General features: G+C 25.2%; 9 protein-coding genes, 1 long non-coding RNA gene, 3 other non-coding genes and 1 pseudogene across 15 annotated transcripts in view; 6 read left to right on the top strand and 8 right to left on the bottom strand.

Annotated features, from left to right (window-relative positions):
• The first annotated feature begins 17 nt into the window (after nt 1-17).
• On the top strand, nt 18-3,118 carry LOC112594816 (probable malonyl-CoA-acyl carrier protein transacylase, mitochondrial). The gene is made up of 4 exons (XM_025339823.1): nt 18-373; nt 432-830; nt 893-1,110; nt 2,565-3,118. Exons 1-4 carry the CDS (start codon nt 109-111, stop codon nt 2,958-2,960), a joined length of 1,278 nt encoding a protein of 425 aa, XP_025195608.1. The 5' UTR covers nt 18-108; the 3' UTR covers nt 2,961-3,118.
• A 1,160-nt stretch (nt 3,119-4,278) lies between these two features.
• LOC112594815 (peptidyl-alpha-hydroxyglycine alpha-amidating lyase 2-like) lies at nt 4,279-9,470 on the bottom strand. The gene is made up of 7 exons (XM_025339822.1): nt 9,033-9,470; nt 7,804-7,946; nt 7,540-7,738; nt 7,226-7,427; nt 5,646-5,834; nt 5,437-5,552; nt 4,279-5,211 (listed from the first exon to the last, which is right to left on the bottom strand). The coding sequence occupies exons 1-7, from the start codon at nt 9,258-9,260 to the stop codon at nt 5,086-5,088; spliced, it is 1,203 nt and encodes a 400-aa protein (XP_025195607.1). The 5' UTR covers nt 9,261-9,470; the 3' UTR covers nt 4,279-5,085.
• A 6,187-nt stretch (nt 9,471-15,657) lies between these two features.
• LOC112594565 (b(0,+)-type amino acid transporter 1-like) lies at nt 15,658-27,504 on the bottom strand. Its single transcript, XM_025339406.1, has 13 exons — nt 27,198-27,504; nt 20,885-21,008; nt 20,677-20,778; nt 20,304-20,579; nt 20,086-20,211; nt 19,889-19,988; nt 18,837-18,881; nt 18,613-18,736; nt 18,425-18,528; nt 18,227-18,323; nt 17,982-18,131; nt 16,949-17,117; nt 15,658-16,163 (listed from the first exon to the last, which is right to left on the bottom strand). Exons 2-13 carry the CDS (start codon nt 20,967-20,969, stop codon nt 16,027-16,029), a joined length of 1,515 nt encoding a protein of 504 aa, XP_025195191.1. The 5' UTR covers nt 20,970-21,008; nt 27,198-27,504; the 3' UTR covers nt 15,658-16,026.
• A 5,474-nt stretch (nt 27,505-32,978) lies between these two features.
• On the bottom strand, nt 32,979-34,773 carry LOC112594812. Its single transcript, XR_003114670.1, has 3 exons — nt 34,625-34,773; nt 34,416-34,519; nt 32,979-33,048 (listed from the first exon to the last, which is right to left on the bottom strand). It is a non-coding gene; the product is annotated as an uncharacterized LOC112594812 (long non-coding RNA).
• Nucleotides 34,774-41,011: 6,238 nt separating this feature from the next.
• LOC112594657 (queuine tRNA-ribosyltransferase accessory subunit 2) lies at nt 41,012-47,311 on the bottom strand (the record flags this gene model as incomplete). Its single annotated transcript, XM_025339571.1, is given in 9 exon segments — nt 41,012-41,087; nt 41,153-41,278; nt 41,363-41,455; nt 41,531-41,694; nt 41,779-41,973; nt 45,679-45,835; nt 46,151-46,269; nt 46,768-46,920; nt 46,980-47,311. Coding segments are annotated over 9 exon segments (1,215 nt in total), but the record flags the coding sequence as incomplete, so codon positions are not given.
• Nucleotides 47,312-48,195: 884 nt separating this feature from the next.
• LOC112594660 (COP9 signalosome complex subunit 5) lies at nt 48,196-50,307 on the bottom strand. The gene is made up of 5 exons (XM_025339574.1): nt 50,249-50,307; nt 49,918-50,073; nt 49,356-49,590; nt 48,777-48,971; nt 48,196-48,693 (listed from the first exon to the last, which is right to left on the bottom strand). The coding sequence occupies exons 2-5, from the start codon at nt 50,070-50,072 to the stop codon at nt 48,259-48,261; spliced, it is 1,020 nt and encodes a 339-aa protein (XP_025195359.1). The 5' UTR covers nt 50,073; nt 50,249-50,307; the 3' UTR covers nt 48,196-48,258.
• A 3,999-nt stretch (nt 50,308-54,306) lies between these two features.
• On the top strand, nt 54,307-73,871 carry LOC112594685 (condensin complex subunit 1). Of its 2 annotated transcripts, XM_025339627.1 has the most exons (26): nt 54,307-54,469; nt 54,527-54,664; nt 58,931-59,109; nt 59,190-59,350; nt 59,411-59,561; nt 60,291-60,557; nt 60,716-60,877; nt 60,939-61,109; nt 61,167-61,329; nt 61,914-62,076; nt 63,189-63,366; nt 65,328-65,603; nt 65,670-65,872; nt 67,504-67,629; nt 67,697-67,817; nt 67,879-67,957; nt 68,105-68,192; nt 68,266-68,371; nt 68,433-68,539; nt 68,615-68,729; nt 68,809-68,936; nt 69,021-69,160; nt 69,229-69,361; nt 70,458-70,813; nt 70,881-71,065; nt 73,453-73,871. In XM_025339627.1, the coding sequence occupies exons 1-26, from the start codon at nt 54,352-54,354 to the stop codon at nt 73,486-73,488; spliced, it is 4,050 nt and encodes a 1,349-aa protein (XP_025195412.1). In that variant the 5' UTR covers nt 54,307-54,351; the 3' UTR covers nt 73,489-73,871. The 2 variants fall into 2 exon arrangements, with proteins under 2 accessions (XP_025195412.1, XP_025195411.1); XM_025339626.1 differs by lacking the exon at nt 73,453-73,871 and having other exon boundaries at nt 70,881-71,349.
• Nucleotides 72,815-72,886, top strand: Trnap-cgg. Its single transcript has one exon. It is a non-coding gene; the product is annotated as a tRNA-Pro (tRNA).
• A 3,901-nt stretch (nt 73,872-77,772) lies between the features above and the next one.
• Trnap-cgg lies at nt 77,773-77,844 on the bottom strand. The gene has a single exon. It is a non-coding gene; the product is annotated as a tRNA-Pro (tRNA).
• Nucleotides 77,845-78,276: 432 nt separating this feature from the next.
• Nucleotides 78,277-79,505, top strand: LOC112594677 (N-acetylglucosaminyl-phosphatidylinositol de-N-acetylase). The gene is made up of 5 exons (XM_025339604.1): nt 78,277-78,547; nt 78,623-78,716; nt 78,792-78,988; nt 79,050-79,177; nt 79,237-79,505. The coding sequence occupies exons 1-5, from the start codon at nt 78,277-78,279 to the stop codon at nt 79,342-79,344; spliced, it is 798 nt and encodes a 265-aa protein (XP_025195389.1). The 3' UTR covers nt 79,345-79,505.
• A 2,023-nt stretch (nt 79,506-81,528) lies between these two features.
• On the bottom strand, nt 81,529-82,865 carry LOC112594667 (protein NipSnap). The gene is made up of 5 exons (XM_025339583.1): nt 82,650-82,865; nt 82,344-82,550; nt 82,089-82,254; nt 81,744-82,011; nt 81,529-81,685 (listed from the first exon to the last, which is right to left on the bottom strand). Exons 1-5 carry the CDS (start codon nt 82,718-82,720, stop codon nt 81,537-81,539), a joined length of 861 nt encoding a protein of 286 aa, XP_025195368.1. The 5' UTR covers nt 82,721-82,865; the 3' UTR covers nt 81,529-81,536.
• A 31,926-nt stretch (nt 82,866-114,791) lies between these two features.
• Nucleotides 114,792-116,964, top strand: LOC112594786 (annotated as a pseudogene).
• Nucleotides 116,965-124,055: 7,091 nt separating this feature from the next.
• The window catches only part of LOC112594752, a 39,764-nt gene continuing 19,640 nt past the window's right edge, over nt 124,056-144,179 (top strand). For both annotated transcript variants that reach the window (XM_025339718.1, XM_025339717.1), the window contains exons 1-2: nt 124,056-124,295; nt 124,472-124,781. In XM_025339718.1, coding sequence (XP_025195503.1) covers nt 124,704-124,781 — 78 coding nt within the window. In that variant the 5' untranslated portion in view covers nt 124,056-124,295; nt 124,472-124,703. The remainder of the gene's footprint in view (nt 124,296-124,471; nt 124,782-144,179) is intronic.
• On the bottom strand, nt 137,638-137,710 carry Trnaa-agc. The gene has a single exon. It is a non-coding gene; the product is annotated as a tRNA-Ala (tRNA).

Below are 144,179 nucleotides of genomic sequence, written 5' to 3'. Positions count from 1 at the left end.
TTCCAAAACTTAATTTGTTTAATTTGTTTATGTTTGTGAATATTAGTACTAAATAGTAAATAAAAGTCTTCTTTATTTTTAAATTTTAATTCGCAATTGGAGAACACTATGATGTCTATTGGAAAATGCAATCAGTGGTTCGGTTGTTTTCAAAAAACGTCTGCAAAACGCTTAATAAATTCCTTATACAGTCTTTCGCCTGATTTGAAGTATTTAAATCATAGTACACAACTAAGGTGTATGTCAATCGATAACAATTCAAAGCATACAAATGAAACTGATATAAAAAAATTGTTGGAAGATGGGACAGTCCCAGAAGAGTCATCTGTCGTTGGAGACACTGAAAATTGGACGACATCCCCATACCCAAAAGGTTTACATTATATATTCAGAACTGTATTTGTCTTAATTTATTTGTTGTTTAAAACCAGGTTCATATGTACCTCACAAAAATCAGTCTCAAGCACAGCATGCTCTACGACCAAATGTTGATCCCAAGGAAACATCAATACTCTTGTTTCCCGGTCAAGGTACCCAGTTTGTGGGTATGGGAAAAAATCTGTTAGTGTTTCCTCAGGTTGTAGAGATGTTCGAAGCAGCTAGTGAAATACTGAAGTATAATCTATTAAAACTTTGTTTGGAAGGACCAAAATCTAAATTGGATCAGACCATCTATAGTCAGCCAGCCATCTTTGTGTGTTCCTTAGGTGCAGTTGAGAAACTAAAAGAAGAGCAACTTAGTGCCATTGAAAACTGTATGGCTGTTGCTGGTTATAGTATTGGAGAATTTGCTGCGCTTACATTTGCTGGATGTCTTTCCTTTGAACAAGGTATAAATTAACTATTTTTATCATAGTTGTACTTTTTCTAAAAAATTCTTCAATTTTTTCAGCTGTCAGTTTAGTAAAAGTACGCGCTGAAGCTATGCATTATGCATCAGAAATTGAACCGGGTGGAATGGCTAACATTTATATAAGGCCAGATTCTAAATTAAATTATGCCATGAAAAAAGCCAAAGATTGGTGTCTGGATAAAGGAATCGAAAAACCTATTTGTTCTATATCAAACTATTTGAATCCTGATTGTAAAGTAGTTGCTGGACATTTAGAAGTAAGAAGTATTTAAATTGGTCTTTGTAAACAAAATCCCTAGTATAAAAATTAATCTATTTTTTTTAATTTTTAAACTTTTCATATGATAATTAATAATTTAAATATTTAAATTTATTCCATTAAAGGTATCATAGCAATCATATAATAGACATTTTAGAATTATAATATAATTTAATTATATACAAAATTAGTAAAGAATATGTTTTAACTTAAATAAAAATATTCTTTTGTGATTCTGTATTGGTTTACTAATTAATGCCTTGTTAAACATGAGTATAATTAAAACAATTCAAGGATATAAAACTATAATATCCATAAAAACAAGAAAAAGTGATTGCATTTTATTCATTTAAATATTATGTTATAAAAACATAATTCTAACTTAGTAATAGTTCTTAGAACTATTTTGTTGAATGGAAGTTTGTTATGTTATCATAGTTTCACTATATTTAAAGTGTTTTTTTTTTTTTAATAATATTAAATATTCATATAATATGTTTTAAGCTTTATTAATATTTAAATTACTATTAGTTAGTTGTTAGTGTTATTAATTAAGCCATAGAGTAAATACAAGGTATGTCCAGAAAGTAAGTTCCGTTGGGCAATAAAAACATGTAAATGTGTACATTTTATTATAAATTTTATTTGAATATAAAATACATGTATTACTCTATTTTTCAACATAGTTACCACCATTATTTAAGCACTTATCATATCGAGGTACTAGTTTTTGTATCCCTTCATCATAGAAAGATGACGCCTGTGATTGTAACCATGCGCTAATAGCCTTTTTCACCTCATCATCTTCGTTGAAGTTCTGGCCACCCATAAATGATTTCATGTGTAAAAAAAGATGAAAATCACTGGGTGCCAAATCTGGACTGTAGAGCGGATGATTAAATTGTTCCCATGCAAAATCTGCAAGAAGTTGTTTTATCACATTTGCTGTGTGCGGGCGGGCATTGTAGTGCATGGGAACAATTTAATCATCCGCCCTACAGTCCAGATTTGGCACCCAGTGATTTTCATCTTTTTTTACACATGAAATCATTTATGGGTGGCCAGAACTTCAACGAAGATGATGAGGTGAAAAAGGCTATTAGCGCATGGTTACAATCACAGGCGTCATCTTTCTATGATGAAGGGATACAAAAACTAGTACCTCGATATGATAAGTGCTTAAATAATGGTGGTAACTATGTTGAAAAATAGAGTAATACATGTATTTTATATTCAAATAAAATTTATAATAAAATGTACACATTTACATGTTTTTATTGCCCAACGGAACTTACTTTCTGGACATACTGTGTATCACCTTATATTAAAATAAATAAATTTTTATACTAGGAATTTTTTTCTGCAATTACAATCTTATAATGTTGTAACTGAATATGATGTTAGTAACATAATGTATACAAAATATTTATTGATTTATTATGATTATTTTAGGCATTAAAATATTTGGAATTAAATTTAAAACAATTTAATCTTAGAAAGATGCAAAGACTAAATGTTTCTGGTGCATTTCATACGGACCTCATGCGCCCTGCTGTTGAACCATTTGCAGCTGCATTGCATAACATAAAAATAGCAGAACCTCTGATAGCCGTACATTCAAATATTGATGGAAAACGTTATCAGAACAGTGCTCAAGTTTATAGAAATTTACCTAAACAAATATATAAACCTGTTAAGTGGGAACAAACATTACACATACTGTATGAACGTCCAGTTGGGTCAAATTTCCCTGATACTTTTGAGTGTGGACCTGGCTCTACTCTCAGAAATTTATTAAAAACAGTTAATTATAAAGCTCATTCTTCTTGTAGGACTATTGATATTTAATGTACTTATTAAGTAGATAACTTTTAAGCATAAATTTATTTGTAATACAATTGTTATATATTATTACTATATTGTTATACATTATTCTTTCAGTAGCTAATATCATCCATTGTGGACTGAGACTTATAATTAAATAAACTACGATTGGTATATATTAAGATACATAGTAAAATAAAATTCTATAATTTAAAATACAAACATTGTTTTAATGCAGACTAAGGGCAATTTTTAAGATCTAAATTATTTATCTATAATTCAACTTATCAAACTTTTTATACTTTTTTCTTATAAGTTTCTAAATTATGATTTAACATTGACATATAATTTTGTTAATTCTTCCATTTTCTCAAATTAAACATGTATAATAATTTACAATCCAAAATCACTTTAGATGCATTAGTGTAATTTTGTGTTTAGGCGTGCTCAAAAATTATTTTTTGATCTGTGACTTTTGAAAAGATTTTACATATCTAACAAATTAAAGGATATTTTTGATTTCAACTATATGAGCAACTTTAAATGAATGATGTAGCAAATGAGTGACCTTGCCAGATACCTAGAAGGTAAGTTACCTTAGTACTTCAGTGTCTGGTTTTTTATTTTTATATATTTTTTATTTAGTTATACTAGATATCTATCAATTGTTTTGATTTACATCACTGAGTTCAAATTTTATATCTAAATATTTCATTAAAAAATTTTTTTTTGCTAAAATTCCAAACAAATACCTACCCTGGATCAAATTTATATGCTTACAATAATAATTTAATAAGTCTAACCAATAGATAATAGTCGTATTTTAAGTACACTTTAATAAAAGTACAAAAACTATAATAAATTAATCTCATCAGAAATAGAAAACACTACATATTCTCAAAATATGATGAAGTTTTGTAGTGTAAGATCAGTTGACCAAAAAAACCAATAACAAATCATCGAATGAATCATTTAAAATAAGTAATAACCATATTATATAACTATAATAAGTTATTATGATGTTTTATTAAATTATTATTATTATTGACATTTGAGTACATTAAGGTACGTATAAAATGTGAATTTGCAACGTTCGAAATATTCATAATATTACTTATTAGTCATTACCGACCAATTAAGAAAATACTTTTATTCAAATACTTCATAATATTACTAGGTCTAGGTATATTATGTGTACCTACCTATTTAATAATCTTAGTATTTAATGGTACAATAGGTATAATATGTGTTTTACAAATTTAATAGATATTTATATACGTATGTATAGTATATTATATAATCATATATTCATATCCAGTGGCGTAGCCAGAATTTTTGAATGGAGGGGGGGGGGGGGGGGTTACGATTTAGCTATATACCAGGGACGGACAATTCAAAATTACTCCAGGGCCACTTTTTAGAAAATCAAAAATCTAGTGGGTCAAAAAAAAAAAAAAGGTCATTCGATCGCTAATTTACTAGGTAAATAATAAAAATAATTAAATAGAAATCATTGGGAGGGGGGGTCAACACCTGGCTACACCACTGTTCATATTTACTTATGTATAATGCTTTAAAGAATAAATATTAAACAACACTATTTAATATAATAGGTACGTATTTGTATAGTCATATTGGTAGGTAGAGTTTTGTACTTTATTATATTTACTTTATAAATTATTAAATTTTGATAGATATGAAATACGAAAGCAGCTAGGCGACTGACAACATTCAAAAGTCACGCATGACTGCAAGCTGCAGCATAATAATATTGGCATTAAAATATAGTTTTATCCCCAACCTATTTAGTATATCATTATAAGTAATTGGTACTAATGGTACTTAGGTACATGATATACTTCCATACTCGCGTAATCACATACTATGTATTGTTTACCTATTTTGTATGTTATATATTTATTAAAAGTAAACCGAACAGAATTTAGGAAAATATATTCTACTGTCTACTTGTAACAATATACTTAATTTTATTAAATTAATTATTGTTCAATCGTTAATTTAATGGATCATTCAATATACATTGATTAAAAAATAATCGAATAATGAATATATTGTGTCCTAATTCTATGGAATAAAATAAATTGTTATTGTGTAGTTTTATGTGTAGAATATCTTGAGTTGTTGAGAATTATTCGGATTTCAATGGAGTAACTGATTGCATCGTGTATTTCACTATGCGGTTTGGATTAATAGAAGCTACGTACAACGACGATCCGTCTTTCGAAATTGCTATGTCATGAGGCACTTTGATAGCCTGAAAAACAAGACGCAATCAAGTAATACATAATTAAATGTTACTAAATGTTTAAATGTTTTTTATTTTGTTATAAAGTCACTGCAGCGCAATAGAGTTTACTAAGTGTACATATGATTTTTAAATTTATGACATTAAATGATTTAAACGAGACAAATTACTAAAATATTTATATACCCAATACATGTATGGTAAAAATAATAAGTAATAACCGCATTAACTTACTGCATTTTTCGATAGTGTCCAGTGATCAACAATGTTCTCGGTCATAGGGTTTATGGTAAATCCTCGTACCGGTATCAGAGGTGACGTAGGTCCGTTTACGGCGTAAATCAGGTCGCCTTTAAATTAAATTTAAAAAGTTTAAAGGATAACCCAATTATGTAATAACTAAAAGCCCAAATTTTCCACCCCTTTGCCACCAAAACACATACCGTGATTGGTTATCGCGAACACCCGTCCCAAATCTGGTTGTTGAATCGTCAACGGAGCCTGTTCTTTGCTTTCAGACGAAAGTTCGGCGCCCCTGCACACGACTCTCATATCTTCGCGGTCAGCAATACAGATGAGGTCATGTTGTTCAAGTAACGCCAAACTGTGTGGTACTTGAAGGCTTAAGAATTCTATTAACAATAAATTATAACACGTTCGTATTAAAAAAAAAAAAAAAAAACGGTAGGTAGCAGATAGGTACGACCTGTTCTGCAATTGCAAAATAGGTACTATGTATTATATAATATATTTCTATACGTCTATAAACCATGTAAAATCTATACGATTATCAATAGTGCCGCGTTAAGCTATGTTGCCGCCCCGGGGCAAATTAAAATATGCCGCCCTTACAAAAATTACAATTCAAAATTATATTCAACACACTATTAATACTAACGATTTACTTGTAACAGAATATGTTTGAGGAAAAAACGTACAGAAATAATGAAAATAGTTTATACGTACAATTATTAGAACAAGTTTTTAATTCTTATCGCCTTGTGACATATATCGGTAGACGGCGGCTTTTTTGTGGTATTTATAAACGAAATAATATGTACTTATTATAGTTATACAGTCTCACAAAAAAAATTATAATTATAAATTTTTTATTTTATATTGATCCTCCAAAATTTGCCGCCCTGGGACAATTGCCCCCCCCCCCTTGCCGCCCGTTAAACGCGGCTCTGATTATCATCGGTCTATATACATAATTTAATAATATAGATATAATTATTTAATAATTCTTGCTTAATCATTTGATGGACATTTTATGACCAAAATTATTTTATGAATTGTTTTACATACCCATTTTTTATTATTCTGAAATTTATATTAATACCTGGTTATGAGTATCTATTTAACAAAAGTAAAAAATAGTAGTTTTGTTTAAGAAGTATATACATAGGTGCTCATAGGTAATATTTTAAGGGGAGTCAAAATAAAAAAAATCATAAATTCAAGCGAAAGAAAGGTGTAATGTCATTTCAACATATAAATATAAAATATGTGTTATAATTATATGCTATTATTTATATAATTGATATTTGTATTGGTATATTATAATTAATTAAAATAAATTTTAACAAGTATTCAAAAAAAATTTAGTATAATAATTGCACATTTCAAATCACCCAACTTATTTATCTCATAGACTGAAGTTATCTAAATCTATTAGGAAACCTATTCTAGACTTTTTTATCATTATATAACCTATTATTTTTCAGAAAAGGGATTGAATTTAAAAATTGGTCATTTATTTCTTGTTGAAAAATTGTCTACAAAAAACACGATTAACTATTATTCAAATAAAAAAAAATTTAAAGAAAAGATAAATAGTTTTTTTTTTGCAATAGGAACGAGGAGCAGTAGTTAGTCCCTTATTTACACCAGGAACGAGTTCCTTTTAAAAGAAATTTTCTCAATACTGAATTAATTACTAGTAGGTAATTACATAAAAATATACAATAAATATGACTTAAAATTAATCCGGTTTTGTTCTATTTGAAATATAGAAATTTACCGTTGGCGTGTGGAAAAACTCGTAGCAACTCTCCTCTGCTAGAAAACTTTAAAACTCTAGAGTTGCAGTATCCGTCTGCAATGAAAATGTCACCGGTCGAAGCAATGGCCACAGAAGTAGGTTGACACAATGTCCTGTATCCTTTGCCGTTCTCGAATCTCTTGCCAAAGGTTAATGACGCTCTGGGCGCTCCGGGCGAAAACTGTTTATTTTTTTATCACCATTATTCCGTTATATGTCAACATGCGTTGTGGGTGAGTTTAAATGCGTTTGAGCAGAAAATTATAATATATTATAAAAATGGTGTTTTTAACCTTAAACACTTGATGCATAGCCACATCTGTGACCCATACGTTCCCTTGATGATCTATTGTGATGCCGTGAGGCATGTAGAAGAAACCTGCTCCCCAGCTGGATAAAACCTCACCAGTTTTCGGACTCAGAGTGACAATGGCGTTTGTTAAAATGGGACCTTCCTCTACATGTTGGTAGTGGTATGTTTCGTTGAACGAGCTAATCAAATTTGATAAATATTTATGCATGTTATGGAAAACAAAGTACAGAATAGTTAAACTCACTTCTCGTCCCAGACACGGCTTCCCCGATGAAAAATCACAGGCTGTCCGACCGTGTTTATTGCCACACCACTCACTTGTCCTAGACGAGGTATCGGACTTCTTGGCCATCCTTCTACCTCTACGGGCCTGTTTATGTCCTGTGTCTGTCATATTAATTATTAGCCATTTATTAAAAATATAAAAGATGTTTATCATAAATACTTTATGGATTATAATTTAATAAAACACCATTTTATGTTTAAAATTGAAATACATTATAAAACTTTAAATTATGTCCCTGGTAAATATATAATAGTAAATAGACTATAGACAATAGCGTATGGTAGTATAAATAATTTTTATAAAATTTTTAAAGTTTATTATTCACAATATAATATTAAACTTACAAAGGAAATTTTATAGATCAAGATTAACCTGTGATATACACTTTATAATAACATCGCATATTACACATTTACATATCAATGCGCGTGCAATGCATCACAACCACCACTTCGTCCTAACCTAATATAAACATAATAACATAGGTCATAAATCGTTATTCAAAAATAAATAGCTTTAGAGACTTTAAAATTTCACCAAATATTAGTATTTTCTAGACATGATATAATTATTTTAAAATAAGTTGACACTATATACTTAATTTATAAAAATGTTTAATTTATTATTGAACTATATATAATACAATTTTTTTTTTAGTAATTAACATGAAAATGTAATACAAGGTTCCTAGTAAGTGGTTTTTACTGCAAATAAAAATAAAATTAAAATGAAAGTGTCTTTGTGTTATAAGCATTTAAAATAACAATTTTTACAAAACTCATCAAAATCACGAAAATATAATATAAATTATTTTGTAGTTAACAATTCATATAATTGTTCGTTTTGAAAGCTATACCTAAGGGTTTAAAATGTAAAATATGATTTCTGATTGGTTTTTTTTTTTTTTTTTAATTGGAATTTAAAAAATAGTTTAACGGAAAGCCACGCATATGTCATGAGCGATTTAACTTCAAATTTCGGCGATCATACACATATTAAAATGTATAACAGCTCGATCGTATGACTCTGCTGTAATGTCTATTAATATGTGTACTTATATGTAGGTATCTACTATCATCTCGCTTAATAGGTTATCGACAGTAGACAGAGACGCGACAATAAATTGAAGTTCTCGGGACAATATCAAGTAAGTGTTGGCTACTTATTATTGTAATGTAGGTACTCGCCTGTGATGACGATGGCAACGAAAGTGGCGGTAGTGGCGATGATTCAGTGACTGCAGTTGCCCCAGATTCGTCGACGTTATCGCCATCACTACCGTACACTACGCGCTTGATCTCGTCGTAAAAACTGCTGTCAACCGGCCAACCTGCGGTCGACACGGGACATGTGGCCAACAAAGTGGCCAGGCAGACTGTAGTGGCCAACAGCGACAAGTACAACGGCTGACCCATGGCGCAGCAGTGACTGCTGCAGGTACCTACGTTACGTGACGTGGGTGCGCGTGGGCGCTGTACGTGTTAAAGTGGGTGAGACGCGTATGGAGTGTCTTGTGTTAGCGTCAATATTTCGTTATCGATGCATTGAAACGTCGGCAGAGGTGACGACAACGATTCACGAATTTGGCCTTGGTGAAATCGCCGAGATCAATACCTTATGTATGCCACAGAAACGGTCGGTTGGTTTGATCGCCAGAGAGCGCCGCGTGACCCCCTCTTTACACCCTTAAATGACTCGCTTCCCCTCCATCCACCCTTAAATGACACACTCCCTGCGAAACAGCGATGATGGGTCACCCTGACCCACACTAACAGTTAAACCTGTTCCACCACAAGTCATGACGCTCTACGTTTTAAATTTATGCTAAAATCACTAAAAATGAATCGTATTTATATATTAATACATACCTATACGCAAGACGGAGTCGGATCAAAAAATGTTAACGCTCTGGAATGAAAATAAAATACGCCCTCTTAATATCAGAGCAGATCCAGATATACCCATACGGTATACTCCTGCATTCGTGTATTTTATTAAAGTTTATTATTGTCCGCAGTGTTGAAAGTTTGAGCTGGTAAATTGATATTAACTTTTTTCCTTCATCTAATACAGGGCACATTAGCTTTGTTATGTTAGCTATGGGCTGGATTCATGGTCGCTGAAGATGAGCCCTCAGGAAGTCCAGACCTCAATCTTTTGGGTTACAGACAGTGGAGTATTTTAGAGGAGACCGCTTGCTCTAAGCTCCATCAAAATATTAAATCAAAAAAAGCTGATTTGGTAAAATCAACTGCCTCAATATCGTTATGATTATTCCGTATCGTCATAGACGAGTGGTTAGATTAAGAAGTATATAAATGCAAACCATGGACATTTAGAAATTTATAATGGTATTTAGTTTCTTTTAGTTATGTTATTAAGTTAATAAAGAATAAATAACTTCAGATTTTTTTTTTATGTTTGTTTTATTTTATTTAATAGTTTTTAATAATTTATCGAAAGAGTATAAAAAATATGTCAATTTCCCAAACGTTACGCCTAAAATTCTTCGCCGAACTATGCCGGTGGACCAGCTGTGTTGTGTTTAATATTAGTGACGTTAGAACGTGGAGTACCTTAGCGAATAATAAACTCACCGTTTTTATTTGTATTTTTCAGATCGATACACAATATAGGTACAATTAACCGAAAAGTTAGTACCTCTGATTCAAAAACATAACACATATAAATACTGCAGTACAGTTTTTTTTTTTTTTTTTAATGAAATTAAAAGTTTGACAAGCAATCGGAAGACCTATATAATTGATCCACATAAATGTTCGAAAAATGTGTCCTCCCTTAAAAAATTCTCATATTTATCCCTGACAATAATCGCATAGATTTTTAGTTTTAATACAAACTAATTGTTGACGAATGTACTAATTTGTAAAAAACTTTCTTTTTTCAAACGTCGAATGCAATCAAACTGTTTGTGTATGAAAGCGTAGAATCCAAAGTCGTTCCATAGATAGATTGGCAAATATTACAGTGTTGGCCGAAATTTTACTCGTCTCGGAAACCACCGCTGGCGATTCGCTTGGACTTAACACCGTAATCAAGAACGTTGACCGCTACAGATCCAAGGAAATCCTGGCACCTGTTATTTGGACATAAAGTGGTTTAGTAAGATGCTGTCTATGGTTATTTTTTTAGTTTCATTAAAATAAAAAAACTACACTGCAGTACATGTATTATGTTTTTGAATCAAAAGTACTAAATTTTCGGTTAATTGTATTGTATATTCATCATTGATCTGATGAATATAAATAAAAAAATCGGGTAAGTTGGTACCGCTCTGCTGTACATTAGGGAGTGGGGTGAACCTCGGACTAGGGTAGGTTAAATTTGAATGCAATGATAGGTATCATTGTATACGAAAAACGATTCTAAACGGAGATGATTTGTCAGTCTAGGATATATTATATTTAAATATTGTCATACATTCTATTTTGAAACAAATATTTTATTTTTCAATTAGGACGTATTTGTAAAAGTCATGTTAAAATAATTAATTATTAATTTTTATGAATTATACCTACAAAATAGTTTGCAAATATTCATGGTTTTGATGAATTTTTGTTCAAATATTTGAATTTCAAATGCTAATAAAAAAAAAATTGTGCCTATGTATTCTTAAAATTTTTTGATCACTATAAGAATAAATTATGAGGAACTTTCTATTAAATGTTCAAGTATTTTGATTGGGCCAAAAAAATTTTATCGACACTTCAAAAAAAAATTTTCAAAAAAATTGAAAATTTCAATTTTCTATAAATAACGAGACCATTATTATAAGAACATAGTGGATAAACTCAACTTTATTTAGCTATTTTTTTTCTAATATTTTGTTTGAAGAAAACAATTCAGTAATCTAAATTTATGTACAATGATAAGTTATTAACATTTTTATTTGTTTAATGTAATAATTTAAATTGTGATGAAATTGGCTTAAAAGTATTAGTCTCATGTTTTATAGTGATCAGTTGAATACCCATAAATTAATATTTGTCAATTTATTTAGGGTTCATTAAGGTCCTTGGTTTACATTTCCTCTGGAGGATGTATTTTGTGGGCAGGAACAAATCTTATCACGCAGAATGAAAAATTTTATCAGAAATTTATTATTCCTGCGTTCTTTACTTTTGATCCAGAAAAAGCTCATAACCTTTTAATATTTTCTGGAAAATATGGTCTCATACCAAAATCATTTTATAAAGATCCACCGACACTGGTAAGTTAAACATTTTGTCATCCAATTATTATTCTCATTATTTAAACAAATAATTAGTTATTAACAAATAGTAAGTAATGAGTAATGTGTTGGATTTATTATTTTTTTTTTCTAGAAAACAAAATTATGGGATTTGATTTTTACCAATCCAATAGGTCTTGCAGCTGGGTTGGATAAACAAGGCGAAATAACAAAAGCATTAAAAAATGTAGGGTTTGGTTTTGTAGAAGTTGGTTCAATAACACCTCTACCTCAACCAGGCAATGAAAAACCAAGAGTGTTTAGACTTTTAGATAGTCAGACAGGTACAGATATATATATATATATTAAGAAACAGTATCTATTTCTTACAAATATAAATTGTACATATTATAAAAATCTAAATGGCAGTTGTTATTTAAAATATAAATTTTATAAAATAAAATAATTGTTGTATTTTATGTATTCATATTATATTGTTTAAGAAAATAATTCATATTTTGTTGACGGTATGTAATTATATACCCTATTTTATAGTGCATGTTCTTTAGACATAGGTACTAATTACCAATAGATACAATAAGTGTTTAAGGTCAAAATAATTTCGTTGAGTTTATGTACTTGTAATGTTAAATTTAGGATAACATTTTTTAGGGGGGAAGCTAAGCCCCCCTAAAAGTCTATCCAACCTTGAAACTTATTGCAACCCTAACAATTTAGCCCAATTTACGCCACTGGCTATGGCTTAGTCAGTGTTTTTATAATAGGTCTAAAATCAAATTGATTTTTTAAAAGAAAATTATTCGACTCTATAAGTGGAACTAATTAATCTTGTTTTTATAATTTTTTTAAAAGTTTTTGCAATGTTTACAATAGCCTAAATTGAATAGAAATTACTGAGAGATGTGAGGTAAGATTTTTTCTTTGTTTGTTTATTATCAACACTACTTTAATAACATCTGATACTTTATTTTGAGTTATATAAAGATTAAAATTGTATTTTAATAGTTTGCAAAAGATTATATTATGTTTTTTTGATAGATTGGAAGATGGATTGTCGAACATAGGTGGAAATGGTAACTAGGGACTAAAACCACCCCTCCAAAAAAAAAAAATATTGTTAAAAATATACTTTTATGTTATAGTCATATTTATAGCTCATATTGATGTTAAAAATGTTAACCTCCCCACTGAAATTTCCATAGATTTCCGACTATATTAAGATTGAGAGTGAGCTATTTTTACTTTATAGGTGGTTTTCAAAAAATTTTGTTAGAAACATTTAATAATTTATAAATAAAATTACCTTTAACAAACATTTAAGCGTAAGACTTAATAAAATAACAACAAAATGAAACAATTTTATAGACTAAGTAAATAATATAATACAATGTAGATATAACCTATCATATGGCGAGTCATAATATGGCACTAATTAAACTTGGATAAGTGGTGTTAGAATATGGAACACTTAATATTTTCAGTTAGACTTAAAATTTGAATTACAATCCACACTTCCCTATAAATATTTAAATAATTATGACATTGCGCCTATATGTAGGTACCTAATGGGTAGGGCTCGGAAGTTGTAGGAATTGCATATTATTTTGTATGTTCCAATTTATAGCAGAATAAGCTAGAAATCTGTACTGTGCAATGAAGAGTTAAAAAATTGAAAATTAAAAATGCATATTTTGTCAATTTTAGCTAAAAATTGCACATTTCATTGATTTTAAACGCATATTATGCATATTTCATATTTTTCTAAAAAAATTGATTTTTTCTTTCTAAGCCTGTATATTTTAATTAATATTGAATACAAAACTCAAAATTATCAACGAAGGTATTTATCGTAATTTAAAAAATACTGAAAAATATTTTTAATTATATTTTCAGTACAACAAGATATCAAAATGCCAACCAGTTATAATTATTTTTCAGTTATAAACAATGTTTATGTATATTATTTTTTTATTAATTTATTTACAATAAATAAAGTATTTATTTTTTTTTTTTTTGAAACTTAAAATTATTTTTTTGCATATTTAACATAATTTTTAATGCATATTTTGCGTTTTTAGCTTCTACAACTTCCGAGCCATAGTAATAGCCAATAGATATGTATTGAACTTATTAAATTGTATTAGTTTCTTCGATGTTAGGTAAGAAAAGCAATCTTTAACTTTACTTTCGATGTGCAATAAACTTTATTTTATTAAAAATGGACACTTGTTCACAGTTTTTTCCAAGAACTCATAATAAAATAACATGTGTTTATTTCACTCATTTCATTATTACGTCATATAAGTAGGTACCTATAGCAATCAAAACTCGTAACATAAAATAGAAATATACGACAGAGTCACAGAGAAAATAGCCAATAGGTACATGAAATAATGTATACTATTGTAATAATAGCTGTCTATCGACTTCGAACATTGCTCCTTACCTCTTAAGTAGGTACGTCTAATAAATTGAATGAGGAATAGCGAGTTGGTCGACTCGTAACTGCTGACAAATTTTTTTCCGTATGCGCCGTGGTACACAAAATTACCAACGCGTACTAGACAGCGGAAGAAATACTTCGTGATAACCAACATCAATATACCCAGATCGGTTACCTTAATACTTATCTAATTTCAAGTGTTGCTCAGCATTCAAGTCAGTTTTTATAAGAACCATCACAAAGATCCTTCCAGTCGAGATATTAGGTCCCTAATCCCATTCTCAACCAAACTAAAAATCATCAATTGTGTCAAAAAAACTTTTTCTTTTCTTATATTTTGCTAATATTGCAAAATGTTATCTTTCAACCTTTGAAAGGTTGTTATAATCTACAGTTATTAAATTTTCAAAACTAATGGTTTTATACCAAGTTAACTAAAATAAAAAGTAACTATATTTTTCTTATTCAATCAATTAAATAGTTCAACTTGGGCTTTACAATTAGTTTAGTCAATAGTCAATTTAGAACAAAGTATTAGTATTTGAAGAACATTTTTTTGCCCAAATACCTACATTTATTGAATATTTTTTTCACTTTCTTAATTTTACTTAGCTACCTTTAAATACAGTTTTGTAACTTATAAATTTTTGATATAGTGTAATCATATGTCTGGTAAAATTATGTTGCCTGGTGTAACACACATGAAAAATAACAGAATCGATTAATTAGTTATTATTATAAGATTCGTGTTGGTCAACTATTCAACTATATATTAGTTAAATTATAATAAAAAACAAAAAACATATCAAACAATAAAATATATATTTACATTTAAGAATTTAATATTAAACTATTCACCATTCACAAACCAAAAGTTATGAGATATTAAATTATACATATTTGATAAAAAACTAAAAAAATATTTTTGTCTCTTAGACATTTTTATTCAAAAATAAAAAATGTTGACAAATCCATACTGAAATAGTTATAAATAACCACATTGTTTATATATATCATATTTGAATACAAACGATTATCAAAAAATTCCAACTGATAAATATACATAGGACATGGGCGAAAACATTTTATAAAAATATTACAAACAAATAAATAATAATACAAAAGATAAATAAATTTAAAAAATACAATTAAAATTAAAATACTTGTATATATAAGTACCTATGACATAACATTAGTTAAGTATATTTATTAATTATTATAAATTAAGCAGTAATTGACTTCTTTGTCCTTAATACAATTTAGGTGGCGTTATTCTTGATGTAGTATGCACGACTGGTTTGAGGATAGTTATATATACAAGATTATACAATCGTTAATTCTAATATCACAGACTCACCGCTTATGGATTACGTGGACATGACGTAAAATAAATCTTAAATTAGCATTCGTTTTCACAATCATATAAATAATATTTAATATTACATAGTAATATAAAACACAACCATCCGGAAGTATCGAGGGTCTTCGGAAGCGAAGCTAATAATATATCATTTTAAGACGATTGTCACACCACCGCGGCAATCATGGGAACTTTAGTTTCGCCTTCGTCGTTTTCCACGCTACAATTTTCCTCGGCACCCGCTTCCTCGTTCTCTGGTGGCACGACCACCATCAAGTATTGAATGAACTTAGTGAAGTTATCTATAAACATAGAACAAAAAGACCATATATGTATATACAATTTCAAAATGGCTGCTGATTATTAATACACAGTGTCTTCAATCTATTATATTTGGATAATGTAGGCTTAAAAACTGTTTCATTTAGTTTTTGTTGCACGCGGAAGGGGATTTCTTATACTCTGGCGGAGAAAAATCCTTATCGTAAAACGTTATTGGGAAGCGAAATGTTAATATACCAAATAGGTATATCTCAATATGCAAGTATCGAATAAAACTTGAAAATAAATAATTATTAAAGTTTTAATTAATAATAATTTATGATAGTATAGCTATACTCTATTTAGTGAGAGAAAACGCAATACTCCGACGAAAATTGGTTCTTTTGAGCATTTTCACGTGACACACTGTTCTAGTATACTGGTATAGTGGTATCAATAGTAGACTGTCGAGTGAGATGTGTATATCTATTTTCTCTCACTAGACAGAGCATAGCATACCGACTACCTCGTATATTGCAAGAAAATATCTAAATTATTCTATATTAATATATTATTATACAACAATAAATTATTATTTAAAATCAGTTTAATCTGAGTGTTTTTAAAAACCATTTACTTGTTTATATTTTAAAGTAGAAAAAAAGTTATAAATTATAATAATTAAGAACGCATATATACTTTAAAGGTTAAAAATCGAGATTTTTGGTACAACGTGACGTTTGCAAAATATTTGATATTTCGATAACTTATCGGTGCGTTTATTCAAAATATACCATAATATTATATTATAATTATATATACTTACCGACTATTGATAATCTCTTTTTTAGGAAAACGAATGGAATGTATATCAAAAACGCTGACAGAATGAACACCAAACCAATGAGAAATTGTGGCTTGGGATCGTTGAGTATGGGCGTGATGAATAAAACGGCAGACACGATGAGCACGATTATCGGAATTATGATTGGCACCTGCGTGATCGAACAAAAGACAAAATATACAAATTAGAAAAGAAGAACTTTTCACCGATCTACATGACATGCACAAACGATACAATTTTTTTTATCGAAGCTACATACTTCTTACGGGGTAGGTACACCAGCTATAAACATTTACCTATATGCCATGTATAATTGTTTTTTACTTATATACACCTATATATATATTGTTTGCGAGTTTGTGTGTATGTGCAGAGCTGTATATATATATAGGATTTCATTTCGTTACCGTAAACAATGCCGTGTCATATATTTGATCATCGTCGTCCAGGCGGAACAAAGGTTTTATAATACTGTCCTAATTATTCGAAATATTTTTATCTATACCTATAAACAACTGGACACTATTGAAAGAAACATAATCACGGAACATTAATATAATATTATTATAAGTATTACACCGCATCCATTGTTGGATGCGGTAGGAATTTTAAGTCCTTTGAGGACCCGGAACAATCGATTTATTCGATCCAATATACATATAAGATGAATATTTTCATCATATTATTTTGCAATATATACACGTTCCCTCGACACACTGATATATATATAAAGCCCATAGTAGGACATCAAAGAAAACGTTACTAAATTATATTATATGAACTGTACCGCCACCATAAAGGTGACAAATGGAATTATACAACAACCAGGAGCAACAATATGATTGATTTATCGAATCGATGTAAGATGAATAATTTCATCACTTTATTTTCCCCCGATGTATAAGAGTATCCTAAAAGTCCATAGTAGGACACGAGAGAGACATTATTTGGCACCACCATAGAGGTGATAGATAGCATTAATGTCGTTAGTACGACAATATAATGATGTGTTTACTTTGAATGGACGTTTAACGTCTCTCTTGGTATAACGCATCACTAACAATGCCGCCATGGAGATACCGTAGAACATCCACACTAAGAAGCTAGCGAATTCTATTAACGCCACAATGTCTCCACACAACAGACAAATTAACGTGAGTAAGCCCTGAAAGAAAAACATTAAATTATAATAAAATTTTAAGACGCAAATTAGAATTTAAATTAAATACATGAAATACAATGTCTTAGTTATTAGCATACCTGTAAAACTACAGCGGGAGCGGGCGTTAGCCTTTTTACGCTCACGTAAGAGAAAACTTCCAACATTTGACCTTCTCTACTCGCGGCGAAGCATAACCTACAATGAATGACAAATTACAAACAATAAGTCATAGTAAAATATTTTAAATACGTATGACATAGTATTAAATATTTTGAACACTAAAACAAGTGACCAACCTGGTTATTCCGAATTGGACACTAAGCGCACAACCAAATGTTGCCATGGCTACACCGAGTGGAATAATAAAACTAAAACTTCCCAGTGCTCGAGTTCCAAATTCCTAAATATCAAAAAAATCGACATTATTCTAAGTATAAGAATACAATTATTAAATCGAGTATCAACTTTGCTTTAATATACTTACTACCGCTACCGCCTGGACTGAAGTCATTTCCGCGACCGACAGGACTGTTAAGTACGACACGTTCATTAAAACATAAATCATGGTGACAAATGGTACCGCCAGAAGTATACTGAGCAGTATGTTCCTGTAACATGCAAATGTTGTAGTTATTTAGAAGAAAGAACATAGCAAGTAGTGATAATACAGAAATAAAATGTACCATAACAAGAAAAAATCGTACTTACCTTTGAGGATTCTTGATTTCTTCAGATACCACGGTCGTAGCCGTCCTGCAACACGCACGCGTTATATTAACACAACATCATGGTCATAGCCTATTTATTATACGATTCTAAATTTGTAGAGTGTAGCATTTTTTTATATATATTATGTACATGCGTATGTATCATTGTAAATCATTTTGAAACCAAAATTTTTAATTTTTTTTACATTTTTTATATTATTTCGTGAATATTTTTCGATTTTTATATTTTTTATTTGCTATGTATTATGTATACTGGACAAAATACGATTAGATTAAATAAAATAATTGAAAAACCAAGTATCTCAAGTACATTTTCAGGTATATTGATGTATCCCTGCTTTTTTTTTAAATTTAAACATAAGATCTAATTTATTTTATTTATTTTATTTTTTTTTTTTTTTACAAAATTATAATTTTAAAAATAAAAAAGATTTCTAAAAATTGTGAGTAGAAATTTATATCTATATGATACAGTGATACATGATAATTACATTTAATAAGTCCGGGTTTACGCGATAAGTAGATAACTACAGTTGTAGATAGATCTAGAACCTATTTTAATAATTCCGTCGATCAAAATGTTGCATCAAATTTCAGGTTCCTTTTGTATTTCTTGTGATAATTAAAACTTATAGAACCAATTTAAAGTATTTTATATAAAAATATACATAATAAAATATATATAATAAAAACTAACAAAATTAAAATATTTAAAATTGTATTTTATTATTGATTTATTTAAAAAAATACTAATATTGTCTCAATTGGCTTCAAAGTCTCATCAGTCATCACCATTTGGTACATACATTTATGGTAAAAATATTTAAAGTAAATATAATATGTTATCAAATGTTTGTTATATTGTGATAAATTGTTTGAGGGAGAATAAAGAGGGTATGGAAGAAAAATTCTCTAGTTTATATAATTGTGTTATTAATAAGGTAGGGAGGCAATTTTTTTCGTGTAAAAAAATTTCTCTACTATTTCTTTTTTAAATCAAGTACAGATTATTACGCGGTTACGATAACTTACCATCCGTCGTATGCCCAAAGACCGCTGTAAAAAGCTATCGGGAGCGTATCTATGGATAATGTCGTGCCTTCAAAACCGGTCATCAAATTCTTAGTATTTCCTGCAATGATATACAATAATAAAATAATTAAAATATGACATTAATTAAATCAATATTCGAAAACAGAATTCATCGTTAAAACATATAAATCACTCACCCAGGTAGAGTTGATATAGTCCACCTACTATGACAAATATACAGGCGGTGACTTTACATATAGTGAACACATTTTGGATTTTTATGAAACACTTAACGCTAGTATAGTTGATAAAAGTTATGATACCTTTAAAACAAAACCGATACAAACATCATGATATATTATTGGCTATACGTAGGTAATAATAATAACAACAAAGATTTTAGTACTGCACTAACCTAGTGCAAGTATGCTGACAGTCTTCTTCACTGTGTATTCGCTATCGGGCGTCATGGAAGTCAAAATGCTGAACGGCCGGATGAAGTATTCGGAGAACGTCAATATAATTATGGCTACCTCGGCTGGACGAACGTACATGATGCTCACCCAAGAATATATGAAACTCGGAAGAGGTCCCCAGAACTTATGCATGTCAGCGAATGCAGATTGATAAAAACTGAACTCGCCTCCCGACTTATTGACTACAGTGCCAAGTTCGGCGTATGACATCGCACCTGAACATTGTTATTGTGAAAAAAACGATTGTAATAATAACTGCAGCAAACATACATATCTACACGATCTAAGTGGATTAGTTTAAAAAATACTTACCCAAAAGTGATAACAGCCCACAAGACGCCCAAATGATCAAACACATGCTCACAGACCCTGTGTTCTTTAACGCATTGGCCGGAGACACAAATATTCCCGATCCTTCAGAAAAAAAAATCATAAATTATTATTATTATTTAAGGTCAAAGAAAAGTTGGCTAATACATAAACTTATATTTTTTATTTGCATAATATGTAAACTACTCACCCAACATTACGCTGATAATGAGACAGACGGCACTGAACAAACCTAGTTCTCGGCGTAATTTTACATTTTTCGGTACAGATGTCATTTTTATTTCTTGGAATGTACGAATAAAATATTTTCTTACCTGGGAACAATACAAATGTACTACAAGTTAATATTATATATTATTTTTATTATAGTTAATTGTCAATAACATGCAATTTTTTGTTGTTCAACATTTGTAGTGCATGAATGATGAATAACTGTTTACGCGATCGAACATTTTGTGACAGACGTAAAACGTTTAGTTTGTTAACTGCCTATGTATATGAGCGTATTGTCACATAATCTCGTAAAACCAAATCAAACAATTAATAAACTGTTACGCGACTAAAAATTGCATATCGACAATATTTAATAATTTTATCTTATTAGTTCAGTAATGTAGTTAGATTCGAAGCGGAGGTTTTAAAATAAAAAATGTTGTGTACAGTTAGTAAAACCGTAGTACTATAAGTACTTTTCTTAATAATCAGAAAAATATAAAAATAATAAAAAAAAAAATGAGAAAACAAAAATATATTACATCATTATTATGACAAAATCGATTTTTTTTTTGTTTTTGTAATTTATAAAATATATATATATATTTAAATACCTAAATATATTACACATCCTTGTAAGGCTATACCAATGTATATACCATATCTATAAAGGTATTTGTAAATTATTTTCTCGTAAACTATTGGTATTTTCATTTTTAAACTTAGCCAAATTAAAAAGTGTTCTCTGAGTACGGAAACTAATTTAATTTTTCAAATTAATTACTTTTTAACATAATTTAATTTTATCTATTAAATTATTAAATAATATATTAATATAATATACTTAAATAAATTCACTCCTGGTTAAAATAACATTCATTAATAAGTTTAAATTGAGAAATAACTATGAGGTGTTGTAAAGTTGAGTTAAAAAAATAGTAAAAACAAACATTTTATAAGTAGATTTAAGCAAAAAATTATGTATTATGACAAAATAATAAAATATTTTATATGTTTTTTAAGATTTAAAAAAATTTAGGTTTTATTTGGAAACAAGTTAATTTAAAATAAACTGAATTAATTATTCAAAATAATGATAATATATTATGTTGTTATTTTAACATAATTATTCAATTATTGTCAAATAAATAAGAATATGGTTTGAACTTTGAATATAAGTATTTTTCTCGATGTTTAAATAGCCCACCCCATTTACCACGATACCACGGTTGAAACTGAGAACTGAAGTACACTCAAACCAAAACACACTGAGTTCTATATTTTATATTATTTCATTTTTTTTACGGGAAAAATCAGATAATACAGTTAGCATAATATACGAGTATAACATTAAAATTAATACCCATATAAATATATAGAGGTATTCAGGTATATACAGTCTCCTTTAGAGAAATTTGTGTTTTGAATACAATCATTTATTATTGAATTTAAATTTAATGAATCCATCATAGTAACCTAATCTACTCAATTAAAATATACAACCTATTAAACAGAGCAAGTACTAAAGTTTTTATAAATAAATAAAATTGTTTTACCACCATATTATAAATTATGGTAGACACAATTTAAATCTATATAACAATGTATAATACTAATTAGTAATTACTATCTACAGTTAGACAAGCCACAATACCACAACACGTGATATTAAGCAAATGGTGTTCTCATAATTTATAAAAGAACAGATACATTTGAAAAATTATATCAATAGCCAGTAAGCATTCATTTAAGAGGAATTCTAGACCAATTAAATACAAAAACAGATAAAAGCATATAACTTAAAACGAAATTTCAAGAAAAACCCCAACGTCATTTTAGATACATGACTAATTCATATAAATTGTATTATGTATAGTTATCGTTTATAATATTAAACGTTTATATTTTATTGTTTGCAATATTTATAACAATTTTATTTTTTATTGAGTTTCAAAAATTTAAAAATATTATTTTTTTTTCATTTCATCGATGTTACCTGCCTATAATTATGAATATAATATAATTATTTATAATATCCGGTTTTTCTGATAAATAATACCACGTTTAATAGATAATATTTTACCAAGAACTTAACATAAGTTATACTAATTAAGTGAAATTCTAAACTAATTTAAGTATTGAAAATAAATATGTAGATACCTTACATTCAGGTATAAAATTTAATTAATATCAATCTAACCTCGCATGATTTCCGCATTGTGAAAATGTTGATAACCTCGTCTCGGTAACCTATTGAATAATCTTTTTCATGAATTCATTAGATGAAACTTAACTGTGTGTTAATTTGATTAGTGATATTATACCTATGTAAGTTATTCACCTTGAACTTTATTTAACAAAGATATGAATTAGTTCAGAAAGTGACTATCAATATAAGTTACCTTTTGCGTTTTAGATTTTAAATAAAATGATTATTGGTTTTACAATTATGTGTTTTTGCTATAGAAAAATTCTCCTATCATTAACATCGATGAACGTTTCTAGTAGCGAATCTAGTTCTTTAAAGGGTCTAAAATAGAATTTTTTTAATATAAAAAGATTAAAAAAAAAAAACACGAAAAATAGGGAAAGTAAATAAGTCTGTTAAACTTGTACAGTAAGCTTAGAGAATATCTCATCATTGAGTAAGTTAGTGTAATGTATAAATAATAAATAAATTGTAAATATTGAACTTCGATTTAATGATAAATCATTTCACACAATTTTTTTTAATTCAACTGAAAAATGACAAAAATTTTGTTTTTAGATATAATATTAAGTTTTTAACATAATTTTCTTACAACAATAAAAAAAATATATATATAAAAATATTTAGAAACAAATATTTTTATATTAATCGTTTAAAATTCAAAATTTATCAAAATCACGAATATATGTGAAAATTATTCTGTAGTTAAATTTATTAAAAATGTGTAATCAATATACTCAAGTTTAATATTTAATATTTATAAATTATAACTTATAGATATAAAATTCTAAAAAAAATTAAATAAGGGTAAAACACTAAAGCCAAATTTGTTTTTATGAAAAATTTAAATTTCAAAACCGAGAATTATTTTAAAGACATATAAGGTTGACTACCGTCTTCGCTTAGAATTGATTATATCATTGGTTTCAAATTTAATACATCCTAAACTAACATTGAAACAGTGACAATTAACATATTGGCTATTAGCTCAATATCTATAAACACTTATGTACTACCTACATAACAGAAGCTAATTTCCCAGTTTTAAAATTTGTTATTTAACAATGGGCTTTCTTAGGTATTCAAATAAATACAGCTGTTCAAACTAGGTACTCATCTACCTTTATATTGTTACTAGCCACTAGGTACCACTCTCTATATAATATACATTATACACTTATACTTAAATAATGAAACACTATATGTTAATCAGATTAATATTCACGCGGGCAAGAATAAAAATATATAATATTAGTGGAACACGTAGTCTTATTTATCTATAGCTACAACGATTTTTTTTTGTTCTAACTATTTATTTTAATGAATCACAATTCGTTTCAGTTCATCAGACACCAACGAATGTGATACACAATAAATACAAGTATCAGACATTGTACATTTATTTTTTACCAACGTACTTTGTCTAGTGATATGTATATCAGAGGTTCTCAAACTATGCACACACAATAATACTCGTGAAGAAATTTTGATTCGCTGGCCAACTTAATTTAAAAACAAAAATACAATTGTTTTAAAGATCATAACGACACATATCAAAATAAAATAAACAAAAAATACAATTACTAATTTCTTATATAGTAAGAAAATTGGATGTTGGTTTATAATGCATGTATCACATCTTTATAAAAACAATTACTAACTGCGACACTGCGCCGAAAATATTTTTGACCATAACTAACCCGGTTTAGCCGTTTAGCGAGACTAAACATAACCTAACCTAAACCTGGATCTGAGATTCGCCAGTCTACATTCATATACGCACGTTATATAACACAATATCTATAGATTTAAAGAAGTCACAAATACAACCACTTCTATTACATAATGGTTGTTTTAATTTTATGCATCGATCGTGACTAGAACGAACAGAGACATGTGCTTGTGCCAAATGGTGTATATATATTATACAGTTATAGTTATAGTATTCTTATATCGGGTGCAGCATACAACATGAACGTGTAGTAATTAATAACATCATTGCACACGTAGGTATAGTTTATCTATTCTTTTTTAATACATACATAGATGAACCGTGACATAACCGTACATAATTCGTAAATTTCAATATGAAGCTACAATATTCTGTGTGATAAATAATAAGTTTTTGTTACGCATGCAAATAGTCAATAATAAAATTCAATAAAAAATAATACTTATATTTTATTTTATAAAAATAATATACACACATATATCTAAATACGTAACGCAATTGTTTAAATAATTTTTGTTGATTCGAAAATGTAAACAAAATATAATACATTTTTTTTTTTTAATGCTTAATTATGTGTAATTACTAACGTTCGTTGTGTTATTACGGTTAATGTAACGAATAATCGCCATGAAATATTTTTAAAAGTATGTATTATATAAATAGAAATCCGCCATTATTTATAGAACCATCCGCGTGTGACTCGCATATTATGGATCACTTTAGTACAGATATTTGGGTGGGACCATTTTCCTCCAAAAATGAGATGTTATTTACTTTCACAGTTCATTTTATACCTAAATAATAAATAATTATTTTCCAACCTAATATTTCTATTTTCCTCCACAGAAGTTTTTAAATAAGAATCATGTCAATCATGTTTGTGTTCTTCTTAATATTAATTTTATACAATATTTATTTTAAATATTTGATTTATTTATTTAATTTGTTTTATGCATAATACCTACTAAATTATTTGATTTTTACTCTTTTGTATAAAAATATATAAAACACACAATAATTCACAGCCCCGATAATCAACTAATAATGCCAAGACTAAAAAAAATATATTTTTTCGTAGAAATATTTATATTAATAAAATAAAACAAAACTCAATATACATATAAAAAAAAGCTCTTCCTGATAATACCATAAGTAAGTAGTGTCCAGCCTTACACGTGAACACAATATGAAACCAAGTAATTCGTTATTTTAAATTCAATTAACTCCCAAATTTTAGCATTATTTTATTATTTTAAAACTGTTTTAGATATTATCGCAAAAATATAAAGAAAAAAAATAAATTAACTACCATAGTAATCCTTAAGTATCCTACGCATAAAAATGAAATTATTTAATTTATAAATTATGAATAAGAAGATGAATAGTTAAAAATTAAAGGTTACCTATAATTTATGACATTGAATAAATTATTACAAAAATTTAAATTATCTATTTATGGTTATACATGCATAAGAACACATAAATTATTTTATATTAAACAATTGAGTGTACTTATCAAACTGTATGAATAAAATTCATAAATTGAAGAATTTTAAAACTAAACGTAAATCGTAATTATGATAAAAAATTTTGAAGGTATTATTCAACTTTTTGCTAATTTTTGAATACTTATATATAATTGGAAAATAATCAAATTTATTTTATTTATATATTTTATTACAATGATAAAAACATACTTCCCTTTTCGTTTCAAAATCGGTTTGTTTGTAGATATTATAATATTTTTGGACGGTATTGATAAAAATTGTAAGTACCTCGTCTCTTTTTTTACTTTGCTAAAAGAAAGATAATTGGTTGGTACGTCTGTTTAAATTTGAGCGGTTCACTATATTATACTTGGAGCATTATACCGCTAGATAACGTAATTGGCGTAAAAACAAAATCGTCAATTTACAAACCACGATCCACGAGGACTAAGGAATTATCTTATCAAAAAAGTAAAAACTAAAAACGTAAAAGAGTTAACAGAGTAAAATAAAATTAGTAAATACGTAAAATTACTATGAAATAAAATAAAATATATATACAATAATAATGACAATGGAAATGAAGATATTATATCACAGTAAAAAGTTAAGTACTTGATAGTAACTGTATAAAAATTTTTAATCACAACTAAAATGTCAAAGTATGTACAAGGTACATAATCATTTTATTGGCTATACAGTAGGTATACACCAAACTGTATTATTATCTCGATTAATAGCGTTTTGGGTAAAATAGTTTTTATATTATTTAAGTCTTACATCCATATTATAACTAATATTATATTTAAAATATTACTGTATTTACAAAACCATTAAGAAAATCAGAAAATAAAAATCTTACCTGTCTGAAAAATGACTGTCGTACTAATATTATACTTTAGTGTAAAATTACAAATAGCGTTTATGTCTGTAGAGTAAAAACAATGATTTGATTCTATAAAAATGAATTATAGAAACGCACGATTAATGTAGGTATTCTAAATCGAAGCCTTATGGCATAAGTACAATTGTAGTACGGACTATAATAATAGGTATTGTACGTCTGTACTACTGTAGACTCAAACCGTTTAATCGTGAATTTGTATTTAGCGAACGTTAGACTATTTAGTGACGACTTCTCAGTACTCACTACACAGTACACGATAGTGGAGGATGAAAATCGGCATAGCATCGCATGACACGATGACCCGCAGCGATCCTAGTGAGCAGGTTTCGTTATACAAAAATTGTAGTATAAAAAAATAAGTTATAGCCTATAGGTGAGATAGGTTTTCTTTATAATAAATGATATATATCATGTTCATGTGGTATGCAAGTTATCGTACAACGTAAATTATGCTGTACGCGTGTCACTTATATATTGTTGTACATACGCGTTTAATCATTAAATTATTTTCTGTATAAATACATGATAATATTAGAATATTTTATTTCTGTTGATTGTCGATATGACGATATCCAGTACAAAAAAAAAAAACTGTTTTGTAGTCGAATGATTAAAAGTGGAATTTTTTTTTTAATAAACCTAAATATCATAATATATATCTAAAACATAATTACAATTCTTTATTTAAAAGATATCTAAAAATCAATTTGTTTAATATGAATATCTCCTCTACATGATATCTATTTAGGTACCTATCCTACGACGTAGATACCGGGCAAAAACATTTACATAAAACAAAAATAGTTCGATAGAAATAAAAATTTTCATGATATTACAACCTTTATAAATATTATAATTTATAATATAATATAGTGTGAAATAACCATAGTAGATAGTATGAACTTAAATATAATCTTGATAGATACCTAGGCTACACAATGTTTAAATTAAAAATCCATTTGGATATTTAAGTAATATAATATAGGATATACCTACGTATTATTTAACAATTACACATTATAGCCTATAAGTAAGAGCATAGGCTAACTAATATTTTAAGCTATAATAAAAAACGGTCTAAACAGTAAAAAAAAATTAAAAAATCCACAAAGGTCATTAATAATTACCTATTATAAACAATAGTTATTAGACAAATTATTGATATCTTCGAATTCCAATACCTAAAATACATTAATATATAGTCTAATTAAATATTAATATTAAGTCAAATGTAACTGTATTATAGTGCATAGTAATACTAAGTTATATTTATATTTTATTTAAATCAAAATATAAAGAATTTCAATTAACTATTATAGTATTAGTTACCTATTATTTTATTATTTATTTCAGCTCGTATCTGGTATTTGTAGTTCCTAGGTTAATATAATAATAAATATATATATAATTTATTACATAGCTGAAAAGTTGACTTAATTTTATAGGTGTACAACACTATTGATTACATTATATTACTAATATTAACACTAAAGTTTTCTTAAATATTTATATTTACACATATCGAATTTTTATAATTTGATTGATACACATAGCCTCACTAGGTTATTAACTATTTTATAAATTGTATTTTTATATAATTTTTATTAATTAGGTTTGTCTTTGGTTTTATTAGACTAAATTTCATATAAACGTTTTATTTGACTCTAAATAATTATCCAAATTGTTGAATATAGACTTTACCATGTAAATATCATAATAAGTAAGGTGTGTATATTATGTAATTGTAATATAGTCTATTTATAAGCTAAAAAAATAATATGTCAAACTAAAATATTTATTTTATTAGAGTTTAAAACTAATATAAGCTTAAGCTTACAATAGTTTATAATATTCAAGTAGCTATACCCTATACCTATATCTACATATTTTTTACTTATTTTACTACAGCTATAACATAGTTTAAGTCTACAGTTATTATTTATTTATACCAATTTTAACAGTTAAAAATAATTTTTTTTAATTAAAGTATTGTTTGTTATTTAAACACGTAAATTAATAACTAAAAATGTTTTAATCAGCTAATTTAATAATTAAGCCATTAAGGACTAAGATTATGTATTTTTAGTACATTTTATTTTTTAACAACGAAAACAAATATTTTAAATTAAAAAAGTGAACAATCATCATTATTTAGTATTTACTTATTAATTATTATTAGGATAGTATGAATTACACATTATTTTTGTTACAATTTCGTTGTTCTATAAATATTATAAATATGTTATAAATTAGGTTCTACCTAATTACCTACTTTATGTATAAAAAAAAATGTATAAAAATATTTTATCGACTGAGAACAAGAGCAGGCACAGATAGGTAGGATAGGCTATTGACAGAATACTTGATTATTACTGATGCAATAGCGAACATTAATGAAAACATGTAGGTTACCTACCTAAATGTATTAAAATAATTTTAAATCATACAAGTATATTATCTCAAGTATATATATTAATATAAAGGATTAAAGAAAATTGAATTAACGAATTGTACAGAAATCAATTGTTATAAACCAGAATCAGTGTATAAAACATATTTTAATAATATACCTAATAATTAATAATTATTAATGAAAAATATTAAAATAAATATATAAAGAAATAAAATACGCTCTACATCCTGTTATAAACATACTTAGTTGAAATAATGAAAAGTTCGGTAATATTAATGTATAAAATTATAGATAAACGTTAATAATGCTATACGATACCGCCTAACAATAAATTTAGTATGTATTGTATCATATCAAGTTAAATATAAATTAATATATGAATAAATGATAATATAATAGGTACGTAACTAGTTTTAAGGATTTTAAATTTATAAAAGCGTAGTAATGGCACAATAGTAGGTAGGTACTTAAGATGCCACATAAAATGTTGAATATCTTTACTCCACATTTTTTAAAACTTTAAATACTTTTAACTATTAACTACTCATCCTAAATTCGATTTTATGAATCAAAATAATTCTAAAAAGTATTCCATTTGAAATTAAAATGTATGTAGGTTGTTATTCAAGAGTAAAAATTTAAAAAGTGATAACAATAAAAAAATTGTAAAATTAATATTTTCAAAAAGTTAAAATTTATCGAAATATTGAGTGTATAAACACAAATGAATCACCTTATAAATTGTATATTTATGTATATATATATATATATATGTTACGGTAAATGATGTTAAATGGAAATTAACGTTATTCACCGGTTATTAACGTTATTTACCAAATATACAGGTAATTATCGTTATAAACTGGATAATCACGTTAATGACCAAATACACAGGTAATTGATGTTATAAATCAGATAAGCGCATGAATCTCAAATACTACAATTTGAAAAATTATGTAAGTACCCAGATATTTTTAAAAATAGAATAAATGCATTATTATTTTTTATTTATTTTTACAAGTTTTACTCCCATGACATTTAATATAACATAATTTTTCAGCCCCAAGGTAAGCACAATGCTTATTATTATTACAACTAGTCTTGCAATGACAACGCTGGTACCTTCGAGGGCTCGCAACCGAATTATTACTAGCTACTTCCCTCAGTGTCAACTGTCTACCATCTGCTAATTTTATCACATTGTCCATGTCTAATAGATTTTATTTGCAAACAGCTATTTTTGGCATGTGAAATAATATTTTTAGAAAACTATATTCCGTATTTATAAAATAATAAAACAAATTTTAATTTTAATAGTATATTTTTTCATTAAGAATTAACTTACAGAGTTTGTATAAATCATGTTCAACTTGAGTGACAACTGATAGTATATTTTGCATAGAACCACGAGCTCTATCAACGTTTGGTATAAATACACATACAGTTAAGCCTATTTCAAGCTGAGGAAATTTTTCTTTAGAAAATTTCATCATTTCCTCTCCTTGTTTTTCTAAATTTTTTTTTGAATTTTTACATGCAATACAAATATTTTCTTGACAATCATCAAAAAAATATTTAAAATAATTTTCAAATATTTATATTTTAGTTTTATTTTTGTTATATTTAAAATTCGGAAATTTATCGTTAAATAATTAAAAAATATTTAAGTACCAAGTTCCGAATTTTTTTCTGCGATTTCTATGATTTAATTTCCGATTTTGTCTTCTTTGATGATTGGTTCTTTGGTTATTTTTTTAAATCTTCCGCAATAACCTCTTTTATTTTATAATCAGATCAAAATTTCCCAAATTATACGGTTATTAACGTTATTCACTAGAAAATAACGATAATTCCCACATTCGTAGGTAAATAACGTTAATAACCGGCGAATAACGTTAATTTCTGATATAACATCATTTACCGTAACATATACACATTGGCACAACTAGGGGGGGGGGGGTGCAAAAGAATCTTTAGTACCTCCTAGTTCAAATTTAGCACTCCTTATTTTTTATACCTAATTGTTATTGTTTTAGTGAAATATCATGGCTCTGTGAAATATTAACAGTTTTAGCAACCCACAATTTATATATATGTATATGTATGAGCACTTATGTATATATATATATATATATATATAAGGGTAAATTAGGTAATCACACTACTATATAGTACTTATATATATATATAGATGTCGAGGAAGATACAGTGTACTTGTGTACTTTGTCGGCTTGTCATTGAGTAATTCACTGACCACTATAATACATTAGTGTTAAATTTGAATTTAATGATAAATCATTACAATATACACAAAATACAATAAACGATTCTGATCGATCACTGCCTGTATTAGTATATTAATAATTCTGTAATGCATGAAAGATTATTTAATGGTTCAATAAAATTTAATGGACCAATCATATTTAAGGGATCATTAGCTTACCATATATCGATTTATTAATTGCTTAGTGATTGTTCATGCAAGCCGTCATAAAAATAGTTCATTAATGGTTTTTGATATTGCTTTTAAAGTAATTTTTTATTAATATAATATTAGATATGATGTACTATGATGGTTTAATTTCTGCTGAAAATATTTTATTTTTTAAATTATTAATTAATGAATTACCCGTCGACCGTCACAGCTTTTCCCGCGAAATACTAACAGGCCCTAACCTATACAGATGATAAATAATAATTTATGAAAACAATTTTAATATAAAATGTCTCTATATACTACATTTGTTTAAAAAAATAATAACGATGCTATAGAACAGTGAAGCCTAATTTTTAACCACATCAGAAATCAGAATAATTCAATAATTATAATATATTTTATTCTGCCAGTTTGAAGTCTGAAAAAAGTAGGACTGCAATCATTGATTTATCTTTAGATTATAACGTATTTTTTTGATAGTAAAAATTCTTGAACTTCAAAAATATTTTCTGGAATATTTGTTTGTACTCGTATGTTTCTACACGAGTACGTTCTAACACGAATTCATTTAACGTCACTGTAATCTAACGTGTCCAAACTATTCTTTGCAATTTCAGAAAACGTATTATTTTAATTGGGCGATCAGTCATGTCTTTAACTCTTTTACACGCACTTCTAATAATTTGACAATTTTATTTTATTTATCAGTATTATGGTTAGGATTTAAATTGCTTTTCACAGTAACACAGTTACATTTCAATTTTAAATTAGTCTTGTTAAACACGCTTTTATTGTACAATGCCAAGTTACATTACCAAATATACTAGTTATACTTTCATACATTTTTCTGAATTTAAAACTGTTGATCTTAACTATTGTTCTATAAGTAAATCTTTAAAATTGTTACTTTCATTTTCTGCAATATAATTTTATTTTCTGTCATTTCTGAAACAAAACTACACCAAACAGAAATTTATAATAATTAATAATAGTGAAGTACGACGACGACTGACTTGCGGTCGAAATTTGAGAAATACCGTCGTAAAATTCCGTATAAACTATACTAACTATAGGCAATAAAAATTATTTACAGCAAAGACACAAATTTGGATATTATTAAGGATAAGTATACCTATTACCTACCAATGGGCTATGAAGGTATATCAAGTCACGACTGATATAAAAATTAAATTTCCCCAATGCACTGCAGTGGTTTAAAAATGAAAATAGTTGGCTAAAATTTAAAATATATTTTTTAACCACACGTTGCTGTCAAATTTATTGATTTTTAAAATACATGGCCGCAAACAAGTATTTTAAAATCTTTTAATTTTATTAAACACAATCGAGATTTTTGCATTTAGGCGCAAACACATGCAGTTTACCCGTCCAGCAGAGCGGTACCCATTTCCTATTTTTTTTTTTAAGAGCATTGGAATTTGGACATTTGATTTTCTGTCTTTGTCTTGAGATCGACTTTCATTTTTTATTTTTTTATTTTAACTTCTCCAAAAATTGAAATATGTAGATTTTTTAATTACTTTGGGAAAGTCGATCTCAAGTAGATTTGACGACAAATTCAATTTTATTTTCAAAATTCTTAGCGCTTCATTATAATTGCCAATTGGTACGTTGGACACATCTATTTAATCCTATTTTGCTGATGTATTAGACAAATAAAAAATCATCGCTTCCAATCCTCTTAACATCAAAAATTAACAAAATTATGCGTGTCATTTTAATAACGAAGCCTATGTTTAATTTAAATATGTCATATTCGTATGGGCCGTATGAAGTGATAAAAATATTTTGTGTGGTGGAAAACTGAAAACATTAACTAGGTAAGTAAAAAATTGCTTTATAAAAAAATAAATTATTAGAATATTTGCTCTTAAAATTAAAAATTATAATTTATAAATAGGTCTTTATTTTCAGAGAAAAAAGATGGAATACGAGAATTAATTAAGCTAACGAATATTGACTATATATAAGTGAATAAAAATGACACCCATTAAATTACGCTAATTTCAAATTCTACAAATTATTCATGAAAAAGTACCTATATCTGTATATGATTATATGAATGATGAATCTCTGGATAAAAGCTATTCGTTTAAAAAAAATATTCACTATATCGTTGTGGCTATACACATACTGAATAGTGATTATCAAGATAATTTATGTATACCATGGAAATATTTTATTATCAAGTCATTACCATAGACCCCATGTTCTAGTGAAGAAGAAATCTTTTAACGATATAAGATGATAATACAATACTTAAATAATTACATTTTTAAACATATTAGAATTAGATACGTACCTATAATAAAGCTCAAGAGTATAGATTCAAACTGCAATTTGTGTAGGTAAACAACGTATAGAAACGTATCCAAGGGAGTTAGGAGGTTGTAAATTTCCTGAAAACTGTTAAATTAAAAAAAAAATTGCTAAATATTCAAATACTGTTATTTTTATTAAATGTATACAAATAAACACAATAAATAATTTTAGAAAAAATACAAATAACACCTGAACTAGTGTGGATCGTTAACTATTAATTGTACGAATTAAATAAATTTCAGTTAAAAATTATTTTCTGTCGACACGACGCCTAGAGGTCATCTCCAATACACGTCAAAAATATAACTTTAAAGATTCCTGTAAGATAACGTATTCGATTAACTGTTAACAGTTTAGCAGTACAACACTACAGGACTGTCGCTAACCTACATTGCATGATAGATACAAATGATAATAACATATAAATATTTATAAATTTTAATATCAAAAATATGCGTTGTTTTAATTTCTAATAAACACACCTCTCCTAATACCTATCAAATTCCTCATCTAAAAATCATTACTGAAATCAATTTGGATACATGATATTCAACTATGGGGAATCATAAAAAACAAACTTAAATAAAATTCAATCTTTCCAAAACATTACGCTAAGAAAATTAAAAAATGCTTCCCCATACATATCAAATCATACTTTTCAAACAGATCTGAAATTAAAAACAGTCCTCGAAGAAGCCAAACACTTTTATAAAAGATTCCACAACTGTCCTCACTCATTCAAATTCTTTAATTAAATTCTTTTCTCTCTCACAATCTCAGGCAGACGCTTATAACGATAATCGTGTAGAGACCTTTTACAATTTTAAACAAAAAAAAATCAACATGTAATTAAGTAAATTATTTTTATATCTTCTTAAAAATAAACAATTAAGTGTCATCATATAGGTAGCTTATTTACTTACGTTTTTCTTTTTTGTGTGTACTTAAATACTCAATACTCATTATGTTATTTTTCTTATATCACATACACTTGTTATGTCTACTTATATAAATTGTATATTTTGACTTCAAATAATAAAAAAATAAAAATAATTGTAAACGTTGTAAAAAATAATAAAAAGTATAATAATAATATAAACCATTCAAAATCCAAAATAAATAAAATTAATCTATCACATTTTTAATCCTAGCTCTTCTATCTTCAAAAAAAAATTTTAGATACGAAAAAGTACCTGTAATTATATATTAGATACAAAATGTAAATATTTCGATCGTTAGAACTTTGTATAAATTATTATAATTTAGAAATAAGTATAAAGAATAAAATAAAAACTGACATGGTGACACTTGAGTCTTGAATTACGTAATATAATTTCATATATTAATATGATAAATTATGTATTAAATATATTAAATAAATGTATAGTGGACCGTTAGTATATACTGTATAGTATGCACTTTAAATTATATATTGAGTACACTATATAGTGTATAATTTATATATTATTATAGGACATATATGTATTACAATATTATTAATATTATTATAAATTTATTAAACCTATTATAGAACTAATGTCGTCCACCCCTTGAGCCGGGCCTGTTTATTATGTTACTATGAATAATAAACGTTGTTTTGACAACTAAGAATTTTCATATCTTATAGCTGATCCAGTAAATGTTATACACACATATTATGGTCTTGAGTTCATAAAAAATCTCGTCGAAAAAAGCACTTTCAGATTTCCCGAATTTTTTTGATTTAGCGTACCTAAAACTTTTCCAATTTTTCTTTCTGTAAAAACCTTATTTGAACTATTACGAATCATTTTTTTTTTAATGAATTCAATCAGTCAATTCGTTTTCAAGTTATGCACTTATCTAAGAACAGCATTTTTTATATGTATATATATATATATATATATATCTAATAGATAAACAGAAAAGGTTACTGTGAAATACATAGGAAAAAGTTGAACATGTTTATGAGTGAAAATACGTTTTTCAAGGATTAATTTATTTGATAAAGATATAGGTGAATGTGTTTCGTATGTCTAACAATGATTTATTATGTTATAGTCGGCTAATTAAATATTGTAATTGAACAAATGTAAAAGTCAATGTACTCTTTTAATAATTTATGTAAACCATTTTGTATAACCATCACGCATCTACGTCTTAAAATTATAATTAGGTAAAGGTAAACAATGTGAAACACGTATGTACCTAAATGATATACAGTCCATACCTAAACAGGGGTAAATATTATACCCATGATATTAAACCTATGTCAACAACAACAAAAATAACAGTTACAATTATAAGCTACGATTACCTACCATAATTTCTGTGTAATCCTATAATATAACAAGAAATTATCCTCTAACTGGCTTCAAAGCTTACATTACCTATATTTACATTTTTTATTCGAACATTATGGGTAACTCGTAGAGCGCATTAGAGAAGTAGTTAGATCGTACAGGTTCAATGTCCAATACGTTTTAATAAAAAAGCATCATTAACGATTAACATTATTGATAATATTATGTATTCATATTCCAATGTACAACTTACAATTAAAAGGTACCGGATAAGCGTTAGGCCGTAAGGCGTAAGGGTAATATTCAATAAATGTCTACAATGATTATCATTACAAACATTGTAAATAGGTATAAATCAAAAGATTTATACAATTACTATACTAGAAATCTTAGGAACTAGCTAGCTCTATTGTATACTAAAGATTATTTTGTACAAAAAACTTTTCTAAATGGAGGTGTTACGTACTACACAGTGTACCTATCTATTGACTATTATTAAGGGCATTTTATCGTGTTATATAATCTTATATTTATATAATTAGGTATATCTTTTTTATTAGTAATTTATTTTACTATTAATAATAATTAATAAGAATATATTATTATGATGGGTTGAATTAATTTTTTCGAAAATATCGCATTTTTTATAAAATTTAAACAGAAATAACAGCATTTTAATAGGTAATCAAAATATAATAGATTGTTTAACTTTTATTTACCACTCCCGAAAATTTTGTTTGTTTGTGGCATTTGTAAATCACGTGGAGTATGAGCATGACGCCATGACATGACTACAACTCATATAGGTACCTCCATATATATAATATTATACAGTACCTATAGCTATAGGCTATAGTATATAGGTACCTAATTACTAATTAGTACTAAGAATACTGCGCATTTAGGATTGGTGGAAATTTAAATAATTTATTCATAGCAGAGTTTGATGTTAAGTTATACCTAATCAAAAATAAATAACAATTAGACATCTTGCATCATTAATATTATTAAAATACGCGCCGTAAACATTTATAATCTAAAAAATAACGCGAGTTCATTGCCTAGTGTCAATGAAAAGTATATAGTGTACATCATATCCCAACAGATAACACCGATAACACCGTGCTTAATGTTATTTCACGGAAGATAGTATTTTTTGTCAATTTTAGTACTTATAATTTTCGGCACAAAAAAATATAATAATATTAATTTTGATAATTTACTTCATGTCAGAAAACGAAATTAAATATAATATATTAATATTATTAGGTAGGTACCCTATGCTACAATTTCAATTGTTATTAATTTAAAACCTGATAAATTTACGGATCTGAGCTTACATCAGTTATAAGTTTATAAGTTATGACATGTTTTACTATAGATAATATAATATCGACACGTGTCTGATATAATATATTATACTGTTTTACTATAAAAATAATAATAATCAGTAAGATATAGACAAGATCCATTACGTCAAATCTATTTTATCAGTGTGTAATTGTAGGTACCTACATAAGATTATTTTTGATTGAAATTAAAGTTAGATATACTAATTAAAAAAAGAAATTCTAATTTAAATAAAAATCAACAGAATTTACTTAGTTTTGTCGTAAAGTTACAAATTTAAAAAAAAAAGTGAGAAACATATTAAAATAATATTTAATTTGAAAAATCAATTCTTTAACTATATGATTTTATAAAAATATATTTATTTTAGACTAATACAACGCGTGAATAGGTACCAAAATATGTCTTGATAAAAAAAAAAAATGATAGAAAAAGTTTTGAGTTTTACTTATTATTTATACCTCTAAAAAGTACATAATTAAAATAAGTACCTATATAATAATTATTAATAAGTTTTAAAAAATAAATAATTAATTTTTTTTTTTGGAATAAGATTACTTTTATTACCTACCTACACAATTTCTTTTTATCTATTTTTATTTATTACGCAAATTAAAACTCTAAAAAGTAGTGTAAATTCTATTTATTTTTTTTTGTTTTGCTGATTTCGGCGTTGGTTGAGGCCCTATATTAGTATTTCAACAGATTTTGCTTTTTACTTTTCAGACAGTTAATTTATTATTAATGCGAACGTCATTGAAGGTTATAATTCTATTATTATGTATTTATAACTACGCAGCTATTAATTACAATTTATAAACATGATAAAATTCCTACTATATAAAAAAAAGAATACCTACGAGATATAAAAAAAATTAAGTGAGTTGCTGACTTAAATATTACTTATAACTGAGGTATTATGAGTTCTATTAAATATATCAGTATAATATGAAAATGGCATAGCTAGAAAAATGTTTTGTATTGGAACAACCCCCTTGCCATATTTATGTAAAAAAATATATTTACTAAATACCTACATATATTATATGCTTTAGATTCGTATAAAATATATAGTTATATGATTCTATTTATTGATTTAATAAATGGAGTTTAATTACTAAAATTAAGTGTGTTAAGCTCAATACACAATACAAATTTAAAATTAGAATAAAATTAAAACAATCCACCAAGAAAAATTATGCCTATTCATCAGAAAAAACTTGTAATATGAACTGTATGATAACAACTCACTACAATTAAGTGAGAGGGGAAGTCAGTTAAACAGTATTACTCTAAATTCTCTGATACTTATTGATTGTCTTGAATTTGATAGAAATAATGGAAGGTAACTAATATTTGATACTTATTGTTGTCGGTGTCGCAGAGTTCAATTTTAACTAAAGTTTATCCACTCACCAAATTTATTAGGTACCTATTCAAATACTAGTTATTATTTAAAACACTCCTTAGTACACTAAGTTCACTCCTTTTACAACACATTTGTATTTATGATTTTATTTTATGTACCTATTTATTTCAATAATAGTTATAGTTTACAAAAATTTGATTCCAAGTTTCTATGCATTAATATAATATGAAAAATGATCAATTAAGTTTTATTTAATCATTAAAATTACCTCTTAATTGCTAAGACTAGCCATCTCGATGATTCTGATATTGTAAGATTTGTTCAAGAAATTTTATGTCAATTAAAATATGAATTATTTTATGATTTTCTGCTACTTGATTTTTCTTATTTTCTTACATCTATGAAAGAATAGCTATATATAAGTATTAAATTTTCATAACAATTGAAGAACTTCTTTTATTTCAAGTATATATTTATATAATACATACTAACAAAGTAATATTTCATCAAAGACTAGATCATGGATCAACATTTCCTCAATTTTTTACCCAATTAATAAACCACATTATGTATAAGTGTATAACCATAAATTTAATATAAATAATTATTATTTTTAATGGAAAAATTGTATAGGTTAGATTAAACAACACTAGTACACAGCATAAAATAATATGATATAAAAAAACTTGAGTGTATGACTGGACTATAATGTAAATATGTGATTACATGGTAGGCCTCAACTGTATTGGCATCTATGTATTAAAACTGTTTTAGAATTTAAAATGATGGATTTTTAAACTAAAATTCATAATAAGCATTTTTAACCAGTCTGATACTGAATAATTCAATGTACAATACATAAAAGTATCTATTATAAATTTATTATTTAATTATACATTTTTAGTATTATAATTATTTACTTCATTTAGTTGTTTGAACAGTGGTCATCAACTTAACACTGCTTAAAATTAAAATGAGTATTAACATGTGAATTTTTATCATATCTATGTAAATAATAACCCGATAGCTATTAATATTGTAATACTATAATAATGTAAATAAGTAATAAGTAACTAAATAGTTACCCAATACCTATCCTACTATAGAAATAGTTTTAATAACTCTAGACAAATATTTTTACTTACCCACCCACTCAAAATTGTAGGTAGTTCAAATTTACCACCATAGAGTGTACTCACAATCACTAGTTACACTATTTATTGCAAATATATCTATATTCTAGTATTAAAATAATATTTCAATGTCAAAGTTATTTTTTATTTGCATGAAAGGAAAACGTTTTGTGAAAATTAATTTGTGAACAATAAATACAAAGTTGTGAGATTTTAAAATTGGAGGGAATAAAAAAAATTAAGAAGAAACAAGCAATTTTTTTTACCAATTCAACTAAATATAAATGATGATCAAAATGTTTTAAATAATTTGAATTTTGAGAAATACTGAAAAATTATAAAATAAGATGAGTAAGATGCATTAAACCAAAACATAAATTAATTTTCTACTCAACTTACTAGAGTATAAACAATAAACGTAGACATAATTATTAAAATAAATTAAAATTTTTATTTATTTTTTCATCAATATTTCACGAATGTCCTTGAAAAATTGATTGAAGTAATGTAGATTATGTCTGAAAAAAAAAATTAACTTTTTAACATAATCTATATTTAGGTGGATATTTTTCAATATACATACATGGTTAATAATGTAGAACCTAGAAGTTCATTTGAGACTAGTAGATGGTGAATATAAGATCGAGTATGTTTTTTACAGGTCAAACACGTACATGAATCTTTTATTGGTACAAATTTCTCAAAATGACTGCAATTTTTCATATCAAAATATACACATTAATAAATATTATATTATTATTTTATTACACAATTTAAAAAATGAATATATTACCATGTATCTGTTAAACATATTTCATAATCATTTGAATTGTTGACATTTTCATCTGTTTTACAATGAAGAATGTCCATGATAATACTGTCATTTCTGGAATTCAAAGCAATAAATTTTAATACGCTTAGTAAAATGAAAAAATATAATTAAAATGAAAAAAAATCTTACTTATATTTTAAACTGTAATCAAATATTAAAGCCGAATTACGTTCAGTTGTAATGTATGGGAAGGATGAATCAAACATATCCACCCCACTATTTATAAAATCGATTATTAAACTAGGAGTCCAGGCACCGAATATGATTTTCATTTTATCATATGGGAGACATTCCTTATTTGAATAAAAAATTTGTAATTATATAAATACACATTATAAAATTTGAATAAGTAAATTGAGCAGTATCTTTATAAATACCATTGTTTTATTGACAATAGGTAGAATAAGATCACTAGGAATTTCTTCAACAATACTTCCATCAGTAAAAAATCCATCAAATAAAAATCCTAATACATCATCATGATATTCTGATAAAAATGTTGCAGATCGAATTCTTTCTTGTACATTATAACCACCTTGGATTGGAGCAATCACACAACTTTGTTTTAATATCTAAAAGCAAACATTAAGATATATAGTTTATACAATGTAGTTGTTATCATTTTACTCTTAAATAAGGTGATTCACCAAGCATGTTTACCCTACATTTTTTTTTTTTGATAATAAAAATCAATCTTGATTTTTTATTCAGCAATTTTCAAGTTTACTTAAAGACAATATTTTCAAATAAATTAGATTTTTTTCTTCTAATTTAAATAGTGTACTGTGTTACCAAAATTTTTTTTTTATTACTATTTAAAAGTAGAAAAATCAAATTTGAATAAATAATTTCTGAATTATTGTACATAATATACTTATGATAATAGGTTTAAAATATGATAATTTAATTAAATAATATTTTAGCATTTTATAATAATTGTAAAAATTATCTATGTATAAGTAAACTAGACTAAAATATCATACCTATTTTATATACAACTATATTTTAAAAATGCTTAATTTTTACAAATAATTTAATTAAAAATTATTCATTCAAATTTTAATTTAAACACATTAACGTGTTCAAAAATACATTCTACTTAACTATTCACAGTAAAATGGTTGGTTCTCGTTAGAAAAAAAGAAGGTGATATCACCTTAGGATATTCCTTAAGTGGTATAGACCTTAAATATAAGTATCCAGAGACATAAAGTAAACTTAAATATTCTAAAAACCAGAATTTTAATCAATGCATTACAAAAAGATATAAAATGAAACATCTTGTGTACTGTATAATTAACATTTAAAATATTTATAAATTTTTTGTAAATAATAATACTTTAGTAAGGATAAATATATTTTCAATTAAATAAATTGTATTTTTCTAAACTTTTCAGTTATATATTTCCCAGAAAATAAAATTTAATAATAATGTTATTCTACAAATACACATAAGAAAAAATGCTCTTGGATAGACTAATTGTTAAAGTTTAAAATATAAAAACTATCTCTTAAAACCATTTAATTGCAATACATATACGTTGATAATCTAAAAAAATAATCATTGAATTAGTCAATATTAAAGAATTAAGATAATACATTTTTATTTTTTATATTTTAAAACAAATTCAATTTTACAATAAAAAGTATATTTATTTAAATTAATCATACTCTATGATTAAAAATGCAATTATTTTCCATAATTAATTTTTATTTATTAACTAAGTTGACTCAAACAGGTATTGTCAAATTCAATGTAAATTACAATTTTGAATTATGGATATAATCATTATTTCTTATAGAATTTAATCATTGATTAATCAATTTTTTTTCTCGACATAAACATGTCAATTAGCTATAATTTATTATTTAAAAACAATTAATGGAATAATAATTGTTTAATGTTTAGTATAATATAATTATTAAATTAATTAAATTTACCATAAATATAACAAATGGGGCATAATACAGTTTGACAAATTTTTAATTTCAATATTTAATAAAGAAAAAAGGTGTTAATATGATACAAATTATCAAATTTTCATAAATCTATCGATAATATACAATATAAAAACAGTTATTTTAGAATAGATTTAGTAAAATATAATATTTAGTTAAATATTTCTAAATAATTAAATAGTTAAGTTTTATTATTGATTATTATTTATTAGTAATTATTTCAACTGTTAAATGATTATACCAAGTAAAATATATGTAAGTAAACAAATTACAATTTCATAGTAACACCAATAATATATTACTAACATAATTTATATTATTATCTTAGAAAATAAAAAGAAATAATGTAAAATATTTCAATAGGTCATATATACTATTTTATAGTTATCTTTCTAAGAAACACAGACTTGGTGCATACATTTTTTTTTCAACATTAAAATGATTAAAATTGTATTTTCTTGAAATTAAATCATTTTATTCTGATAAGTATATTTTACTAAATTTTTTTATGATAAAACAGTTTAATAGAAGAATAATTAATATTTTGTTTTAATAACCTTTTAAAAATATAACGAGTAATAACAAAATAAACAGAATAAAGATTGGAAACTTTTATGGTTTGTTATAATGGTAGTATAATATGTAATAATAATGCTATGATGAACCTAAACAATATAAATATTATATATATATTGATCAAAAACTTGATAACACACAGATTACAGAGTAGTATTAATACAGCAACAATGTACCCTAAACATTAAACTTAAGTACTTAGCAATAATAGGAATAATATACGATGACCACATTAAATCAGGGCATTATACCAGAATTATTAATCTGTATTTTGTGAAATGTAGTTACCATACATTGAATAAATCAAACACTATAATCAAAATTTAAAAACAAATATTACAGTGCTTTAATTCATTATTATTTGAATTACTACAAGCTATGAGTGATCCAGGAAAAACTTAATTAAAAAACATTGAACTATATACCCTATTTAATGTATACATTTTTTTCAATATATAAAACATAAATATAACTATACCTATACTCATATTATGATTACTAATGCAATTATCATTCAGGTGGTTGCCTACTTGCCTAAATTAAAAACAATTTATTTCAAAACAAATTATAACACATTATAATCTGTCAGTAATTATTATATAAACATAACTTTAAAATTTAATTAATGTTAGAACAATTTACTATATTTTGTAATAAATAATATAAAATAAAAATCTCAATTATAAATTAAACAAAAACAAATGTAAGATTTCTATCAAAACAGGAAAAAATTAAAGCAGCAAATAATGCATTTATCATAGACACTATTAGATAGCCAACTACCAAATATTATTTAAATTGTCAGTCATATTCAATCAGACCAATGTTAACAATTGTACTATATATATTATATATTAATATCTTATCTATTGAGGAATTTTGTAAACATGACCTTGTTGGAATAAGGCCCCCACATTCAACACTCTTATGGGTGGGTTTCTCTAAATTTTTTATAGCATCATTGATATAATCATAGAATTTAATATTCTATGATACAGTATTCACCACTTAATGTACTATATGTAATAATTTAGAATAGGAAAAAATAGATAAACATTAGTAAGCCAATTAACATTAAACAAAAATTGAAAAAAATTACAAATCATTTGTTATATATAAAATTGTAACTATGAAATGTTACGTGTGTTAACATTGGATATTAAATTTAATAGCTACATAGTTATAAAAACATTATTTAATTATGTAAATATGTATGTATCATTTTTAAACATGTGTTATAGAGTATGAAATGAAACATCTTTTGATTAACATTTTTATAGATAATAATAACTAATATGTTAAAAATGCATGTATTATATTAGATAGATTGTATATTTTATGATATTATGCAGTGCATTGATTAGAAATAACAAATATAGTTTATATAGAATATTAGGGTGATGTACAAAACATTTATACATGAAAATATGCACTATTTATATCATTAATAGTTACAAATGCTTAAATTTTGTCAAATATACTTTTTTTATTGGTGATATACAACAAAATATTATAATATTTATTATATTATAATTAAGACTTTATATTCAATTTCATAAATTCATTATAACAAATGTAAATCTAACCTAACCACAAAAAAATAAATAAATAAAAAAACAAGCAAAGCCAAGAAGATTAAAACCATAATTATAATTATTTATACTCATAAATTATAAATGAATTAAATACTAAATAATTCAATTTCCACGAGAACATTAATTCATACAAAAAAATAAACTCACTTCTGATTGATGATGCTGTTCCAAGCAACTTTTAAAAAGTCTATTTGAAACGTTAACTGACTTTTCAATTGCTGAAAGTGAACTATCCAAATTAATATCTGAAATGCTTAGGGTAACATACATAGTGGGTTTGAATACTTCCATGATATCCATATACCTAAATACAACATATTTTAATAAATTATATAATTCATTATAGTTTTCAATAAAAATTATGATGTTGCAGAATTGTTATAATTTCATTTAGTAATTTAAGGTAAAATAATTATTTTCTGAAACAATAAAACTATGTATAAAATATTAGTAAGATAGTTTATTTGTTCTACATAATAATACAATACTTATAAATTAAATGTATAGGCAATTAATTTAAGTTAAGTGAAAAACAAATATACATATAACTTTTTATAACATTTTAAATTAAATTAAAATAAATAAATTGTTTATTATAGCTATAATTTATAATATTTACTTTTCGTAATTAATTAATTGATTTCCACTTTTGGTTTTAATAGCAACACTTTCTTTTTTATTGTAACCTTGTGGGTTGTCTACCACACAGTCAGTTATTGAGCAGCATGACAAATACTTCTAAAAAATGTAAAAATTTATTTTTAAAACAAAACTTAATAATACAAATATATTTAAATAAAAATTATAAAATACTAATAGACATTAGTATAAATACGATTATGTTTTATGTGAATGTTATTAAACTTAAAATAAAAAAAAATACAATTAAATACTATAGTCTAATACTAAAAATATGAATTATTATTTAGGGGTAAATATTTCTTTTTTTGGTTCAGTAATGATAGAAGTTGGACAAATTAAAAATTTTCTCCAGTAAAATCTAACTATTGAACCACCACTGCTCTTATCATTAGACAAATATTTTGTTATAAGTACAAAAATTGTTCAAATCAAGACTCCTGATTAAATTAAAATGAAAATCATTAATTTTAAATACCTAAATAATCAAACTTTAAGCATTAATGCATAATTCTAGTAGAATCACAAACCCTAGATATTCAAAAGTATTTTAAATGAATATTAGTGACTAGTGTTAGTAATGAAATTAATATATACCTCAAGACCAACAAACGCGTTGAGACCACGTTTAAATTCTTTCAGTGGTTGATGAAAACTTAGACATGTCGGCAATGGAAAATTAAACAATACCTGATCATCAGGCACAATTTTTTCAAATACTTCTCTTGATATATATGGCACACTTCCACGCTAGAAAAATCGCAAAAAAACAATAATAACATTATTGTAAAGGATGTGGAATTTTTTACTTTAGTGTAAAACATGAAAGCCGGAGTGACAATTTGAGAGTTTGAGTGTTTTAGCGTCCCGAGTCTGGGTCCATTTGCCGGTGGTATGTCATTGTGTCTGTCCGTGACTACCGAAAATCCGGCTTGCTCCATCGATGATGTTTGAAAGAAAATGACGTCGGCAGGAGAAGAAAAGTAGGGTTGTTAGTAATAATAAAATAATTTTGCTGCTGACAAAAGTGAAATAACCAAAATTGAAAATAATTAAATTGTTCAAAGCTTAAACATTTTGATTTCAAATGCTACTTTACATATCAACCACGCGGGTTAATCGTTATCAGTTTTTTAGAAATGGCAATGATTATGTTATCAATGGTAATTGAGTAAAACATAATCTTACTTTCTGAGATTACACATTTCCTCAGTATTCATAAATTATTGATATCAATTTTATATAATGATTATAATGTAAATAGTTTTAATTTTTATTAGTTTTTAGAGTTTTTACTATAAGGATCGCGTCGGTCTTAGATAATTTCACATAATTATAATATAAAATCATAACTCATAAATGAACCTTTAATCATTTTATGTGTATTACAATTTACAATAGATACAAATTATACAATTTTCTATTAGAAACTATTCTCGAATTGAATATAAAAGCATTTTTTCTGCTCAAAAATATAATAAGTGACAAAAGAAAACATATCATTATAAGACTATTCACAGAACAAATATTTTAGTGTTTATAGGGTATATCTTATACGCAAGTTTATACTCAGTATTTAGAGACAATATTTAGTTTTGTTCTTGTACAATGAATGCAAAAATAAATAAATATAATACGATGAATAGTAGTAAAATGTTTTTAAATTAAAAATTAATTTTTAATCTTTATCATTATGAACTTAAATAAAAAATTGCCATGATACATATTAGATATTTACAATATTAAATGTAAACAAATGATTTATAAGATACAGTAAAAGTAGAAATTATATTTTTAACTTTATGAAGATAAAATAAGTATTATTAAATTGTAAATGATATAATTTACTTTATAATATTTATTAATTATTATGTTATTCATGCTATATTTCTTGATATAATGTAAACATCAAAAACAGTTTTTCATTTCACTTAATAACTGCTAATATTAAAACAGTTTTAATGAAAAAATAAGTTAACACATTTTTATTATCATACATATATAATTTATTTAAAAAATGTAGGCATTATAATTAGTTATGTTGAGAATCTTAATTATTTACTTGGTAATTATAATACAAATTTGTTTTTATTGCTGATTATTTTTTGGTGTACAACTATTAAATAGAGCTTCTTTAATTGTTTGAGACATTAATCCACATAATATTTCGATTGTAGCTTTATTACTATCCTTAGTAGCTTTTACCAATTTATTTTCTGTTTTAGTACGGTCAACAGGCTCAAAAAATGTACGACTCAGAGAAGTGTCAGCTTGTTCTAGTTTATCAGAAAGATCATTTATTTGACCAGTTAAGTAATCAGCATTTGTTATCAAACTGGACGAACTTAAAGTGTTCACCCAATACTTATTCCATAATGAATCCAATAAACGCCGATCCAGGGAAGATTTGAAATAATTTACTTCTAATGAATAGTATTGTTTACAGTGTACTCCAAAGTCTTCAATTTTATTTAATGGAATAGTCTGATACTCGGATGGTTCTTCATTTGCTGGTTTATAACCCTACAAATTGTATTTATGTTTTAAATAGCATAATAATAATAGACATAAAAAGAACAAATATTAAAAAAACTTTATAAACTTGCCTTAGGATAAGTACGGAATGCTCCCAAACAAACTTTACCAGCTGAAATTGTTCTAACTGGATCAATTACAATTGCTACAAAAGGTTCTTGAAAATTCTGATTTAACATTTGAGTTGAAACATCAATACCTGATAACCAGCAGCCATAGCCAGGGTGGCTGTGATACCATCCAATCGCATTTTCTTGACGTCCAACCTAAAATATTTAAAAATTAACAATATATAATTATGAAATAAAATAAATTCTATTAGTTATGATTTATTATTTATTAGGTACATTAATTGAAAAATACATCAAAAAATAATTTATTTAAATTATATTAATAATATGACTAAAAATAATTGTACTTTAAAATAAATTGTCACACATATGCTATAAATAAATCCAAAATAAAAGTTCAAATATAATACTGAAAAATAATCAAAAATTATATTCAAACAGCTTATTTTTATTTCATGAGCAAAATATATGACTTTATGAACATATCAAGTATTCTGACAAAACCTAATAGTTTTGCAAACATATCTATAACTGATAATATAAACATTACTTACTTAAATATACTTTATATAAACTTACAACTTTAGCGGATTCAATATATGCTGTCATGTATTCATAAGCTTGAGCTTGAGCATTGACTCTGGTTTCTGTTCCTTCAACAGGTAAAGCAAAAGAATCCATGACGATCATAGTATTACCTTCTACTTTACCAAGTAAAAGACCCATTATTTCCAAAATACCACCAGATCGAGCATGCATGACCATTTTAAGTAGTGCTAATGCAGATATTTTAATATCTTTAAAATAATGTGGGCTGAAAAAATTAACAATAGAAAACATTACATTAATACCTAATATAGAATAAATTTGTTAAAAGGGATGGCTTATGGGAATTGGCCCTTTAAACTTGTAAGATTACAGAAACTTAAACAGGCATAAAGTTGCTAATGATAAATTGGAAAATTTTAAATCTAATTTCAACTAAATTTAACTCATTGACTCATAATTATTTGAATAAATGAATAAATAATATTGTACACGTAAGTGTCAAAAACAAAAACTAATTAATATGACAAATATATATGCCAGAGTATTTTGAAATCAATAATTATAGTTTATCAAAAATACAATATGAACATACTCTTTCTCCCAAGGTTTGGCAGTCAAAATATCTTGTTGTTGTTGTTTGTCATATTTGAATATGTCGTCGACTGTATTAACAGTTTGTACATTGTTTTCCAATTCCCACGTCTTTTTGGCAATGATTTCTTGGGAATCCCTCGATGTAGACGCCATACTAATGAACAACCCAAACATGTGCATTAGTTAAAATATAAATGTTGTCTATATTGGAAGTTAAGATCATGACAAAGTTTTTAGTTTACTATAAGAATATCTGAATAGAATAGATAATAAACAAAATATTTAATAAATTAACTACCTAACTAATACATAAATTCAATTAATATTACCTTCTAAATTGTCAACCAAAAAATAAGAATAATTTATTAATTTTTTCAATTTTTTGTTTAAAACAGAAAATTTAACATTGATCACAAAACAAGAATAATGGATAGTGATAAGGAATTCACTACCGACATGACAATATACTTCTTATCACAATTTTTTTAAAAATAAATTTTTGGTACCACTGTATTACTTTTATTGTTGTGCATGTTGTGCATATTTAAATCACTGAATACACAAAATTTTAATTTGCGGATCAGGATATCTAAAATTTACCTAGGGGCTTGAATAATAATCTTTATGATTATGACATGACAAATGACTTGAATTTGTCAATTGGGACGTTATGAATATTAAAATTCTGTTGTAATTGTTTCTTTAGAGAGATGTTTAATGATGACTTAAGACTTTGTTTTGATTTTTTGAAAATAATTTGATAGAAAATGGAAAGTTCAGTATAAATTGGATTCATTCGTGTATGTCATTAATTATTTATATACTAATATTTTTTTTCCGTAATTACATTAAATGCTGGGCACCATTGTACGATAGTTTTACTTACACTCCTAAAAGTACCGACACAGAATAAATTAATTTTATTATTTCATTTATTCTGTGGCACCCAACCACTATATTGTTTAACTATATGTTGTTTATTATTAATTTTTATCACTATAGAGCAGTGGTTTTCAACCTCTTTAACAATGTAGCACACTTCTACAAAATTTTTGTGGCACACCAATTCATATAATACGTGAAGCATATATTTTTATATATAATATATAATATATATACAAAATTAACTCCATTAATAGATTTATCGCGGCACACTTCAATGGCGCTCGCGGCACACTGGTGTGCCGCGACACACCGACACCGGTTGAAAATCACTGCTATAGAGTAACGTACCAGTTAAATTCGTCCCCGGAGAAGTCCATTGGGAAGTATCATGATGTGATGAACCATTGCATATCGACGGATATCTGGTCCCTTGGTGTAATTGGTATCAAGGGCGTACCCTGAAATTTTTCAAAGAGGTCCACATTTTTATGTGATTAATTATAAATATTTATGATTTGTTACGTTTTGCCAACTGTAATGATATGCTCACACATAATTTATTGTACATTTTATTATTTCATTAAATAAATAACGGTAAAGTTGTCGCACGCAGATAGCCCTCAATAAAAACCAATAACCCCTATTGATCACTGATGAGAGAAACGATTTACATTGTTTGGTCAAGTAGGAACTCACACGTTATTGTGACAATATGGCGCAAAGCGTGTGATTTATTTTCGTGTTCCGCCAGAGACATTGGATGGTCCAATGAGGCTCTCCGTCGTTGGAGAGAAAGCCGAATTCTCTAAGGACGTGGAGGCCTTTATTGGAGCCACCTGCGACCCTGGCTGTCTTGACCACGTCGTCTTCTCTCGCCAGCGCATGAACACCAACCAAACTATCGAGTGCATGAGCACCGACAAAATTACAAGTGCAGGCGCACCAGACAAGCGAGCAGGAGCTCTACTCAAAAACCACCATACACCTCACACCACAAGATTCTGCGAGCGACAGCTGAACTTCCATTTTTATAAGTTAAATCAGAGTTGTTTTTCTTACTTAAACTTAAGTTTTTCTTAAGTCGTATCGTAAATTGTATCACCTTGCATCCTTCTCCGAGGAACGTACTACAGGTATTCACTGCGGCGAACCAGGTAAGGTGCATGCCCAAAATACTTATTGTTAGTATAGATTCTTTTACCATCTAATTTACATAACGATGTATTTGATTATATTCTCGAATCACGATCTCGAGAACCTTCCGAAGAACAGGAGGAAGGCAATAACACGAGAACAAGTAACGGACTTACATACAAGGCTTGAGTCCCTTGTGTCAGTCCGGCCGCATCTCCCCTTACTTTTAACTTCTTTATTTATACTTTTAATTTCTCTTATTTTTGTGTTATTAGTTATTACACAACCGAACATGGGAGACCGATAAGCAGTGCATTGCATATACATGCATATTGTAATGGTGATCGGAGAACGTACTGCCGTCTGGCACAGTGGCCCATTCTATTTGATATTTTATTATAATATACATTATACATTTACGATATAAAATATCAATTAAACTATATTGTACAATCTGTTGTTTGTACTTTTAGCATTCAATTAATCAATGGGGGGTCTATACCAGGAAACCTCCCTTGGGTACGCCCCTGATTAGTATCATGTATGTATATAATTTAATAATCATATTTATTATTTCCTATTAACCATCTAGAGAAGCCCAGTGGTTTTTGAATTTATTGATATCAATACATACCTACATGTGTTTATGAAATGAATATGTGTTTTCTTTTACCATTGATTATAGAATAATCAATGCTTTTACGTTCTAAACATAATAATTCATTATTTTCATACTTTTTCAGACTACGTTTCACGCTCATTTTTTTGGCACTAACTTCGTTTTATTTAATACGCAAAATTCTTAATACATCCATCATTATTGTGTTATGAGTTTTTTTTAACTATTATCATTATTTTTATTTAGTTTTATCTTATGTTCTTACATTTATCTTAAATCTACAGGACTCCGAATATTTTAGGTCTCAGCTCGTGGTTGGTAATCTAGCCCAAAGTAAGACTACCACACAGACTCCACAACATTCGGTTTCCGAATTATTGTTATAATGGCGAAGAATTGAACGGTCATGCACAAGCGGTTATATAATAGGCAACTCATCGTACGAATCAAATCGTAAAATTGTCAAAATCTTATACATTTTTCCTTTATTTTGACTGTTACCTTAGGTTATGAGCACAGCTAGGATGATAGGATTTCAATCAAGAGGGTGGCAGTTGATAACTCTTTTTGTTGTTGCTTTTTTGATTTTATAGTAAAATGTATACGTTTAGTATGAGTAATAGAATTTAGTTTAAAGTGCAGGAGGAGCGTACTTGCCCCCCCCCTCGCCACGCCTACGCCACAAGTACTTGCACTACGTTTATAAAAAACTTCTAAGAACGCTCTTATGCTTGGATTTGAGAATGTTAGTCGAAGGTGAACAAAGTGAACATCGGTTGTTTAATAAATGTATTATTGTTTATCAATATAAATACTTTTTACTTCTGAAAATGTGTTTGCAAGATATCTTTTAGTTTCTACATTATTTACGACGCATAATATTAAGAATATTACAATATTTGATAAATAATAATCTTTTGTTTATAACATTTTTATATCTTCAAACTAAATTAGAATTTTTGAAAGTTTTTAAGTATCATTCGTTACAACATTGTAATTTTAATAGTTAAATTGATTTGTACAGATTAATTTTACTTTTTTAAACACCGAATATAAACCAGAACCCCAGTGAAAGATTTTTTTCAATATTGAATTTGATATTTCTAATAAACATTTTTATTTAAATAAGATAAAAAAAGTTTTATTATGTGATTGAATTAAAACAGTTACTATGTTAAATTTATAAATACTGAACTGTTAAAATACAAATCTATTAATCATGATTATTCTACAATTTTCATAGCCATCCAACCGAATAGGTAATGAAAACATTTACAATTTATTTTTTCAAAGGCGCCTTATGGCCATGTGTTATCTGAAAAAAATAAAAAAGGCCTGATAATCAGGTTTAATACATTTGATATTGTATTGATTTATATAGAGTCAATCGGTTAATATGGAGCCTGTTGTTCTGTAGTAAAATGTAAAATTACTTTATACTTTACAGTCTAGAGATTGCCTACCGATGGGAAATTTGATCTTATCAATAACACTAAAGAGTATGGCTGTAGATAGTATTATCTATAAATTGTCTTCCATGCCATCCACCCATGCGGCATGCAATTGAATTGTGGGAAATATATTTTGATTATGTTAAACCGCTTGGACTCGATGTTCGACTGTTATATTTGATAATGAAATATGGCGGTTTTTTAATGTAAACATTGTGTAAACACTAAAACTAAATACAAAACAATTATTAACATCACAAATTTGACTATAATATAGTAAAAATATATAGTACTTTTATTGAAACAATTACTGTGTTTTCATTAGTTTAAAAACTCATGCTCAATGGCGTGTAAAGATTTTTTTATTTATACTGATCGAAATAAATTGCTAACACCCTCTTCTACAGAGTATAGGGTTGAAAAGCTATTAAAACCCAAAGAATTGAAAAAATCTATAAAAGGTGAGACATTTTACAGAAATAATTTGAATATTAATTTATTTGTTTTTAACTTTTTAGCATGTCACGAAGAATTAAATTCAGAAGGTGCACAGTTTATATTTAAAAATTTTGATAAACTCTTTTCAGTGATTGAGTTTATTGATCAGATTGACTATCAAGACTTACATTATGTTTATGAAAATATTCTTGTTAAGAGTAAGTTAAATTATACTTATATTAATTTGTCATTAGTTTTATATTGAGTAGAAATATTTTTAAGATACCTATTACCTAGTTAATATTATTATAAACCTATATAATATGTTATATTTGTTAAATTCAGTTTAGACATGTCAGATCTACTCTTTTAAACAAAGATATCATTTAAATTATTATTGTTTTCAGTATAATACTAATCTTGTTTTATTAATACTAGGTAGCTATTATTTTTTAACTCAAATGTTTTCCTATACCAGTTATTCTCAATTTTTTTTGTTTCAGTGGCTCATAAATTTACTTTTTATTGAATAGGCAACTCCCTACCATAAAAAAGCCGAATTCTTATGCCATAATATAGTAATATTAATAACACTTTTTATTATAAGAAATGTTATCATTTAATTTTAATATAACACAATACAGAATCATGAATATTTTGTTTTTCTTAAATATAAAGATTATTTTTAAGTTAAAATGAGTTTTTATTTCCTTGTTATTAATTTAAAAATAACATTCCATTAAAAATATTTTGTGATGCAACTTTTATTTGCGATCCATTGGTTGGGAAACATTGAACCACATTATCTAATGAGAAGTCTGAGGACTTGTTTACTAAAAGTAAAAACATAGCTTTTGAAGCTATGTTATGAAAATTGTAAATGCTTGATTGTAATTCTTTTAATAATGACGTACAAATTTTTAACAAAAAAATTGAAGATTGCAAAAAGACATAAGTGTTATGTACATAAGTTTTTAGTTTTGAGTTTTTTTTGTCATTTGATTTGTACAATTTTTTTGATAAAGTTATAAGTATTTATTTTTAGTTATCAATATTTAAGTATTTTAATTCGTATTTGGTAGTTTTGATTGTTTTAAAAAATATGAAATTTCAAGTATATCTATTTTAAGGCATACAAATATTTAAGTCAAAAGCTTAATAGATATATGTACAAGGTGATTATTTTCATTAACCACTCATTATTTCAAAAACTAATATCATTAAAAAAAAAAATTAAATGTTGTTTTATTTTTACTGTGAATTATTTAAAAGAAATATTTTCAAAAAATTCATAGTTTTTTATATAATGAGTGATTCATGATAAAAAAAAAAATCACCCTCTATTAGTGTCTACAAGTGCTACCATTATTTTATTTAAAGTAGTGTTTTAATTTTTATTCAAGTATGACTTTTGCATGTTTTACATGTTCTCAATTGAATTTGTCACATATTTATAAAATAGGATAAAAATAAAAGGACTAAATAGGACTTATAGAACCATATGAAAATATGATTTGTGGATATATAAAGTATATACAGCAGAACTCTGATTATCCAGATCAATAAAAGTCATGGGTGGTCTGAATAAGCAAATACCCGGATGATTGACATATGACATATCAAAATGTATTTAATTGTATGGATATATTTACCCAATAATATCCACATTTTCTTTCATAGTATGCACTACAAGTTTTCTATTGGACAACATTGTAACACTGAAATTCACTCGTATTACGATTAATAGACTGAATTGTATGATGATTAGATTTACTGATTTACTATAACAAATAATATCTATTAAGAGGATGTTATGCCCAAAGTTAAACGTATACAACAACCGAGATAGGTACTTAATATTTCAAAAAAAAACAAAAAACCGATGAGGTTCTTCCCTAAATATTGTTGTCTATAAATTTCGTTATTAGTATTTTTGCTCTAAAATCATTTTTTGATACCGTTTTGTTTGTTTTCAGTGAACGTGATTTTACCTCTGAAAATGACTATTTTAACACAATGTTTTATTTTTTATCTAATCTACAATTGTAAGGAACGACCAGTGGTGTATTGGTAAATACATTTATGGATATACGCAGACTTGGCCATTTATCCCGATTTTAACAGCATGTCCTGGTGTCCCTGCCAGTTATTAATTTTGTTCCGGTTAATGGAAGCCAAGAGAAAATAACTTTGATATTGTATTATTTAATAATAAAATATAAAATAATATTGTAGGTACATAGACACATGGTAACAGTATCATTAATCTTTATCATATTATGTTATCGACACGTCAGGTTTATTTGTCTTTTTTTTAAAAAAGCTTAAAAAAAAAGGATTAGGTATTCAATATGATGTCCTGGTTTGGTGATTTTAAAATCTGGCAACTCTAGGTATATGCACCTAAAAGTAGTTTAATAGGTATACTTAAAAAAAGTTTCTTGCTTCGCTCGAAATATCTTAACGCTTATAATAGTATTTAATATTTAATAATCTTCATATTTTATTACAAACACTTAATTTTTTTAGTAAATATGTATTAAAGTAAATAACTAAACTGGAACACTTCAGAAATTTATTTTTTTTAATTTTTAAATTTATTTACTTTATCCAACAAATATTTACATAATTGTGAATTTTTTTTTATTTAAAACCAAAATTGTGATTTTAGTGATAAACAGAATGTAAATAGGTAGATTTGGTTTGAATTGAGTAGTATTCTGATAGCGTAAAATTCAATGAAATATCCATTATTCGCATACATTTTAAATTTACATGATATTGATGCTAATATTTGATATTTACACTAAACAGTATACACACTCGGCATTTTCCGAATTCCGAAATTCATACGGGGTCAAGGCTATTTTTGGACAGTGTAATAGTGTACATAATAAAATAATATGAGTAATTGTATATTAATATAATATTATTATTATTTATTTTATACTGTGATATTAATTATAACTGATGATAAACTAAAAGCTTGCGCATACCCATATTGTATGCATTTTCAGTTGGCACAAATCCATAATAGACAAATTTTCTATAAGGTATACGCATAAATCCAAAAATAGGGATCCGGGTATACGTCGTTTGGATAATCGGAGTTTTACTGTAGTTATAATATTTTTAAAATAAATATGACCAAAATAAGTTTACCAAAAATAACTCTTGACTATATTTCTGAGTGTTTTTTATTTTATCATTAAGTTAATTGTAAATTTCTGAATGCATCTGATTGAATGCAGATATTGTTAGACCAGTTTGACTATACTTTTACCATTATATTATATTTATAAATAATTGATTGTACAATAAATAGGAACACTTGTTTTCCTAAATTTTAGTTGACATGCAAAATTTAATATTATTTTTTTCTTATGTTATATTTAAATATTTTATGGTTGATAGCCTACATCATTCAACATAAAAATTCATACAAATTTAAAAATATATTTAAGTAATTTATAAAAAGCCCCAATAGATATATTTAAATGTTTACCAAATTTAAATCTTTAGAAGTTTTTCAAATAATTTGATTGAACTTAGAAAAGAGTCTAAAATTTTTATAAAGTTATATTCAAATAATAAACTAAAAATGTTGAAAAAATATAATACTTTGATACCTAGTTGAAATAAAAAAAATTCTTATTAATTTGTGTTAAAAATTAAATTATTTATAAATTTCTAGTAATAATTTATATTTTCATGTATTCAATAAATAGTCATTTTTAATCTTTTTTCTAAAATGTTTGTTCAATGTCTTTAAAAAAATCAACTTAAAATTGTATTTATAAAACAATAAATACTATCAAATTCAATTTCTAGTATTTAAATATTAACAACTAAAAATAAGTTTAATAAAAAAATATATATATATATATGTATATATATAATTTATCAAAAAATGTACATAGTTATTTGAATAAAAAACAAATTATTATAGTTTTATATATTTTTTAATTTATTTAGTTAAACTAAAGGTTTAATAATTCTGGGCATTCTACCATACTTACTGTTGATTAACTTATAATTAAGTTATGTCAGCTATTGTAAGCCTATAAGAAAGTAACTTAATTCTTACTATAAAACCAATTTTGCATATCTATTTTGTAAGCAATACATACAAAAAAATCTCTAGATTTTATTAATTTTGTTTACTAACCCAACAAATTATTTGATTAGGTTAAGTTAGATATTGAGTCAATTAAAGTTGTTATATAAATACATTTTTATTTTATAATATCAAATACAATTACATATTAAAGAAACAATGTTATGTTTATATAATAATTATTTAAATCTTGTAATATATAAATTTTCTTGTTTGGAGTTTTTGTTTTGTTTGAAAGTAATATATTTAAGATATATTGTATTTAAGTTAAACTTATTATTTAATTTTTTAATGTATATGATTAATTAAGATTTATATTTATGAATAAGTTATGACTATTACTAAAAAATCCATTTTATATTTTTAGGTTTAAATATTATTTCATCATTTTTCTCAAGTTATGGAGAAATTGAAGACATGCCATCAGATTTAAAATATCAGTTAACAAATATCATAAAAATGAATATTTATGTCTTTGTTGAGTTTGTTCATAGTTTCAACACAAAATTTGATACTGATTATAAACTATTACTTCTTGAAACAAAAGTATTATAATTTTTCCAAATAATTTATTTTTTATAAACTAATACTTTTGTACTGTTTATTATAACATTAAATTTTTTCAGGGTAGAAATAAAAAGCAGGACATGATTCAAAAACATACTTCTGATTATGATTGGAATTGGGAAGATAAATTGAATATTGGGTTGAAAGCAATTAACAGTATTATATCTAATAACATTACTCAATTGTATGATCCTCCTTATATTGATCATACTTTTGTATCGTAAGTATAATGAATTATTATAATTTTCCTCAGACAATTATTATTATTTTGTATTTTTAGGTATATTGCTTCTTGTTGTTACATTCAGTTGGAAAATCCTAGTATTGCTTTTGTGCGAACTAAATCACTTCGTGACAGTATTATGCAAATTCTAGAAATACTTATTACTGACTATGACCATGCACAACAATTTAAAATAAAAGTGGTTCAAGTAAGCTTGTTTATGTTAATAATCTTGAATGATTTTTGTATTTGTTTTTTTATTAAACTTTTTATATTATTATATGCGTGCTATTAAAAATTGAGTATTCATATAATTTAAAATTTTAACTTATTTAACTTATCAAACTAAAGTTCAATTGGATTCTATTTATAATTTAATCTAGTTAACTCAAACTTAAATAATACAATTCAATTAAATCTATACATATAAAATCCAAATACCTCACTCACTGATCGCTGTATCTCAAAAACTACTCAACCGTCTCAACCTACGAATTTGAAATTTGGAATAATGGTTCTTCTAATACTTTCACCATACAATAAGAAAGGGTTTTAAAAAATGTTGCGTTTAAGTAGACTTATTAATAATTTAAATTATTCATTAATTAATATGTATCGTGCGGCATGGCGGGCCAACCGTAAGGTTTCCGCTACCTGTAACTTATACCCATACCGGCCGTGCGGCGTGTAGATATGAATTGTTCAAAGAAATTCATCAATAAAAATATATACTGGCGAAGCTGGGTAATTCAGCTAGTACTCTCATACAATGTATGTGTTTTTACAAATTCTGATTATATAATAGATCTTCTAGTTTTTAAAAATAAAACTGAAATTTATATTTTTTATAAATTGTAAATAAGTAGTGTTTTAATACTAATAATATATTTTCCTGTTTTTAATTTTTTGTTGATTAATAAAATTTATATTTATTTAGCTGCTGAAATTATATGAACATTTATCATTACCTCTGGCTAAAATTGTTATACAAGTAATTGAATCTGGAAATAACCGATCTTCATTAATTGAACTAATTGTTAAAGAAATCGCAGAAACTGGAGAAGTAGAAGGTATAAAAGAAATCAATAATCAGGAAATAACTGGTGGCAAATCTTGTTGTGCTTTTCTTGTGGAAATTGCCAAACACTGCCCTCAATTGTTATTACCAAATATTGACCATTTGTTGCCATGCTTAGAATCTGATGTAAGTAGTATATGTTGTTTATGATTTAGTGAATATTTATTAATTATCAGTCAATTTTAGAATAGAATGATTAATGTATTGATTATATAATGATGTGTGTGATACCCATTTACTTACCTATTTTTTTTAAACTTAGATTATTTAAACTTTTATTTTAGCCATATAGTATGAGAATTTGTGTCTTGAGTGTTTTGAAAGAATTGATAATTCATGTTTTAAATAATGATGAATTAAATGAGCTTGAAAGAAAAACAAGAGACGATTATATAATAATTATGCAAGATCACCTATTAGATGTAAATGCGTTTGTCAGGTCTAAGGTAAGTACTAAAATTTACATTTTTAAATTTATAAATTTTTTTTTAATCTAAAAATTTCTAGGTATTACAATTGTTTACAGCCATAATAAATGAAGACTGTTTACCTAAACAGATGTATGGGGTAATACTAAATTGTGCTGAGGAAAAACTACATGACAAAAGTTCATATGTTACAAAAAGTGCTATTCAACTAATCAAAACATTAATCAAATTAAACCCATATAGTTGTGATGTAAAACAATTAAAACAAATATTTATGTAAATTAATATACTAATAAGTTAATAATAGTTTACAGAAAACAAACTACACGATAAATTAAAAGAAGAAAACCTTACTTTAAAATATATGAAAAGAATGCTTAAAGTTAAAATAGATAATGAAATTGACAAAGAAGATATGTGGTCATCAATTGAGACACCTCTAAAATTATTTTTAGAGGAAACTTTTGAAGGTATGTTTAATTACTTCTATTATAAAAAATAAATTATAAGAAAGTATTGTTTTTAACCTTTGGTCACACACTCGGGGTAATTTACACATAATAGTGCTTGATAATTAATAAAATGTTATTAAAAAAATAAAATATTATGATTTAAATAGAAAAATTTTACTCCGTGTATGTAAATATATGGTTTAATACCACACATGTTACTAAAGGTTAATATAGCTTTTAGTTTCAACACATTTGAATCATTTTTCAAATAGTTTTATTTCTAAATAATATCAATACAAATTAAAACTTTAAACTATCTAAATTATAATGATAGAGTTTATACTTTATATTCTATGTATTAAAATAAATATGGTTTTAAGTGTTTTAGTATTTTATTTTTAATTATTTATAAATTTATGATATACATACATTGAACTTTTTTATCAGTCTTTGATTAATGCTAATGAACTTAAATTTACTTATTCATTTTTTGCTAATGATTAATAATTAAATTAAATATTCTTTTGTAAATTTGAGTAATTATTATTATATAGTTTTAATTCGTATTTCTACTAAAATATAAAACTAAATATGGTTTTTAGATTCAAACGTTGATATTTTTGGTGAAGTTGAAATATTAAAGGATATGGAGTTATCTGATGTTTTGATGAAGATAAAAAGTTATATTACTTCCCGCAAATTTAAGTCGGCTTTAAAATATGTATTACGTGGAGGAAAAACATTTAAGGATGAACTATTATTTCAGTATGTAGTATTAATTATTTATATATATTTATAACTGTTTAATAGAATTAATTTATACTATAGTGTAATATTACTCTATGATTTTTATTAAAAAAAAAAAAAAAAATATATAAACCTAAAAATACTATTATTTAAAAAATAAACTTGAAAATTTCTTCACTGACAACAATGGTTTGTTTTAAATGTATTACTGTAAAAGTAATGTGCATTGGCATATTGGTAGTTTTTTCAGCTTCGGAAATATGATTTGTATTGAAAATGTAACTTTTTATTATCTTTCAAAAATACATTTTTTTGCTTTTTAATAGATTCAAAAAGGTACTTTATAATTTTCAATTTAAAAATTTGTTTGATATCACTCTTAAATTAATAAAATGATTAAACCATAAATAGAATCATAATAGTTTTGGTTTAGTCAAGATAAAATCAACCTGTTCAAAATTTAACTTGATTTTTAAATATTTCAGAACATATTTTTAAGTATTTTGTATCCAATAGTATCCAATAGAAATGAGTTCTAGCATTTTCTATAGTATTTAAAAGTTAATAAAATTTTCCAAAATATTTTTTTTTAAATATATGTTATTATATATCTAATTGTCATGAGTTGTATTACCTTTACTGCATAAAAACAATTTTTTCACAATCATTAATAATTCTAACAGGATATATTTCATGTATGATTTTTTTCCTACCAATGCTTTATGGATACTACAATATTCATATTATTATATGTACCTATTATTGTATTTATAAATAAATTTATTTTTATGATTACCAAAAAAAAAAAAAAAAGTTGGGCAAGTGGGTACTGCTTTGTTGTATATTAGGTGTCAAGTGGGTTTTGTAATAAATATATTAAATTTGAATTCAATAATACCTCATTTGTATACAAAAGTAAAATTATTAATAAATCAATCATAAACATTGTTTTAATAATGGACTGTTTCTATTCGAAATTGTTTTTCATGATCAAAGGTATATCATTGAATTAAAATTTAGCATATCCATTATAGTGACTTAATTGACACCTAATGTATAGCAAAACAATACTCATTTTTCTACCTTTTTGATGTTGTTAAATTAAATATTCTAAAATTTTTTAATTTCAGAATGGAAGATGAAAATGATTTATCAAAAAAATATTTTTTTGTATTAAAAAATATTTGGTATTACAAAAATATAATGTTAACAACAGAATCTAGCAACATGGAAGATTTGCAAAATATGAATGTAGAAGAATTACATTTTCTTATTTTCTCAACAGAATCTAAAATTACATACTTGCAGGTATTTATCTAATATATTTATTTTTGATTAATCGATTAATTATTACAGCCATTCTTTAGTATGGTAAAACCATATCTGATTAACCAATAAAATATTAGAAAAATTTAGTGTATATTTAAATTCTTTAAAATATTATTTTATGTACAAAGTGATTTCTTTAAATGTAAGTAGGTACTAATTTTCTTAAAAAGTATTAACATTTTCGAAACATTTATATTAATTGGTTTAGTTAATTAGTAAAATGTAGTTAATTTATAAATATTCATTCATCATTTGTTTTTATATATATATATTAAAAAAATGCTCTAAAAAAAAATATTGCTCCAGAATCTGAAATAAAAAATAAGCTGTTTTTCACAAAAGTTAAATATTCAAAAATTTTTAAATTAAAAAATTAGATTTTTTTTTAATGTTGCTTTGTGATAACTAGAGGATGTTGATGACCTTAAAACACACAAAAATGCCCTAAAAACTTCAAAAAAATTATCTAAAAATCCTAATTAAATAAGTGAAAAATATTTATTTATAAATAATAATTTTTTTTAGAGATATGGGTGTGATAATGGATGTCAGAGTAATTTAAAATATGAATTATTATATTAATAAACAATAGATTTTAAGCATTATATAAAATTAAAAAGTATAATAAAAGTAAAAAAAATTATATTAAAAATATTCTCATTAGTATTCATATTGCATTGTTGCATTATACAATTAAAATATATCTAATGTTTTCAATGTTTAACATTCAAATAGAAAATCTTATCAGTACAAGATAAATTTATTTACAATAATAATGCTAAAATTTTATTTAAAATATTATATAAATTTTCTTTAAAATCTAAAATTTGAGATAAATGCCCCCACATTGAACAAAAACTACAAAAAATAACCTATAAAACAAAAAAAATAACTTAAAAAAGTTAAAAAATAATGTTTAAAAATAAAAAAATGCATTTATAGGCTAAAAATGCAAAATAAAACTAGAATATTCTGAATCAAGGGAACACGAAACAAATTTTTAGCTTAGATAGCATTATATAGAATCAAAGTGAAAAAAATGTAAAAGTCATCAACATCCTAACTTTAATGATGACTATTAATTTTATGAAAATAATATTTCTAAAAACTTTAATATTTTTAGGGAAAATTAACTTTTGATTTTAAAATAATTTATATTTTATATTATTTTATAAATTATAAATTAATTATATTTCAGTTAGACAGATTACTATCATTATAATATTATTTTCCAACATTTCCTAAAAAATTATATCTTTTTTCCTTCACTCTTTACTCCCAACTATATGTGGGGTTGGCTATCCTCATAACCTCATTCTATATCTTCATAAAGTCCTCTCCCCTGCTCACCTTTTATAAATTTATGAATTAATTTTATTTTATTATATTAAGCTATTTAATAATTATAAAAACATTTAAACCTTATAATCTATGAATAATTTATATTAGTAGCAAATTTCTGCTATTTATTTGTCATACATCTACATTTTTCTTTTATAGTCAAATTTGTGGCCCAGATAAGTGGAAAACATTTATACTATTATAATTTATTTATTTTGGTAATAAAAAATTGTCCCAACTTTTGATTAAAAGATCGTCTTAATTAAATAATAATCCTATAAAATAGAATCTACTGTTATTGATAATTGTCAAGTATATAGTTCTATTTTTAATTGAGAAAAATTTTATTTTAATCAGTGTCATAGTCTCTTTCTACTGCTACATGTATCATATGAACATGTTTCAGTTAATATTGTTTATGTTTATATGTGCTCTAATGTTAATGCATTTTGTGTTTCATTGAAACTCAAATAATATTAACTAAAATGTTTGTGTACAAAGAAAAAAATTAAAAATCATTAAATATTTCTTAATTTTTAATATATTGTATTACTTAAATCATGAAAAATTGTATTCTAAGTAAATAAATTTAATTTTAGGATTGTGCCGAGTATTTACATATTATTAAAAAAGCGTTAAACACCATAAGTCAATTGATGTTTGGTAATACTTCATCAGAATCATTAGAAGCTATTGACTTTTTTACAACAGCTTATAAATTTGGTGTACCACATACTCAAGCTGGAGTTGATGCTATGTTAACATTGATATTTTCATCTGATTCTAATATTAAAGAAGCTATGATGAATTCTTATAAATCAATATATTTGAATATCGAAGAAGACAAGGACTCTTCTACTACACGGCCCGAAACTGTAATGAAAAATATAATACTTATTTTATTTTTTCAACAATGGTTTACAATAATTATTTATTTTTAGATTATGATCAAACTTGTGAGTTTAGTAAAAACATTAAATGTTACTAATAGAAGAGCATTTAAAACTTTACTAAATGAATGGATAAAAAATAAAACACTAGATGATGATTGCATTATGGTGTTATGGGCATGGTTCACTAAATCTAAAGATATTTCTGATGAAGATCAAGTAGTTGCTGCTCTTATTTTGTCTTTGATTGCCAGGTACTATTAATACAGTTACATTTTTAAAACTAACCTTTTAGCTTATAATTATTTTTGTTTCAATTACTTTTTGTGATTATTATATTTATAAACAAATGTAAAAAAAAAAAAAAAAAAAAAATGATATTGTATATTTTAATTTTTAATTTTTTATATTTTAATATACTTCAAAAGAATGTGCTGTCCTGTGAGATAAGACCTTATATTTATAAAATGTATAAATGTTTGGTGTATTTGCATATTTTAGGATTTAATATGATTCATTATTAAATAAATTTTGAACTTGTAGTTTGCTGTGAACAAATCACCTACCCTTTGAAAGACATTTTCATTTTTTTTTTTTTTTTTACTACTGGTAGGTTTCATTGAGTATTACATGAGTCAATAAAGATATAATATCAATGATTTGGTTGTAACTGTGTTCATGAAATGGCACTTGACTTTTAGTTACTCGTATTTCAGATCTTACAGATTGTGATTTTTTTTTTTTTTTTTTGAGGTACATACGGCACAATTGTTTATGTATCTCCCTTTCCAACAGATCTTGATGAACTGAAAAGTTTTATCATGGATGCCATAAACTTAATTTAGATCGATATACATCAATAGGCTTATAAGGCATTTCATTATCGCTTAGACATATGCCATGCAATTAATATGGGTTATATTGAACATTTATAAACATTATCATATAACTTTATGTAATTTTTAACTTAAAAATTTATTCAACTTATAATTATTAATATTTCACAGTAAATATGAATTTTTAAAATCAGTTGAATCATTTTTAAATACCTTTAGTACTAGCTGATTAGTTAGCATTGTTTTGTGTGTACATTTTTTTTTCTCACCAACCCTTAACTATTACAACAATCAATGGTAACTCTAACTAAACCGTCTAAACCTATTATATAAATATGGCTTTATTAGGTTTTGTTGTTTCTTAGATTACCGAATATTAATAAATGCACAGTCAATAACTTCATCCATGAAAAAAAATCAACAAATATAAAATACAGTTTATAGGAATATCTTGGTTTTAGGATAACTTATCTAGGTCTATGTCTATGATGCAATTTGAAAATTTGACAGTAAAAAAATAAAATACTTTATAATGTTTATTTATTTTGAAGATTTTCACTAGCTTTTATTGTATCATGTTTTTCAAATCCTTAGTTAACATATAATTTTTTATTTTTTTTTTTTAATAAATATTAAGCGCAAATTATAAACTATTAAAATATTTTTCAATAAAATATTTGTATTTAAAAAATTACAAGTAGAAAAAAAATAAGTGCATATTTTTACTATTATAAGCAGATAGTTTATACATATTTAGTACTTTTTAAGTATATTAAGTTCCAAGCCTTACTCATTAAATTTATTATGGAACTAAGAAACAAAATTAACTATGTATTATAATACTATTCTTTATTACAATTTAATATTTTCTTTGATTGTATCAGATTTTGCTATTCTAAAATTAAAAATGTTGATATGCTTATCTAAAATAAAAATATGATCATTATTCATTAGTTATGATTATTATTCTTAGTCTATGTTAAAGTAATTGATTTTTAAACTATTATTGAATTTTACATTTTATAACACTTTTTACTGTTTTGTTTCAGTGCACAGCCTTCTATTGCAATGGGGAACTTAGAAAGTCTTCTCCACTATGGAATATGTGACAATTATCAATTATTTATTTATTCTTGTCAAATATTGGAATCTATTGCTCAAGAAGATTTTAAAAGGTGATTTAGATAAATTATTTTTATTGTAATAAAAATATTTAATTTCAAATATATTTTATGTAACTAGATTTACTGAAAATCATGAACTAGTTCAAAAAGTATTTGATGTAGTATATAAATGTTTCAATCAAAGTGATATTCAATTATTCAATGACGTTGCTTCAAATGCTGTTAATATAGTTTATAAAGTATGTTTTGTATGTTATTTACAGTAAAAAAAAGATCACTGTAAATGTGTTTATGTTTTAGTTGACAACTCAACCAGATGCTACTTGTATGATGTTGATTGGAAAATTGTATTCTTCTATGACAATAAATAACAAAAATAGTAAATAAATAATTTTAAATTTTAAATACTGTATAACTTATTATTTTTACCCATTCAAAAAAATATTATTTTTTCACTTGAACCTATTTATCATAAATTATCTTTAAAAATATCATTATTTAATTTTGTAAATAACTTATTTTTTAGATTCTTCTCAGCAGAAGGATGATTATGTTCAATTTAACACTGTTACATTTGCAAAATTTATTTTTATAATTGGTCACATTGCATTACAGTAAATTTTTTTTTGTTGCTATTATTAATATATTATGTTTAAATCACATTTTTTATTTTTTATTATTTATTAGGCAGTATGATCATTTAGAAAATTATGTTGCAAAGGAATTAATTCATGATGTGAGAGCTAAATACCAAGCTAAAAAATTAAAAATGGACAAAGCTAAAGAAGATGAAGTATGCATACATTTTTGTGTCATTACTACTTTTGTTCTATATACATTCTTTTTTTTTATAGAATGTACATGATTCTGAAGCGGCTGAAATAGAGGCTATTAATGATCAAATTCGACAAATATGTGATAAACAACTTTTATATGGAAGTGGAATTTTTACTCATTTTTCGTAAGAATTAAATATGTTATATTTAATTTATAATTTTATGTAAATATTTTTTAATTTTTTTTTTTGTTTTTACAGAAAACATATAATAAAAGCATGTAGTTCAAATCATCCAGACTTAAAAGCAAATGCTATTATTTCTTTACTTAAGTTTATGTTGATTTCTTCTTCATTTTGCCACAAACATTTACCGGTTTGGTTTTTATTTATATAAATTATGTATAATATTTAAATAACATAATATAACACAAAATATATTATTTTTTTTATAGATGTTTTTAAATCTAATGGAAAATTCAAAGAACTTAGAAACAGTAATTGATCTCGTATCTGGGTTTGGTTGGTTGGTTTTCAGGCATCCAAATTTGTTGGAACCCTGTACTGATAAACTTTATGCAAGGTAAAGTTAAATAATAAAATCTTATTAAAAATAACAAAATTTAGTTTTAAATATTTTAATATTTAAATGTTAAACAAATTTAAGGTTACACGATAAATGTAATCAAGTTCGCTATAGTACTTTAATGACTATTATAAATCTTATACGTCAAGAAATAATAAAAGTTAGAGGACAAATTGCTGGTATTGCCAAACTACTTGTCGATGAAGATGAAAATATTAATTGTATGTTTATAACAGTTTTAGTTATTTAATTATTATTTAAATAAATTTTAATATTGATTGTCTTATAGACACTGCAAGACAATTTTTCGGAGTTATTGCAGAAAAGGGAAACACTCTTTACAATGTTTTATCCGATATTATTTCGACCTTGTCCAATCCTGAAGATTTGATACCCGAGGATGATTTTCAGTTAATCATGAAGTAGTGTATTTATACATATTATATATTATATTTAATTACTAGAACGCGGATTTTTATGCACTAGAAAGTATCAAAATATTCCATTTAATATGCAGTAAAAATCATGAAAATATGCAAGCATTTTTTTTTTTTTTTTATTTATTTAAAATTCACAAATTAAACAACTTATAATAATTACTTGATAAAAAAAAAAAAGATTTAAAAAAATCAACCAAACAAATTAATATATTTTTAAAATTTTATTAAGTATTTTTTAAAAAAATTATGAAACTGTTAATTTTTAAACTTATGTATAAGTGTATGTTAAAAGAGATCATAGCAAAACGTAAACCTTAAAAAAAAAAAATAGTATTGGTAGAACTTATCTAAAACTAGTTGTAAGTGATTGTATTTCTGATAACTTATTTTTAAGTGTAGACACATGGGCAGCTAAATTAGGTTTATTAAAAAAAAATATTTCTATTTTTGTAAGTACCTGTTTTTATGTGTTTATTTATTTGAAACTATCTCACAAACAATAATTTTCCACAAAGATTGCAAAATACTATTTTTCCATCAGTAGTGAAAATCTCTGTGTCTTTGTTTATTGAGAAAACCCATTCTCGAATTTTATTGCTAATCAAACTACTTATTTTTGGCATATTCACGATTTATAGATTAACCGACAAACAATTTGACTGAGTAGTATGTTGATAACTGACTGACACAGCAAGATCAATTAAGATTAAATGTAGACAAAAAATTTTATGTTGTAATCAATTATTTATCTTATCTTTATTTTAGTTATTATTTAATGCTAACAAAATTATTTTTAATATTTCTACTTGACAAAATATTATTTTATACATTTTTTGAAATGTTTGCTTTAATATGCAATACATTTTGAAATTTGTAAAAATATGTAAAAAATAACCATTAAGTATAGTAAAAAAACATTCGCCATTTAAATTAAATTATTATGATTCGTGAGAATAACCAACAAAAATCCAAAAAAGTAAAAAGAAAAAAATATGAGATTACATAAAAATTCGCGCTTTACTAATTACATATGTGTGTAGATACACTAATATACTAGTATTATGCTTTTACATTTTAGATTTTTACTTTCACTCATAAATAAAGAACGCCAAATTGAATCTTTAGTTGACAAATTATGTATAAGACTAAAAGAATCAAGTGATAATACTCAAGAATATTATATATCTTATTGCTTGATGCTTATTAAGTATACAGACAAAAGCCTAACTAAGCTCTTAGACAATATATCGTATTATACTGATAAACTTAAAAACCCTAAAGTTTACAATAACTTTAATATACTCATAAGCACAAATTCTAAAATGGCAAAACCAACCACTAAAGAAATATTAAATGAATTAACCAGTAAGATTGAAAAAATTGTAAAAGATGAAGACTTTGCTGTTCCGCTTTCCCAAAAAACCCCTGGAAAACGTAAATATTATTTATATCTAAAATGTTTAACTTTAATCAGTATTTTATTTATACTATGAATGTTTAGGTTTAAATACAGTAAAAAAGAAAGCACCCATAAATATTGCCAATGAATCTTCAGAAGATGAAATTGAACCATTACAATTGGTATCAAAACAAAGTGTTAGATGTCGTAGCAAAGTTAAAAGGAGGCTTATAGGAAATGATAGCGAAGAAGAAGAAAATGATGAGGAAATTGCTCGAACAAGTGGTGTAAGTAATGTTCAGAAGATTTTTTATTTTAATACCAATGAAGATGGTGAAACTGAAAATGATAAAATTAATGTAATTAAACGAACTTCAAAGCAGAATAAGTTTGAAAGTTTGGGTAAAAGAATAACACGACATAATTCCTAAATTATGACATAACTTCATCAAAAAATTTATTTTTTTATTTTATTTTTTATTTTTTCATTTGTGGGACTTGTAAGTGTTAAAGCTTATCTTTAATAAAATATTATTTATTAATAATATATTGGTAATTGTTTGTATACCCTTGTTATATGTTTTAATTGGTTAAGAATTATAATTTATATTAATATGAATATTTGTTGATTTTTTACATATATATATATATATATTTTTTTTAAGAATAATTTTTATAATATTAAAATATTGTAATCATCATTTGTATACATACAGTACATATTTAGGGGTTGAATAAAATGTTTAAAAATATTTTAAGCGAGACTCATTACTCATTAGGTACCTGTATTATTATACAGTAAAACCTCTATATAGTGTATAGTCATAGGAATTAAATAATGTCCACTATAGTCAGTTGTTCACTATTGAGAAAATCTACATTTTGAACATTTGTGAGAAACTACTAAATGTCCACTATATGGAGACGCTATATTGCATTAGTTATACAACTTAAACATATACATTGAAATTGGTATATATTGAAATATTAATTTATTATTTATTATATATATAATGTGTAATAAAAAGTAGGTTGTTTATAAAAATTTTAACTTAAGTACGTATTTACACAATGTGCAGCACACAACTGATAACCAAACATATTACACATACCGATTCATTTGTCATTTTTCAAATAGGAAAACCTTTTAGATAAAATAAAATATGAACGATATGTTTAAAAGATAAATATATTATTTTTATTACTTAAACATTTTCGATGTGTACATGTATTGTGTCAATTTATGAGAGGTAATTTTTAATTTTGGTTCCAGTTTTTAGTATCCACGTCCACTATTAAGAGGTTATAACTCCTATTATGTGCATACATTTTTACCGGGGAATTTAAAAATTTCCATTAATAGTGGTTTTACTGTATGTTAATAATGTACAGCGTAGTAACATAAACTATTTTTTTACTTTCATAGTAATAATAGTAGTTATAACTAGGTACATGGTTATTTATATTACTTATATATGAGTATATCACTTATAAAAATATTACCGAATTTTAAATGTAGGTATATTCATGTGACCCTAGAAATGTAAATTTAAAAAATAGGTACTTCAGTATTAAATTGATTATTCTTTTTCACAATACAATATATAAAAATAAACAATTATATTATAATTATAATTTTCTACATTAATGATGACTATATAATGTAGATGTTGTATGATAAGTTAGTGATTAGTGAAATATTTATATTTGTACAATGCTGTAAATGCTACTTGCCACTAATCATAGTTGAGAACTACCTACAAATAAAAATATTGTCTTAGGCGAGACCAAAAGCAAGGAAAAATAGATGGTGTCTCGATGGTATTTCTTAGTTTTTAAATCTGAAAAATGACATACATTTTTAATGATCGAAACCACTAGCTGTTAGCAAGACAGCAAGCATTCTCCTGATAATATCATGCTTAAGTAAAAAATTAGTCTATGACAATAATAATTGTCATTGTTATGTTTAATGAGAACATATTATACTGTTCTATCCAGTCTAAAAGAGAAAGTTTCAACAACTTTAATAACACGGCCTGTTGGTCTAGGGGTATGATTTTCGCTTCGGGTGCGAGAGGTCCCGGGTTCAAATCCCGGACAGGCCCGTAAAACTTTTTGCACGTTTTCATGTATCCCCTTCTAAACAGTTTTTATTGTCAGTCGTTATGAACCTTAAACTTAAATACTTAACAGTCTTAAATTATGATTTGTTGTTTTTAAGTCACGCTTCCGATAAATCTTTAGTTGTCAAATAACATTTTACTATTAATAATTAACTTGTTATTGTTATCAGAACACTTTTTTTTCTGTATTTATACTTGCTAAAAAAGATTTAAAATTCAAGAAGAGTTATTTCTTCATAAATCATGAGCCATGAAACTGACAACTGTAATAAATGAATTATATCAATAGTTATTGATCGACTACCCGAGTTTCCGAAGTTTTTTTTTATCGATAGTTAAACATTGTATAAATCGTGTACTGTGTAGTATACACACCTATTATCTAGATATTATATCGTAATTACGGGACATATCCATGTATACAAGTATACCTACAACAATTCATTTGAATAAGTTGAATATTAAACTAAAATAATTCAAATAACAATTATTATTTTTATGCTGTCAATATATAATTATTAAATTTGAAATTTTTTGAAATTTTTTAGAAAAAACGCCAACGGTTGAATATGCAGTTCATTTAAATCGTGATGAGACATGAATAAAATGCGTAAACAATAAACACGCATTAAAATTGTTTTCATATTCTCAATTTTTGCCATCAAATTTTGTGTTTACTTAACGCATTATAATGTAGTATAATCAACTAGAATAAATAATATGCGAATATGCGATTTAGCACATCAAATTCAATATTCACACTTTATTTATTACTTATTAGTTATTACTGTCTTATTAGTAATAGGCAGCCAATAGGTAACTAATAACATATTTTACATATTACTTGTAATTGAAATTATTTGTGAGTGACTTGTTTTTTGATGTAATAGATAAAATATTGCCGAAGTGACGTTTGTACACATACGTGTCTGTCTTGTATTTATTACACTGGAATGTTGGACCCACGGTGGTCGGTCATTATTTTTTTGAATTTCTTCAGTAACATTTTTTATCTTTATTTAAATTTAATTTTGATTTTATCTTCAAAAAGATTACGGGTCCCAAATACATGGGCAGTTAAAAAAAAAAAACTATATATAAATTATAAAATTATAATAGTATATAGTCGCCACTTATATTAGACTTATTTTAGGCCCAGGTCATATGAGTCCATAAACAAAATGACTGAATGAGTCAATAAAGCGAATGACTATAAAATAATTAAAAAAATATTTATCGAGATTTCAGCTATAATATATTTATATGTAATAAAATGTATAATAATACAATAATGTATGTGTATTTAATAGATAACGTTTTGATTATTTACAAATATATATTAAGTAGTAAAATATTGTAAAAACGTGGGCACCTGATTAATTTTTTGATTAAAATCCATCCAGGGTTTATTGGATTTTTCTTTTCTACGACCTACTTCATAATAATTTCTCCTTAGTCTTTATGTTGCTCGGATATGTCAAAATCGCCTTTTTTGCTGAATCTCTCTGCATAGAAGCGCTTTTTACATCGGTTTTATTGATGGTGGTTTCTCTTTATTACTATCATCAGCCACATTCTTTTTTCGCTGTTTTGAATGAATTTAAACATAGATGTCTGCTTCAGTTATGACTTTAGTAGTTTGGGCTTCTTCGTCAATGTCAATCCATTAAATATCCAAATATCGGTACCGTTCTATATATATAAATGTGTGTGTGACGTGCGTATACATATTTTATTCTTTATTTATTTAATTTCTAAGTGATCCCATACCAACATAACCGTAGAAACTTCAAATATTATTTATGAGCAATTGCAATTTTCAATTTTCTTTTATAGATTTCGACAAAACATTTATGAATGGATAAAAAAATGCTTGAAAATATATTCCTTGTAAAATGTTCATTTTCTAATTAAAAGATGTTAACAATTTAAAGTCATAAGTTGTTTTTATACATTTTTAAAGTTGAAACTTTGACAAAATTCATAAGAATTGTTTGTTTATGCGCAAGATTTGAAAATTGAATACAATATTTTTTATACGGTTTTTAATCTTTATTGAAAAAAATATGTCTATTTCTCTGTGACAATTTTCGTTTTTTTAGTAGTAGTACCTACTAACTATCTAATTAAAAAACAAATTACCAAATCTAGATATTTGAAATTTTTGCCAAAGGTGTATATTATCATTATTATTTATTGTACTATGTTTATATTTTGACACTTTTTAAACTATTTATAGGTATGAACATTTTTCTTCTTTTTATCTATTAATGTCAATTAAAATATAAATTATTTATTATGATTTATTCGATGGGTCAATGTTCTTGAATATTTAATACAAGGTTTCAACCTAGTTGTTCTTATATCAGTTATACCTATACATAATTATTATTAAAAATACAGAGGCACAATGTTTTTTTATATGAATTTTAAGTTCAAATTTTATAAAAATTCGTCAAAATATCAAAAATAACAAATTATTTTGTAATTAGATATTTATAAAAAAATTCTGTTTTACCTAAGATCTGAAAATATAACAGATATTTTTCATAAGTATTTCATACTGAAAAAAAAAATGTAAAATAAAGATCAAATATAATTCTTTTTTATAGAACTTTGAAGAAGTTCAAATTTGTAAAAATTGCGTATTTTAATGAAGGAAAACGATGTTAATTATTTTGTTATAAATCAATAACATTAATCGCGAGGAAAAACTTACGTACTAATATTACATTATTTTGAATTTTACATACTATATGCAATGACATTTTTGAGATAATATTATCTATTTATACTATATGAAATATGAACTTATTTTTATTGTTTTACAGTCTCAGTTATAGGTACTAGACACTAGTAAGACAGTAAGTTAATCACCAAATATAAACAAAATAGGTACTACCTATTTGGTAGTTAGGTATTTCATTCATAACATTTATTTTATTTTTCTCTATTTAAAATGACAAAATATAGGTAGTTAATACAAACAATGTAGATATGTGGATTAAAAAATAAACAATGAATTATGTTATCATTTTTGAGATAAATGTTTTTCTTAGCAAAGAAAAACTTAACTTTTATTCATGTTATCTGAGATCATTTTAACGTCACCAAAGTGTATCGCCTCCAGAAATTGCCTACAGGCTTTAGATGCTTCCCTCCCTAACCGACCCTATTTATTAGACACTATTTTATTACTGTATGAGAGAGGCTTCAATGAGTTTTTGAACTGTCAGATAATATACCTAAAAAAATCATGATCACCATATAAATTATTAAAACAACAATTTAAATTTTTTGAATCTATCAATGGTTGTTTTGCGCTGTCGAACTCTTACCTAACTCGACAACTCGCACCGTACGACGGTTGAAAAATACAAGATTTATGTGTTATGAAAAGAATCAGTAAATGGGGTGACTTATAATACAGTAAGACCAAATATCGGTTTATAAGTAATACAAATTAATGTATAATATTTAAATATTAATCAATATTGAGTACATCTATATTATAGGTATAAGTAGATATTTTGTGACCATCAAGACGTCTCTTAACAGCACACACCAATACACGTAAATAATAATAACGCGCAAAATAGTGATATAGTAGGTAATAATAAAAACTTATCGATTTCCGATGATAGTCGATGCTAACGGTGGCTAATCTGCTGTATCGGCCGTTACCGCTCTTCAGCTCGGCAGTAGAAATAGATGCGCAAGAACGGACAATGACCCGTATGATCGCCGAATATAGATATGGAATTATATTATGATATTGACCATAATATGGATCGACGTCGGCGGCACAACACTTTACGTAGGTATATACTATATTATATTATATTATATTATATATTTATATCGCGGACTTAATAATAATCATACTATACTTCGACGCTCAAACGTCGACGGAGACGAACTCAAGATAGATAAAATGACGAATGAGCGCGGTGTCGACAAAAGCCGTGATTATATAGACGAAGGAGGTCGCCAAAAAGTTCATTAGGTACACCGAATACACCGCGCGATTACGCGGACCGGTTCGGACCGCGAAAAAGTCGCGGCGGCGTGAATGATGGTTATCAATTTATCATAAACTGGGCAAATCGAATTTGTAACTTATGTATGACTCATTTTTTTGAGGCCACATTGAAAAATTTTAAATCGAGTAAAACGCGTCTCAGATACAAAATAAAAAAATTGTTGCAAATAGTACTAAGAGCATTATACATAATATTATTATGTTCTGTACGTAGAATTATGTATTTATTATTTCTTGTAAATTAAAAGTTAAAACCAATGATTATTAACTGACCCATTTAGATTTTAGGTATTATGTGCTATTGTGCCATTGGGCAATAATTTACCGCCTTCATCTTCCTTTTTACTTAAAATTTATGGTTTACGTTTTATATTTACGGAGGTATCTTAAAACAGTATGTATAAAAAGAATATTCTTATTATTTATGTTCCTACATCATATTTTTTATAAATGCCACTTTTATTATATATATATATATTTAAATTATACCAAGTTATGTTGAAAAATTTATGTTTTGAATTCTTTTTCGTTTAAGTTGGCAACTAATATTCTAATAGTTGGTTAAGCGGTATCTAGTATGATGTTTAAGGATTAAAAATTATAAAACATAGTAATATTAGTATTTTTACAAGGACCTATTTGTTGTCAAATCGTCAGGCCGATTACAACAGAGCAGTGGTGAAATAGATTTACAAGATCAAACACCTGGTTGAATAAGTAATGGTCGTCGAAATGTTTGACACCACGATAATATTACCAAACTTCACAGATGATGGTCGTTAGCAAGCGGGGTTGAATGAGATTTTATAACAATCAAAAATTTTGAGGGCCTGTCCGGGATTTGAACCCGGGACCTCTCGCACCCGAAGCGAGAATCATACCCCTAGACCAACAGGCCATACAACTCTGATTTTGTAAATCGTAATTATTTAACGTGATTTGACAAGAACGTAGAAGATAAGACAATTTTAGTGTTAACGTGTTATCGACACCTCAGATAGTAAATAGCAGATACTTAATGATAACTGATAAGTGATAAGTGTTGTAGACTTGTAGAAGCTTAGATTTTTAGATTGTTACATCCTGAATGTTTGATATTTTCAATTTTGCTTTTGCTCATCTATTCATTCGTCATTGTCATTATTGATCGACGATCATGAGCTTTGAAATTTCTAGTTTGTACATACCTAGTCTAGTCCCTTGTTTATAGTCGAAATAGTATTTACTAACTAATAGTAAATACTTGAGACAGTATTAAATACAATAAGTACAATTGAGTATTAACTGTTCATCATTAACGCATCGATCCTATTTACTGTTAAGGAACACAATGTTGTATAAGATATTTCATCAAAACATTTTCGAAATCATAGACTTGAGTTCAGCTATGTTCATGACAGCATCGGTACTTGTTGTTGGATATGTCTGGACATGTATGCGAGCCTCTCGCAGACAGAAGATGCTCGAGTTAGAGAACACACCGCACAGGGTGTTATTGATTACTGCACATCCTGATGATGAATGTATGTTTTTCGGTCCAGTCATACAGAAGCTGTCAAAAATGAAAGATGTACACCTTTTCTTGATGTGTCTGTCCGTTGGTAATAACTAATAAGGCAATGATGGTGATTAAGCTTAATGCCAGTTCTTAATAGATTGTCGATAATATATTTCAGGTGACTTTGAAGGTAAGGGCTCATTGCGCAAAGCTGAACTGTATGATAGCTGTAAGATTTTGGGCATTGAAGAGGGAAATATACTGTTATGCAAGTAAATGTTTACTGGTGTTATTGGTACCTATTGACCACTCTCAGGTATGGTTTTTACTGAAGTGATTGATTTCAGAAATACTTTGCTTCCGGACAACCCTAGTGTAGACTGGGATACAATTTTACTGGCTGACAAGATTGCTGAGCACGTAGAACAATTAGAAATCGATACTGTTTTGACATTTGATAGTTATGGTGTTAGTGGTCATCGTAATCATATATCAATATATTTAGCATTATTCCATTTGGTTTACAACAAATTACTTCCAAGTTGTAAGTAATGTAATTTAATAATTTATAGTAAACTATTAATGATTGAACGTTTACAATTTAGACTGTCATTTGTATTCACTGGATTCAGTCAACACTTTACGGAAATATGTCAAATATATTGATGTGTTATTCAATAATACCTCAGACTTTAAATGTACTATTTCAACTACAGAACAACATTGTGTGACAGTAAGTAATTATTTTTTATATACAGCTGTATATTTGGTATTTTTATATTTGTGTTTTAGAAAGCAATGCAAGCACACGATTCTCAGTACATTTGGTTCAGAAAACTGTATATGAAATTTTCTAGATATACTAGGGTAAACACCTTTACTATCATTTCTGTTGATTAACTTTTGACTTTTAACCTTAGAAATTAGAATAATATTAGTTTTTATTTATTTATGTATTTAAGTAGTTCATGACTGTGATAACTGATTGATATAACAGTTTTATTATTTCTCTTTGTTAGCAATTATTATTGTTTATATTTTTATTTGTTGTACAGTTTTCATCTTCCAAACAATTGTTTAATTGTTGTGATTTTGTAACTAAAGATTGAAATGATAATATGTAATATTTCAATAAATTATGATTTTGTTTTAATTATAATTATTTAACTTACAATTCGTAAGATAGACAAATCTAAAAAAAAATTAGTATACATATCTAAAAAAACAAGGCAGTTATACTTCGTTTGAACAAATTTTATTTTGGTTTCAAATGATGAAAATTTAAATTAAAATGTAAAAAATAACAATTTATGTATGATACTAATTATATTATATATTATTTATTGATTTTGTTGAATTTAAATTTTATGGTCAAAATTAAGAACTATAATCTATTAATAAGGTATGACTAAGTTAATATTGGTAGTCAATTTATTATTTTTCTGAGTTTCTGACCCACAAGATAGATTTTGTCGAAAAAAAGTTGCTATTTTACGTTAGATCAGCGATAAAACAAAATTGGGCGCTCATATTTATACATAATACAAAATTAATCATAGTTAGTGAGTACTGTCATTTATGATAAATATGTATCAAAAGTATTGCCAGTATGCAGTTGCCACATAATATTTACATTCAACTTTAATAAATATAAATAATTGGAATACGATTGTAAAAAATAATTTATACTTATTGTGTACTAGATGAATTTTCCCTTACTTTCTATGTTATAAATATCATAGTTGCTTTAATTGAATATTTAAAAATAAAAATTAATTTAATTTATTAACTATAATAATGTAATTATTTATATATTTTTTACATATACCAATGCTCATTAATCATTATTAATTAGCTATATTGTATAGTTGTATCCTAATATTCTATATATTATATTGAATAATATTAAACTAAAAAAAGTGATGTTCAAAATTGCTTTGAATAAAAAATAATAGTTGGATAAGACAAAGTTAGTACTATTGGCATAAGTAGATAATGCTATTCTCAATAAATAAAGAAGCGCTTATGGAACAAACTTAAGGATTACTGGAGGCAGAAAAAATAGTGGGATTGGAAATAAATTTGGGAAAGATTAAGTACATGATAGCTCATTGTATGATTTTACCAAAGGTTTTCACATTCATTTGGTAGCTGTTATATATAAACTTTACAAAGTATAGGAGTTTGAGTATCTGTATACACTTATAATAATGAAACACAAGAAGAAAAATAAGTGAGAATATAGGCAGGCAATAGGTATAATTTTGCTTTGAAAATAGCGTTAAGGTAAAAATGTTGAATAATAGCCATAAGGAGAAAGGTATAGAACTTTTCTACAGGTGGTGATGTATGAATGCATAATTTAAAAGCTTTATAAATCATAAGATACTCCAGAAAACTTATAAGTAATTGAAAAAAAAATATTTTCAAGTCTTGCCTCTTGTAAACATATGAATATAGGTGAATGGGGAATCAGAAATTATGTGGAGATTAAGGAGCTTTATCAAAAACCTAATATAAATGAGATAAAAAATTGTCAGCTCTCATTATAGTTTTGAAGGCTGACAGTTAAAATGAAGTAATGTTTGAGTACAGAAATAAATAGGTTAATAGTTTGAGAATCTACACGCATTTTTTTGTTGTGTCTTCAGATGAAATTGATTTTTGTTTTCATTCTAAAGAATTAAACTGATTAAAGACTTTGAACTTATATTATACTTTATATTAGACTTTAATTATATTATTGTTCAATTGTAATCTGTGGGTAATTAATAAAAACCAAAATAACTAAGAGCCTCAAAATAGCATAAATAATTAATTATTTAGTTTTAAATTTGATTAATACAATATTATAATATATTTATATATGTATAATAATGTATTCAATGATTATGTTGTTTTGATAAGAGAACAATGTTTAAAATGTTTACTATTGTATACAATAGAAAAAATAAAAAACTATTAATAAATAAAAATTACTTTATTGGAAATAAAATTATGATCCAATAACACAAATAGAAAAAAATATATAGTAGAGACATCAAAACAAATTTTTTTTAGAATAACATATTTAAAAAATAAAAATAAATATATTACTGAGTTGGGGAAAATGGTGTAGGGTATAGTATTTTAGATTGCATTTCTTTAATTAATGGAACTGTGTATGCAACACATTCATCCCATCCAGGGGACATCCAAGCAGCTTCTCTAGTTTGTGTACGCACTTCTAAATTCTTATAACCTAAACAATTTTAATAATTTATTTCAATTCATCAATTATTTATAGCAAAAATACTTACACCAAAAATGATGAACATTGTAGAGACGACCCACTTGGGAGAAGAAGCCTGCAAATGGCTCATCATTTGAACGCCGGTGATTGATTGCTCGTGCCCAATTATTACCCCACTCAATCATTGTACCTGGTTTCAAACTATAACTACGAATTTCATAAATGTTGGAACCAGATTTTAATTCAATAGAAGGCCAAAAGCTGAAAGCTAATAAGTACTGAAGATGTCTTGAACGCAAAAACTGACCACATTGATTGCGTAATTTTGCATATTCCTTTATTAATTAACATCACAATAAATACATTTTAAAAAATTAATCAAAATTAAATTTCAAAAGAAAAAAAAATTTACTTGATTTTGTATTAGAATTTTATTGGTTTTATCAATTTCTGCATAACCACCTTGATGTTTCCATAAATGTACATATTGGTCTAGATCACCTACATGTACAGACCAAGAGCCAATCAGTTCATACTTTAAGTTGGGTATTTTTTGACATAATTGAACCACCTGTTCACTGAAATAATTTAAAAAAATATATATAATTGTTAGATACCTATTAATGAAGAAAACAATTTTATGTTAGATGTTTAAATGATGTCTTACTAGTTTTTCACATAATTATCAGTTGAATCGGGACGTACATTGTGCGTTTGTAATTCATATATTACTTCTTTGTCAGATAACATGCGAGAATGCTGCTCTTTAGTTGGTTCTATTCGTCGAACCAACAACTTTTTCAGCCACCCCTCATTATTGTTATTTTCCAATTCTTTGTTGTCTTTAAGAGAGGCTGTGTTAAAAGACAAACATCTGGAGACAAGAATGAAATAATTTGATATTAGAACACTACTAATAATTTATGAATAATTAATTGTGTCATCATTGTGTCTAAAGATAACGCCGACTTACCTGAATTGCAATGGTACAGTGATCTGTTTTGTACATGAGAGGGTACACTGTTTTAATATGGAATTAAACATTTCGATTTTTGAGTACGGCTGTTTAAAAACGTAGATAATTGCTATTTGAAAATAATGGATACAACTGTCAATTCGTCATGTCTGCTGGACGCCGGCACGTTCAACTCTTCCCGAATCTCGAGCCATGAGCAGTATGCATGACGTCGTGTATATTATCACCGTGTCATCTTCTTGCGATAACAAAGTTCATGGATTAACAACTATTATTCGTTATCTTTCCATTGCCGATTTACGACACTTCTCAATCGGACGTTATGTACTTACTGATGTGTGATGTATTTGTACTTATTCAGCTATTTAAAATAGGTAGGTGGGAACTCATATTTTATAAAATGGACTGTGTATGACTGTTGTCTATTAATAATTCAAAAATCGTCATTTAGATAGTATAGTGGCACTACCAAGCAAGAGCGTCCATAGGGTAATTTTCAAGGCAAAGGTCATAAAATAAAATAGGTTCCGAATCTCATTTATGGAGAGTAACTAGTAAGTACTATATATACACGTAGTCAGGATTTTATTTTAAGGGGAGAGATTTAAATAATTTTTAATACAATTTTTATTTTTTACGTGATTAATACACAACAAAACCTTTTAATTATATTTTTAAAAATTTTTTTTTTTTTGGGGGGGGGGGGGGGGGGGTCCAGACCCCATGGACTACCCCCTAGATATGTGCTTGACTATAAAGGTTGGTTTTCCTTGAAAAGAAATGAGGAAAAAATGGCAAGTAATTATGTAAATATCAACTTTTAATAAATCTTATGGGTTGTATGTAAGCCAGTCATATTTTACAATATTTATTATTCATTTAGACGTTTGAGTAGACAGTTAGAGTAATTTGATTTTTATACAATAATACTTAACAAATATAAATTAACAATTATAATTGTATTAAAATCATGATGTGAAAATTAAAATCGAAAATGTATTTTTAAGATCAAATTAATTGTTATCATTATTAATTAATCCAATTTGTTTAAATTCAATTTTTTTTCTACAAAAGCTTATTAAACCTTTACATTTTTAGCAGTCATTAATGACCCTAGTCTTGTCTTAATTTTACTCAAAGTACTGAATACCCTTTTTATTTTTTACAGTATAATTATTGTTAACAGTGCAATACATATACCTTATAGGTATATTAGATATATTGGTAAATACTTGGTATATAATGGTCAATGTTTGGCTTTAGAAAATTTTTATGAATTTATTAAATTTAGTCTTGTATTATGTTTGTCGATTATTCTTTTTTCTTGTTCGGGGCTGAATGCTTCTTTGGGAGAGATTGTGTTTATATTTGATTGTGTTTGGGCGTTGTGATAAGTGGGGTATTCTAAGAATAGTATTAATTATTATTAGTAAAAATATAATTAAATTATTACTATTATTATTTTTTATACCAGTCAATTGTGGTCATAAATTCATAACACTAAGGTAGTGAAAACTGAAACATAAAAAAATTAACATTCTATTGCCCATGCACAATTTTGCGAAATTTTGTCATAAAAAAAAATAAAAATAAATTAATAAAATAAAAATTCAATACATTTTTATTTTTAAAACCAAAATGAAAAAAAAAAAATGAAATTGGGTATGAAGTTGTGTACAGTAGGTATCAAGTGTTTTTGAGCAATTATCTTTGAGAAATAAGTCACAATAATTTATGTGTTAAATTTGAATTCAATAATAAATTATTACATACGAAAAAGAACCTTGAACAAATAGATGGTCTATTAGATTATTATACTGAATTACAAAGTATATTTTAGAATGTAGTTATATTGCTATTTAAATAATGTATACTACTTTTAAGGAATAGTGTAGGTTGATTTAATTTTTCTTTAATTTTTTTTTTTTTTGTTTTTCCTGGTTATTTTGAAAATTATTGGTTTTGGAAATGTTTTATTTCTGACTCTCGAAGTACCAACTAGATTCAACTTCTTAACCAAAACTATCACTAATATTGAAAAATTTGAAACTTTTTTATTGCCCTAAATGTAATGATTACGGCTCAGATTTAAATGCTCTAAAAATACCAAAAAAACGCATTTATGATTTAAAAACGCTAAAATATGCCACAAAACTGAATTTAAACATAAATTTATATTGAATTATTTTATTTTTTTCGAAGAATAAAAATTGAGTATTAATAATATAAATAAATTTTAAAATTCAGCAAAAAAAAAAAAATTAGATTTGGCAAATTATATTTGCAATTATGAGTACAGTGAGGGTTTTTTTAGTATTTTTAAATTTAAATGATCGATGTTTATTTGCCAATAAGTTTTTGTTTACTGAAAATGACCTTTTTTCATCAATAGAGACGATAGAAGCAAATTTGAAAAATGTCATATCGTTTGGCGTTAAATATTTTCTTTTCCTCCTAATATTTGACATATATTTTACTTTTATTTGCTTAAAGCTTTTATTTTTATTTAAAGTGTAGTCAAATTTTAAATTTACGTTTTTTTTAATTTGACTCGATGATTTTTTTTATAATATTTTTAATCGTATCGACAGAATTTTATAGACTTTATTAATTCTAATCCTGATTTCTAGTTTATTGCAACTTGACGACTACTTAAGTTTGACTTAATGTGTATTCATTTATACTTTAAAGTACCTTCACTTAGTAATTTTTGACATTTTGTGATTGAGGTTCCACATTTTTTTATCAAATTGGTTTTTAATTCCTTGAATAATCGGAAATTGTTCACAATAATGTAATGTTGCAGTTAATTATGTACCACCCATAACTTCATTATAGGTTGACGGGTTAAAAGAATTTTAGGAGCCATGATTTTAAATGTATTCACCTCTCTGGATGGCGCTTTTAAGAACATCTTCTTTGTACTTGAAATAAATTGATTTACTTGGGAAAATTGATCTCGGATTTTTTCTGATACTTGATGTAAACTATGTGTTAAATAAGTAACATATATCATTTTAGAATACAAGGAATTTTAAGATTATCGAGCCTTGACTATGTATGAAGCTGCGTCACTTAAAACAAGTAATACCATGTCATGTTTTATTCTTGTTTGGCACAAAATAAGTTTTCAAATAACTTGTCTTCTCTACATTCGTCGTTTCAATGATGTTTTGTACCGGAGATGCCGGAAATTAATTGATGCAATCGTTTGTAAGTTGCGTTCATTTTGTATGTTTGAGTTGTGTTTACCTCAGATGTAACCTAAATTAAAATATATTCAATGGATTTGACTGATTTGAGGATATTAAATAGGTACGAGTATATACTATATTACTATAATATTATTCCCTATTGTAACTATGTAGTACTTACCTACTGTAGATATAAACACTTCGGTATTACTATTTATTCTGACTTTTGATACTTTGTAATGGATGACTATGACTTTAGGGTATATATATATATATTATATTCAGTCGTTATTATTTAATGTAGATTGAATGATGATGAATAGTGAGGTAGGTAATAAGAAATTAACAGATATATTTTGATAAAAAGAATTGTTCTATACAATAAACTAGTATGCCAAAGTAAATATGTAAAATATCATACTTATTTCGAAGTTTAATATAAATTATGAAATAAATAGGTATTGAGTGATTCACCAAGCATGATCATCACCATTTTTATATGAATACCCAAGATGAAAGTGTAATGCGTGTGAAAAACGTCACATGTTGTATATATAAGCAATTAGTTTGATTAATATTCTCTTTGATGAAAATGCATACTATTTGTATATACTTTTTCTTGCACATATAAGTATTAAATAACGATATATATATACCTGTAATATAAATAAAGAGGTAGGCACAGAATTTTACGGTACATTAAGTTTGAACGCACGGCGATTGGCATAATGTTTATTCTCTCTAGAAAGATATGAAGCTTGATCCGGAAAATAGACTTGGTAACTACAAGCATTTTACAAACGCGATGTACTTGTCGGTTTTGCATAAAACAATAACGAATCCGTTAATATAATATATTATTTACTTTTTAATGATGTTCTTACTTTGTTGTTGTTATCTTTTTATTACTTGAAATGTATAATAATAATGATTGACCGTAGAAGTTTAAGATAAGTTTTCAAATGGAGTTTTTGATAAAAAATAAAATAAAATCTTTACGTATTATCGTTATTTTTTAAAAACCAAATTTTATTGTTTCTATTGATAAATATATCCCTACGCTCAAAATAAATATAAAAATTAATAACAATAACTGTATAGCTGTATAATGTGCATTTTGAGTATAATATTCAAAGTAAAACTTCTAACAATTAGTGAACATTCATTATCTCAATAAGTGAATTTGGAATGATAATGTTTTTGAACAATTTTATTTATATAATTGTTTAATCATTATTGTATAACAAAATTGTTTTTTATGAGAAGTTGAAACTAAAATATTAAAATTTTAAAATTAGTTTTACAGTTGAAAATATACAGAGTTGTCATTTTTTTGTCTACATTTTTATTTTCATATCCCATTCCATATTTTTTTTTTTGAGATTTTCGATTTATGAAGAAGTTGAATCAGTATAATTAAACATGGAAAGTGGTAATAGTTTTAATAGTTAAATGAAATCTCATGCAGAAAACAAGATAGTTTTATACTATTATAAACTAATATTAAAGTAATAAAGTATTACTTATGAATGGATAAATATAAAATTATGATAAAAAACATAATAACAGTAAAATGTACTATATTACATGTTCATATTATAATTTTGAGTTTTATAGATCATAATTAGATTCATAAAATTATAATATAATATTTATTTATAATTATTAATTGCTAAGACTTTAACATTTGATTTTATAAATTGAAATTCTCAGAAAAATAATCTCAAGAATATTAAATTAAAAATATTTTTATTTAAAAAAGTAAGAAAGTTAATCAAACGACCAAGAAAAAAAATATTTATAAGAAACTACTTTGAAAATTATAATAGGAAATTTAAAACTGTGTGTTTTTAATTTAAGGAACAATAATCTCATTTTTTTGCAAATAATCTGTATTTAATTAATAAGTTGGTACTAATGATGAATAAAACATTTATACCTAATATCATTGTATTATTATTTGATGTTTTTTTGAAAAGTTTTAATTGAAAAATTAATCATTAGCCATTAAGTAGAATATTTATATAACTATTCAGTTTATAATCTTAATAAGAGGAATTGTTTCTAACCTGGGGGGTGTTTAGTATTTGCATGAGAAGAATGATAGGATGATGTGAACAATTTTATTTTTGGTGGTCTACTTTGGGTACTTGTATATCAATAATATTAATAACAATAATTAAAAAAATTAAATATAGGTAGTAAAATTACATTTTTTTTTTAAAATTTAAAGTAGGTATAAAATATAGTTATATTTTTGTATAGGTTAATCAATTTTTTGATGGTTGTGTATATTTATAAAAAATGTAGTTATGAGTTTTAAGTATTATATAATATTTAAAAAATGTATTGTTTTATTTTATAAATTTATGATTTAAATTATTTTATATTTATGTATTTGAAAAATAACTATAGAAATACAATATCTTTTAATACATTTAAATGTTTGTATATTTATTGTGTGCATAAGTAAGGAATACTATTTAGTAATCAGTAAAATAGATACAAAATATAATAATGTATAACATTAAGAAACTTGTTATCTAGTGCAGTAGGTAGTAAATTTTTAATAGAAGTTGTGTAATTGTACCTGCATACAACTGCCAGAATGTTAAAATATTATAGCGGCCCACGTGCTTGACTCTTTACAAGAAAGAACATTGAATATAAAATTGAATTTTCTAAAAGAGTAATAAATTTTATGTTTCGTATTCGTATATTTCATTATTGCACTTTGTACAATGCATATATTTATTATAAAATGCTAAATAAAATGTTAATGAAGAACTATCGTATTCACATGCAAAATAATGCGTAGTAATTGTCTTGCATTGCAAACTTTTTTGTTATCATTATTCAGAAGGCATAAATAATCTATATAACATAAAAAAATAAATAGATTATGCGTATCGCATGTATAATGAGTTATGACTGTATTTTTGACTATGTAACTGTCAATATTTGACACAAGAATAAAGTCACTATTCTTAGTATTCAGTGACATTTCCTACGAAGTTGGGTAAATATATTTTATCATTAGTTTAAAATATCACTGCACAAAATTTTGCTTTACAAAACTGATTGCATCGTTTAGGAGTTATATATATATTTTTTTAAACATATTTTACTATTTTTTATTTTTATAAATGGCAATTTTTAATTTCTAACTCCAAAACTCAATTTTTTCTTTAAATTTGAATATATTAAGAATTGAGATATTTACTCAAAATATTGAATATTTCACTTATCTCTAATATTATCTTCCTATGACTATTTATAAATTATTTTATAAGGATTAAAAGATTAGATAAGGGGATGAGTATTATCCATTCACCTGAACTAATAGTTATAATGACTAGTTGTACAAACATTAAAAAAATATGTTCATGTTAATTGTAATCAAAAATAAGGAATACTATTTAGTTATCAGTAGAATAGATAAAAAAATCTAAAACATCATTATGAAAAAATTCATTTTTATAAAGCTGTCTTCAAATAATAAACTTATGATATTATCGATGTATAACCTATGTGATTACTGATTAATAATTATTCAGTACATTAATTATGGCAATATAGAAGACAAGTATAAAAATATATGTTCTAGTGCCTAGTTTAGGGTGACCATACGTCCTGTTTTTTATAGGATTGTTCTTTACATAGTGTACAATCTCAAAGATTTGTTTGAGTTTTACGAAGACTATAAACATATTTTAATAAACTGCAATTAAAAATTGATATTAAATAGAGCATCGTTAGATATAAATGTGGTTAAGCAGTATAAAAATAATGAAGTTATTGTAGATGCATCTAACTAAAAGATGTTAAAATAAATATTACTGAAATATCGTGGAGAATGTCTATAATTAAGGTTAGTGATAAAGAAAAAATACAATTATTGAAAGTAGTAAACCATCAGAAACCTCTAAAATGTGCATTTAGATCGCGGGAGTTGTGTGAATACCCATTTCTACCTTAAAACGCATCAGATTCGTGGAAAGTAAAAATATCTAACAGATTAGAAAAACCTCGATATGCTATAATCGGATTTCAGACTAATTGGAAAAACAGTATGAGTAAAGCAATGTCATGTTTTGATCATTGTAAAATCAAAAACTTGAAGGTTTATATAAATTCTGAAGTATTTCCCTACGAAGGTTTTCAAAGCGACTTTACTAAGAATAAGATAGCTACATTATATCATGCATATACCGAGTCCAGAAATCCTAATATGTTCGTGATAATGTTACTCCTGTATTGACTCGATCAGACAGATTTCAAAATATTACTACCGATTATAGTTGTGGATATGAGCAGACAGAACGATAATGTAAAAACGTCGACTATTGATCTAAGAATTAAGATTTAGATTGAAGAAGCGTTTTAGCCTCCACTTTGGCATATTGCTTAATATTACATGACCAAATTATAATTTATAATTCATTTAAAATTTATACATTAATACATACTACTCAATATGATTGTGCTTTTTGAATTCTTGAATTTTATTATTCTGTAAATTATTTACGACTATTATGATAAACAATTAATTGGTAAAGTTTTCATTATTCCTGTACAGAGCATGTCAAAATTCTAAACTTACGGAAGATTATATGCACGTGGAAATCTGTTCAGTCGTGTCATTTTTGGGAGGGGGGGAGAGAGGCGTGAGACGGAACTTTAAACCTGTTTGGTTTCATAAGTAGCTCAATAGATTTTTTTTTATTTTATAATCTTTAGGGAATATAATATTATTTGCAGAAAAATTATTGTCACAATAATAATTCATATTTTTTAATATTTAAATTTTAATATAGAAGTGTAGGCGGTGGGTGTGAATATTTAAAGATTACTTAATGTTTGTATGCAAGTATAGTGTGACAACTATGACATGTATGTGATTGTTGTGTGAAGGAAATTATTTAAATTTAAGCGAAAAGTGCAAGACGTATTATATTGTTTTTTATTCTTTTGTCAAACAAAAATACGTTTATATCACACATCATACTAAATATTAAAATGTAAGCAGTAGATACAAGTTTGCGAAGATTTATATATTTGTATGTATACTGTAGACTGCATACAACAACAATAATATCATAATCCTAAATAAATGTATGTCTAAAATTATAATTTTTTCATTCCAACATTAGTAGATATCGAATGACACGATAAAAATTCTAAGAAACAAAATAACCACTCTTAAAAGTATTCATGTTTTGTTGAGAATTTCCAGGTAATAATATTTAATACGTTTTGCTTTTTCTAGTCATCACTCATCTTGTAACAGTTATGATTAAGGTGCCACCGAGTAAAGTACTATAATATTTATTTAGCTTCACTTACATCTTTTTCACAAAAAAATTAGGCTATTTATGATTTAAATAAAACATATTAAGATAATGTGAGATAACAATTGTATAATTGCGAAAAATATATAAGAAAAATATAGCTTTGAGTGGTTGTTTTTCAGTTACACGAGTCGGTTAAAACTTTTGTCCTCTCCTTTAATAAAATTCAAACGATGCCACTGAATTTGTTCCAAGTTTATTTATCTATGTATACTTATAAATTATCTATAAATAAATATTAAAATATGTAATTATTGAAGTCACTTAACTAATCGTTGAATTTTTATTATAATCAGTGAACCATTTGTGAAACATTTTTTTTATCATCATAATATACTTTGCTGTATACAATACTATAATAGTATAGTAGTTATAATAATATATTCAATCAAGTTTTAGTTGAAAAGTTTGTAGAAGATTTTTATATTCACTCATAATTCATAGTAAGGTGATATATAAAATATTGAGTTAGTATACTCGATAATATAAATAATATAATATAATTTTTTGGTAAATTAATACTGCTAAAATAATCGTTTTAGTTTATTTTTTTTCGTATTTACATTTGATTATCGATTATAACCAACTAATATTAACATTATAACATTATACCCAGCAACATAATTTCATCAAACTGCTGTAGAGTTTTGAACTTTTAAAATAAATCAACAAAATGTTATGCAATTTTTTTAATATTTCATAATGATAGTTTTGAATTCATAGGTATTATAAGTAAAACGGCTATAAAATAATATAATATATAATCAAGCAAAAGTTTTGTCGTACTTTCGAGTACACGATATTTATTAGTATATTGTAACTTTTGATACGGTGTAGTGAAAAGGAAACAACACAAATATAAAGTGTAAAGTTTCACTTTTAAAAACTTGTTGCTCATGAAAGTTATGAAAATTTAATAGCATTTGACAACTTTAAGTTACTTCTATTAGTTATAATCGAAATTAAATGATTTTTTAGTGCAATTATTATTTTTTTTTAGTACATTTTACAAAACAAATATATTTTTGAAAAAGCTTTTAATAGCATCTATGGATTGACGATTTAATTTAACTTGTATATCATTCTTAAATATTTTTTTTAATATAATCAGAGACAAGAGTGATACTTGATACATTTATAATAAAATAAAAACATTATTAATAATTTCTGATTATAATTTTCTAGTGAAGCAATTAATGTAATTTTTAATTCGCTTTACAATGATATGTTTAAACCAAAAAAAAATAGTTTTGTGTCCATCATCAGTCATTACCTTTTGGAATGGTGAAAATACCTCAATATTTATTTTTGAGGATTGTTTTTGGTAAAAAATTAACTTTATTTTTTCTAGTTTAGTTAAAATTCAAAAAGGAAATACAGAAGTTGTAGATGTAATAAATTTAATGTGATTTGTAATATTTAGGTTGAAAGTAAATCATTTTCAGTACTTTTAAAAATAATTGAATCTAAAAAAAATTTACCGGAAAATCGATAAAGTTTACGCAACACTATTAGATTTTGTCAAAGTGCATTTGTTATAATAATACGAATTACCGAAAAGATTTGATAGCTTTGCTAAATAGTTATATGAGTATTTTAAAAAAATGATAGCATTTGATTTTAATTTATTTTGGATTTTCTCGACTTAATTAAAAATATATTTGTATTTTTTTTAGTTCTCTTGTCGATTTGTTCGATTTTTGTTAATATATATATTTTTTTATGATCAAACAACATAATTATTGAATGTTTAAAACTCTTCATAAATTATTGCTATATACAAAAATGAAAAATATGTAGTTCCAACTTTTTCATTAGAATTTAAAGTTTAAATGTTGATAGTTTAAATCTCCAAAATATAATATTAATATACCTATGATTCTTTTCATTTTATATTTTTACAGTTGAATGAGAAAAGTGTGTGTGAGTACTGAGTTTATTACCAATAACTTAATACTTATGTTATGTTGACATATTATTATAAATAAATATTTATTATTAATATATGAAATGATTTGTTTTGTTAATGCTATTTATAAGAAAATTGTATTTGCATGTATAAACTTACAATATAAAATGTGTCACATGCTTACATGACACATAATATGTTATTTACGTAATGTCCATTTTAATAAATATGTTTTTATTATAATCAAGTGTGTTAATTTGGTTGATAATTTGAGCTCTTAAAAAAATAATGAATAGTTTGGATATAGGGAAGATGAATTTTAAATATATTAATTTGTTGCTGTGTTTGACAATTTCTATAAATTAGCATTTTCGTTGCAACTGCGATTTTATTTAAAACAATTTATTAATCCTTAATTCAATTTTGTTTCTCAAAATAATTATATTTTTTTGATAAAACTAAACATTTAACTTTCGTAGTTTTTTTTTTTTATATATTTATGGCATTCCCTAAACGGTTATGTGACACAGAAACTTATGATTGATTGTTAAACTAAACGAATAAATATTAATGACTCTTGATAAAAAAAATTAAAATACACTATGGTAATTGACAATTATGAAATCTCATAAAAAATTAAAATTTTTCATTAACATTAAAGTTTGGTGGTCATAATGGTTTTAGTAACACCAAAATGGATAGACCTAAATTCTGTAATTTGCTGTCATCTGTCATCAGTCATCACCATTTACAACAATAAATGATAAACAATGATGAAGCGTTTAGTCACTCTGACATAAAATTTATTTTGTTTTGAATAAAAAATATAATTCAGTGATAGCAGGTAGGTATTATATATTTTATTTATTAATTGTAGTTGGTCTTAAATAAATATATTATGTTTCAACTTTTATTTTAATTAAACGCATCAATTATTAAGTTGTAAAAAAAAATAGTCTATACCTACCAGTATGATAAGTAACAGTATCCCAGTATCAAATGATATTACATACTGAAGTTTTAAAGCATCAGCTAATACAGTTGTTCCAAACCTGGGGGGCGTATACACATCGCTGAGGAGGCGCAAGCAGTCATCACAAAGTAAAATTTTATTTTTTTTTAAATTCCACTATAATACTATATTATTTACAATTATTAATATTTTATAATTACTAGTATCAATAAAAAAGTAGTCTTTCCGAATATTATATAGTTTATTTGTAAAATGTAAAGTAAACAAAAAAATTATAATTTTTTCAATTTATAGGTGGGGGGGGGGCGAGATTTTTGAAAATCTACAAAGGGGGCGTAGAATAAATAAGGTTGGGAATCACTGAGCTAATATAAAACCTGAAAGAATATTTTTAAATGAGTGATATGTAATTATGTGCCACGGTGCTAAAATTTACGTTCTGATTTTAATTGGACAATGCTATTAAGTGCTAAGTTATTACTATTGTGTACGCCGATTACACTGCAATATTATAATGCATTGATGCTCTAATAATACGAGTATATATATGTATGTATGCTAATTCATCGCGAGTTAATTCATCGTGCGTTAATTTATCACACGCATACACACATTAAAATTTAATAACTTCCTTCATATTTTAACACAGAATCAGGATTGTCTACACGTTTATTTTTGATATAAGTGTGGTTAAAAACGTTGTATTTTTTTTTTTTAAATCAGCAATTATTAGTACTAAAGTTCAGATAATTAAACTGTAATAATTAAATTTTAGAAACGTAAAATATTATATTTGCGATTGGAAATTGTGTGCTATTTCTTGTAAACATTCATATCGGTCGTTCTATTTTAAAATCAAAGTAAATATTTTTAAACGCTGTGCTTTGTCTGAGTAGGTATTATTTTTTCGCAGGCGAACATTCGCCAGCTATGCATTGTTTAAGTTGTACTTTATTTAATTGTTTTTATTTTTTCAACGCAGATATAAATTTCCAAATACTTGGATATCATTGGTTTAAAATCGAAGTAAAAAAATTATAACATCTTTCTATTGGACTATTAGTCTTGGGTAAATCTTTCGAAACCAATGAATAAGAGTTCTAAATTAAAATGTTAAATTAAGGTGTCCATGCTCCTATCCAAATCTCTTTAGAATAATTGATAATAATTCTTCATGTTAGGTAAAATATGCAGTGTCCAATAGTTTGTTATAATTTATAAATTATAAGCATTAATTATCTCATTTTTTGGTACGTAAACTAAACCTGGTGACTTTCGTACTTGTATTGAAAATGTTACATCGCCTTTATATTTTGTTTGAAGACTCGTATACTGAATTTTTCATCATATACTCTGTGAAAAATGAAAAAAGCATCCCTTTACTTCTGTTTTTGAAAATTCATCGCAGCTTTTTTGAAGTAAAATATTATGGTTTTAAGACTTAATCTAACACAGCAGTTCTCAAACTTTTTTTTTCGCGTACCACTTAAGTATATTATCAATCAGTCACGTACCACTGATGATTAAAAATAAAACGATACAAACTTTACATAGTAAAATACATTTATTTTAAATAAAAATGCAATAAAATATTACAATATAATTATTATTTATTTATTAATACAAATTTATTAGTGTTTAAAAATTAAGATATGAATTAAATAAAAAATTTTCAATGAGAACCATGAATTTGTAAATTTGATATTAGCGATGATTATATTACCACCATGCGGCCTTTCGCGTACCATCATGTAGTCTTTCGCTTACCACTAGTGGTACGCGTACCACAGTTTGAGAACCGCTGATCTAACATAATAGTTTTTGATGCTTGAAACATACGCCTATAAGTTTATTATTTTTTATCTGGTAATAAGACGTGAGCTGATTGTAAAATATTTGAATAATGTACTGCATGAATAGTATAAACTTGATAAAATAAAGATGAGCACTTGACAATGTGCCATCACAAAATCAATTGTAACATTGCGTCATAAGTTTTAATAAATTTGTTGTGGAAAAAATTAAATTTCTGTCGGCATTAATACCACTGTTATATTGTAAAAAAAGATTATCATCGATGTTTTTTGTAATTTCGTCAGGTATAATAAAATTAAAATCGGTTAGATAGTTTGGTAATTGAAGTTGTTGTTTACGTGCACGTTGTATAGTACGTTTGAGTTTATGAACATAAGCTCACTAAGCCGCACATTTTGTAGGGATTTAAGATAATGCTGTAGCTACTATAAAATGAAAACTTGCATCAATGTTATTAGTAGCTATTTTTTTTAGTAAATTTAGTGTTTTTTTTTTTTTTTTTTTTTTTTTTAACTTAAGTGTCTGTTGAATTTAAAACGTGGTTATAGCTAGTATTTTTTAATATTTCCCGTTATTTAAATGAACGCGTCCATGGCATTTGTTTTTAAAATATTGGTTACATTTCCATATTGACTTAACGTTACTTTATTTTTCTTTTCCGAAAATATAACCATCGAATGAAAGCACATATTTTTCACTTTTAGTTTTTAATATTTCAATAGCCATAGTTTGACTAAAAAGAAAAACTCACCAACACGGAAACGACACGATGCGGTAATATAAAATATAAAGTTCGATGATTGTCGACCGACTAAGGTATAAATTAGCCTAGTTACCTTGTTATCGTTAATTGTAGATATACTTTTATTCGTAATCATAGACGAAACTAGACATTTGTGTAAGGGTAGGTCAAAATATTTTATTATTGTTCCCCTTCCTGCTCAAAAAGTATTAGCTATTAAAATTTGTATATTTTTTAACATTACAAAAAGAATTTGTACAATAATATTTATATTTTGAGCTTTGTTTCTTATATTATTATTTAATATATTTAGGTATTAATATATATGATAATCACACCACTATAATATATTCAAGCTTCATATTGAATTCCAAGAAAATATACTTATATTTATTAAATGCCACATCTTATTAATTGCAATACGAATACCATGTCACTGCAACAAAAGTACTGCTGCAGACATCGGCCATCATCGTCTTTTTATTACTTAGGTATTTCTATAAATATTCGTATATTTAAAGAAAACAAATTGTACGTATTTCTTCACGATCGAACATAGTATAACATATTGAGATAAATATAGAAAAATAAATTAAATAGAAATAAAAATACCTAAAAATAATTTTTATTTGTTGATTTTAGTAAAATATTTTATGAGCACGTTCTTATTTTTTATAATTTCTTAATAATTTATATCAGATAAAATAGATTAATATTATACGTCTCATATTATTTAAGATTATTTTAAATAATGACAAAAATATATAGTTATCGTTTCCACTTCTACATTTCGGGAAAATAACTACAAAAATTGTATTTTACTCGTAGTTTTTTTAAACATAATTTTTTATACAATATATGGTATTAGGGTGTTTCAGAAATCGGTACGAATATAAAGACGTCATTAAAGTCGCAAATTTTATTAGAAATGATATTTTTTTCTCAGACGGCTCAAAAAACATCTTCAATTTATGTATATGAAAAATAACTCCCAACACACGTCCACACGTGGAGTTGTGGCATTTATGTGGTTAGGTCAATGAAATTTGCGATGACTCGATTTCGCGGATCACTCTTTGAATTTCGTCTTTCAAATGTGGGATGTCTCGTGGTTTATTCTCGTAAACCTTTGATGTAACATAACTCCATAAAATAAGTCACATGGGATTAGATCTGGCTGGCCATTCTTGGGTACTGCCTCTGGAGGTGACGCGTCGAGGGAATCGTTCGTTCAATAATGCAATATTGTTTGACAGGCGGACCGGGAGGTGTGACAGGTTGTTTCATCCTGTTGAAACCAAACATTGTCATTGAGTTTAATTTCTTAAAAAGTGGGTTACATCCAGTCTGTAATTAAACTCCTGTAACGGTTCCCGTTTACGTTTATAGCACCTCTTGTGCCGTCTTAAAAAAAGAGTGATCCGTGAAATCGAGCCAGTTGTTTGTTGGCGAGTCATCGCAAATTTCAACGACCGCATAAATCTATGCCATGACTATATGGGTAGACATATGTCGAGGGTTATTTTTCATATTTAAATAGAAGATGTTTTTGAGTTGTCTGTGAAAATAATTTTCATTTTTAACAAAATTTGTGATATTGATGGCGTTTTTAAATTCGTATCGATTATTTAAATACTCTGTACAATATTATTATGTGCCTCATCTGTATCAATTTTGATGCCGATAATTTGTCGGCATTAGGTCAGGCCATGGCTAAACCTAACTGATCCGTAGTTTCACCCATGTACGTAGTACATTTTAGTCACGGATAAGCAACAATTACGATAGAGATTATAATCAGATAGTAATATAATGTGACATTTTAGGTTTTTCAGACGTAGTTGATTTGGTCCAAGTGACGAGTTTAAGCTGTGAAAAATATTATGTTTAATTCGATTCGGAAAATATCAACACTAGATACAGTATAATATCACACATATAAATATATTATAATATATTAGTTGTTAAATAAAATAAACTTATTATGTAAAAGATATTCAACAGAGCATACGTAAGGCAACATAATGAACATAATAAATGTGCATGGTACAGAACGAATGCAATCAAAATAATAAATATCGATTAACTGTAATGGTACAGACAGAGAAGTACAAACTTTTATGAAATGAAATATGTAATATCTAAATTAAAAAATAAATCATAATTTAAGCAAACTATCGATTTGAACTATTTATCATGAAAAATTAAAGTACTGAGAATAAAATAAACATATTATCATGTATTTTTACTTCTTTGTATAATTTATATTTATAAATATTAATGAAATATCAAATTATTATAAATACATTTTTACGAATTTATATTTATAATTATTATGTATGTATACATATACATTTTTATTTTGTTAAACAGTGACAAAATATCTTTAACTTCATTTTTTTACACACTATTAAAAACAACTGTATATTTAATCTGTTTATTCAGATTTAATCATTTTTATTACAATGTAAAAACGAATTCATAAATATATATTTATTATAATAACGGTCTGTGTCGACGCATTATATATTTATGACGCCTTGTCAATATCTTAAGATATATTTTTATATGGTCATTATAATTATTATTCAAAATAACATGTTAAGTCAGATCCATATTAATAGCTTCGTAGGAGGCTGATAAAAATAAGAGTAAATATAAATACTAAATATTAAATATAACAAGGTACAACTATAAAATGTGAAAGTTTAAACTCGGTCTTATTCTAATATCTGATTCAATGAATGTTTTATGTGATGATTCGGTCGTTTATACAAGGGGAAATGCTAAAAACATCGTAATAATTAGTATTTTGTCTTTTAGTCGATACGCGCAATTGATAAATGTAAACCGTTTAAAAGTCATTCAATTTAAACTTTAAAATAAACCTGAGTAACTCGCTCTGATTTAGAGTTAGTTTTAAACGTAAGTAATTAATATATAGGTATAAGGTTGAGGTAAACAGTGGATCGTTTAATGTGACGCATATGCTCAACGTGTTCAAACGGTTTAAAAAACCGATGAAGTCGTTTTGTTGATTATTATAATCTTAAGCGTGCCGTCAAAATATTTAAAAAAAATGTTGTGATGGATTTTTAAGGATATTTTTTAATTTATTCATATTACTTCAGATAATTTATTTTTTGTAAGTAATACGGTAAGTTGAATTAATTTTTGCCAAAACATCGCAGATACTACATTATGTCATACATTAAAGAAACGTTACACTCGCGTGTATTGTATTTGTCTTACAAATATATAACATGAGAAATTTGCGTTCAAAAGAACCAATTTTTTGTTGTTAGCTTTGATATTATAATTAATATAGACCTATTTGATCTATTATCAAAGTTGAAAGTAAGAACATTATCTATGTTTATAAGTATTGGCTTTTTTTTTTTAGGTATTTTGATTTATAATCAAGATATGAGTTGTTAAAATATTAAAAATAGTTATATGTATTAAGCTTAAAAACATGTAAAATATTTCGATTGTTTGGTACTTGAAACGAGAGTATTCTATATCAGATTAAATTGTACATAGTACTTGAAATTATGTTTACACGTATAATATAATCCGTCATACAATGGGTGATCTGAATTAATTAAGATTTTGTCGTATGAAATTAGATTGAATTTTCTAGGAAAATACCGAAATAAATGGTGGTGACTTCAAATACGTTCTTCTAGAGTCTAGACACTAGGCTCTAGAATACTTAATATTGATATACGCGATTGATGACGTTCAAACTTCAAATTATTATTAGTATTTTTTTTTTTTTTTTTAATAAAGCGTTAATATTTTTTTTTTTTATATTTTTGTTTATTTTGTATATATAATTGATCGGATTATGTGATATTGTTTTGGTCCACTATTCTATTATAGGAAATAAAATATTAACAACATTAACTTGGTCTTTGACAGGACATTATTTAATCAAATTTATTCATTACATAGAAGTATAAAGTACAGATTTTATAATATGTATGATATAATACATTATAGACTAATAAACATCAAATATTTTTTCTAAAAAAAGAAATGTAAAAAACAAGCGTCAGGGTAATAAATAATCTTTATCTACATCTTGATTGTAATTTTAATTCTCAAATAGTTTTCAAAGAATCTATTTTTAGAGAATAACGTTGTACATAGCTGAAACTAAATTAAATCTATAATCTTTTAAAGTGTTGTAATTGTCACCAGTTAAAAGTTGTTTGTATTTTTTGTTTGCAGAAGGTATTTATTACATTCTGTTAAATTACATAAAGAGGTAGGTCTATTTTATACATTAATAAGCAACTTACGAGAACAAGTACCTAGTCAATCAAAATTTTTAATTAATGTTTACTTGGAGACTGGAGTGTCTAAATGTGATTAAAATACGTTATTGTATTTAAAACTAATTTTAATTTGGAAATGAGTTAAAATATCCGTAACAGTAATTCTCTTTACTTTAAAGTGAAGATTAAATATAATTATGATGGGCATTAAACTCAAATCTCATTTATAAATTATATTATGTATTGTTGAAATGAAAACAATTGTGATTAAGAATAGTAAGCATATCCAAACCTCCGTAATATAGTTTATAAAAAACATGGTATTAGAATTAACAATCGACGTATAAGTGTTTTAAATATACTATAAAATCAATTTTACTTTATTAAAATAAATCCAATTATATAGAAAGCCACCAAAAATAATTTATTAAGATATTTTATCAATGTCATAAATTTATTTTATAAATAAAATTACATTATTGGGTACCTATATTATGTTTCAATAAAAGAACGTTTTTTTGGAATAGTTTCTATTTCCTTCTTGATGATTTAAGAATAAAATAATTTTTTACTCTGAAATGGTATTAATATGTTAATAAAATATAAGTGCTTGATATTTAGGATTCTAAATGAAGCTGCATGGGCGAAATTGTAAAACAATGCAATTGTGGTTTCTTCAAAATATATTTTAATTCTTTTTGAGTTATTTACATAAATATTTGAAATGTTGGACTTTTCAGTTTTTGTTTATTTGTTTTGTTTATATCGATAAAATTATTGATTATCGAACAAAAATTTTTCAAAAAAGTTTACAAGAAAACATTGAAAACACATGAATATTATATTTTTTTTATATAATTATATTTGAAGTATAATAATATAAAAGATATTCGTCGTTACAACTATATTGAATTGGTCCACAGTAAATCATATAACTATTTTCTAAACATAATTACATTTAAAATATATTTAGACTATCTTAAATTATTTATATAATACATATATTTGAAGGTCTATGTATAATAGCAATTTTAAACTTTTTAATAATTGTTTTTGATTTAATATAATATTGATTAAAATTTTGTTCTTTACAATAAAATTTGAAAATGAGTACAATATTCTTCATCATTTTTAAACAGTAATTCGCATAAAAAAATACAAATAGACACAATTTTTTTTTTAGACCATTGAAGTTGATATTTTTGACATGAGTGAATATTTAAACGAAAAATAATGGGTTTTTTCTCTAACCATTTTAGTTGTCTCGTTGTAATTTAAAATATATTAACCATAGAGTTTGAAACTTTCCGCACTTAGTTTATTACTAAATTAATTTATTATGAAATATCCATATAAATTAGGGGCTGATATATCATGCACTGTCTCTGCTAAGAATCATTTTTCGTATCCTAACATTATACCTAACGGCAAACCTTATTTATAATTAAAATAAAATTTAATATATTTATCACAGCAGCTTACAGCGAAATTAATTTTCCAATCTATTTTCTAAATTTATGTTTTGAATTAACATTAATTTTTGTAATGATTATTGTTTTAACAAACATATAGAGATAATGTTTTATTATTACTATAAATACTTAGTTTGCAGAAATATTCATTAATATAAATATAGTTACCATATTGTTTGTTGATGTGTTTATGTTAAAATAAATATGATTTTATTATACAACATTAAAATTATTGTTGAGAGATATAAAAAATACGTTAACGTCAAAAAAACAACAGATTTTATTAAATATGAGCAATTCCTTAGTAATAATAATAATAATAATAATAATAATAATAATAACGATGTTGTATTTGCGTGTAAATTGGATTGTCTTTAGAATTTGAATAAAATGCAAATCTATAAGAGAGGGACGATATCAGTTGGACGATTACTCGGAATAATAGTTTTTGTGATCGAAATAATAGTATTTGACGATAATAAAATAAACGTTGATAGCAATAACGAAGTAAAAAAAAAAAAAAATTACTTAGAAATCGAAATTTTCTAGCGTTTTTGATAATGGCTCGAGAAAAAAATTTTAATAACAATATCGAACACAGAACAATGAAATGAATAAAAAATAATTTGCACTCATGCGGGTTATGTATAAACAATATAATCCATAGGTATTTTTGCATTACACGTATTCCGTCAATAATAAGTACCTGTAGAAGTTTGCGTTACAAATAAAAGCCACTATATTACATTGAAAAAAAATAGGATTGAAAAATATTTTCCGAAGACCGTTAGCCCGTATAAATGGTAAGTACGGCTTTATCTTGTATTTGCACGCCCACATGATCCAACCGTGGCACGCGATGTATAATACGTTAGTAAGTATATAATATTATCTATCTTATGTATATGTAACATGTGTTATGATGTATTATTGTTAATTAATTACCACTAGCCAAAGTAGGAACGTTTTGAGAATCTATTTATCTATTTATATATATATACATAACAGAGTTCATTGTGTAGACACGTCATTTTCCCTCATTATACTCGAATCATAGGCTTTTCGACGAACAATTTTACACTTTAACGTTTCGATAATTTATCATACAGTTGTATAATTATGGACAGTTAAAATACTTTTTGAATATAGTACTTAGGATGAATATTTGAATATTAAAAAAATGTCTTAGAAGTATTCCTTGGTTTTAAGTTTTTACAATATAGATTCCCTCGACTTTCTTTACGCCAGAGCTTTATTATTGAATAGATGAGGTATTGTTTAGATACATTATTACTTATATAGCATTCAACTACAAACACATAAACCTTTACATCGCACAGAAAAGCTTGATCTATCAAATACCAACACTGAAAGTCCAAACAAATTCATATGTCCCGTTACTCTCCGAGTACAAACCTTTTTTGGGCTGTGACAAAGTGTGGGAGTTAGGCAGGTGTGATTTAAATTCTGTAAAGTTGCTAACATTTATTAGAACATGCTCTAGAGAACGGATAAAGAGTTTTTCAGAAATAGTCATTTCAACAGTATATATATTTGAGCAAACTTGTTGTATATACGAACATTACACTTTGAAAAAGTGCCCTCACGATTCTCTAGAGGTGATGTAAAGATATGTGATTATCCTTATAGCACTGGACTACAAACATAAACCTTTTAATCGTACAAAAAATCTTAATTTATCAAATATCATATTTGGATGATCAAATAAACTCAAACAACCTGTTGCTTTCCAGTACAAACATGTCTCGGCTGTGACAAAAGTGTGGGATTTTAGTAAGTGCTATTTAAATTCTGTCAAGTTGCTAACATTTATTAGAACATGATCTAGACTCTAGAGAACGGATGAAGTGTTTTTAGAAATAGTCATTTCAATAGTAGATATATATGATTGAACAAACATTTTGTAAAAACAAAAATGTGTATACTATTATTACATTGTCAAATACTATTTATACCTTTAAAATATGCTCCGATGATTTTTTAGAGGTGATGTTAATTTAGATAATAAATATATCGTCATAATATGTTATATAGTATTATGAAATTGGGTGGTCCAACCTTTTTTAGTTGACGGATCAATTACACTTTCATAAAAACACCGAGGGCCGCTAAAAAAAAAAAATGACATTATTATTTATATTTTATTTTATTATAAACTTGTTATATAATGCACAAATTATTACATAACAGATTAATATTAACATATTATATAACTACCTATATATATAATCATATATAACTATGATGATTAGGTTACTTATATTTTTATATTTAAAAAAAAATAATGTGATGGTTGGCATTGTTTTTCAGAAGTCAATTTTTCAATATTAATTGAACACTTTGTAGTGGTAAATCTTAGGCAAGATTTTAAAGACGAATTTTCATACGGTTCCTTAATTTAGATTTTACTAAAATTATTGTAAAAATTCTGATTCATAAATATACGTACTTTCAAATAGTGACGAAATTTCAAAAAAAAAAAATCCACGGTTTCGCTATGACTGTTATACAGACACGCTCGCTATATACGTATGTACGTATGTAGCGAGTTAAATTAAATTATGGTTTTGGACGTTACTCATTATACCTACGTTCTATACGTAAAATAACACTATGAAACGTAAAAATTATATATCATATTACAATTTTGTTATTATATTATTAAGTGTTTTTTTTTTTTTTTTTTATAAGTCTTTTAGGGGAGAGGGCAAAAAAGGCTTCGAGGGACGCGGGTTGGACTAATTTGTTACAAAATATAATATATATTGTGAAATCTGTTAACTTTGTAAAGTGAAATTTTGTATATAAAAAAAAAAAAAAAATAGTAACCAATTTGTAATAATTTGTAACGTAAGTCTTTACGTCCAAATAAATATTTTTCTTTAAAGGGTGCTCAGCGTAATCTTAGTTAACTTCACGAAACTTGGTTGTTTTATAATTTCCAAGTTTTTAACTACGTATATCAAAATAACGTTTGCATTTTGTAAGTAGTTATTTCTTCCTAAAACTCGTTTAGTGGTGTTTAATAAAACTACAATACCATACAAAATTTAATTTTGTATCAAATATATATATTGGCTTACGACAAGAAACAGACTTTTTTTTTATGCCTCAATAAAGTTATGTGTATTTATGGTTTGTAATAGTGATAGAGAAGTAACACTAAAAATTACTTTGTCGTGCAAAATTTGTATAGTTGTATATTTAATTTACCTAAAAAAAAAAAAAAAACAGAACACTAAAAATAAATAATCGTAATAATGGAATTTTTTATCAATACCTAAAGGTAAATAATTAATTGAAAATAAAAATATATAGATAAAATATAATACATTTATGAAATTACAATAATATCAATCTAGACCATTTATAAGTAAGTGTATTAAATGTAATGTCATACTAATTGTTGTAAAAATAATTTTAATGTTAAGTATTTAGTTTAAATATTTTTCCATTTGTTTCATATACTAGATAAATAACATGTATATTATTTCTAGATTTTACAGCATCATCTAGTTCCAACAATATGTCAGAAGTACATTAAGTGAAACATATTTATAAGTATTTACAAGTAATTCCACAAACTAGATACTCATTGTTTTGAACAATACAATAATAAACTTGATATGAATATTAAAAATTAAAATATAATTATCTTGGTAAAACATTATGTATTTATAATTAAAAAAGTATAATTTTACTTTAAGTGCATTTTTTAATATACTAAGGTTTTGTTTATAATTTAGTTATAAACCCATATTTTATATTTTAAATCACTATTAATTTATAAATACACGATAAACCTATCTACCTATTTTTTAATATTATTTCAAACCCCAAGCATAATTAGGCATTAATTTTTATTTAAATAGGGTTTAATAAATATTTTTTTATTAACTATATATTACATTATATATTTAAATATATAACAGTAACCACGATGTCTAGTAAACAATAAACGATGATTATATATTAATTATGAGTCTGCAGTTAGCTTTAAATTTTACAGTTACCTACAATTTTTGGTTACAAAATAAAATTTAAATTTAATCTAAAGTAAGTATCTAATTATCAAGAAAAGATTATAAATGTAATTTTGTTTATCAAAGAATCAAGTAAAATCAAGAAAGTGAATTTAGAATAATACGTAATTAAGAAAAAATAGTTTATAAAAATGACGAATTACACATACTATTTTTCGTTTTACTGAATTTTGTGGTTATAAATTATTACAAATCGATAAGTAACTTAAAAAAAAAATATACGAAATTTCACTTTCGGAGTGCCCAGCTGATGAACCTATTTTGTTGATATGATTTATGTATTATTGGATAATAGTCAGGGTACTGGAATTAAATGAGTTGTTTGTGCATCCTATTTTCGTGCTAACCGTGCGATAGTAAAATTAAGCGTCTTCCGATAATTGTGTAATTCGGAATACAATTATAATACGTTGAAATATTTAGTATTTAGTCATGAAAATTAATTAATAGTGAACTAATAGCAAATGAGTAACATTGGTTAGGTGTATTGTTTACTATTCTTTACTTAGATTGCTTATATTTGTGCTGGACGGACGTGAATTTTGGGATTTGAAAACAACCAATAGTTACTACAAAATACAATATATATGATACAGTAACTCGAGTAAATAAATAAGATTTAAAGAGAAAATTACGTATTTAGTATACTATTCTAGAAGGCATATCTATAAGTACTTTATCCAAACAAAATCGTTAGCCTATAATATTATCATAGGTTATTATTAAATGTAAGTAAAATATGATAATCTTATAAAGATAATAGTAACTTAATTAAATAATGTTACTTATTATTTATTTCAGGAAAACTATTGTATAAATAAAATATACAGTAGTCAATCATATTTCTTAAGATTGATTTTACTCGTTTTACTTATGTTACGTTTTTAATGTTAATCGTAAACATTCAAATTTACTTAAAGCGTTATTCACTGATAATATTACAAATAAAATAAGCAACAAGTCAAATGATGATTTAGTAAATAATATATTGATTATATGTACGTAGTATATATATATTTAACGAATTTAAACCATCGTATTTTATTTTTTAAATATTTAAGAATCATTTGTATACTATCAATCTTAAAAAATCAGAAGTTGAATTGAACACTGGATGAAATTGAAGCAGGTACGTGTCATAGTGAAGTATAAAAACATTAATAATTTATTAACTAGGTAACACTTTTATCTTACGTTTAAGAAATAATAAATAATTTATGAGACATTATTTTAAATCTTTATTAATTTGGGGGTTTGGTGTTTGGTACTGAGAAATAAGTATAAAAATAAACAATTCGTAGATACTTATATAAACCTAACTTGTAAAAATGCGTCTGTTTACTGTAATCTCCAATTTTAAAATATTTACGAAGAATCGAAAAAAGCTTGAAGTATTTGTTAAATAGAGAATTTATATTTATAGCTTAAATCTCTATTAGCTTAAATTTAATACTTGGTACTCAAATAAAATTTAAAAAACAGAATTAATCTACTCTGAAATACCTATCTAAACAAAATAAATTATCAAAGCCCAAAGGTATAATTTATAGTTACTATATCAAAAATATGTATAAAAATTATACATTTTCTTAAACGTCCATTCAATTAAATCTTGAATTAATAACAAAACTCTGAAAAATATAGCTATAATTAATGCTGTGATTAAGATTTTATGTATTATTATATCAAATATTTTAATGCTTTTCGTTGTTGAAAACATTTAAGAATCTTTATCATTTATTAACATAACAGTAATCAGTTATCGTGGAAAGTGATCTGTACATAGTTGTCTGGAAACGTAATAAGACTAATAAAGACTAACTAATAAAAACGCTAATTAAGTTTTGATAAAATTATTTCAACCCCGTAGTTGATTATACGTTATAATTAGGTAAATTAATTAAATGTATTAACTATTTTGATAAAATACCTGAACTATCGTCTAAAATGTATACATAATAATTTTAATTATGTTCAATGCTTTTTATAATAAAATGCTTTATAATTTGAAAATAACTGAACAAAATATTTTAGAATAATAAAGCTTAATCGAATAACTTACTTATTTAAGTTTTCATAAATATATATTAAATTATAAGTTTTATAACTTATTAAAAAATAGAAAATAAAATTTTTAATATTATTATGCCAATACCTTTCAAACGATAATTACGAGTATAAGACAAGGTAGAATTGATTACTATCGATTTTATGTTGTTCAATTTTTTAGCAAAATCAAATTAAACCATTATATTTTATAAATTAATAATATTTATTTTGAAAACCGATAGAGTATATAATATACAATATTACACATATAATTGATTTTTAAATTAAAATTTCACTATAAAACGTTATATGAATCAAAATTTGAGTTGAATATTTACTTTTTTCACGTTTCTATTTGTTTAATACAGTGTATACTGAAATACGATTAAAGTGTTTCCCAATTTTTTTTTTAGATAAACGTCTCTATTCATTTAAAATTAAAGATAATTTTTATGGACTGTATTTGTAATTGTAGTTTGAATCATAATTTGTTTAAAAAATAGTTATCACGCTAGCTTGAAAGATGATTTTCTTACACAAAAACTAGGAAAATTTCAATAATTTATTCTAGACAGCAGAGATTATTTTTTCTTTTACAAAAAATTACCTTATATATATAATGTAACCATTGAAGTTTTAAAAAGCTTATAGCATACTGAAAATAAATATGGCCGGAATAATTGGGTACTAAAAAATAGTCTATGCAATGATTTTTTAATGAATTAATTCAAAAACTGGCCTTACGCGTGCAATTTTGGTGTAAACTTCTCTGAATTAATGCTGAGTATCCTTAAAACTTGGCTGTTGTTGTACAATAATTTTACACGTAAAATTAAGTAGGGTAATCCATAAATCTAGTGGCCAAAAGTTTTCTCATACATGTGAATTTAAAACAATTAAATTTACGTAAATGTGGAAAATTAAAAAAAAAAAAAATTAAAAGTTATACAAAGTTTCATATTAATACTATATGGCATAATGTGAGTTTATAGATAATATTGGTTATAGTATACTAGTGTGGCTTCGTTTAACTTGTTTTTATTGTAATTATAAAATTTTAACATATGTAATGATGAAGTATATTTAATTTTAAAAGGCGATTATGAATAGTGATTAAGTTGACTCGGTATTGGTAAAGATTTAGTTAACCACAATCAGCATAATCACATTCATATTTAGTTCACTATTATTTTCCATTTTTCATGTTTTTTTTATAAACTACTTTGAATTTCAAAAATCGACATTTTAAAGTACCATAACTTAGTTCAATGTGTTTAATCAATATATCGAAGTAGTTCTATATGAGACTTTTTTGGTGCACTTCTTCTATGCTTTAAAAATTGGCAAATCAATGAAACACTTAGTTGTTAAGCCAAAAAATTCTATGAATTATAATATTGAATATTGTGCAAATTATGTCATAAATATTTATTTTTTGTGATTGAAACTTTAAACAACTTATTTATGAACTGATTAAATTTTAATAAATCCTATATATTTTGGTATGAAATAAACACTATCAGATTAATTATCACGGAAATAATATTAGGGAAACAAATGAATCACGAGCATCGAACTCAGATAAAATATTAAAATTTAATTAAAACTCAAACATGCGTTTATTTTAATAATTATTTTGTATTTATACATGATCTAAATTAGTAGATGAAACATTTTAAATAATAATAATTATTATTTTCTTGATTGTTGAAACAAAATAATAATCATCAATACAATGATGAATTGTATGGTTATATGTCGGTGATTACATGAATTTATTTTTGAACGGAAACAGAGATAAAATATTTTTGCATACCTAATTTTATAAATACCAATTATTTTTTTCAGTGGGTATTTGATAGAAAATATAAATGCATTATTTTAAAACGTCTGATTTTTTTCAAGAATTTGAACAAACACAAGGCTAAAGGCTAGTGATATCATAACACTGTTTAATTTTAAATGTCAAATGTCAAATGTGACAATATCTAATATATTTATATATGTATTTTTTATAAAACTCTAACGATAAGTTGTTTTTTTTTTTTAAATATAAGTGAATAAGTTTTTATCTAAAATATTAGCCATTTTTTTTTAGTGTCAAACATGGTAACTTCAGTGATAATTTTAAAATTTGATATTCTTCTAAATCCCATCTTCGAGTTATTAATCTTTAAATTTTGATTTCATTAAACTATGCATGCATATTTGATTTTTGATAATTCGGGGCTGTTGGCAACCCCTTACTAAAAAAAACAGGTCTTTAATTTTCATTTAAATCAGACTAATAAATATTAATTAGAATTTAAAAGCTTTAATTTTTGAATTAATGAACAATTTGCTGGAGATAAACTATATGTGTATACAAATATATTGATCGTATGTTAATAAATATTTGGCCACATAGGCCAATATATCTTTCTGACGAATGCTAATTAGAGTTCGTAGTTCAATGCATTTTTTGGAATTCATTATGAAATAAGAGACCTTCGTCCTAAACAATGAAGTATATTTTTACAAATTTGTTTAAAGTTTATTGGTACAACGAATTAATTTTTATTGAATTTTTAACTTTTAGTGTAATTTTTGACCCTTTTTTATTATAGCTATGAAAAGAAAATTGTTTTTACATTGGATCATAAAAATACACGCAAAGTGTATTGTATTATAAAGTGTAATTTATTTTTTTTATAAATTCAACATGATCAACCTCTCAAAAAAAAAAAAATAAATAAATAAAATGTACTAAATATATCAATAAAATATAAAATATCATGAATATTATATAATTTTCGAAAGTACTTACTATGTCCCAAGTATAAAGGAGCTTAGGAATTTATTGCTATATTGCATATATGTACAATTGATTTAATCAATCTGATTATATTCTATTTTCTGCAGTAAAGTAAATTTAATTAAATACTGTTTTGTAGAGTATATCGATTATTAATAAGCACTAATTTACGAACTAACTTCAATAAATTATTAAATAAAATTAAACATTTAATTTCTCAATACATAGTTCATCTATGAAAACAGCAGTATATAGTACAACTTATTAAAAGAAATAAAGCTCAAAATACTAAAAATCTTAAAAACAAAAAATATTAAAAATAAAATTTAAATATTAATTATAGCAAGTGAATTATTATTATAATTTATTTAGAACTTTAGAAGTTTTTGTTCTTTAAATAATAAGATACACTGGTACAATGCTAGAAATGTTATTGTAATATCTTTTCTATATTCATTTCATGCAGAACATGACAAAAATAGTTTTTGTTTTTTGGAAGCTGCATTTACTGTCATTATTATAGTTTTACTATAAAGACTTATTATTTATTTCACTTTGATGAATAATACATAATAATACATTTTAAGCTATAATATAACACTAAAATATGCTAAAAGTTTTGTTGCATTTTAATTATAAAGTAATTTTTATGCATATGTATAATTCAGAAAATGTACTAAACCCTTCCGGACATTTGGCCATGTACAAAAACAGTTAAAACAAAAGTTCACAATAATAATTATTGTTTCACTAAAGACTAAACAGCGTTGTATAAAATATATTATATTATTTAAACTAAATAATTTAAAGAAAAATGTTTAGCTATAGTAGAAATTATAACGTAAATGAGTACGATTCAGCACTCATTATGTGGTGAGAAATTATATTTAAATTTAGTTAGATGTATCTATACCATAATACATGGTGCGTGTTGATTGCAATATTAAATTACAAATATTAGTAAGAATGTTAAAATTGTATAATTAAATATAAATAAATTGAAGAATATTTAGAACTCGAGAATCAATTAGCCATGCAGTATTGTAAAATATATAAAGTAAGATTTATTGTCAACTATTTCGTCAAAATTATAATAACTGTGTCCTTTATACATTCAAATTTTTATATTATTCATACAATCCACATTATTTCATAGCAAAAAGAGATAATAAAAAAATATAAAAGATTAAAAAAAGCTTTCTAAAAAAGTTATTTTTTTTAATACTTCTAATACGTAAGCATATATTCAATACCTAAGTAATATTTTTCATGATTATTTTTGACGTTAAATTCATTAAAAATTATTATTTATTTTATTTATTATATATTATTATAATTGCATAGGATAGTACCTGCGTATTATTAAATACTTCTATTGTATTATTTTCTTGCGTAGATTGAATAATTTAATTGTACTTGGATATTGATATGTTTTGTTAGTATTTTAGTGTTTTTATTATTCGTTTTAAATATGAATAAACGAATTCATAAAATTGTGTTAAAATAATAACTAAACATTTATTTTTGTGACGCATAATAAAAAAAAAGTCTTGAGTTGATTTTGGTTACTTAACTTAATCATTAAAAATAAAAATATAGTGCATTTCAATGTTTTTAAAAAGTAGAAGGTTAGAAAGGGAATAATCGTTACCTATATAGTCATAATATAAAATTTAGGCATTTTATATATTGTCTGGTTATTTTATAGAATATTAATACATTAAAATTTTAGGCAAAGTAATTACAATTAGCTTTTGTATATAAATTTACTAGGTAGTTATTTTATTAAATAAATTGGTATTTTCTGCAATACCAAAGACAATTTTTAGTAAATGAATTATATTAAGTTATTTTTTTATATATTAAACTCATTTTTTTATACAACATGATACATAACACACGATACTGATACGACACTTAATAATATAGGTACGGAGTTGATGACAGAATATCAACTTATTTAATCTGCTGGAAATATTTCTGTTTGAATTGATAACGTATTGTCTAAAACGTATTAATAAAATGTCTGGTCATTATTTATTATTTAATACTACATTATACACTTTGACTGTATCATATTATGTACATATTCATTTCAATATTAGAATATCTACTAACTATATTGAAAACTACACTATATTTAAAGCATGCTTTTATGATTAGAAAATATAATATAATCTGTAGGTTTTGAATAATTGAATGAATTCAGTTTTTATACAAGATTGATAAAAAAACGAGTGCATTCTCAATCACCGTTTAATACTATTATAAGTTGGATGAAATCTAGAGTGCATTCATCAAAAAGTGAACAGTTGATCGAATACATTGAAATAATTGTGGTAATCTGGTAGGTACCTACTTATAAATAAATTTGTATTTTTAAATTGAATTGTGATGTTTCATTTTCAAAATGATTTTCATAGAACCTACATAGATATTGTATATATTATAATATTATATAATATTATATCATTAAAATAATATATTAATACAATTCACTAATTATAAATAGGTATCTATAATGAGTTATGAATATGTATCAATGATTTAAAATTTCTGTTTTGGTGATACATTTGAAATATTTATATGACTTGATAAATATAATATACGTATAATCAAACAAAAAACTATACTATGTTTTGAACATATATATATAATACAAAAAGTATCAAGAACTATAATGTTAAAACTATAATTTTAGATTATTTAATTTTTATGTGCATCTTTATTACTACATCAGTAGGTGAATTTAATTTTAAAATGTATTGTTGTAAATTAAATAATAGTTGATTACGAAAAATTGATTAGTTTGGTTTTTAAAAGAGTGCCTAAATTGGATGGTACTAAAAAACAAACCTCATAACAGACACAAGCAGGTAATTATAGCAGATGGAAATAGAAACTGAAATTCAGGTTAAAAGCAATTTTAAAAAGTGAGCAAGTGAGCAAGTAGGTAATTTCTCTGCAGTACAGTTAAGAGTCGAGTGTACTCATCATTAAATTGATCACTATAATGTATGTATTAAATTTGAATTCAATGATATATAATTCATATACGTTAAACAATTCTGAGCAAATCAATAAGTGTACTTTATTATATATTTTAACATTAATATGTGTATTGAATAGTTTATAGTAATTTATTTATACCTATTAGTATACGATATAATTTGGTAATATAGCTTAAAATTTATTTAAATACTTAAAAAATATTAAATAATTCACAAAGAGAGATAATGAGTATTGTGCATGTGTGTATGCCAGGTAGTCGTTGACAAAAATAGGCACATATATCGAGTTTAACGATTTGGCAAGTGATACGGAGGCAACAGAAGTAGTGGGAACGGTATAGATTTTTCGGTTTCGATAAAGAATTCAGTTTACTAATAAAATGTATACAGGTAAATATTGATGAGGGACAAACAAACCTCGTTGTATAATAATATACTTATAATACATTAAATTTAATTTGATTTATTACTTTTTTAAAACCTTTACTATGGATGCTTATGATAAACTAGAAAATATCGGTGAAGAGAGTTATGGAGTAGTCTACAAGTGTATAATAGAACGTTGTTCAAAATAAATTGTTGCAGTAAAAAAGATATGTATGGAAATCGAAGACGGAGGTATATCAACCTAATAACAGCTATCCGAGAAATAAGTATACTAAAGGAACTTAATCATCCAAATATTGTGAAGTAATTTTAATTACATTTTACATTGTACGTGTACATTTTCAATGATTTTTAATGATATTTAGTTTAAAGTAAATATTTATGAACGACACGCGGTTGTATTTAGTATTCGAATTTCTCCCCATGGACTTAAAAAAAACTAATCATCTCAAGACGGAAAAAACACTTAGATAAGATTACTACTAAATATTTTACTTGTCAGTTGTCAGATAAATATGGAGATATACTTAACCTTATCAAAAAATCTTATTGACCTACTGTGCACTGATTATTTTATAGTTATTAGTTACCATACATCATTGTCATGCAAGGCGAATATTGCATAGAGATTCGAAACCGCCAAACATATTAGTTGATATTAAAAATAATATATTGAAGGTTGCTGATTTTAGTTTGGGTCATGCATATGATTTTCCAATTCGAATCTATACACACGAAGTATTTATATAACACTTTTTAGTAATATAATATTTTTATAGTATGTTTTAGGTAGTAACATTGTGGCACCGGGTTCCAGAATTGTTACTAAACGCTCAACGCTATAGTCGTCCAATTGATATGTGGTCCATAGGATGTATATTTGCAGAAATGTCTTGTGGAAGACTTTTATTTCGAGGAGATTCAGAAATTGATCAACTTTTTCATATTTTCAGGTATGCACAGTAATTAATTTTATTATATTAATTGAAAATTATCTATTTAGGTTCTATATTTAGAGTTTTAAAGCACTTTAGCATAGATAATCTAATCTAACCTAACGTGACAAAAGTACACAGTGTGATGAAAACTAGGCTTTAATTTTATTAATTACTTGTTTTTAACATTTTTTTGTATCTATGTTATTTTATGATAAATCTTTTACATATACTTTTTGATAATTTTTAATTTTTAAAGGTATATATGACATCGTACATAAGTACCAGTTATAGTGTTTGAGTATATGTATATCAAAATAGCCAAATATTCTCTGTTTATAATAATATAATAATATTTTTTAAGTATTGAGAGCGGGGATTTGTATTCAATCGTATATTTTTTCCGGTCGATCATATAGTATGGTAAGCATAAAATGTATTTTATAGTAACTTTTTTAAGTGTATATTTTTGAAATTAATTTCGATTAATTTAGGAAAATTTTTAATTTTTGGCATAATTTTTTCCTCTCAGTTTTGAGATAAAATGAAAAATCAGAATTAGTTTATTTAGTTTTGAGTAATTTCCGTAATCACCTACTCTCTAAAGTATAGGGAATTTTTACTTTTGACTCCTCCTCCAAATTTAGAACCAATTAGATCCAATTTCTTACCTAAAACTACCCTCAAAGTTAAAAATCAAAATATTTTTATTGCTCCAAAAGGTGAAGAGAGACATAAATAAAAATTTATTTAAAATTAAAATTATCATATAGCGTATTTTAAGATCAATAAATTTATCGTTCTACTCAAAAACTAAAAACCTATTAAGAAAAAAAAGAAATAAGCATTATACATTTGAACTTTCTGTATTCTGTTAGGCTTTTTAACTTGGCAATAAGACATTTAAATATTTAATTCTAATAATTTAAATTTAAACTACAATATTAGCTATTTATCTAAGTAACTTAAGTATATTATATATTATTTTAAATAATAGTGATAAATTGTTTGATTTAGAATTTAGACTATATCGGATGAAAGAACATGGCCATGTGTTGCAGAATATCAGGATTATCAACCTTTATTCCCAAAATGAAACGTAAATATTTCACAGAAATCTGTCAAAAATATAAGCAATGTAGGATTGGATTTACTTCGAGTAATTAATTGTATTAAAGTATTTAGACTTAGATTAAAATTATTTTTATTTTTACTTTTATAGAATATATTGATCTATGATCCTAGTAAACGCATCAATGCTAGAGATGCACTGCATCATGATTATTTCAAGGATTTAAATAAAAATACTCTTCCCACACATCCTGATATTTAAATTTTGAAAAATACTTAATTGCAATAATTCCATAGATTTTTAAAAAAAATAAGTATATGTTTTTGTTAAAACTATTATTTGTGTATAATAATTTTTAATATTTTTGCATAAATGTAGATTTGATGTCACAAAATTATAAAAATAGAATTATATTTTTTATTTAAATATAATAATTTTTCTGAAATTAATTTTATTGATTTTATGATAAAATAAATATAATAAATGAGTTGAAAACTGACAATGTTCTACTAAAAGGCGATGGGGAAAGTATGAGTATGATGATATAGTAAATTAATACAAACTACTTGAACCCATTAAAATAATTATTATTAACTAATTTTGTGTAATACTTAGGAGTAATTCATTATACGAGTACTCATATAATATTATATCATCAAATGAATAGCTGCAGCAAGAGTACGAACTCATGTATATTGTGTATAATATAGTCATACGCTCTTTTACGTATATTAAAATGTATGTAAGTAAATTAACTGTGTTTTTACAGAGGATTTAAAACTTAATAGTTTTATTCAATCTTTATTTGGATATCGTAATTATCGCTTTATTCATATACGAGTAAACAGTAGCGTGTCTATATTATTTAAAATTATGAGATATCAGCCGAGTGCGTATAAAAAATTATTATTTTTTTGACGTACCTAGCCCGAATGTGTTATTCATGGTTATTGGTTACTCAAAGCACTACATGGGAAAATGAACTGGCTTACACCCCAAAAATATGGGGATTATACTTATTTGAGTGGATATGTTTATTTTTATAGTTTTTTTTTTTATAAACGTTTTACTTAATCAACCGATGGTTTTGATAATTTGTTAGTCTTAATTCTTAAATGTGTTAATATTTTTCGATGACTGCAATTTTCTTAAATTTACTACCTTTTTGTTATTTTGTTATATATGTGGCCATTAAGATTTGAATTTTTTTTAGGAATCTATAATCTAGATAATGCGTGTAGAATAATGATTTGTATTTGAAGTGGAACCATTCACATACATTTGCTGTTTTTTTTTAACTACCTACTTGTAATTTTTGTCACATATGAGTCTTGCATGAATATTTCTTGTTCATAGCGCTCTGTTACTCCGTAAACGCGTACGCTTATAATAATCAAATGCATTTCAACAATAAAAATACTTCACCTCAAGATCTCAATTTTTTTGATACTTCTAAAAAAAGAAGTAGTAGTGCTGCTCTTACATCTCCTCATACAGCAAAAATAGATTCTCTCCAATACTAACTTTCCAAGAAAACGTTGAAATGGACAATAATACAGAAAACGAAAGTTCTCAACAATCACAGGTCAGACTTAAAATTTCACCTATTTATATTTACAACATTTCCGATCACATAAATTTTCATACATCATTAGCTAATATGACTTTTGAAATTTTCTTCATCGTAAACACTAAATGTGTTCTAAAATTAAATTTAAACTCGATAGATGACTATAGAACCGCAACAAAACTGTTTGATGAATCCGAAATTGAATACCATACATATTAACTTCCTGAAAATAAATAACTATCAGTAGTTAATAAAAATCTTCCGTAAGCATATTGTAAGCTTGTATTTATAATGAACTTCAAGTACTTAATTATGAAGTCGCTTCAGTCATACGTCTTCAAGCCCAGTTTAAATCTCCAATACCAATTGTAGCCGTTTAACTATCCAAATTATCCACTGAAATATAGACTTCTTCATTGTGTAGTTGTAGTCGAACCAAGAAAACCCTCCAAGGATATCTCACAACGCACAAACTGTTAAAGATTTTCCCACACCAAAAAGTTTTGTTATTTACCACCAAGGTGTGTCAAATGTGCGGGTGACCATCGTTACTGTCAATGTTAGAAATCAACAGAAGCCCTTCTAAAATGTGTCAACTGTGAAAATAATCACCCAATTAATTGTAGAGGGTGTATATTTTATGAAGAAATATCAAAAACTAAAACTAGTATAAATTCGATTCATAGCAAGAACTATTCAAATACAAAACCCAATGAAAATACTCAAAATATACATTTAAATAAAGACAACACTAATAAGCATTACACATTTGCCTCTGTATGTAATAATAATAAAAATAGCAATAATTATGAAAGAAAATCAACCAAAAACGCAGATAACGATAATGATTTTATGAAAACTCTTTTATTACTAATTAACACATTTGATACTCAACTCATGCAGAAAATAATTGCAAATTTGCTAATTATCATAAACAGTTTAAATTTAAACACAGACGGATCTACATAATACTTTATTATTAAAATTGGAACGCCAACGGTTTAAGAAATCAAAGGAATACATTATTAGCTTTCCTCAATTATCACAACATCGATATCGTATGCTTAACGGAAACCCATTTATCTCATACGGATAAAATTAAATTTCCAGGTTACAAAATATACCACGCCAACACCTTACCACACTCCGTATTATCACTTATTTGGTGTAAACATTTGGCTAGGTGTACTTGGCAAAATCACAGGAACCCTGCAGATAAAAAAAAAAATACTTAATTTGCTCACTAAAAAAGTCCAAATAGCCTTACAGAAATACCGTGTATCCTTATACAATAGTTTTTTGTCAAACATACACCAAGATATCAACACAATTCACCTTCCCCACACTGACGCTAAACTTGTAATATCCGATTTAGAAAAATATGAGGTTTTTTTTTAACATGCTGTACAATACTTTTTCTCCCAACCACATTTGTAATCTAACCAACGACTTAAGAATAAAACACACTTTAGAACTATCAAATTATGCAGTCCAAAATACTACAAATTATGTAACGCCAAATGAAATCAAAAAAATTATTAAAAATCTTTCGAACAAAAAAACACTGGATCACGATAAAATAACAAATTTCATGCTAAAAAAACCTAACCTAACCACTGAAAAAAATAGTGTTTATGTCAACACTGTTTAACTCACTATTGCGTCTTAGTTACTTTCCAGTCAAACGAAAAATCGTAACTATAATACTGATAAACAAACCAGGTAAGGACAAATCCGATCCCGATAGCTATAAGTCAATCACAGCCTCTTAATTTCAATTTCAAAATTTTTCTAAAAAATTATCCACACTTGACAACTTGTCTACTTAAATTTCATAGATATTATATACTTAAATTCCAATTTAAATTTACCATAATCATAAGGAATGCAAACCTGCACAAAGACCTTCAAATTCAGGAAATTGTAGACCACATAAAAACTTTATTAGAAAACTTCCATAGCTCACTGCTCAACTCATCTGGTTAACTTTATTATAATCTTCACGTACATCGACCTCAACATAGATTAAAATGTAGACGTCCGCACGATCTTCTTGTTTAATAACACCACACAATTCACCGTAGCTGTATGTTATCTAATAAAACTCGCAGTACTTCATTGTTATATATGATTCTATTATTGTTGTAAATGTTTGTATTATTTGTTTATGTCTCATATTATAATTATTAATTAATCAGTTAACTGTTACTTAGATTATAATTATAATAATTACGTAAATTGACGTAACAATCATTAATGTATATACTATATATTGTAGATTGCTAATAATAGTAATATTTCTATCTCCATATTTAAACTTCTTACCTATCTTAATTTTAATCATGTTCGAATAGCTAAAAATTTAAATTTGTAAATATCAATAGATACAGATAGCTAAAGCTAGGAACATTTTATTTTATTAAAATAAAAAAAAAAAAAAAAAAAAAATGAACATTTCTTGTTAATAAATCCATGAATGTATTAACTTTTTCGGTATTGTTATGGATATAATAATATAATATCATCAACAAATCATTTCTCAACACCTTCTTTATTTAATAATGAAAATTGTAAAATACATTTTTCATAAATAACTCTATTTCTGTTTGATTGGATATTGCTCTGGTTGAATATGACGTTTTCTGATCGTAACAATAGATTTCAATAATTAACTTTCATGAAATACAACTTGTAAACGTCATGTACTTTCTCATATACGTATAATTTATCTTTGTGAGATTTCGTCAAATTCTATATACAGAGTGATATATCAAGTTTATTTACTTATTTTTAATTCAATTATAAATGAATTCAAATTTCGACTTTTAAAGTTGTTCTACTATACTTGAGGGTATGTTATAGAAATGCATATTTATTTTTTTTTAGATAATAATCCCTCTCTTTTTATTATAAATTATTAAATTCATAATTTTTTATTAACTTTAATAAATTTTGATATACTTAATTAAAAGTTCAAATGGATTGTTTTCTTAAAATGTTAATAGATAATAGTCCTTAAAAATATTTTTTTCAAAAGTATAAATACACTTATTATATCGGATAGATATTATTTATTACCTATATACTTGAAGTACTTTTATAAATCATAAATATTGATAGATTATATAAATTACTAAAATTTTTAAATAGTATATTACAAAATTCAAAAAATCAGATTTTAAATAACTATATTATTATTGAAGAAATAAAAGGAGGTGAGAATGCTTGGTGAATTACTTTATATTTTGATTAATACGCATAAGGTTTAACTACGATAAACAAAAACGTTTCTATATACTTACTTCGGATGCATGCGGTCGGACAATTTATACATTAATTTTAGAGGTTTTAGATACTATTAATACTCATAAAAGTAATAATAATAATAGTAATAACTAATGACTATATTACATTAAAAACGTTTACTTCATACCTATAGATTATATACTCAATAAACACTTTATAATAATATATTTACGATAGTCTATAGTAATATGCAACAATATGACGCGCAGTGGATTCGTGATGTTTCCGTACAGACCGGATGCGGAAGACAGTTGTATAGTACCTATATAAGCCGCGGACGAGTTAATCCCTTGGCTATAGACATATGTATATGACTGTATGAGGCGCCAGCGGAAGTATAATAATAGGTTAGAAAACAAGGGTATATAATGATATATCCGATAACCTTGTACGGTAAAAACTCTATCGCGTCAAAAGGACTTATAGCTTGGCGTTTAACTACCTACGTATATGTGTATGTGTGTGCAAATTTACTCAAATGGTTATTGATGTGTCACAAAAGTATTAAAAACACGTCAATGATAATAATAAAAAAAATAAAATTGTGAAGATATGAAAAAATAAATATGTAAGCAGTGATGATAAAAATGGTATACACACGTTGCACATTGTTTGTTAATATTAATAATGACGATGAAAAATAATAAAAATAATAAAAAATATAAAAACTATGATGCGTTCTAATGAGTGAAATTCGTATTCATAACATAATATATATAGTTGATTTGTTATAGATTGTAAAATAAATAATAATTACCATCACAGTTCAAATTTAAATTTTATGTTACCAAATACCATATTTTTAGAATTTTTTTAAATATAATTCCTTCGATGAAGATTTTATTAACTTTTATATTTTGAATTTACTTTACCATTGCTATCATAATGTTTTGATTATGCATTTGATTATTATCACTGTATAATAATTGTAATAACTATTTGTGTAACAGCACAATAAAAAAAAAAAGCTATCATTATTATGTAAATATTTTAACATATTTATATTAAAATTATTTTATTATTCCTCTCAAAATACTATAATTTAATCAGGCACAAATATTATTGTAATAAATTAAAAATCGTTTTGAATTTGAAATAGTTGTTAAATGAATATTGAATATTTTAAATGTATATTATATTAATTTTTTTGGATACGCATAACATAATATCGAACACGTGTTTTTAAGTTTAATTTTCCTTTTAGAAAACTGAAACATTTTTATGAATTAAAAAAATAATTAATTTTTTTTTTTTTTAATTAAGTTAAGTAGCTTACAGCATATTACTGTTAATCGAATCGCATAAAATAAATATAAGTATATAACTTAAAATAACTTTATTCACGAATATTTATAATTTTTGAGTCGTATCTATAATTACAGACAATAACGGCTAAGTGACGCGATATTTTTAATAAATCTCTTTAAAACGAAAATCGTTTGTTATAAATATTTTAAGCATTGCAATGTGTTTGACACGAAAATAAAATATTACCTCTGCAAAATGTGTAAATAGATCGAAACACCGAAGTTTTATAATATGTTCCAATGTAAATATTACGCACATAATATAATAACGATGATAGATCAATTTGCACGAGAGGGATGGACAAGAAATTTCACGACTACTCTAACACCTAACTATTTTCTTAAATATTATTTAGTATGCCGTTTATTTAAAGTACAAATATTTAAAATCATACTTTGATTATTGTGTCATGTATATTAACATAATAATAACAAAAAAAAAGAATTTATTTTTTTTATTTTTTTTTGTAACTACGAGCATAATCGCATTAAAACGCTACTTCTGACAGAGGAAAAGCGATGTTGATCATTGCATGTCTATAAAAGGCGTATTGGTGCAATAAAATCGCATCATTCGAAGTCTTCTAGTTTTTACATCGTTAGAAACCTCAATCACATTGCACACGCTTTGTAGCGGTGGCACGAAAAAAGCTCTTCGCGTTAATCCCAACGGTTTTAATGCGTCCATTATATTTGCAGTCACGACTCGCGAAACGTCATAGAAACATGCGTTCGTCGACAGCACAACAGCTGTAGGTATCAGTCTCTCTCGTTATAATTTCGTCTCCCCGGCACGACGCAGTGCGGAGTGTATCTATCTACACAGTGCGTATCACATGCCCATACCTGTATCGAGCGGTGTACCTATATATGTATGTACACATGTAGGTACATTATATAAAGATAATAATAATAATGATAATGATAGTAATGATAATGATAATAATAATAATAATAATAATAATAATAATAATAACATTAACAATATTAATACGCGATATGAAAACGTATACTACAGCCGTCACACGGCGCGGGCCGTCGCCTTCGTCGCGAACGCCACCACCGCCGCGCCAAGGGTTGGCGCGCCCGCGACGTAGGCGGAGTCGCAGCGGTTCGCGAGTACGCGCGTACGTCCGGCACAATGTATATATATGGGCGCCGGCATTTCGGGACACTTCACTTATCCGTCCGACGTCGACGACGGTACGATTGTGTCCAACTGCTGTCTCTTCACGCGGAACTCAAGTCTGTGACGTGCGCGCACACACACACACACACACAGGCACGTACATAAACGCACACATACACGCGTACACCAAAGTCGTATGATATATAAAATTGCAACATTATATACGTCCGTCTGCATATATAATAATATTATATATTATTAAATATATATATATATATAGGTAGGTCGGTAAATTGAAATGATATAAACATTAAACACGATAGACGTCGTTCGTTTACGCGATATTCGATAATATATATATATATATATATGTGTGTGTGTTTTATTAATATATGATGTTATAATAATACAGTCGAAGGACCGTAAACATTTATCATGGAAAATTCCGATTTATAGGCTTCCGACCGCGGTCCGAGTTCACACGTATACGCAGCACTAGCGGTGTACCCGTAGAAGACGCTCGTCGTGACCCGACGGCGGACAACGCGCACGGCGATTTTACCGTTCAAATCATCTGTTGATCGCCATCGTCCGATATAGTCACTATATCGTTGTATATTATAATATACACTTGCGTACATTGTTCGCACTTTTCACCCGACGTCCCCGAACACTTTTCAACGACGAGATGGCCCGCTGCAGCATTCTAATCGTCGCCGTCGCCTCAGCGCTTTGCTTGCACACCGCATTGGCCTACCCGACTTCGGTAAGACACAAACACATATTGACTATACCTATGCACTAATATATCATGTCGCCGTCTTACTATTAGTAGAGAACAGTAGTAGGTACCTATGCTTTAGTATTTGTTCAACAGCAATGTACATGGAGTGTTTGTCGTCCGGCAAAGCGGTGACGGGGTAAGACTGCGAATGACACGTTGTTCGGACAGGGTCATATTAATATTTTATGATAAAATACAATTTTTCATTGTTGTGAAAAACCCTCTTGACCGCAATTGCATCGCACACTACGCATGCATAGGTAGGTACGTCATACCGCGATCGCTTTACCGGACACGCACGTTCACGTTAAAGTCACGTTATTTCATCCGGATCGGACGCGATATGAATTCTCGAGGGTTTCGCGATGTCTGGCGCGACGCATTTAAGTCCGTCCACGACATCATTTGTCAGTATTTAACTAATTCTGATTAAATAATATCATGTCGATGTTACGGTAATACGCGCAAATTATTGAGTTTATTTTTTTCTGCACGCCTGCAGTGTAAAAATTAGTGAGCGTTACGTCCTTCAAGATAATTGCATAAAATTCACGAATTCAATACAAATTTATATATTAAATAAAATAATTTAAGTTTTCTCAAAGTCATACTAAACATTTTCGATTAAAATAGATTGTCTTGAGTTTAAGGTAACCGAATGATAAAATTAATTTATCATTTTATACGAATATAAAACTAAATTTATATTAAAAAAATATTGATTTATACATTTCTTTAATGATATTTCATTGATTTCATAATAAATTAATAAAAGTTATTAAAACTAGTTTATAATTTGTAGGTACATGTTTAAAAAATGGATATCATTTTTCAAGACAAATTTTTAGTCTTTACATAAACTTAAATATAATGTGCTTCTTAATGCTTATACTTTATTTAGCTTTTTAGTTTTTTTTTAGTTATTAAAACCATTTTATTGTAAATAAGAATAAAATTAGAATGAATGAGATTCAAATAATTTAAAATTTACTCATACCTTGTTGAACTTTTGAAATGTTCTAAAAAGAAAAATGCCACCACACCATTAGAAGAAATGTAATATTACCTATTTAAAAAGTTTTATAATATGTAAAGTAACTATATACATAGTTTTTAATAAAAACTTTTACATTTTTTTTAAAAATAAATGATTATTTCAATTTAAAAATTAAAATTAAACTAAAAATGAAGGTTAATAACATAAAAAAACGATATTTTTATAGTTATAATTATATAAAATAACAATTAGTATAGTTACAAATAAGACCAGCCATATTTATGTAAGACACTAAGCATCTTTATAATCTATTTTCCATTTTTAAAGAATTTCAGGAGCTCCTTTAATCAAAATTGTAGTATTATTTTTTTTAGCACCAACCAAAATAAGATATAATAATTTCGTAATAATTTTTATGAAAAATAAATAACCATAGAAACTTGAAATTTTAATTTATTAAAATTAAATACTTTTAGTCTTTTTGAGTTATTGACAATTAAAATTTTCATTTTTTAGTCAAAAATCTTAAAAATTTCCTCATAAATTGTTCATTTACCAATGAAAAATATCGAAAATATAGTCTCAACATTTTTTGATAAACGTTTAAATTTAGAACTTTGTCAAAATTCAAAAAATCTTAAAAGTGTTATGATTATATTTTGTTAGTTTAAAATACATTCGTATTTTCGTCTGACAATGTGGTAAACATATTTGACCTAGGTTATACATTTTGTATCTGATAAATTTTAACAGCTTTTGGTTAGCAGACAGCTGTAAAATCCACCTAAAAAATTTTCGAAATCTAATTCTAGAAGAATAAAGAATAAATAAACTAGGTACGTCTTGCCACGTTATCAGTATAAATTTGATTAATTTTAACAATTCATTGAATTTTAAAGTTTTTATCCTTGGTTTTGGATATGAATCAATCAAAAAAATATTAATATTTCAGTGGATTTATTATAAGTACTTTGATATAAAATTCTTAAGCTTACTTATATAATTTGAAATATCGCTCTATTTTTCTGAATTCAATTGATATGGAGATTCTATAATCAACTTAAAACTTTTTTGATCATTTAGTTTTTTTAAATTAGTTTTATGCTGCGTTTTACGCCTAATTATAGTAAGTACGGATAAAAAATCAAGTATATTTATATTATAAATTATTGTTTTAAAATTATACAAGTTTGTTTTTAAATAGAAGTAGAATATTATAAATATTAGTGGGATGATTTACATTTTTTAAATGTTTAAACATAACTGTCTCGATTAAGAAAAAAATAAATAATCTGTATTATTTTGTTATATTTTAAAAATAAAGTTTTAAATTTTTAAAGTTTTTCGTGTAAAAAAAAACAAAATTTATGAACATTACACAGAAATAAAACATGTATGTATTTTTTTTAAATTGCGTGGAATTTAATTTTGTTCTCAAGAGTCAATATTGAAAATTAAATTATATCTCAGTTATCACAAGATATTCAATCCAAAAATAGTTGTATACAAACGACGTCAAAATATCTATAATTATTACATTATGCTCAATTATGATAAATAACTAAGTATAAGTTATAATGGAATGTTTTACTGCTTGCCAGAAAACAAAGCCTTAATATGAGTAAATATTTTTATTTATTGTAATGGCTTAATAAAATTTAATGTAAATTATGAGCTATGACTTTTGAGCCATGTAATTTATCTAATAGGCCTATTTTATGAGATGTATGTATGGTTATATTATAAATATTTATTCTTATTATGTTACATCCTATGCAATATGATTAAATTTTTTATCAAGAGTCTTTAAGATGCAAAAATAAATCAAATATTATAGTAATATATATTATGAAGAAATCATTTTTAATTGTAAATTAAATTTGTTTTTAAATTAATTATAAAATACAAATGTATTTACTATAGAAAATGATAAAGAAAATGATTAAGTTTTATAATTACTATTAAAATAATAAGTTTTTCTGCATTAGCTTCTTCCATGTAAAAAAATCTAACTTATATATTTGAATTACAATTAGAGAATTTGTATTAAAGTTACTATCAGATAATAATAGGTATACGATTTTGAAAGGTAAATCATGTTGAACTAACTTGAGTAAGTATATTTTAAGGCATTGAACAAATTGTCTTTTGGCAAAACATCAAAAGTCGTTTTATTAGAACATCGAAATCCCGAGGTTGCTATCTTTATTTACTTTGAGTAAATACGAAAAGTCATCTGATTCGTATTTAATTCTTTATCAGTTTTACGAAACTCTGAAAGATTCAGCATTTTTTTTTTATCATTATTGTTCGTATTATGTTGATATATATATATATATATACATCGAGCCATATATGGGGGTCGCTGAAGTAGCTACAGCATTCCACCCTTCAAATTTTTCTAAACATTTTTAAAAATGTCATTAGTACTACTAAACTTAATTATTTGAATATAGTTAAGCGTATAAAAATACGAGTTTGACTGTATCAGTAAAAGTATTCTTTTTTAAACAATATGTGTTGTGCTATTTCTTACATTAATTTTAGCATCAAGAATTATGAATATAATACATCAATATTCAATACAGAATATTTTTCAATAATACGTATTGTACTTTTTTTAAGTATAAATTTTTATTCGGTTTTAAATTCCGAGAGAATCAATAAAATTATTTATTTATTTTTAATTAAAAAACACTTTTTACGCTACAAAAAATAATATTGAGTGTGGTTTGAAACTAGTTTGGAGTGTCAAAAGTAGAAAATTCTTAATACTTTTCAAAATAATCAGGAAAATAAATGTAGAACCTAAACACCAATTTTCAATAAACTCATTTTTTTGTTGTAATTTGAAAAAAAAATTCTGAGGATACTTGATATGTTCAAAAACATCTTATATAAGTATAAAGTATATAGTATATTATAATGTCTGTATCTACTTAATTAGATAATTAACTATTAACATGAATTAAAATTCATAATTTGTTTTAAAATATCATACACCAGTCATTTATAAAAAAAAAAAAAATAAATAAATAATTATAATAATAATAATAATAATAAAATAAAATAAATAGGACAATTATAAATTATAAAATGTATATTACTTATTCCATGATAATTTTAAATATTAATATTTAAAATTTGTTTTTAAAGTGATAAAAAATGTGAAGTATATTTTATAAAATAATAGAAATTGCTTTTATTATTACTTAATATGACTTAACTTTAGTTTTATTTTTTTAAGCTCATCCAAACTTGTTAATATTTAAAAGTAATAATAATTCATAAGTCGCATTGACGTATCATTATAAAAAGATTATAAATATATTTTTTTCTCAAATTAATAATATGATTTTAATTTACTTGGAATTAAGTTTCTTAGTATATGCTTGCAATTTAAACGCTTTTTCCAGTTGTTGTTAACTATCCAATGATTTATGATATTCGTAAATATAACTACGTTGAACATTTATAAATAAACATATTTCATGCATATTTTTATCGTTATCATTGACGTTTTTTCAATTCTTGGTAAAAATAGTTGTAGTTAGTAGATTACATTAATAAAAATGCAAAAATAAATATCGAGAGATTAGTGCACGGTATTTGCTTATTGCGTATATATTTTTTCAAATATCGCATGGAATTGACAAAAAGAGGAATAATATATATATATATATATAATAAATAAAAAAAAAAAAAAAACAGCAACGAGATTAATAATTTAATTTATGGGTAACAAAAAAAACAAGGTGTTAGTTCAATTATGTAAACGTTTTAACAAAATGTCCTTCGCGCAGTTTTCCTCAAAAAATATAAAATATTATGAACGATGATGAACATGTATTTTGACAAAATTTTAAATCCTTTCCAAGCTATGATCAACATCTGTTTCCTCTTTAAAATAATCGGATTTATTATGATAACTACTTTATCACTAATGGTTGTCATAGGATAAGACAATTGAAACTGGCATGTGTCCATTAATGGAGTTAAAGTAAGTACATAAACCAACAGTGGATAAATAATGAGAAAAAAATAACGTAAAACAATAATTTACACAACATACGACTATGTTTTTACCTACTTACTCTATATTATACAAATATACAATATGTTATAATATTTATTTTAATCTGTCATCATATTTTTCTTTTACATTATTTAATAAATTCTATAGCAACCTTTACTAGCAATAAATACATTATTAATAAGTTGATAAGTTTTACAATCCTCAAATTATATTTATAGATTGGTTTAATTTTATCCGACTTAAATTGTTAACTATGATTTAGAAATTACGGTTATATTTATAGGTATATTTTAATTTCATAAATTACTAAGCAGTTTATTTTTTAAATATAATATTATATTTTCTTGGTAAAATAACACTATTAAGTTATGAATGTAATACGTATTTAGGAAACATTTCCAGCCCAATTTTGTTTTGGATTTCTATTGGAATTTAATTAAGGACTTTATTGCTATTACATTATTTCGAATTTCAAGAATATTATAAATTTTATTATTATTAACGGATCAACGAATCGGTAATGTACATGAAATCAATTTATATTTGGGCTGTTTCTTGTTTGTTTTTCCCAATTATTAAAAAAAATAACAGAAATAATTTTTGATTTTATTTCTTTGTTTTCTTGCTACCCTTCTATTAAAAAAATAATAGTAATAAAATAAAATTTTTTGAAAGAAATCACACGAAGACGTATAAACAATAAAAAAAAGCCACTTCATTACTAAATCAAAATATTCCTAGCTCCACTTAAAATCTTAAATGTACCTACATAATATTAATAATATTATTCGATATAGTCTAGAGTGTAATAATAACGCATACTTTCCTCTAGTTCAAAAAATTGTTCGAAGGTCTGGTCATTTCATGCACTGTGCAGTTTAATTTTATTTTTGTTGCCAAATTCATGAATTAATAATATTTTAATAAATATAGGACGAAAACAATATTTAGCGGGGTTTTCATAATAGTACGGCATAAAATTTAATAGTATGTTTAATAATTCAGAAGCGAACCACTCCATAAAAATTAAAAAAAAAAAAAACAGATAAAATCTATACTAGGTTTGTAATGAATATATGTATATATACATATATCCATTATAATACATGAATGTAAACGGTTTTAGATGCACACATAAAAATATTCTTTATATAAACTGTGGTTACCTACCTCTACGCATTAATAAAAATTATATTTTCGTAAAACAACGTATAAAAACCGCTTTGTCACCACTAAACACATCAATTCGCATACCTAGTAAACTATTAACTATTAATGTTAATTTCCAAATAGTAGTTGAATAATTGAATTATACTATAAGTGTAAGACTGATATTATAATTCGAAATTAATATTCCGTGACACAATATCATACGTTTCCATATGTGGGTTCGATTTGTTTAGTTTTGCAGTTCGTTCAAACGGTGTAATAATGACATATCAATAATATTTATATGCATAATTTAATATAAATCATGAGATTTATTTTACACATATGTATGGATTTAAAATCATTAAAATATTACGAGTATACTGTGTTTTTATAAAATGGTTTTCCGCGACTATACGTAGACAAAACAAGATCTATACCTATTGAAATTAAAAAAAAAAAAATAATAATAATAATCATAACTATATTGTTCAATTCGTCAGTAATAGAACATATTAAATTAAGCTGAGATACGGTCTTAAAAATAAATGAGAATGTTTTTCGTAATTCATATTGAATTTATTCCTATTGAAATGTAGTATAATATTCCTTTCAAAGCTTTTAATAAAAATGATATAATATTTCATTTGAACGGTTTTTATGTCTATATGATATTTCTAATCGATTACATAATGCATTAAAAAATAATTCCTTGAGCAGGTCACTAGTAACATACGTTTATACATATGTCACGATTTTACAAGACAACTCCCGTAAAATAGAATGCGATTTTGATGCGATGGATAGATGGGCGTTCTGTACGTGACGGTCGGTGCTGCGAGTAGGTAAAAACGTGAACACGAGGGTCATTTTACGTCACCTCCAGTGTTAGCCAAAATGTATTTTATAAGCATAATAATATCATAGTCATGTCATTGCAATGTTTAAGCGAAATACTGTATTAAAATATTTAAGTTATGTTTTATAAGCGAATGTAGAGTATTGCACATTAATAATATCAAACATTTTTCGGAAAACAAAATGTTCGTATAGAAATTAATTATTTAAGTTACTATACGGAGAAAACATCACTGCTTGACGTGCAGCAACGTCAAACGCATGGACGAAAAATTCGATACTAAAATATTCTATTATAAAGCATTTTATTACTTTAATCAAAAATGCTGTTTAAAATCTCTTAAGAGTACTAAATAGACGCCATTCGTTGTTTATAAATTTGATTTCGATCCGATCATGTTATTCGTAATTAAATGTTTATATTATAACGACAAGCACCTACACAAGTATTCTGTAATAATCGCCGTCGTTGATATACATATTTTAACCATCATCGCCCATCATTGTTTGTAAAATAAATGATTTTATACTACGATATAATATGTAGATTTAGGTAAATATTCAAAAAAAGCTTTTTCATGATCGTAATCATCACTGCATTTTGGTGTGCATATTACATATAAAATTCATGAACCACAGTTCTACATCATATGGGAAACTAAATTTACACAAAAGTCCTCTGCCAATTTGTTTTTGTATCACAACGGACGAATAATAATTACTTGTGTCCGCACAGGAAAATAGCAAAGAAATCTGTTTTTTTTTTTTTTTTTTTTAATAACCAAACATTTTGTTATATAATAAAAATATACAATTGTGAATTTCGTAAATGGTCCAATTCTAGTCGTTATCAAAATTTACTTTGCTTATTTTTTCCCATACTCTTACACATATAGACTGATATTTTACGTGCGAGAAGGATTCATATCTGGCTTAATACTAAAATCACCAATATCCTTCGATAAATGTCGAAAAGAATTCATCTCAGAAAATTTTATCGATCATTTTCTAGATGGAATTTTCCTTTAAGAATATTATTTTACACGGATATAAAAGATGTAACGTTATTCAATAGAAAACAAATTGCTGAAATAGCAATGATAGCATCTGAAATGATTTAACAGAAAACCGATTATTCGTGTTTCTGAAACATTTTTTTTTTTTTTTTTAATCATATATAAGCCCATTTTGAAATTCATAAAAGTCAACTATCATATTATATGCGCGAAACAGTTAGCTCTTGACGAAGACTTATTTCATACAATAATATTGTGTATTACATATTGTACTCTGTTATCGTTTCTCATAAAAGTATTGTAATAATATTTATATAGACACATCTATTTCGACTAACAAGAGTCATATTTTATGTAAGTACCTATATTATACGAAGCACACCGTCGCGTACATATTATATTCTTATACGTTTGTTTATTTTCCAATGATACTTTACGTGTATTGTACGTGAATTTTATACGGGTATACACATTGAAATTGAAGTATCTCCGTAGTTTATTAAAAACAATATTTTTTTAAGACATGTTTAATATAGATAATGAAACCAAACAGTTCATTGTTATTAAGGTCTATTCTCGCTTAATATTCTTAAAATGTTTTTTTACTCAATCTTAATATTTATTTTAAAGTACGTTTTAATAGGTAAATAATTGAAAATTTAACTTGTTTTAAACTTTCTATTTTTCAATTGCACTTTTATCTATAATTATTTAAACTATTTTCACTCTAAAATTTATAATGATATATTCACTGGTATATTTTATCATGGATTAAGTAATTTGTATAAAGTACTTTTGATGTTCAATTATCTAAAAAATATTTTGCTTTTGATGTTTTTTTGACAAAAATAATAATAAAATATTAAGTGAGATTAAATTCGAACTTTTTATGAAATAAACCATTATGTTTAAAAGAGCTAGTAATTATGTTTTTAGATAATATTAAAAATAACTTTTTTTGTAATTTATTTATAAATTTCATAAAATATAATATTATAATGATCATTTAAAATATTTAGAAGCGCTAGAACTAGTATTTATTATTTTTACGCATATCTACACAAATACACAATTAATATCTACGAGTACCTATTTACAAATTATGAATATTAAATATAACTATTTAATTATAATTTGTAAATTCAATTATTTTTAAAATGTTTCATTACACTTCAAGTGTATAGTGTATACAAAACTATTCAATAATGTGATTTGTTACGATACGAGCACATATTTAAAAATTTAAAAAAATGTTTATTCATTTAAAAATATTAATTCAAAGTAAAAATATACTTATATAATAGTTTTAAAATAAATATTGTAATAAGAGTAAAAAATAAAAATATATAAAAATTAAAATTAAAAAAGAAGAAGCTATAAGGGTTGGAGTTTATTTATATATAAAGAAGTGTATTAGAAAGTGTTCTAAATAAATATAAACAATGGTTTAAACAGTATTATAGAATAGAACAAATCACTAATAAGACGAATTAGAGTTTAATAGTACTATTTTGAAGAGATAATTATATGCTTTATACTCACTAATGTTGAAGTATGTGTTCCATGCATTTGATAGCAGATGTAGAGAAAAAAAATTGCTTATTATTTTATTTAAATTATTTTAAATGAACTTATATTAATAAAGAGTGACTTTTGAGAGATAAATGGAAATAAATTTAACTATGAGTGAAAGTATATGTGTATAAACGGACTAAGAAACTGAAGGACTGATGGGGATGTTTAACTTGTAGAGCTTTTTCAAATGGAAATGAAGGTCATGAACTTTTTCTGTTATTACCGTGTGACCAATGAACTGGTTTATAGGTATTTTGGATTATTTGTTTAACTTGATTGCTTGTTGAATCTTATTAAATTAGTAATATAATACTCGTATATTAACTATTCTGTTAATATTTTAAATATTACCAATTAATTATACTAAAATATTGACTTTTCAAAAATAAATTTTTTTATTCAATACGATTTACGATATTATGAATAGATTGTTTTTTATAAAATAAGTAATAACGTTTTTTTAAAATTTAAATTGCATATAGCATAATTTTGTTAATAAACATAATATTATATTATTACATTGCAGGTTTGCTCGTTTAAATTCAATGCGTTCGGTGTTTATGAATACATTATATTTCCTGATCTCATTAATCATGATTTATTTACATAATTATAATATAATATGAATAGGTATCTATTTGAAAAGCTTGTCCAATTCATAATACCATTATCAGCAAAAATATTTTTCTCAAAATTCTAATGTTTTCACATTTCAGTTACATTTATCTTTTTAAGAACATAATTTACTGTACCTAGTTGGAATAATCGTCCTATTGTTAAATTTAAAATGAATATTGAATGTTTCTATTGAATTATTTTTATGAAACTTGAATACATAAATGTATATACTGAAATGCATTATATCTTATTGGAAAATACCACGTTTTCATTTATTTCTCTACACATTTTCAAACACATTAAAGTTCACTTAAATGAGATTTGTTTAAATTACTTGTTCTTTTATTGTGAAGTAAAATACCTTATACAATTGAACAATGATTTTGAGATGAATAAAAAAAAAATTGTTTTTTTCTTGATTGCTAATATTTTATACTATATCATTATTCCGCTGTGTATAGTGCATACTAAATGTTTGAATAATATAGTAAAACCATTTAACTATTACAAAAACTTAAATATAAATAAATTATCTATACCTGCAGTATATGGCTATATAAGTAATATAATCTATATTAGACATGAGTTATGACAATAAAATTACCCATTCTTCAGGATAATACTTCATAGTATTATGAGAGAAAATCTGACACATTATTATTTAATCAAAAACTTAACATTATACTGCAGTCCGTTTAATTATTTAGAGCGATTGACATTGGAAAATATCACAGTAAATTATATACGAGATAAAAAAAATGATGGACGAGAATAAAAAGTGATGGATTAAAGTGTTGGTTTTTCGACAATTCTATCATTTTTAAAAGTGACTGGGAAATGCAGTGAATATAAAATTGGGGAAGTTGTTCTGCTGTATAGTTTATATTTCAAGTGTACATAAAGTTAACAAGTGAGTCACCGTAATATATGTGTTAATTTCAAATTTAATGATAAATATACAAGTACGAGTATTCAGTATTTACTACTATGGATAATATTTTATGTGTATTATTATTATTATTATTAGTATTTTTTTAATGCGGTTAGTTGAACTAACTTTTCACAAAAATATTGCTTGTTAATAATTTAGTAAAATATATAAACCAATATTACTGAACAGATACTATCTAGTATCTACTCTAAAATAATGTGAGTAGGTTCACAGTTTAAAATATTATTCTAAATATTTTGAAAATTTAATAATGTATAGAAAATAATAATAATTTATTAGATGCAAAAATATTTGAAGTTCCAATGACATTTATTTGAATTATAATATAATAACTGAAATCTTAAGAAAAACATATTAATTATTATATTTTGTTTAAATATTCAATTTCATCAAAGTTAAATTTTCAAATATATATAAACAAATATTATACGAGTACACATGTATTCTAGATATTTTCAATGTACCAATATTAATTCTGTTAGTACTAACTGGGGTCATCCAAACGTATTATATCATAGAAGTATGATATGTATTGTTATTATATTGAATGGTATTATATGTATTAGGGATGACGTTTCAAAATACTAGTAAATGTTTCTATGTTTAATTTATACTGTTATTAAACCATATAATTATCATTTTTGATTAATTACTCTATCAGAAATTCAACTTGTAATTGAAAACAAGTCATAATATTCATTTACTATAGCTATTAACAAATAATGTTATTTTGCATAACGTTTACAAATATTATGTATAAGATATAACTGATATATCAAGTATCTACTACATAAAATATTGAAAATTAGGTACGGGGCTCACATTGCGTAACCCAACTTCTACGAATTATACGATATGGCTGTAAAGGACTATGTTATTAACTCAAGCAGGTTAATACTGTTTGTATTGCACTATCCCTTAGGTAATTTTACACTGTATGATTTAAATTATCTCTCTATCAGGACTGAAATATTATTGATACCATAATATGGGAAATTCGCACCAAAATAAAGATGTGTAATTTGCACCACTGCAGGTAGGCCGAAAATAGTGTTTGTAATTTCAGTGATGGGCACTATCGAATAATAATCAATAGTTAGAGCTGTTAACACTAAACTATTTAAACTATTTGAATATAAACTATATCTTGTAAAATAAATTGATTGCTATTTATAAATTAGATTCCACAGACCTGAATGACAAAAATGTCCATTATTTTGGTGTAAATTACAAACGAAATTTAAAAATTTTGTAATAAATTACTCCATGTTTGTAAATATTTAGAATCAGTATTGATGGATGCAAATTGATTAATGTACGTATAATATTGTGGTGATTAACTAAATTATAATATGAATTTCAAAATTAGGTAGATAATTTTGCAACGCATGTGTTAAAATAGAATTTATCACTGATATTATGATTTCATTAATTATTAAAACGCCTAACCGATTACTATTAATATTTATTGCATAATATTTTAAATAATATTCATTATAACTCTAATTTATTTGGTAACTACTAAGGTTTTTGGATAAAATATTTTTTTTTACTTTTAAAATATTTAATGTTTCATAATAAATTGCTGTGATATAAATAAATTATTAGATAAATTAAAAATGTGCAAAAAATTAGTTTGGAGGCGCCGGGCATCGATCCCGGTACCTCTCGCATGCTAAGCGAGCGCTCTACCATCTGAGCTACGCCCCCCAGATGATGTTTATTTAGAATTATGATCTTTTTAAAAAATAACATACACAAATAAAAAAAGTAAAAGTAATAATAACATTAATAACTATTATTACTATATGTTAGTTATTACTAGTTACTTATTTAACTTTTATTTTGTATAAACCTACAGCATATAGATAGTATAATACTATCATACTTATATGGTACAAATTATTTTTATAATAAAATGTGTTTCAACTCTCAATATAAAATTAGGTATTAAATGTAAATTTTTTTGGAAATGTGGGTAGGTAGATAATCATTTGTCATTAGTAGCCAATAATTAAGAGGTATATTCTAAAGTATACACGATTGAGTTGATTAATAGATGCATTCGACATAAATATTTGTTTAATTATAAATAAATTGTTTAAATAGGTAGGTACCTACTATATAATCTAACCAACCAAAGTTTTTAAGTTCAGAAAAACACATCATACCTAGGTATACCTACTAGATTGTAAACAATTTAATTAGATTTTGGAACTATTAATTAAGGGGATCAAAAACGGTAATTATTTTTTCCAAACATTTTCCTAAACTAGGTATGCTTCGTTTATTGTACATATTTACTTAATATATCAATACAATTTCCGACAATAGATTCGAATTTATCATGAAGTTAACTTGAGATGAAATTAATGAGAACTACTTTCCTATTTTTTTTAAATTTTAAATAAAATTCCTAACCTTTTATCCTTTCTTGAGATTTAATTTGAAAATCTTAAAAATTTAGAATTTCAAATTGTTGTATGGATAAGACCAGGTAAATTAAATAATAGAAGTTATCCTATACTACTCTAAAGTTAACGAAAAATTCAAATCTGTTTTCAGAAGTCTAATTCAATAGATAAATTGGTTCCTAATTTTCCTATGTTGGACTATAGACAAAAATATATTATCATTTAGTAAAAAGAAACGTTTTCGTACGGTTAGGAGGAGCATCTGTGACATGTATCTATGCGTTAGGTAACGAAAGTTACGTATTATGATAGATGGCATGTACATTAATAATCATTTACTACAAAAGTAGGAACATAAGCTACAACTTTATAGATTTTATACTCGTATTTTTGAATCACATGTAGCCATGTAGGCTAAACCCTTCAAAACTGGAAGTTTTAAAATCACTGGGAAATGATAGTTTTAATGTTTCACATAAGTTTTATTTTATTTTTTTTAAACACAGCTAGTCATATTCGATGCAGTATAGGTAAATTAATTAATAGGCAATTAGGTATATTTATCGATTATTATAATTGTTTATATCTAGTTGATATTTAAATAACGTATGTAAAATAATAACATCCTAGAAATGATATAAGTATATACAGTATCTATGACACCGGCAATTTAATTAACCCTTCTATAATAACTGTTTATTTAGCCCGTATATGAATTACAATAACTATGCATAAAATGCATAAAGATACCTACTTCTATGAATAGGTTAGTAGGTATAAACTATTGCAACTATATGCATACACTATGTACAAATAGTAATATAATCAATGATATTATATACTGCAGGTATATTGTTTCTTTTATTATTTTATTTTATTGTAATAAGTTTTACTACCTTCATTGTACTATGGTAATTTTAATGATAGTTAATATAATAATATGTGATTATACATATCATTTAAAAATGTTATTTTGTTAATTGTTATTCAATTATTTTAATGCTAGTAAGGTAAAAAGTGGCAGTCAAATGATTTTGTTGTGGTTGTTTTTTTAACAGCACTATTTGATCATTAAAAATATAATTTATGGCTATCCCTAATATCATTTTTTTTTAAAACATCCTCTAAATACGAACTTTATTTGTGAACATAATGTTAATGATATTTTTGTAAAATTATTAAATCTATCTTCTTCTTATTATTTTTTTTTTTTTTGCTAAATCTTCCAGTACTTCGTTTACAGTTATGTGCTCTATATTTATAAGTTTATAACCCCGCGATGGATAAAAATGATGACCAAGTAATTGAGATGACTCTAAAGTAATATAATTACACAATTTAGTAGTTTATATCTATATATCTATAAATATATTTACTTTCAATTGGACATGTATAGAGGGTGTTGTTATTGAACATTTATTATCATTCTCGTATATTTTGTACAGACAACTGAATACTAATAATAGTAATAGCCTAATTCTTAGGTATGAGTCTATATATTAATATAAACTATACACAGTGTCTAAGAATATAGTTATTTAGATATTTAGACATATTCTATAGAAGTTTATTATACTTGATTATTTATGTTTTAGAAAACAAATTTAACACATTATACCAGTGTTCTTTAACTAGTAAGTCAATGGATAAGTTTGAATGTGTCACAAAATAGATTGAATGACACAAAACGTATAAATATTTTTAACATGATTTATAAAAATGAATAGATACTTGTTATTTGGTATAATTTCTTTAGTAATTAAATATAAGTTATCTGTTATCGACATACATATCATTATTTTTTATAATATATTTTTTCTTTATTTTTAATTTTACATTACCAATTTAAATTAAGTATTAAGAATTAAATATTACCTATTCCCTAAGCTTAGGTTAGGTTAAGCGTTACTTTAACACAAAAGTTGAAAAACTTAATATATAAACATAAATATTAAAAAAAAAAAAAAGGTTATGAGAAAATCTACCTCCTCACCACTATCGTTTAATCACCACTAAAAATACACTCAACTAATTTAAAGAATATATCTTTTTATTCCATATAATTTCGATAGTTTAAATAAGTATATAAATATTTAAGTTATCCGCGGCACATACACAATTAAAATACACCCATACTTCTTTGCATGTCATCTACAAAGATATTTAAGGTATATACTATATTAATTTTATTATCAACTTGTAATTAATTGTGATATAATATTATATTAATATCATGTTATTTGTTTTTATTAACATCGTACAATTATTTATAAAAAATGAGACTCTTCAAAAACAATTTAAAATAGTACATATCTTTTAATTTTACTGTGAGGTTGTGTTATTTATTTTTATTTATTTCCATACTTAAAACGATGTCAAAACAAACTGAATAATCTTTGATATTCAACAGTAGTTCTGTATATTATACATTTACACATATAATCTGTGTATACGTGATCTCAAAATGTTTTTAAATACAAATGGTTAAATGAATATATTTATATTTATCTTAATGCAAAAATATTACTTTTAAAAAAGTGAGTGCAAAGCAACGTGAAAGTAATGTCAAAAACATGCGATACAACTGATTAAAATGATTTTTATGTAAACCACGGAGGTAAATATATTTTGGATATTTATTTCAACGAAATAAAAAGTCATATCCACATTCTATCCTACTAAAATAAATGATTTCTCAGCCAACGGCGTCAATATGTTTTGTGTAATATTACCAATATAGTATATGATAGAATAACGAATATTTATGGTATTTATAAGTATACCCTAACTACTTAAAAATGCGCATTTGTTAAGGGAAAAAGTTTATTTTTCATCATTGAAAACAAATAAGTTGATCTTTTTGAAGACTTTGAATGAAAGATTTCTTTCGTAAATTTCTGAAATTGTCAAGAAAAGTATTTTAAGGTGTCCTACAAAACCTATATATCAAAAATACTTTTTCAGAATTTATAGACAGTTCATTTATGTTTAAATAGGAGTATCTATAAGCTAATAAAAGATATTTCACATGTATTTAAATGTTTTATATAGTATATTATTTATTATATAATTTTTTACTTTAAATGCAGAAAAAAATTACAAAAAATATTTATAAAAGATTTTAGTTGAGAATTGATTATTTCTAAATTTATGAAAAAATATATCAAATACTTTTAATTGAAGTAATATAGGTTTCAATAATTATTTTTTATTATAATCTGAGTTAAAAATAATTGTTTATAGTATTTAATTATATACATTTTTCATTCAAAATAAATATTGGTGATTATAAAAATATTAATATATTTTAATCATATATTAATAAGTAATTATATCTGAGCTTAATAAATTTAGCACTTATAATGAAAATATTTTAACTCTAATATTATTTATTAATAAATCTATTTTAATTAATAAATGATTTTTAAAAATATCAATATGCTTGAACTACTTGACAATTTTTTTAAAAATATGCTTTTAATGTTTTCATATTAGACGCTAGTCTTGTGATTTTAAACAATTTCTAGTAATTTATCATAAATGATAATTTACAATTAAATTGATTGAAGTATAGTGAATTCACACATGTAATACTTAGGTATATCATAAAATGAATCCTTTGTAAATTACCCACGAAATTTGTACTACGATGAATATTGAGAAGTTTAGTAACTCTGTCCATGTCCAGATTATTTTAAAATGACCTTATTAAGTTGTATTACACTTTTTAGATACTTTAAAAGTATAATATGATATTATACTGACAGTGATTTGATTTATAACTTAGTTTACGAATAATTGATAAAAATTATTATAATATTTTAGATTCTGAACGGAACGATGAATGTGTTGACTTTAAAATGAACTACTTTTTTTTGTGTATGAGTATACAGTAAGTTGTTGATAAAATGCTTCAACTTTTAATTTTGAAGCTAGTTTTGAATAGAAAATTGGATCTAGTTTATACTTTGAAGTGGTTTAAGTTTAAATCTCAGTAATTTTTTTATAGTCAGGAAAACAAACAAAAAATTTAGAATACACGGGAAATTTTACTGATTACCTGACTGACTAAATTGATTTAATTATTTTGTTATAATTCAAAGACAAATAACCTTAAAAATTTGAAAAATTCACCATGTTTTTATTATCATTTTCTATACATGTTATAATTTTCAAAATAGTTTGAATATTTTGAGTTATTTATAAAAACTAGACATTTTTGATTTCTTTTTTAAATTAATGTCAATAAAATATGTATGACGGGGTAAATTGTTTGAAAATGTAATACCGGATTCCTAATAAGTGGTTAATTTTTCAATTAAAAAATATCAAAAATTTTACGTCACAATATTTTTTATACCTATTTTTTTTTTTCATAAATGTATATTATTTTTAAAATTAAATACTATATTAGCTTTGATAAAATAATTTATACCTACCGTAATATTAAAAGTAAAGTAAATAGTTTTAATATATATATATATATATATAAAAAAAAACATATCACGATAGAATCATTGAATTCAAGGTTAACACATCTATGATAGTAACCCACTCGACATCTAATGGACAACAGAGACAACCTACTTGCCTACCTTTTTAGGTTTAATTTAGGATAATTTTTGTTACTAAGTAATATGAAAATAAATTTCAAAGGAGTTATGTTTTAAAATTTTAAACATTACAATAATTAAGTATATCAATTTTATTTTATTTCGTTCTATTTATATTAAAATACAAATTAATTTTTAAATCAATTATTTCATGCATTAAATTATTTAAAAAAATAAATATAGCCATGCATTTTCATATTTTTTAATACAATTAGTTATAACATAAGAATAATTTATGAAGAAATAAAAAATCATTCGTATTACATTATTAAGCCATTTGACTAATAATCAAACAGTACATTAAAAAAAAAAAAATAACGAATACCTATTTCGTATATTTAAAATCTTTATAAATAAATAGATCAAAAAGAATCCAATTTGAAATTAATATAGTCTCTAGAAAATATGCTATCAAAGGTATTTGGTGATCATTTTAATTCTCTGTTAAAAGGCCAAATGTGATTTTTTGAATTACAAAACAAAAAAAAAAATTGATTTTTGTCAAAAATTAATTTAACATAATTTATATTTATCTTCTAAGAAAAGTACTTAAAATTTTATACTTTAGGCTTCTACCCAATCAAAGTAACAACTAGATCAAATTTTCTCTTAACGTTAGAGAATATTTAATGCTTCAAAATGCGACGTCAAGCATAAAGAAAAAATAACATCATCATCAACATCGAAACCTTTAATCAATAAATTTCTCGCTCGATTCATGTGAAACGCTTTCTTCAAACTTCTGTTTCTGTAGGCGTAGGTACGTCATCTGCTCGGATGAATAATTAATTGTTTTATCAGTAATTCGAGGCGAATGACAAAAACATACTTAATAGATGGACTAAATAAGATATTGTTACTATAGTCACTTTTGGTATAATATGTAATTACCTAAGTTATAATAATAATAATAATGTGTTTGTTCTTAATAATAGCATATAAAGTCACAAGAGACAATTTAGCAAAGTGAACAATATGTTACGTTTATACAATAATTTACACCTAGCCTATTTTTAAAATGGATGTATTTTATTATTTATGAATGTAGGTCAAAAGGAAACGCATTAAATTGTTACATACTCTTTCATGAAAAGCCAGTAAAAAAGTCTTTAATGATATAGAAATATGTTTCTTATAAAAACAAAGATTAAA

The sequence above is a fragment of the Melanaphis sacchari genome, unplaced genomic scaffold, assembly GCF_002803265.2.
Source record: "Melanaphis sacchari strain LSU unplaced genomic scaffold, SCAv2.0 Contig23_pilon_pilon, whole genome shotgun sequence".
Classification (NCBI taxonomy): domain Eukaryota; kingdom Metazoa; phylum Arthropoda; class Insecta; order Hemiptera; family Aphididae; genus Melanaphis; species Melanaphis sacchari.
Note: the sequence above shows the minus strand (reverse complement) of the source record. Positions and strands in the feature narration are given on the sequence as shown.

Bases quoted from the DNA above. Each gene is read 5' to 3' on its own strand.
- LOC112594816 (XM_025339823.1), top strand. From the start codon at position 109: ATGATGTCTATTGGAAAATGCAATCAGTGGTTCGGTTGTTTTCAAAAA. The intron at 374-431 runs GTTTACATTATA...GTTTAAAACCAG, and splicing joins GACATCCCCATACCCAAAAG to GTTCATATGTACCTCACAAA. The intron at 1,111-2,564 runs GTAAGAAGTATT...TGATTATTTTAG, and splicing joins TAGTTGCTGGACATTTAGAA to GCATTAAAATATTTGGAATT.
- LOC112594815 (XM_025339822.1), bottom strand. From the start codon at position 9,260: ATGGGTCAGCCGTTGTACTTGTCGCTGTTGGCCACTACAGTCTGCCTG. The intron at 7,739-7,803 runs GTGAGTTTAACT...AAATTTGATTAG, and splicing joins AGCCGTGTCTGGGACGAGAA to CTCGTTCAACGAAACATACC. The intron at 7,428-7,539 runs GTTAAAAACACC...AAAAATAAACAG, and splicing joins CTATGCATCAAGTGTTTAAG to TTTTCGCCCGGAGCGCCCAG.
- LOC112594565 (XM_025339406.1), bottom strand. From the start codon at position 20,969: ATGACATCTGTACCGAAAAATGTAAAATTACGCCGAGAACTAGGTTTG. The intron at 19,989-20,085 runs GTGAGTGATTTA...ATATCATTGCAG, and splicing joins ACTATATCAACTCTACCTGG to GAAATACTAAGAATTTGATG. The intron at 18,132-18,226 runs GTATGCTAATAA...TTTTTCTTTCAG, and splicing joins CTCCCGCTGTAGTTTTACAG to GGCTTACTCACGTTAATTTG.
- LOC112594660 (XM_025339574.1), bottom strand. From the start codon at position 50,072: ATGGCGTCTACATCGAGGGATTCCCAAGAAATCATTGCCAAAAAGACG. The intron at 49,591-49,917 runs GTATGTTCATAT...TAATTTTTTCAG, and splicing joins GCCAAACCTTGGGAGAAAGA to CCCACATTATTTTAAAGATA. The intron at 48,694-48,776 runs GCAAGTTTATAA...TACAATTTGTAG, and splicing joins CATTCCGTACTTATCCTAAG to GGTTATAAACCAGCAAATGA.
- LOC112594685 (XM_025339626.1), top strand. From the start codon at position 54,352: ATGGCGTGTAAAGATTTTTTTATTTATACTGATCGAAATAAATTGCTA. The intron at 59,562-60,290 runs GTAAGCTTGTTT...ATATTTATTTAG, and splicing joins TTAAAATAAAAGTGGTTCAA to CTGCTGAAATTATATGAACA. The intron at 69,362-70,457 runs GTAGTGTATTTA...TTTACATTTTAG, and splicing joins GATTTTCAGTTAATCATGAA to ATTTTTACTTTCACTCATAA.
- LOC112594677 (XM_025339604.1), top strand. From the start codon at position 78,277: ATGTTGTATAAGATATTTCATCAAAACATTTTCGAAATCATAGACTTG. The intron at 78,717-78,791 runs GTAAATGTTTAC...GATTGATTTCAG, and splicing joins GGAAATATACTGTTATGCAA to AAATACTTTGCTTCCGGACA. The intron at 79,178-79,236 runs GTAAGTAATTAT...TTTGTGTTTTAG, and splicing joins CAGAACAACATTGTGTGACA to AAAGCAATGCAAGCACACGA.
- LOC112594667 (XM_025339583.1), bottom strand. From the start codon at position 82,720: ATGTTTAATTCCATATTAAAACAGTGTACCCTCTCATGTACAAAACAG. The intron at 82,551-82,649 runs GTAAGTCGGCGT...TCTTGTCTCCAG, and splicing joins ACTGTACCATTGCAATTCAG to ATGTTTGTCTTTTAACACAG. The intron at 82,012-82,088 runs GTAAATTTTTTT...TAATTAATAAAG, and splicing joins AAATTCTAATACAAAATCAA to GAATATGCAAAATTACGCAA.